Raw genomic sequence first — 125,397 nt, forward strand, 5'->3', positions numbered from 1 at the left:
CCGATTCTGAATGATTTTATTACTGCAGAACATCTACTTACAAAATTGAAATACAAGCAAAACTGGATATCAGAATGGCATATTATCAAAGCTAGTATTCCTTTAAAGTACATTAAAGCTCTTAAAGAAAACTTCTATAGCGATGAAAAATATACGACTTTTTTGTCTGGTTTATGTTTAGTGAATAGTAATCGTAAAATATTAGATCAAACCAATTTAAAACTGAAACAAATATCTCTGTTTGGAAAAGAAAAAGAAATCTATTACAGGTAGAAAACAAATGGGAAAGCTTGTTTGCGCGCGATATACCATGGAAAATGGTATGGGGTCAAATTTCAGGTTCTTTTTCTTCAAAAGTAGCAAAACAGTTTCAATGGAAATTTTTACATAACGTTATATTTACAGAGCATAAACTCAGTCTTATGAAATTATCAAACGGAATTTGTAACATAAGCAAAGATCACAGAGAAACTTTAGTGCACCTGGTGTGGGAATGTCATTTTGCCAAAAATATTTGGACTCTTTTTAAATAAGAACTTGAACGACCTGTTTAAGTATGTCAACATCTGTTTGTTTCGGATATTATGATGACAGACAAGTGAACAAATTAATTAATACGATTATATATGAAACAAAATGGGAAATTTGGAAATATAGAAACAATTGTAAATTCAATAACAGCTATCAGTCAATAGGAAGATTTTATAAACATATCTAGTTAGAAAAATTAAAGAACAAATAAAATGGCACAATACTGATAATGAAAAACTACAGTTATTGAAATCTATTGAGTCAATGTTAGATACATATAATATCGTCTGATTGATATAGACGTATAATTTTTCACAATGTTGTGTATGATAAAATATTTGTAAGCTTGACAAAAGAAACTTCGTCTAAATTTACTTGTCATTTCGTTTTCGAACAAGTTCTATTTAAATGGCGAAGTAATTATTGTGTTCAATATATCACTAAATTTATTATTCATATGTTTGTATGAATTGGTTGTTTAATGATTTCTTTTATTGTTATTGTTTTGTAAATGTTCATACCTTACAAAAATAAATGGGGTTATCCCAAGTGGGAGCCCGAAAAAAAAAAAAGAATGAACATGGCGTTTTACAATCATTTCTTGGTGACAGAGTGATATAAATTTTGACATGATGCTAAGTCATAGTTACTTTCAAGGTATGTGCTCTGACCAGTTCATGACTTTTCATCACCTGTATAGGCAAAAAGCATTATTAATAATTGGTTACTTATGGCAAAAAAAATATTTTGTGTATCATACGAGACTATATGACACATAAGTTACAAAGTTTATTATGCCCCCACTTCGAAGAAGGAGGGGTATATTGTTTTGCAGATGTTGGTCTGTCCGCAGATCAAACGGTTTCCGGATGATAACTTAAGAACGCTTGGGCCTAGGATCATGAAAGTTGATAGAGAGGTTGGATAAGCAGATGATCCCTATTGATTTTGAGATCAGTGGGTTAAAGGTCAAGGTCACAGTGACCCGGAATAGTTAAACCGTTTCCGGGAGATAACTCGAGAACGCTTAGGCCTAGGATGAGGAAATTTGATAGGGTGGTTGGTCATGACAAGCAAATGAACTCTATTGATTTTGAGATCATAAGGTAAAAGGCCAAGGTCACAGTGATCCGAAACAGTTTAACCTTTCCGGACGATAACTTGCATGAAAACGCTTGGGCCTATAGGATCACGAAACGTAATTAATAGGGAGGTTGATCATAACCAGCAGATGACTCCTATTGATTTTGAGCAGTTAAACCGTTTCCGGACGATAACTTGAAAAATAAAACAGATTACTGAATGCATCAAGTGAGTGGAGGGGCGGGGGGGGGGGGGGGGGGTGTACATTGGGGGCATTTCGTGTTCTACGAGCTCTCATTAGTATAGATATGACATATTGCTCATGCAGATTTACACTCTCCAAAATAATTCCTTTTTAGAGCTCCAGACAAAGGAAGTGTTTCATACCATGCGCATATAGCGTGGCATACTCGGTTACTCGGCCGACTAACATTTAAAATTCAAAAAATAAAAAATAATTAATAAATATAGAAGCAATAAAAACTTGATCAGGAGTGGGTATGGAGGTAGGGCAATGTCATAGCATATGAGTAGGCCTAATCTGTTGTCTTGGTCCTTGACTTTGTTATAATTTTTGTGACAGCACAATGTTGTTGCTCTTTTATCAAAATTTATATCAAAATTTCTAAAGTTTGTTGTTTTTTTCTTGCTCCACTTGCACTTGTTATTGTAAATATTTATTCAAATCTAAATACACTTAAAATTCTACATACATATATGATTTCAGATGCATATCTACTATAGCTGCTATTGACCATAAGAACAATCTTCTTAATGGTAATTGTCAATCACTAGTAAATTTAGAAGGATAAACAACTGTGTCTGTAACAACTATGAATTCCCAAGCATTATTTCCTAATTCGCTACGCTCAAACAAAAATAAATTATCTATCCCATAATCAAAGAGAATCAACGGGAGCAAAATGACCAGATCCATAAATTAACATTTAGGCTTTGTTATCCGCATTGACATATAAACTATCAATATGGAAAACACACTGTTATGAATATGCTTTCCGGGTCATTATGCTGCGACGAACCTACTCAACCCTACTTCACTCCGTCGTGGGAAGGGGTAATATAAAGAAACCAATTTTCAACACCAGTCACCTTTTTCTTATGCCCTGACACCCAAACATCAATCAAAATTATTTAACGCACGAAATAATCATACATCCTACACCTCCGTTATAATCATAATACCTTTTCTTTTTTACATTTTTAAGATAGTCAAGAAACAAAAACTCGAGTTTATATGTTCATCATATATTCACTTTTAAAGAAAGATCATTTTTAGCCTAAATCTGAAAGCCAGTGACTTTAGATTAGACATAATTATGTCATTTACTCCTTTGCAGCAGGATTATGTTACTTCGCATTATATAATTTTAACATGAGCATATTATTTAAGAATCGTTATTCGTTGCGAGGTACAACTCGAAAATTGAAGTAGCCGGCGAAAAGCATAATTTGTTTAATTAAAGAATGAAACATTACTATTACTATTTTATGGATTTTTATTTTATTGCTGCAATTAAATGTTTCCTTTCTTTCATGTTTATTGTGTAAAGTGTCATAAAGGTGCAAAATACCCACTTTCAGTCCCCATCATTACGATTTATTGCCCCCTAATATGGTTTCTAGATTATTTCCGTAAAAGGTAATAAAAGTAACAAGCAATGGATCACTAATTAAGTAACAGTGCGTAGGCAAAATTGTGTTTGGTTTATTGTACCTGTTTGGAATATCTAAATATTTCAACAATTTTGACAAAACGAATAAATTGAAAATGAAAAATTATTAATTTGTCAACTTTGTTGTTTGAAAGGTGGATAATTTACACAACATCTTAAAATTCATCAGATACTTAATTATACGCCCGATTCGGAAAGCAAGAATGGTTTGTTTAAACAAAGAACTATAAAATAATTACACAGTATTATATTACTTTGTTACAGATTCCACCATATCCGGGAAACTTTTATCCTGCATCACAGCAGTTTATCTCACAAGCGCCTGCAAATATTACAAATGCTCCCCAACAAAGTAGCCAAAACTTTAATCAGATTATTCTCGAAAAACTTGAGATTATGGATAGTAAATTACAAAAGTTAGACTCAATAGAGGGTCAAATAAAAGACATGTCACATCAATTAATGCAAATGGATAGAAGAGTGTCATCTTTAGAAAGTCAAGCTCGAGACTCAAATCGAAAATTAACGGAGATGGAGGCTAGTAGGCATTATGACAATCAATCATGCGACGAAATAAAACAAAAACAGGTAGAAATAGACAATTCTTTGAAAGCCGAAAAATCCCGCAATACACAATTAATGAAAGATTTTAAAAGCCTTAAGGCGGAAAATGATCGCCTTTCAGAAAACACTGTGGATATACAACCAAGGTCTATGAGGGATAATCTTCTCTTTTTTAATTTTCAAGAGCCAAGATCCTCTGAAGAGCGGAAGAATGAAGATTGTGTGAAAACTATTCACGAATTCTGTGAAAATTCGTTAGGTAACGATGATGCCAAAACATCCATCAAAATTGACCGTGCACATCGCGTTGGTGTTTATAACGGTGGAAAAACTAGACCAATAGTTGTAAAATTCAATTATTTTCAGGATAAGTTGGATATTAAGAGAAGTGTACTGACCAAACGCGATACAACAAGCATTAGGGTCAGTGACCAATATCCCAAAGAGATTCAGGATCGGAGAAAAGTGCTTATTCCTGAATTAATTAAAGCCAAACGAGCTGGAAAAAATGCAGTCCTAAAGTATGATAAACTGATCATTGACGGTCAGTTGTTCACACCAGAAAATTCCTCAGGCTAGGGGGTCGACGAGAAGGGGCTACAGATTTTATCCTGGAATGTTCAAGGGCTAGGAAATAAACTGAATGATCATGATTTTCTTCAGTTCATTAATAAATACGATTTGCTATGTTTAACTGAAACCTGGTGTTCTAAACTTTCTAATGTTAAAATTAATGGTTTTTGTTCCTTTTCATGTCCAAGGCCGAAAGGCAATCGAAAAACAAAACGTTTTAGCGGTGGTGTTATTATTTACTATAGAGAGAAGTATTTTAATAAAATTGAACTGATCAACACGAATAACAATGGTATTATATGGATTAAGTTAAAAAAGGAGTATTTTGGGACAGTTAATGATCTGTTTTTGTGCACCTGTTATATACCACCCGAGGATTCTCGGGTTTATAGAAATATTACATCAACTCTTCATGATTATGACTTTTTTGAACAGCTTGACAATGATATAAGAAGATATAGCTTTTTAGGTGAAGTTTATTTGACAGGTGACCTTAACTCCCGAGTAGGCCAGCGTGCAGACTACATTGAAAACATTAATCTCGGCCGTTATGTGTCAATGCCCTTTGATGATCAGGACAGCTTGTCTGACATTCCAGCACGTTTTTCACGTGATAATTTTGTGAATAGCTTTGGAAATAAACTGTTATTCTTATGCAAGGAAAATAATCTTTGTATTGTTAATGGTCGTCTTGAACCAGGAAATTTTACTTGTTTTAATACCAGTCGAAATAGAAACGCTTGTAGTGTAGTAGATTATTTGATTACAAGCAAAAATAATTTTGATAGTATTTCCTATATGAATGTGCATGAACTGACTGAATTTTCGGACCACTGCCCTATTGAATTTTCTTTAGACTGTGAAAAAAATGCCATTTTACTATACAGATGTTCTTACTTATGATAAAATAATTTGGGATAGTGCAGATCCCGTTGTGTTGCAAGATGTGTTGTTAGAAAACAAACATATTTTTGATAATTTGTCTGACCAGTTGTTGTCGGATGGTATTGATATAGATATGTATGTAGATAATTTGTCAAAAGTAATTTATGATATTTCTTTTAAGATACATGGTAAAACATTTAGTCATGCACGTAAAAAACCTAAACTTAAAAAGTCTTTATGGTTCGATGATTCGTGTAAACGTGCAAAATCGACATTTCTTAGTGATAAGAGATCTTTTCGCCTTAATCCAAATGATGAAAATAAGGCACAGTTTCTTTCTAGTCGCAGGGAATATTGTACAATTAAACGAAAAGCTAGATTAAGATTTTTTTCCAGTGAGAGAAGCAAATTATCTGTTATGAGTAAAAAGAATCCTCGCAAATTTTGGAAGTATATAAATAAATTTCGAAAAAATGAAAAGCAATGTACAGATGGAGTAACCCTGAACGATTTTTTAGATCATTTTAAGAATATTTCAAATACGCCACATGGGCATTTTATACCAGATGATGATGAGGCCGAAGAACGCCAAAGTACATTACATATTGCTGACTTAGATTGTCCGTTTACTGTTGAGGAAATTTCAAAACTATTAGCTCCCTTCAAAGACATAAGAGCTGTGATTTAAATAATAATGTTTCAGATTTCTTTATTGATTCGAATGTTTTTATAACACCGTACCTAGTTTCTGTATTTAATAGAATTTTTGAATCTGGAGTATATCCTGAATCATGGACTAAAGGTGTAATTCATAAAAAAGGTGATGTTTCAAATACCAGTAATTATCGAGGTATTACACTCGTAAATGTTATGGCAAAAATATTTTCTCTAGCACTTAGGAATAGAATCAACAAATGGTGTGAATCAGAGCAGTTATTTAGTGACTCACAATTTGGGTTTAGAGATAATCATAGTACCGCTGACTGCGTGTTTCTATTGCATTCAATTATCCAAAATGTTCTTCGTTGTAAATCTAAACTATACTGTGCTTTTATTGATTACAAAATGGCCTTTGATTATTTATTTATTTATTATAGTCTCTTCACTGTACAGTACATCAATATACAACATAGGTTAAAGAAACAATAATACAATGTACAATGTCATTCATATATGAATTATAAGAGACTGAGATAAAATTGATTTCTACTATAAAAAGCCAGACAAAAGTTTTTAAAAAACATATTCATATTTACTTTTACTAGTATTACAACTAATTAAAAGTCTATATTAACTATCTAAAATCTAGGAATTAGACATATAACTACTAAGACAGTGCCATTTAAAAGTTTAAAACAGTCTATTTATAATGAAAAGGAGATAAAACAATTGTTTACAGACTGTCCTAAATATCTACATTGGTACATATAAGACCATAATGTCAGTGTTATTGATACAGCTACTAAAAAGCTATCTGTTTTAAAATGTATGTTTTATTAAAAATATATTTCAACAAGACCTTTTCGTAAGACAGCAGGCTCACCCTTTCTCAGTGAATTAGAGCTTTGTCCGCAAAAGAAACACTGTGTAAAAACTTTAACTAGAACATTCTAAGTTAAATAAGGGGCACAACCCTGTCAAAATCCAAGATCAGATCTATGGGGATCGTCCCTCCTGGTGTAGACTGACAACAGATGACCATTTCAAGTTATGAGTCTAACAAATTTATCAAACTTAAACCAAAAAAAAAAAAAAATTAAAAAGGAGCATAACCCTATCAAAATTGAAACCAGGATTATGCAGATTATTTCTCCTGGCATAGAACTTGGTAGTAAATAATTATTTTATGGTTCAAGTCACAAGCTTTGATAATAACAGAGATGTTCAAATTTATCAAAAAAAAAAAAAAAAAAAAAAAAAAAAAAACTTTTGACTAAAGAAAATTCTAACTTGATACAGTTATTAGGGACGTTCTGTGGATAACACATTTAAAGACTGGGGTCAGCGGTAAAATGATCAAGATTCTTAAGTCTATATACAGTAATGTTAAAGCATGTGTAAGAATGTCTTCTGAGATGAATTTTTCTGAGTTCTTTGATGTCACGCTTGGATTAAAACAAGGGGAACCACTCTCGCCGATACTTTTTATACTCTTTATTAATGATATAAGCACTACTTTAGATTTTAATAAGTTAACAGAGAATGATTTGAACCAGTTATCTATGTATATGTTGTTATTTGCTGATGATATTGCATTGTTTACTACTGATCCGAATAGCCTACAAGCTCAGTTAGATATTATCTATACATATTCAGAAAAATGGGGTCTCAAGATTAACGTTCAAAAAACCAAAATATGTGTATTCGAAAAAAGAAAAAGCCACCACAATTTTAACTGGTTTATCAATGGTGAACAAATTGAAGTTGTAGATCATTTTAAATATTTAGGAGTTGATTTTTTGTATACTGGTGTAATGAAAAATGCTGTTAAAGTGCTCTCAGAACAGGCCCTTAAGGCATATAGTAGCTTATTATCATTGTTCACTCGTGTACACATAGATGTGAAAACTAAACTTTCTTTATTTGATACCATGGTTGTACCAATTCTTACATACTGTTCTGAGGTGTGGGGTATATATGATTTTAAAGAAATTGACAAGTTGCACATAAAGTTTTGTAAAACAATACTTGGAGTTCGTCAACAGACCCCAAATTTAGCAGTTTATGGGGAACTGGGAAGGTTCCCTTTATCAGTTATTTGTAAACAAAGAGCATTAAAATATTGGTTAAAAATAATGCAAAATCCAAACTCTCCTATGTATAGAATTTTTATAGAACAGTGTAATAACAGTAACGATAACTGTTGGGCAAAATCCATCAAGTGTTTATTAGACAGTCTTGGTTATAGTGATATTTGGAATAATTTTGATTATAATGTAAATTATTTGCCAATGTTTAAACAACGCATTTGCGACCAGTTTATCCAAAACTGGCGTGCTTCTGTCCAATCAATGTCAAAGTTAGATTATTATAGTAAATTCAAAACAGAGTTTTGTTTTGAAAAATATATTGATGTTTTAACAAATGATGGATTAAGAAAAGAATTAAGTTGTTTCAGATTAAGCTCTCACAAGTTGGAAATCGAATTAGGTAGATTCGTAGGTACCGTTAGAAATGAAAGAATATGTAAAATGTGTAATTTAAATTGTATTGAATCAGAATACCATTTTCTGCTTTGTTGTCCTCTTTATGTCGATATACGTAGAAAGTATTTTGGAAATATGTCTTGGCCAACGATACAAGAATTTGTAAATATACTTTCTTCTACATATAAAAAATCTATGTATAACACTGCAAAATATTTAAAGGATGCGTTTAAGCGTAGAAATGAAACCCTTGAGCGCATAGCTGCTTCTTAACTTTGTAGTACAAATGTATCGACAAATAAGAACTATGTCTATCACAATAGTCTCTACTCCATGTTATATTGAATATGTATATAAATATGCCTGTATTATGTATGTGTATGTATGTCTTGGCCATATTCAATTTGTGTTTATGTTAATTGGCCAAAGGCATTGATTTGCTGATTTGCCAAATAAAACTGTAAACTGTAAACTGTTATATTATATCATTTTATTGCTCTTTGGTTTAAAAGTGATAATTTAAATAGATGTCTGTTATACACATTTTAATTTTTTGATCTCTCTAGTTGTGCAGATTCATAGCCGAAGCAAAAACGATTATCTTTTCCGTTTTCCTTATTTTGAGCAATATATCAACGAAAATGACCCTAAATTTGGTCCAAAATTAGACTTTTACTATTGACTTCAATGGAAAATAAGGGTGGTAGCATAAATGGTTCAAAAGGTAAGTGAAATAATAAACTTACAATTTCTAAAATTATATCATCATTTAGAGGAAAGATTAAATCAACGATTGCCGCCAAAGCAAATTCGTTATTTTAAACCATTTAAAAGATATGACGAATAAATCGAATTTATCCTTCTTTATTTAATGTGTCAAAAATCGATAATACCGATCATTGGAAAAATCGAAAGTTCAATATGAATACCTTTGAAATACGGTAATATAGATATACCTCGATTTCTTTAAACCATATGTAATTCATATATATAACAGTTGTGTGAATTTAGATTTTATATTTCAGCCTAAACATCTGTCACAAGACTTTTGTCTCATTATTTACTTGATTTCCAAGAATGTAGAGAAGTTTTTTGAAAATCATTGCTTATGGCAAGAACGATTGTGATATTAAAATGCAACATGCTAACATGCAACAGATGGCAAACAATACCTTGGTCTAGAAATCAATATAATGCTTACAATATTTTCCTATAACTCCAATATTTAAAAGAGAATTTACCGTAACTGTACTTGAAGAATGAAATAAGAATCTGTTGAAATAGCTTCATCATTTTGTCTGTTTTGTCTGTTTTGAAACTGTGCATAAGTCAAGTTCGCCTCAGCAGTCTGATCAGTTCCAAGGCAGTTTAGAGTATTTACTGCAAGGTGATTTGCAAATATTCCGTTGTAACACATATGCACACAGTCATGTGTACTTTATTTAAGAATTGAATGTTATTTCTGTGCGTTTATACGGGTATAAACCACATTGGTACTTCTTGCAAATTTATGAATCGCGCTAGCGATTCTTGGATGATTAGCAAGAAGCCTTCCAGTCACGGTGGTTCATACCCATATAAACGCACAAAAATAGCATTCAATTCTTATATTTACATTTTACGACAGCTTGCTACAAAAAATAACTGATTTGCTTTCCAGGAGTATCAGAAAATCAAAATAAATGTCAAGATATCGATCTTTTTGTCATCTTATAACAGAACAGTCGAAAGGATCCACCCACGTTCAAATATAATTTGCCTTCCGATAAAAATACAATTCCTGGTTTTTATTTAAAATATTTTTAACTCCAGTGAAAATTTATACAATACGTCGTGTCGATTCAATTGTGATCTTTGACGTCAGAAAAAAATATTCTTGCATACCAGACGGGGATTTCCGGTATCTTTACTGGTGCTGGAAAAATCCATCTTACACCCCGGGGTGTATGATGACTCCCGTGCTGTAAATGACGTATAACGAACTACATATATGATGAAGATTTATGTAGTAATTTATATTTTATTTAAAAAACGGAATAAAAATTCAATACCTTGACAGTTCCTATTGGTTCCTGATATTATATTTCTCCATTCAAATCACGTTATTTTATCAAAAATTCATAACGTTACGCTGCAACTGATAAAACAAAACCGGAACTAAACATTGTTGTTTGTTTTGAAACGTCATGACGTCTTTCCTGTTTACGGACGTTGGTTTCCCACGCTTTGTTTAAATACATTGCCATAAGAAATAGTTCTAAAAAGAAAGCCGTTCGATTGATTTTATTTTTATTATTATTTCTTGAAATCGGTATGCAAGAAAAAGATTCTATCACTGGTTATAGGTGCAGATGGAAATATCCGGCTCTCGGGTAACTGTTTAGGCGGCAACTCGGCAGGGAGCCTCGTTACCGCCTAAACAGTTACCCTCGAGGCCGGATATTCCTATCTGTACCTACAACCGGTGAAAGAATCTTATAGTAAAAGCTCTAATTAAATGTCCTTTTTTTTAAAGTTTTGGCGTCCAATTTTGAAAGAATTTTTGGAACGGGGCCATTTTGTTCATGTTTTTGGCGAAGGACGTCAGATTATGCGTGCAATCTCGCGGAAATGGGCCGTCACTGATATTATTACTGCAATGTTATTGATACGATAATAAAACGCCTTTGTTTTTCCATATAATATGTATACTGAATGCAAATTTTGTATACAACAAATAAGTTTGGAAAAAGAGCTCATGTTGCTTAATTTATGAATAACAAATTGTGCCCTGAATAAATAGACAGCCTAGACCAAGTCCTTCTAATATGGCAGCCCCAACCCGACACCCCGACCCTGATTTGTAACGTTCATCAACTTATATAGACCTTCCTTTACATTCCGAGCCGTTTGTGAGTATTTTGTTCAAAACTGAAGAAGCAAAGTTTGGTGAAGCCACCCTTTCCATTTGTTTGCTCTAAAATTTCCACGGGGAGGCTCCCCGGACCCCGCCGGAGGAGGGATTCCTCTCCCTTACACTCTCCCCTTGAATAACATTTAAATTGATCACGCTACGCCCCTGCATATGAATTATACACATTTATTATTTTAAAATTACAGGTTGACTTGATATCATGCTGACATCCTTACAAGTTTTGTTATCCAAGTTTTGAGATTTCCTAAAAGTCACACGTACGGTACTACTGATGCCACTAATATAATCTGATCTATATATACGCTACCATGTTCTTTCTAGGAAAGACCTGTCGAGAAACACAGAAGCAAAATAATGTTGACTTTACTTTAACCACTGCTTTTATGTGTACATTTTAATCGAATCTTGAAAAAAGTTATCGAAATCACAACCACGTTCGACAATTATACCCGTCCCCGCTCTATGTTCTTTTCATTGCCAAGTGAATATATTTAGCGGCACTTGCAATTGATGTTAATGACATCAACATTTCAAATTTCTGTAAGGAAGGCCAAAATCAATAATCTTTTGCACAAATGTTTTGTGTAATTAATATACAATACAGCGCACCATGGTAATAAGGGCCATAAAACTGGGGATTAAGATAAGATTCTTCGGCGTCGACCGTTTTACTATTTATTCAATATTTTGTAATATCCTAATTTCACTTTACGACATTATGAAATGCATTTTGTGATATCTTTGAAGAATATTGTGATATCTTAAAATCTAGTGTATTTCAGGACGTCACTACTAATTATGATTTAAGATATCATTAAAGGTATTTTGTGATATCCTAAACTCGATTCATCAAATGAATTTGTGAAATCCATAAATGAGTTAATGATATCACAAAATGAAAATGAATTTGTGAAATTCGTAATGAATTAATTAAGATATCACAAACTGATAGCGAATAAATAGCAAAACGACACCCCATATAGGTCCAGTATTTAAAGAAATCTTAATTTTTAAGTCCAATATAGTTTATAAGGTCAATCTTTGCCAACTATCTTTGCAGACAATGTATTTCGTTATCGTCTACAAAAAAACTAATACGAATAGAAAAGAATTAAGTAACAAATTACATAACTCATCATTGTCTTACGTTTGAGTTAGATATAAATTATATACATATATTGAAACTAGATTCCACGAAGTCCTATGAAATCAATTAGTGAAAGTTATAATATTAATTTGTTTACATTATGTAAGATATAATCGTTCGTGTTTTCATATGAAATACACAAAAAAGATGCAAATTTATAAAGAGAGTATGTCCCTATAACACTAATGGGGCCGTCACACCATGACGTTCTGGTCAGCGTTCTATGACGTTTGAGGAAACGTTGGTAGTCGCCCATGGTCGCTGGGATAGCGCCAGAAGAGCGTTGTGTGAACGCTAGTGAACGTCGGTGATCGCCGGGAATCGGCGGAGAACGCTGGTCCGGAAAAAAAGTTTTGAACATGCACAAAAGTTCTCACTGAGACCAGCGTTCTTCAACGTTTAATTTTAAACGCTGAAGAACGTTTAAGAACGTTCGTGGAACGTTTTACTAACGTTCGCCGAGCGTTGCACGCGTTCGGCTATCATTAGTCCGTCGTTACTCTAGCGTTACTTGGTTGTTACTAATCGTTTGCTTGCAGTAAACGACTCACTGGCGACCTGTCAACGACCGTTGAACGGTCCCCTAGCGCACGCAGCGTGTGACTAAAGTCAAACGAACGTCCTTCTGTACGACCAACTCATGGTTGAGCTTCGCTAGGAAGATGTCAGTACCTTCACGAACTTCATGCGCATGCCACCTGAACTGTTTGATGAGATCCTTGGACGTGTCAGAGGCAGATTGACGAAGCAGCACACCTTTTACCGGGAGCCCCTCGAACCTGGCCTGAAACTGGCGGTGACACTGCAACATTTGGCCTCTGGATCTAAGTATGCTGACATGAAGTTTGGGTGTGGCGCGTTCCATCCAACACAATCTCCGTCCTTTTCCGTGAAGTGTGCCGGGCGATCGTTGACGAGTATCTAGATGATGTGATGACCCCTCCAAGCACTTCTGAAGCCTGGCGTGAGATTGCCAACCAGTTCATGACAAGGTGGAACTTCCCTCATAGTTGTGGTGCCCTTGACGGCAAACATGTTGCCTGCAGATGCCCTAACTCTTCCGGATCAACCTACTACAACTACAAGGGATTCTATTCTGTGGTGATTATGGCCCTAGTGGACGCAGATTACAAGTTCATCTGGGCAGATGTTGGTGGTAAGTGTTCTTTCACATAATGTCTTTAGTGGAGATTGAATTAGATTACTCTTGGTGTTACTATTTGTACTGTATGTTTACGTTGATGCAATTTGTGTTTTTCAGGGAAAGTAGCAGCATCCGACGCACAAATCTATAACGGGTCTGAGCTGAAAGAATGCATCGATGATGGCTCCATTGGCTTCCCACCAGCTGAACCCCTGCCCAACGACAACGAGGATGTGCCGTACTACCTAATCGGTGACGACGCGTTCGCCGTGAGGTCTAACATGATGAAGCCGTATTCGCACCGTGGTATGGACGACGACGAGAGGATCTGCGACTACAGGCTGTCAAGGGCACGTCGTGTGGTCGAGAATGCCTTTGGCATCCTTGCCAATAGGTTCCAGGTTCTCCTCACCACTATGAACCATGTTCCTGCAGCTGAATTCACTATGAAATTTCCAGCGTTTTGTACCCGTTCGACCGTAAAAATCACACGCCAGTAAAACGCTATTCTGTCGTTATTCACACGTTAGTCACACGCTCAACACGCTCGTCTAACGTTGACAAATCGTTCGTCGCGCGCCAGTGGCGCTAATGGTTTTCAGGGGTATCTTACTTGGTCGCTTTTACACGCTTCTCGTGCGTTAGACACACGCTAGTCATGCGTTAGGCACACGTTAATCACACGCCAGATGTGTCATCCTCATTCTAGAACGCTCAAAAATTGAACGATTGAAATGTTCAGAGAACGTTGACCAGAACGTCATGGTGTGACGGCCCCATAAAGAACAGCACGAGCGAGGCGCTGTGACAAGCGATCGGAGACCTGGAACGGTGCGCAGTTACAGTGCAATGATTTGATGAATAGAAACAAAACTGAAAATGAACGCTTCACAACCTGAATTTATTCAATTGAACAAATGTATTATAAATTCGATTAACATCGCTGAAAGCACGATTAGATATACTGGTGCATTTCTTGATGAAACTGAACTTTAAAGATCATGTTAGTCGCAAATGTCGTGCAGCCATGTTGAATTACCTACGAATTAAGAACATCCCAAGATATTTAACCAAAGCAACCACTGAAATTTTAGTTTTGTAGTTGGAGCATTCCTCATAGTACGCTGAGGTAATGGGGAAGCGGTGGGGTCGTGGTATCCTCCCCTTGATCATGTTAAATGCAAGAACGGCAACTGGTGCATTTTAGCGTGTATTTGAATGAAAACCTTATTCATTCTTATTTTTTTCATATAAAATGTATAATTTTACTAGGTATGCGTGCAATCTGTGCTTCAGTGATCCGTGCTATATGTGTGCAACTATTAATTCAAAACAGATAGTTAGTGGTAACACACTTTCAAAATATCATTATGATTGGATCTTTTATTCAAGAGATATGTCTATAAGTATATATACGATAGTTGTTAAAAGGAATTTTGCCATAACTCAAAACACTAGTCAACAAAGACATCTTTATTAATATATTTAAAGGTATTTCCCATATTTTTGGCAGCTAAAACAGAATTCTGCAAAATGTTTTTTACACCTTTAAAACTAGTTCGCAGTTTCACCATCGTGATCTCGCGGTTCGTGCTTCTTGCATCGCTTTATCTAGCGGTATGCAAATTTAAGCGCGAGATAACGATTACAAATTCGCGCTTCGCCATCATAATATCGTGTTTTCGCGCTGAGATCACTTCGCGAATCGCCTGTACATGAGCGAAATCACGATGGCGATGCGCGAGATCACAAACGAAGTGCGAAAGTACGAAAATTTCAGGCTTTAACATTAGCATTGGGTGGACATTGTACCAACAATATTGAATTATAAAACAAATATTAAAGAAATATCGTGATTGTTGATACAGCTCAACGGCATCTAAAACCGCAAGTATTACGATGAAATCTTGATTTGATATTTTTTAAAGAATGTTGTTTAAAGTCTTCTGAAATATAATTTATATAATTTAGTTACCTGTTAGGACATTGAAAAATATGTAATCACCAATTATACAGAAAGAACATATTTATCTCACTGAGTATTGATTGTCTGTAATATCGCATGACTAGTACTATTGTAATACCTAGGCAATATGCGTAGATTTAACTAGATGTAATTATTTGGTTTCTATTGGATTTTATTTTCTACAACATCGTGCCATGAAATTATGGATAATTTCTAAATTTAAGTACAATTATAAGATATATCTGTCATATCTGAAAGTAACATAATAATTATTATGTGTGGAAAATTACGTCTGCAATGTTATACAAAATGTCCTTTTCGAAAGCTTTTAGACTATAAAATGTAACTTTGTTGATATCACATTCAACATTTATCAATTTTTGACATTGTATTATAATTTTATTTTAGAAATTTGCCTCTTTAAGCCGTTAGCATAGACGGCGTATGATTTTAATATTTCAGGTGGTCAGGATTATTACAAAATTATATATATAAGCATTCAAATAGAATGATAATGAAATAAATTGCAATATATAAATAAAACTACAAAGACAATTATTGGTGAATTTTAATGCACGTAAAGTCAATTACATTGTAATTATATAAATAACTTTATACCTTTAATGCCTAGACAAAGAACTTGTTTCGCTATATGTTTATAACAAACTCAGGCAATAACGAACACATTTTCTTGTCCCGATGAGTTCGCTATAACCGGAGTTTACTGTACCCCAAACAAAATATGAAGCGTGTTGCATGATGCAGACTTCTTATTGCAAACAAATAGATTAGCCAATTTAATTCTGCATGCTTGCGAGATTTTCACTACGCAGGTGCGCCTGCACTGGGAATGTACGTCATACTGAATGATATAGATGACAGCGAAGCGTATTCAAAACATGTGTGCAAAACTTGTCCTTAACATAGGAGGAATTTTGAAAATTCCAAACAAGCGTTATATGACTTAAATTGTTTGCCGGTGAAAGCAAGGACTGAGTTTTGTATTTAACAGAACTGTTTACAGAGTACGTTCCTAGTAGGCAAGATTTGAGATCGTCAGATAATTCTGAATGTCGTTTATGTTTCCATACAACAAGTGCAAAACATTTAAAGTCAGAAGTTACAAAACTACGGAATGGACTGCCGCGAGCATTACGCAAATTACTCTTCAAACGTTCAAAAAATCTTAAGACACCGTATTTTAGAGACTCGTATGTCATTGTTTTAAACTTGCCACGATAATTGCTTTATATGCGATAAGAGCAAGTGCTAGTCTTTAAATTTATGTGAGTTTTTTTTTCATTTTATCATAAACGTTTTAAGTTTTGTTTATGTAGAACGCCATTGAATATGTCATTGTATAGAAATAGGCGTTTAATCAAATAAATCAGATTCGGATTGAGATAAGAAAATCGTCTGTCTCCAAGCAAGTCTGCTTGACTTCCGTATATTTGTGTCAACAAGACAAACAGACATCAAATGTATTGATCTCTACGGTCAGGGTGTTGTCTGTATATCATAAAAAAGCCTGGTAATCGACATTCGGTTACCATAGATAATTATCAAAGGTAAATATGACATATCCATGGCTCAAGAAAGGAAACAATATCTATACACGTTTTGATGGCGGTCAGTTGTCAAACTCTTTACAGCGACGTAGACAAAAATCTCCAAGGCCGTAAAAACTTTAGGGTGGGGCCAAAAATATAGGGTATGTCGGGATACCGGAAACAAATATTTTTAGGCCTAACCACTGAGCAGTTCAATGCTGCTAACATGTTTCACCACATGTCGGCTCTTCGACCCAGATTCTATCTTTTAACCTCTAATTCAATTTTCTTTCCCTTTCATTTGGCCCAGTTTTTCCCCTTTTCTTACTGACTTTGTAGTTTTACGTCCGGAAAAGCGATAAGAGCAGGTGTTAGTTTTTAATCTTTTGTGAGTTTTTTTTTTCATTTTATCATTAACAATTTAAGGTTAATGTACAACGCCATTGAATATGTCATTCTATAGAAATATATAGGCGTTTAATCAAATAAATCAGATTCAGATTAAGATAACGAAATCGTCTGTCTCCAGGCAAGTCTGCTTGACTTCCGTACATTTGTGTCAACAAGACAAATAGACAACAAGACAAATAGACCTCAGTCAGTTAAAGATATATTGACCAGAAAAAACAGATGTTAATGCGTGACGTCACGGCGATCTTTCCTATATATACAACCAGTGTTGTCTGTATATCATAAAAAATCCTGGTAATTGATATTCGGTTCACAGATAATTATGATATATCGGTGGTTCAAGAAAGGAAACAACATCTATAAGGTCAATTGTCTAAACCGTTAAGGTGACGTAGACACTTTCCCGGGAAAGGAAAGTGTATTAGGGATTAAAAGATAGAATTAGGGTCGAAGAGCCAACATATTTTTTTATTATTTTTTTTTATTTATTTAGGTTTTACGGCGCACCAACACAGTATATGTTATATGGCGCCAAACAGGACTACAAATTTTGGTTTCACATCTCATTTACATCGAAATAAATACATGAGGTATGGAATCAAAATTTGCATACCTGCTGGAATCACAGAGTTACAGCAAAACCAAGTGTTAAGACCCTATTAGTCGTCTCTTACGATCATACAAGGGTAAGGCAGTAAGGCAGTGGTTCCAATTCTTTTCATACACAGATCGTCCCAGAACCACATGGGGCGAGCCAACATAATGATGAAGTATGTTAGCGGCATCTAACTGCTCAATGGTTACCTGGAAGGGAATCTCAGGCGGGAGACTATTCCATAGGACTGTAGTCCAATAATGGAAAAACTAGTATTTCTCGTAGTCAGTGTTTGCAAAGATTAACCTGTAAATCAGTGGATAATAATAGCATAATATCCGTTTTGGTGCGGGGATGAAACAATTTTCAATCGGGATTGCGTCTAGATTATTTGAAATTTTATACATAAGAGAAAGCCGGAAGTAAATGCATCGGAGATCTAACCTGTGCTATTTCAGACTTATAGTATTTCAGTGAAACTGGAAATGTGGTCAAATTTAGATATTGCCCAAAGCACTATCTGTCTTCCAACCGCTTCTATCTGGTCTGTTTGGTGAGTCAAAGAAGTATAAATATTATAGCTCTTTGGGCGAGTGTATTATGCAGGCAGTTTAGTATGAGAATAGGATGTTTCTTTTTTGTGACGATGCTTTGAAAGCCCGAGTCCTACTCTCACTTTTCTGATATTTTTGAAAGTTTTAAATTGATTGTCTGATAGAGGTAAGTCTCGTCTGTAAGCAGACGAACATTAAAGTAGATATTTTGTGGGTGGTCATTTATCAATTCAGCAAAATGCCAATATTTTCATCAATTTGCGTTCAGATCACTTGAAATTTCCAGTGTGTCAATTTTGAGAAAATGACAAACACTGTATCACTTGACAAAAGTAAAGCAAACCCCCCCCCCCCCAAAAAAAAAAACGAGAACACGAGAAATCCTGAAAATACGAGAAAATGTATGGTTGTATTCATTAGATGGAACCAAATGCATTCGCCCCTTACAAACCAGATACAATGTCTATCGAGATTTCTTCAAAAGAGCTAAAAAATACTTCTTTGTGTCAACCTAGGATTTTGCCCTTTCAGCTAAGCTTTTGCCTCTTGAATACCAAGGTGGGTTGTTGTGATACGTTTTCATTATATTGTCCTCGTTGGGTTTAGATTCGACACTTTTCGCTAGTTTTGAAATTTAATCAACAACAACAACAACGAATCTGAGACTGATTTCACAATTTTCTTTTGAACAGGTTAGTGTGAGTAAAACCAGATAAACACGAATATATTTAATGATATGAGTAATTGTTATGTGTATGTAAAATGTGACTAGGTCTGCACATTCAGAGTAGAACAATGCCAATTTCACTAAGTTACAGAGTTTTGGGACGGGGAGTTTTGTCACTTTTGAAAGATAAAACTAGTAGCTTAACAACATCTTTGGAATATAAAGTCATTAAAATGATGTAATGACAACATATACACTACATACATGTACCAGAAAACATTCTCAACAAGTTTTATTGGAATTTACTAACTGAAAAATGCTGAACAAGATTGGACATAAGATAACTTGGTAACTGGCCGCCCAGCCTATTCTCAATGTTTTTCTAGGCGTCCAGTATTTAATGTCTTACTGAATAGTATATTGAATTAATTAAATTGTCATTTTTTGTCTGTCAAAGATGGTAGTCAAAATAGTTTGACGTTAAGATTCTTTTATATTTGTGAAAGGCAGTCTAAACATAAGATTCCGAAGGACCAAAATGATGAAGGATAAATCACGGTACACAGTCCTGTAAAGTTACTTGTTTTATCGCTTGCACAAAATGCATAATAAGCGATATTAAATCGTGAACAATAGGAGAGATCGTGTTTGTATACAAATCTGTTGTTTTTTCTATTTTTAGAACTGATAAGACAATTATAGTCGCATGGGCAGACGCCGAGCGTCCTTTTTTTTTTGTAAACAGTGATGTTATCAATAATTTTTTGATCAATGGAAAGGATATAAAACAAGCAATTTATTGATTACTTTTAATTATTATTTCGAAATAAAATAGATTAATTATGAACGCTTAACTTACAGACTAAATACTTTTTCTAAAAGTTTGGAGCATCATTATGTCGCTATTAAAATCATATGTCATTTAATTAAAGGTGGATAATCAAATTTTGGCTAAGTAACGGATTTGTTTTAAACTTTAACATCTGATCATTTACACTCATTTATGTTCAGTTAGCACTTAATACAAGTTAGGTTTTCACTGGAGATATTTTTAATAATTGGTTTTCCTATTGCAGTTGCCCAACCAAGATCGAGTTATTTTATCATAAGTATAAATGTGATAAACATACTTTACCTAAGAAAAAGTATAACTAACCGATATATTGTCTTATATTCGTAAAATAATTGCATTAACAATTACATATATAGATTGAATTCATTAGAAATGCAAGTTGAAAAATTATTATTACCTCCCTTTGCTTGTCTTGGTTGCGCAAACCAAGATAGAATGGAAAAAAATGAAATTCAGAAGCTACATGCATTTTAAAACCCACCTTTTGATTCAGATTGTTAAATATTTGGTATATCTATCCTATGTGAATGTAAAACTCGGAATTATATGGAAATAAAAAGAAATACCAAGCATTTTAAATATTTTCATATTTAAGGGGAGTAATTACAAATTTTTATGAAAATCAGTAAAGTATACATTTCTAACAGGGATGTAACTCAAAGTAATGGGTATTTTTGTTTCTTAAATAAATCTCTAACAGAATATACAAAAAGTAACAAGAAATATCTTTAAAAATGATGGTCGGCGAATTGTAATAAGGAAAGAAGTTTATGAATTTTTCATCTAACATTCAGCTTTCATCTAACATTTTCATTTTTGCAAAACTAAACACCGCACTTTAACAATTTAAATGGTTCTCTTTTAATTTTTCGCAAAGGTTTTGTAGGGTTGCAATTTTGTTTCGTTTATCCTTAGACGAATAATTACAGCAGTAGTTTGATGAAGATTCATGAAGCGGTTCATGAGAAGAGGTCATTAAACGTGTTTATATTTTTAGCTAAATTGGTCCCTATCCCCATTTGTAACAAAATAGCAGGAGACCTTACGATATTGTTACACATCGAGTGATAAAAATCCATTACATTTTAGTGGTTAATGCGAAGAAAGGCATATCTACTTTTAGCTATAGTGGTCCCTAATAGGGCCCAAGTTCCTAAATAAATAAATTTGGAAGAGGACCTTATAATGATGCTCCAGACTAAGTATGACAAAGATCCACCAAGCTGTTCATGAGACGCTATATACAGGCATTTCTAGTTTTAGCTCTAGCAGCCCCTAAAAGGGGTCAAATGTCCCAGCTGAACAAAGTTGGCTGCGGGCCTAATAAAGATGCTACAAAAATGTACAAATCAAGTTTGATTAGAATACATGAGAAAAAATCAATTAAAGGATTTTTTTATTTCTTATTTTTATTTATTTCTAAAATAGGCCAACTGATCCCGCTTTAACAAATAGCATATTCGCTATTCATGAATCTTTGGACAATGACGTCACACCTATAAAAAAGTGAAGGTCAAGCAAAACATACAATTGTAATTATTTCTGTTTCATAAGCAAACTTTGACTGTAGTCATATCACATAGAAACTGTATGCAGCGTACCTTCATTTCAGTGTAATGAGATTCATTCATTATATAGCATATATATAATAAAACAGATTTCAACTGAGTTCAATATTTGCATACCATACTAAAGAAAAATATTCATATATAATAAATCAGTTAAATAATTTATAACAAATATATCAAAGCAAACAAGTACTCATTTTAATATGCAATCTGAATAAGTCACAAAAGCAAGAAACTTTTTCATATACAGACGACAATTGTAACAAGGAAAATCTTTTAAAAAGCACTTCTCTACATAAAAGACTCTTATCACACCCTTATTTATGTGATACGCAGACCGTATTCAGCTCTTTCTTTAATTTGATATATGTTGGTATTTGAACAGGTTTTTATCATATTTATTAAACTTACTTATCATGTTGAGATACATCAATATTCTTGCTAAATATACTGAGCCAAAGTTAGCTTTAAAATTGTGAACAGCGTCGTTTAGGATAAACGCTTTGTCTACATTTCACTCAGCGTAGCACAATCAACAGAGTGAAAGAAATTGACACTCTCGTCCAATCAGGCAGAGTGTTGCATAAATCTTTCATTTTGATAAATTATCTATAATGCGTTATCAAGTAGTTTGATTTGCAAACTGAAGTCACGTGGCATAGGTATTGAAAACAAATTTAAACGGCGTTGCCGAAAAAATGTCACTAAATTTTGCTTAAAACCTTTAAAATGGTTATTCAATTAAGTTTCATGTTTAGGTCAACTTTTCTCTTAAACTATTAAAGCTATTGCTTCAAAACTTGCAACACTTGTTCACCTCAAAAGCTGACTCTGTACAGCAAGAAACATAACTCAGTCCTGCTTTTTGCAAGAATTATGGCCCCTTTTGGACTAAGAAAATCAGATTTCTTGGTTAAGTATTGTCTTTAGATCAACATTTCTCCTTAACGGTCAAAGCTTTTGCTTGAAAAGTTTGAGCAGGTATCCACCAATAAAAGTTGACTCTGCACAGCAAGCATAGTAACTCTACATTCATGATTGCTTTTTTTCACGAATTATGACCCCTTTTAGATTTAGAAAATCATGACAATATTTCGAGGGCAGAACGCAATACTGTAGTAACTCCTATAAAATAAAGAAGGACTTACGACAGTATTGCGTTTAACCCTCGTTTTGTATTATACAGAGACAAAAAAATCAGATGAGCGTCTGCACCCGCATGAGAAACATGACCGTCTGCAACCTCGGCAAAAATTGAATACAAGATTTTGCTAAAATATTGTATGATTTGTATGCAAAAACCTCCCAGAATGTGTAAGTACATAAATATTTATTGGTTACAGTACCTAAAACATGTTGACAGATAGTTCTTACACCATTAAGGTCAATTGTCAAATATTTTTGCGACCTAGTTTTTGCACTAAAACATACATGCACTTTGTCACTCACATTTTAGAAAATTCTGTTATAATTGTGGTGAAAACAAACTGAAAACAAAAGTTTAAACATTCATGACATTAATGAAGAGTTACTGTATTTTTTTTGCAGTATAGTATCAGCAACTTGGAAAATAATCCTGAAAAAACAAATTCTCAGAATTTCACAAGGGGATACTTTAAATTTGTAATTCATTTGAATGCTTGAAACTGAAGTATTAACAAACATAATTAAATGTTTAAAAACTCGCTTGGTTTGTCAGTACATTTTTCCAAATTTTGACAATTTACTGTGTTAAAAAATCCCAATTTAACCAGGGGCAATTTTCCCCAGAAACCCTTGAAAAAGCCTTGAAAAGTTTTTAATTTCTAAGTTGAAAAATATGTTCAGTATAAGGTTTATGTAGATTATTAATCATGGCTAGGAAAAGCCTTTTTGATTTTGGAGTTAGTTGTGTTAAGTACTTATGAACCCGGAAGTGCAAACCTGTGCACATTACAATGTGTTCAAAGTGATTGACTCTTGAAATTGGGACATTGACTCTTGAGAACTTCATATTGTATGCGTGCTGCACTTGTCACAATATCGTAACTTAAAAAAAATTGGCCAGCATTGTCTAATAAAACTTCTTGGGCACAGCATTTTAACATGTTTAAGGCGGTAGGTACGGAGACAGCAAATAAACATACTTTTAATTTTGGTCACACCAGAAAGTCTTTTGATTGAACAAACTTGCTATAATTAAAACCTTCTAATCTTTTTCAGTCCACTTTGATGATGCTGGCATGGAGGGAAGTCACATCCCAAACCAGCCCAATCCTAGATTTGGTTTTGTTCAAAATCCAGGAGGAATGCACTATGGATCTGGTATGATTTGTCTTTCACTAACCCTTACCCTGCTAAATTTCTATAATGAACTGGTCCGTCTTCCATTTTTCGACAGTACCACTGTTAAAAGGGCTGTACAATATAGTTCAATGTGAATAAGTTACCACCTCTGACATCATTATGGTTACAGACTGGAAAATTTTGCCTACTCTATCACCACCTTTGAGGCAGCCGTAGACTTGATCACAAGCTTACAAGTACTCATGCTCAGTAAAAAATAGTTCAACATATTACTTTGAATATATTGTACCAATGGCGCAGCAAATTATGAGTAATTTACTATGAATAACAATTGGCTGCATGCCTTTACTTAACATCTTTTTACTTTACAGGGGGTTTGAATGCTTAACTATTGATGATATGGTTAGCAGAATCAAATCGTAACTGTAATTGGTTTCTAACTACATTTGTATCAAAGCGCTGTTACAGTTGTGCCATTTTTGCTTTTCATACACTTACATGTACTAACATATATCACCTTCCATCATTACTGTACTATCAGTACTTGGATTATTTTAAGTTTACAGGTCTGTCTGTAAAATACAGGCCAAGTTCAGTTTTAGTACAATTTGCTAATTTTTTTGCAGAATTATGGCCTTTTTCTGACTAAAATTTTTTGTCAGCAAATCATTGAACTCAGTTTTAGAACACATGTACATGTACAGTTAAACAGTCTGCTTGAGAAAGTTAGATTTCAGTTACAGTCTCACTCCGGGAGAGCTACGTTCCAACGCAAGTCATGTCTCAACGATATCATGTGACATATCTCAACGACTTCTGGTTACGGTATCGCTCAATATGACACGGTCTATATTATTTTCATATATATCAATTACTTTTATTATATTTACTTATGTCTTGACTTGAACATGTATTCAGATTCTAAAAGTAATTGCATAAATTTATTAAAACATTTAAATTTTAAAAAGAGTTGTCTGTTATTTAGAAAATAGAAGCATTTTACTATTTTCTTGAATAAAACAAATATACTACACTTTTTCAACAGCAATTTACTGACAGTCAATGATCGATTAAAGGCAATGTCAGTTTCAATCTTAGAAATATATTACTGCAACGGCTTTATCATAAACTGACAATATTTATTAAATATCATGTCCCTCACTCTAACCGATGATGTAACTAACTCTATACGCGACAAAGGCAAGCGTTACTGACACTCATCGAAGTATTGCTGCTTAACACATTACCTATATTCGAGTAAAATATACCAGCAAGTCTGTGACTGAAAATCAGATTTTGTTCAAAGTATGTACTATCTGTTTTTTTCCGTTTCTTTTATTATCATTTGACCAAGATATCTTACTAGCAATATATACGAGGTGGCGCGGAGTTGACTTATACTATTGCATGCGCACACCTTAATTATTATTAAGTGTGTAAAAAGATTCTTTTGAAGCACATGACGCAACTAGGAAACAGAAATATCTGTCCTGAGGGCACTAGCGCCTTGTATTGTTACGAGTTATGGCGTCTCAGGTTCCTAATACATTTGCACGACGTAATAATAATTATTATATGCGGACAAAATGAGCAATACGCCTGCACATGGTGCCGAAAACATTTGTTACGAAATAGGCTAATTTATGTGGAAAGTTCTTGAAGTAATGCTTTACGATCCTGATTATCTATACATTATTGATTACCGGCGTACACATGTACGCACTGTCTAATAAGTGTGAATGTATAAGCTATTTTGTAACATTTATGAAGCGTTCTACGTCTCTCCGAGATAATTAAAGATTTTAAGGTCGTGGTGATGGAAAGCGCGAGGTGTCCCTCCGAACATTATTTAATATACGGACGGGCATCTTGGTAGAGCAAACGACCTTTTGCAAGCGTATGGATGGATTTCTTACATGAAAATCCCACATCCAAAGCTAAAGTTCAAGCACATAGATGAAAAGGCAAGTGAATCAAGTCAGCGACCATTGCGAACATAGATTGGACAGAAGAAATAAGTAATGAGAAAGGGGCGCAGTAAAATACAAATGTGTGTGGGATTATTATAATTGCTTATCTTTCTTTGGATGACTTTCAATTTAAATAAAGGAAAAAGGTGTTTCAGTAAAATGACAAAGTAAAAGAGATTCGAGTCACTGCACGACTTTTATGAATTATGTTTGAAAAAGAAAAGTAAAAGGGTGATGCAATATGTTGCATAAGTTTGGATTATCTTAGTAAATGCACAAGTTTCGAGAACTTAAAAAGGAAATTGGGAGAAGAAAACAACGCAAAATACTAGCAATGAAATTTTCAGGAAATGCGCGTGTTTAAAAAGGACGAGAAAGAAAGACATGCAGTAAAGTTTAAAATAATATAATGGTTATGTTCTTCCATTTATTAAAACCTTACAGGTTCTCTATCCGCTTTTAACGTAAAATGTAAACATTACAATGCATAACATGTATACACTTTTTCAAAACTGACTGTAAGAGTAATGGTTCAGCTGAGCACCACTTTTGTGTAGGAGCCATCGACAATGCTTACAAGATTCCATGGAATTTGATATAAATGAAAGTATTTCTATAGCGAATACCTGAAGATACTTATTTCTATTGAAGAGCATTAACTTCGCATTTTAATTTTCATGCTGAAATTGTACATGATTTTATTAATCCATTTCAAAGAATTTTACTCCGCCCTGTGTAATACTATGATATGTATTATTATATATGTTATATATTATAACGACAGACACATTTGTCATACTGATTAAATTGTTGTATCTTGCCCAGACGTCATCCAGTCATTTATGAAAATGTCAAAGAAATGTTCTCGACGTAAAGATAAGATGTACATAAGAATTTTCTACAAGTTATAATGGTAATTATGATGCTGAGACTTTGCAACACTGTATGTGAGACGTTTTCACATAATGCCTGTTATCGTTGCGGCCTTGCAACATTTATGTAGCTTATATATTATTATTAAGTGTATTTGTAACTAGTTCGTTGTATCTTGCAAAATGCTGCAAATAGCTAATATATCTTCCACACATCAAACTTATTTTTTCAATTATGAAAACGTAGAATATACGCTTAATTACGCATAATATATGAATCAACAAGGTCATTCGAAGCGACACCGTAGCTTCATAGTTGAGATATGTCACATGATATTGATGAGACTTGACTTACGTTGGAACGTAGTTCTCCTGGAGTGAGTCTACCAACTTTTTACTTGGTTGTCCGTTCAGTGACCCTTGAAGGTGAATGGATTGAAGTTTAACCTTTCTCAAACTCATGTTAAAAATCAGGTTTTTTAAAAGTAATTTGTAAGCTATAAAACAGGTCTGCTTTGTTCAGGAATGTAGTATAATACTATTATAGTGGTGTTATTTAGTATTCCAAGAGGTTTGCATTTCCAGTTTTCGTCACAGATGGTCTATATGTTTTGCTAAACTTTCAAGATTGAAATTCATAATGACAGACTTTTTTTGTCAGCATAATTGAACACTTGACAACATTACTTTCAGTCATGCCTGCATTAGATATCAAGGTATATCTGAGAAACAAATACTGTGAAATAATTAATATTCATGGGGGACTAATTTTCGTGGATTTCGTGATTGAGTCAATCCATGAAATTTAATCCAAATGAACAAGTAAAATTCCAATTCATTTTATGTTCAAAAGTTGAAATCTATGAATTCTTATCCCCACGAAATTGCTGTTTTGACCATTTGAAATTAAATGATTTTACAGTGATGGCAAGGTGATAACTTCTACAGTTTTTGGATCATTAAGTTAAAGGTCAAGGTCACCATATACAAATGAGCCGCGCCATGAGAAAACCAACAAAGTGACTTTGTGACCAGCATGGATCCAGACCAGCCTGCGCATCCGCGCAGTCTGGTCAGGATCCATGCTGTTCACCAACGGTTTCTCTAATTGCAGTAGGCTTTAAAAGCGAACAGCATGGATCCTGACCAGACTGCGCGGATGCGCAGGCTGGTCTGGATCCATGCTGGTCGCAAACCCACTATATTGGTTTTCTCATGGCACGGCTCAAATGTATTTGTGACAGCTGGGCTGATATGTTGCTAGTGGGCATCTAGTTTATGTAAGCTGGTATCTGAGACAGTTACCGCTTGTAGGAATGGATTCAATAATTCTGTTTTTTTTTTTCTTTTTTTTTTTTTACAAAATTATCAATTTATGTCCCTTTTTTCGATTTGGAAATTTTAGGTTAAGTTTTTATATGTAAGCTGGTTTCTCAGTACCCACCAATGGGAATGGATTGAAACTTAACACACCTGTCCACTGTGATGATCTGACATGAATTGCTCAGTTTCCATAACTCTACTATGTATATTTACACAATTATGCCCCTTTTTCAACTTTCATATTCATTCAGCCGACAAGGTTGTTGAGATTAGTCGAGCGTTGCTGTCCTCTGACAGCTCTTGTTTAATAATCTGCTTATAGAGAAATACATTTTCTGTGGCAACCAAAGATAATCGGAGCTCTGAAGGTTACTGCTAATAATACCTTTTCTATAATGAGCTAGTAAGGAAGGGAATGGTGAATCAGTTATCTCAACATAATCATTTTTTCTCTGTGACAGCAGGCATGTGGTGGAAGAAGTTTCGTGGTTTGTCTTTATTTGCACCTTTGTATAATTATTTAGTAGATATTTACAGTGGGTTGTTTTTCTGTTTGATTCACTCATTCTATAACAGAAGTAGTTTAAAAAAATACTAGTTTGTTTTGTTTTTGGTTAAATGCCGTTTTGCAATGTTCAGTATTTCAGTTTAGATAATAGATCTCATGGGAAATTCTTAAAACATTTTAATATCTGTTGAAATTTCTGTTCTAAAAGATTTTATTGGGTATTTTTAGTTGTTTTTTAAAATATCTTTGTTAGAAATTACAAAGACATAAAAGTTTAAATGAATAAGAAAAATTAAACGATTAAAAAATTTTTAAGGGTGAGAAATGTTTTTAGGGATTTTTACACATCATTAATTGCAAGTGACCCAAAGTGTCATAAAAGTTCAAAAGGTTCTTGTGGTAGAGGCTTAACATTGAAACTCAGTTTCAGGGTTTGGTGATTTGGAAGAAAAAGGTGAAAAACTTTTGTTATTGATTAAGTGAATCAAACAATAGGATCTTTACACCTTTATGGTTCATATATTTACATGTTTTAAATTTTCTGCGGGTTGTAAATAATTAGGGTATATAGAATTAATGAAATAGTAGTTTAGTTATACTAATTTATTTTAGCAGCATTGTAAAGGTTTCTATTCAAACGAGTCACTCTTGAGTCTGCTGCATATAAACACCAGCGCTGGAGTTATATTTGTAATGAAATGTGAGTCACAAGCTTGTTTTGGCTAATACAGTTGGACCTCTGGCAGATACCATATCTACTGGACCATCTTTTCCTTTTTAAAAGATAAAACAAAAAATGTATGTGTGAAAAATAAAAAAGATAATGTTCAAAATAGATGGATGAATTGTGTTATGCTGAACATAAAGTTAATATTACTATTTTAAGACTTTTGCATCATTAAACATTAGAGATGGGTATAATCAGATTTTTTTTTATGAGGCCAGTATGTTATGGTACAATATCACCATTTTGAAGTTCAAATCAAAAATGTAAAAAGTGATGTTTCAAATAAAGTTCAAGTAAGGGCTGTTATTGTTTAACTGCTATACCAGCAGCATTTTAAGTAAGTTCAGAGTGTAAGATTATCAAATATATTTGAAGAAATTTGCACAGAAACAAAGATATTCCATTAAAAGCTATTGTAAGAGTTTCAGTTGCTTTTCTAACCTACCGATAGATATTTTCAAGTAATTAGTAGGGTTTAATTGATTTAGCACCTGTCTCTCCAGATCAATTGATCGGTACACCAAAATGCGCTGTGATGTTTCGATCATGCTATTGGGCATGTCATGCATGTGTACTGAATTGATGTGGGTGCATCTAGCCTGACTGAAACGAGTACAAATGGGATGAAATGGGTGTACCAGGTAAAAAATTGGATACACAAGCAAGCCACACCTATTGAGTACACCATCTTCTGTATCAATGACATCAATTCATGACATGTTCTGCTCAGATGATTACATACCCTGGTACATGCTTCAAAAATAACTTGCAATTGGATTTAGTATATAACCAATGTTTTGTCTGTAAACAAATACAGTTTTCTTAGGACCTAGATTTATTTGAAAATACTGTTTTGCTTCCTGAAAAATGCTGCAAATTCACATTTATAGCAACAAGATTGATCAACTGGAAGAGCGTTAATGCAAAAGTTTAGAATTACCATGATATTTAAAGGTTCAAAGTAATGTTTCTTTAACACTGATTTTCTGGGGTATATTGGTTTTGAAATTTCATTTTTATTGAGTCGGCTAAAGGCTGAAAGCCTTTTGACGAGTCCTTGCTATCCAACGATTCTCTAAATGGACCGAATAACATGTGAAGGGATGTAGTTCCATTAGATTTCTCAAATTTCAAACAGTTCACTGCATGAATGAAGTTAAGTTGTGTCAATTCCCTTTGCTATGACCAATATACGATGTAATCTGTCATATTTATGACTTGTAATTGTGCAATTCTCGAATGTAACTCATTAAGCATAAATGTGCATTTTAAGAATTGCGCAGGCTTACAAAGCTTGGGTAACATCCAGCAATAAATCTCGAAAGACAAAAAAATAGTTCCAGCAGGGCTCCAGATAAGATGCGTATTAGCGTAAATTACGTATAGAAATAATGCAAATACGCATGTCTAATAATTTCTAAGCGTATAAAAACGTATATAAAATTACAGAAACGCACTCAATGCTTTTTTAAAAACAAAATCTGAATCGTCTGGATGCGTTAGGTAACATAGCCGATCAGCCTTAATTCTCCCACATTGAACGTAAACACGCATCGTATGATTTCTATAAACTTTGCGTGGGTTGAATTTTGCAGTCAGTAAACGGATAAATTATCGGAAGAAGACGCTCTTACTGGTTTGTTTAGTTACTATTGATATTAAAAATGATTTTAATTCTTATTTTTCGAGAAATAAACAAATCGGCGAAACATTAAATTGTATTTTCTTGTAGTTTTTGAAATCGAAAGTAGATCGTCTATGTTTGGCGAAACGAAACAACTTTTTTATGAAAAGATTTAAATAAGAGGTAATTTAACCGTAAACTTCAATGTCAGATACTGCCAATTGCTGCTAAATGTCTTCGTATCGTCACAATTTGTAAAATATATTGTTCAAACTGGAGAAAAGTGTAATCGTATCCGGATATAATATTTTGGGTAAATATCGAGCTGTGTTATGAAATTTTAAGAAAAAAACTAAAAACAAACTGAAACTGGTAGACTATACTGTCAGTACATCAATCATTAGCCGACTCAGGCCATTCAGGCCTTTGATTATTATTCATAGTCAGAATCTTTATCTGTTTAAAAACTGGGATAAATTTGTAACTTTGTCACTTGGGTGAAAAACTAGATAACTAGGTGAAAATCTTTGTTAATGGTCTGCCTGATTTACATAAAACATGGTTTGAATGTTAATCTCTACTTTTAAGACATATCACAAAAATTTACATAAAACAATGGGTTGAATGTTTGTCTCTATGAAATCTACTTTAAATGATATCACAGAAATGTTCCTTTGGTGTCAGAGCTATACCGAGTTTGTTCAAGTAATTCGAGTTTTTGGAAAACATGGCCAGCATAGCGGGTAGTCACTTTTTTGTATATTATTATGTATACAGCATTTCAAATATGCATTTAGTGGATACTTGAAAAAATCTACTTGTCAGAAAACACTAGCCAAATTTCAAATAAATTTCACATAATTATATTTTCCATGTGTGATCCTCAACCAAAATTGTTTAAGCAAATTGTGTGAAACTCATAAGAAAGATCTAACTTAAAGGCTATCATGGTCCGCATGTAGTATTGCATTTGTTGATAAGGTATGGTAACATACAATAATAGATAATTGTTTCTATTTCCCCCAAAAATGAACTTGCACAATGTTTTTGATAGCGTGACAGACAAGATACTATAGTGTTTACTAAACAAAATAATTATGTTAAGTTAGAGTATCAGATATCAGTAATGTATTATGCATTGTAATATTTACTAACAAATTAAGCAAAAAGCACCATACTTTTCACTTAAATCTAGCTTTTTGGATGTAGGCTTGAATCTGACATTTCTTATTGTTTTTAGCTCGACTATTCATAGAACAGTAGAGCTATTGAACTCGCATGTGCGTCCGCGTCCGCGTTCCGATTTGGTTATGGTTTTGTATGTAAGCTGGTATCTCAGTAACCACTTGTGGGAATGGAATGAAACTTCACACACTTATTCACTGTGATAAACTGACTTACATTGCACAGGTTCCATAACTCTGTTTTGCTTTTTTACAAAATTATGCCCCTTTTTCGACTTAGACATTTTTGGTTAAGGTTTTGTATGTAAGCTGGGTATCTCAGTACTAACTAATGGGAATGGATTGAAACTTCACTTACTTGTTCACTGTCATGATCTGACATGCACTAAGCAAGTCCCATAACTCTACTTTTTTTTCAAAATTATGCCTCTTTTTCGACTTAGCAGTTTTTGGTTAAATTTTTGTATGTAATCTGATATCTCAGTATCCACTAATTGGAATGGATTGAAACTTCACACACTTGTTCACTGTCATGATCTACTATGCAATGTGAAGGTCCCATAACTCTTCTTTGCATTTTTACAAAATTATGCCCCTTTTTCGACAGTTTTTTTTAAAAAGTTTTTGTATGTAAGCTGGGATCTCAGTATCCACTAATGGGAAAGGATTGAAACTTAACACATTTCTTCACTGTCATGATATGACATGCAGTACAGAGGTTCAATAATTCTTCTTTGCATTTTACAAAATTATGCCCCTTTTTCAACTTTGTATTCATTCAGTTGACAAGGCTGTTGAATAGTCAAGTGTTGCTGTCCTCCGACAGCTCTTGTTTATGTTGGTGTAATATACAGTCAGACTTTGTTTGCTCGAACTCGATGGGACCGGCAGATTTTGTTGGAGTTGTCAGTACATTGTAGTTCTAGCCATTGAACAATATACATTATATACAGATTTTGCCTGGACATGACGATGAGTTCGAGCAAAAGGCAGTGCTTTAATTATCCGAGTTTGAGCGAATAAAGTTTTACTGTAATATGATTTGTAGCCCATTTTAGATCAGAAATTAGCAAAACTTTCTGGGCATACTATATACTGGGTTCAGAAATGGCCAAAGATCATGAGGAAACTGGTTTGTTAAAGTTATTTTACTGACTTTGACAGATACATAGTTCAAAAAAATAGTAGCTAAAAAGATATTCAAAACAGAAAAATAACTGACAGTGTCATGATTTGAACCACAGCTATATTTATGTACAAGTATGCCATCACATGTAAATATGTAGTATCTCTACCAATTGTGCCACACTTCCGATAAAGAATAAATGACTACATTATATACAGATACAATATTTGATGGTAATATTACACTATGAAAATGAGTCTTATGTGATGACGTGCACTCAAGTTATTATAAAGGCATTGTATCCAGAACATTGTACTGCTTAACATTTTTATTTGTCTTTCTATCAACAAATGTAATTGTGATATGCCCTAATTATTGCATTCATTCATTTAAGTGAAGCAGTATGGCAAGACAAAAGCAATTTCTATGGGGAAACAATAGCAATTTCTGTTTTACTTAGTGGGGCCTTCATGGCCGATTGGTTCAGGTTGCTGACTTTAAATCACTTGCCACTCATCGATGTGGGTTTACTTTAAGCCTCACTAAGGGCATTTAATTTTTCATGTGAGGAAGCCATTCAGCTGGCTTACGGAAGGTTGTGGTTCTACCCAAGTGCATGCTCTTGATGAAATAATGTTCGGAGGGGCACCTGGGGTCTTCCTCCACCATTAAAGCTGGAAAGTTACCATATGACCTATAATCGTGTCAGTGCGACGTTAAACCCAAGAAAATATTTTACTTAGTTATTTCATCTTTAAAGAAATTTTAGTAAGTTCCAGCCTATCCCACACTTCCAATTTTTTAACACTTGATTTGTCATCTGTATTGTTTATGTGATATGTAGTTTTTCAGTTTTTAGGTAGCTAGTGTTTTGTGGCAGTATGAAGATGTGTAAAAGATATGTAGAAATTTTGATTTCAAAATTAATGGTTTCTCTCCTCTCCACTTATGAGTTGCCAATGACTTCCTCGTATGAACCACTTGATGGTTGTCCACCAAACTTAGTTGAAAGCATTCTTTTTTTGAACTTTCTCAGGTTGGTTCAAATTGTTCTGCATGACTTGGGGAAACTATCTAGAGCTAAATACAGAAAAAAAACGTTTAAACAGCTTCTCCCCATTAAATTTTGGATTGATGTTCACCAAACTAGGACAAAAGGAAGGTCAAAAGGTCATGGTACTATGAGGAGATTAATGACAGTTGGTACTATGAAGAGATGAATGACAGTTTTGGCTTCCTGTATAAATTTGTTTGAGTTAGAAGAAATGCAGTGAAAACACCTTGTAAAATAGATGTATCTAATCCTTGACATGTTTGTTATATCCTCTCTTACTCATGTCTGTGTATTTTTACTCTTTTTAAGGTATAGACACAGGACAGAATTTATCCACACCAGGACAGAGTTTACCCCCACCTCCACCTCTTGTCAGACATGGGAATGCCTCATCATCAGCTACCACATCTTCATCAGGTGTAGTGTTACTTGCATTTGTAAAAAAAAAAGTTGGATAGTGCCTTGTGTGCTTGGTTTTAGTTTAATACTAACTTATAAATGTAATGATATTACATACATGTGATAAGTTCAGAATCCCAGAACTGGAGGTTTGCCATTTTTCAGCTGGAGTTGGGGTCTCAAAACTGGAGGTTTTTTATCGACATAAATTTAAGCGCGCGGACACAAAACTTAGAGACAAAATCCAACATTTTAGGCCTCACAATAACACATATTAGTCTACACCAGAAGAAACAGTCCTCATAACTCATGATTTGAATTTTGACAGAGTTATGCCACTTGTTAACTTACATTTTTTGGTTAAAGTTTTATATAATGTCCAATATCTCTGTTACATTCAAAGCTATTGACTATTATGCCCCTTTTACTGGCATTAAGCTTTAATTGCCCCTTTAACTGGCAAAGCTTTAATTCAGAGTCAGTCACTGAGAAAAATCGAGCATGCTGTCTTACAGAAGGTCCCTCTTGTTCTAACTTTAAACTTTCTTAACAGATTAAATCTGTAGAAACAAAGTCTCAATTTAGGTCTGAAATGGTGGTGAACATGCATTTACATTATTCTACTCGCGGGAGGTCACATGTATGGATATTATAACAGATACAGGTAATTAAGAAAGGAGGTAGAATGACTTTACTGGCAGCGCTTTTGATTAACCTTCACTCTGCTAAATTTCTAAAATGGACTGGTCTGTCATTCAATTTGGGCAGTACCATTTATTATTTGAAGGTGTTTCCTGAAAATTTACTGACTGAATAGTGAACAGTGCAGACCAAGATCAGCCTGCACATCCTTATATTGGCCTGCACTGGTTGCAAAGGCAGAATCACTTGCCTCCAGCAGGCTAAAGCCAGTAAAAGGTAAAATAAGAAATATTTATTTGGTTCTATTCCTAAAAGACTTCAGGCAGCTCTGAAATAAGAAGCGATTGTATATTGTTTAGATGGAATTTTATAGGTAACAGTCATCTGATACATTTCTGTAAATTCTATTTGTATTTCTCTTTATTTAGTATATTATTGTTTTTACCTCTCTCAAAGAATACATGTGCGGAAGCCATCCAGCTGGCTTACTGAAGGTCGGTGGTTCTACCCAGGTGTCATGCGATGAAATAATGCATGGATGGGCATCTAGGGTCTTCCTCCACCATTTAAGCTGGAAAGTCGCCATATAAATATAATTGCGTCAGTGCAACATTAAACCCAACAAAATAAATATAATCTCTCAAAGTATAGCAGGTAAAAACCTAGGTCTGCATAGTTTATAGAAATATAATTTCCACTTACATTAAAAATCTGGAATCACATCTTACATTCTGATTAAAATAGAATTAGAATCCACAAGATAATATAGCATGTATGGTTTTGCAGATACGGAGTGTAAAGTATATATGTCAGCACACTGCTTGAGTTTCTCTCTGTCAAAGACTGCTGATAATTCTTCAAAATTCCTACCTCTCTGCACTAATGTATGCCTGTATTTCATTTGATTAATTTGTTTTCGCTTAATATTAAAAATTTTGAAATACGATGTTTACAATGCAAACAAATTATGCTTTTTACCTATATAAATTTGCTTGTATTTTTGCTTAATAATATATTTGGATTCTGGTGCACTTCTTTTCGTTTCCCATTTTATTAGTCCTTTATCTGTATTCCCTTAGTTCACTGTTTCATCAGAGGGAACTGACCTTTTGATCACCATCAGTCTGTCCCTCAGTCAATCACACAATTTTGGATCTTGCTTTAAAAGTACATGATTTAATGTTCCTTCTAATAACAGCATAAATGTGAGCTTTTTGCCTTGTTTTTTGGTGGACAATGATTCTGAAAGGTATGTCATTTTTTACTGGATCATGTGTGTGTACGTATGTTTTATGATTTTGCTTGTCTGACCTATTTATGCCAGGTTAGAGTATATTTCTGTAATCTACTAAATGTATGAAATGAAGTATATTTTATTGTGATGCTTTTTTTGTGTAATTTTATAACCTGACCCTAAGGTGAGGTGGCTGGGGAAGCATCAATCTGACTAAAGTACATATCCTATTACGCTACGCATAGGATCTGAGAACGACCTATTCATTGCCTCGTTCTGACGACCCTTTCGCTAGCCAATCAGAGCCTAACTTACAACATCTTGCAAATCTACCTGTAGTCTTGACTTTTGATATTTACAATTCTTATGTCATAATGTATCAGATAGCCGGTTAGCTCAGTCGGTAGGCCACTTGCTTTGTAAGCGAGGGGTCCTGGGTTCGAGCCCTGGAATAACTGCACATTTTTCTTACTCTTTGACATTCGAACATGTCGTCTGATTGGATAAAATAAAAATAGCTGGAAATCCAAAATATACAGAAGACGAATGTGAATGGGTCGTTCTCAGATCTTCGTTTAGAAGATCAAGTACTTTAGTCAGATTGGGGAAGCATAGAATGGATAACTGCTATTTTTAGAATTATTAATAGATGCTAGATTGTGCATGATATTTATTTTGTTACAGATATTTTTAATGGTGCTTTAGAAGATCACTTCAGAAGGTCACTTTATCCCTATCCTTCATCTAGTGTAGCTTCCAGAAATGGTACGTCATTCATTTTCTTTCCAACACATGTTCACTCAAACTCTCTTGTTCCTAGAATTCATATTCCAAAATTAATGTAGGTTCTAGATATGATTGTGGAACAGTTCCTTGAGAGAAATATAAATTTATATTCAAATATTAATGTAGGTTCTAGATATGATTGTGGAACAGTTCCTTGAGAGAAATATAAATTTATATTCAAATACACTCAAAACCCTTTGTAACGCTATTCGATATACTGCGGTATTCGGTATAACGCAGTACGCTCTTAGCTCCCAAATTTTCCAAAAAAAAAAAAAAAAAAAAAAAAAAAAAAAAGTCCGCAGATGCTATTTAATTTGATCATAACCAGCGTTAAAACTGCATGTACCTGTGTACATTAACACCTTAGCCATGACAACTATGACAAAAAAATCAATAACTGCCTGCTAGCTTACTTGTTTGCGTAATGCCTTGGTTAAATTTTGAATGCATGTAGACATGTGACAATTAGGCAGTCAAGACCGTGTCAAAATTAGATTGTTTGCATTGATAACTATCAAGCCGTTAAGTTTGCATCAATTAATTAGCGGACGACATGAAAATTTGAGTGAATAAAAAAATCAAACAACATGTCCAGTTTGTAATAAAATGCAGCCGTTTTTCGTAATCATCCCATTCTCACTTTTTATTATCGTAGATCTGGTTTGTTTTACCATTTTCTATCTTATTTTATCCATTTTGTAAAACTATCCACGTTTTTCTTTTGTACATTTTTATTTTATTTTCCATGTGTTTAAAAACCCCGCGCTATTGTAATTTTCACGACCGCGTGCTTCTCACACAGAGTTATATGTTTACTTCCGGGATTCAGAATTTCAACTTTCTTTTAGAATTACGACGAAATGGGAAGATGACACAGCGTTATTAGTTTTTAAATGTATTTTCCTGTAGCATATAAGGTAAACCAATGTCCCGTTTATATGCTTATAATTTGTTATTTAACATGAAGCAGCGTTCAAAATACGTCTGATGCATTACAGGTGGGTGGGGTATTGCGCAATTGGCATATACCTGCGTTATAAATTTAACCCCGCTAGATCCGCGGGTCTTGAACCTTGGACCCTAACGACAGTGTTATAAAGGGGTCCCAGTGTATTAATGTAGGTTCTAGATATGATCGTGCAACACTTCCTTGAGAGAAATATAAATTTATATTCAAATATTGATGTAGGTTCTAGATATGATTGTTCAACTGTTCCAAGAGAGAAAAATGAATATGTATTCAACAGTTAATGTTGGTTCTAGATATGATTGGTCAACTGTTCCAAGAGAATTGTATTCAACAGTTAATGTTGGTTCTAGATATGATTGTTCAACAGTTCCATGAGAGAAATATGAATTTGTATTCAACAGTTAATGTAGGTTCTAGATACGATTGTGGAACAGTTCATATAGAGAAATTGAATCTGTATTCAACAGTTAATATAGGCTTACGATATGATTGTTCAACTGTTCCAAGAGGGAAAAATGAATTTGTATTCAACAGTTAATGTTGGTTCTAGATATGATTGTTCAACAGTTCATAGAGAGGAAAATGAATTTATATTCAAACATTAATTTAGGTTCTAGATATGATTGTTAAACAGTTCCTAGAGAGAAAAAATAATTTGTATTAAAAAAATAATGTAGGTTCTAGTTTATGATTGTTCAACAGATCCTGGAGAGAAAAATGAATTTGTATTCAACCATTAAATTAAATGTAGATTCTATATTGTTCAACATTTTGCAGAGAAAAAAATGTATTTGTATTCAACAGTTTATGTAAGTTTTCTAGATACAATCATGTATGATTGTTCAATAGTTCCAAGAGAGAAAAATGAATTTGTATTCAACAGTTAATGTTGGTTCTAGGTATGATTGTTCAACTGTTCCAAGAGAGAAAGATGTATTTGTATTCAACAGTTTGTGTAGGTTCTGGATAAGATTGTTCAAAAGTTCGTAGAGAGAAAAATGAATTTGTATTCAACCATTAAATTAAATGTAGGAACTATATTGTTCAACATTTCCCAGAGAGAAAAATGTAATGGTATTCAGCCATTAAATTAAATGTAGGTTCTAGATATAATTGTTCAACAGTTCCTAGAGAGAAAAATGTAATTGAATTCAACCATTAAATTAAATTTAGGTTCTAGATAGGATTGTTAAACATTTCCCAGAGGGAAAAATCTAAAAATAAATGTAGCTTTTAGATCTGATTGTGCAACAGTTTATAGAGAGAAAATGAATTTGTATGCAATAATTAATGTAGGTTCTAGATAGAATTGTTCAACAGTTCTTAGACAGTAAAATGAATTTGTATTCAACAATTTATGTAGGTTTTAGATATGATTGTTCAACAGAAATGAATTTGTATTCAACAATTTCTATACATGTAGGTTCTAGATATGATTGTTCAAAAGTTACTAGAGAGAAAATCAATTTATGTAAGTTCTAGATAGGATTGTTCAACAGTTACTATAGAGAAAATCAATTTATGTAAGTTCTAGATAGGATTGTTCAACAGTTACTATAGAGAAAAGTGTATTTGTATTCATCAATATATGCAAGTTCTAAATAGGATTGTTCAACACTTACTAAAGAGAAAAATGAATTGAATACAAATTCATTTTTTCCAAGTTACAAGAGAGAAAAATGAATTTGTATTCAACAATTTATATAGGTTCTAGATTATGGACTTTCAATGTTATTCTCTCAGTTTATAAGTTACATTAACTTTGTCAGATAATTTTAGTTCTGACCAAATTGACAGATTTTTTAGAAAACAAACCTTAAAAACCATCCTGTGTTGATTGTTCATTCCACCACTTTTTATAGCAAATTGACATTTGAAAAAAAAAATGGGATGGATTTTGAAAACTTTATTAATTTTGGAATATGTAGTGTTGGTTGGATGATATAACAAACGAATTTCTTTCCTTTTAAGGAGTTGTTACCTCTTAGCAAATAATGCTAAAATTTACCCAGTCTGCACTATAAAGTATCAACTATTTTTACAAAAATCAGGGCCTTTAAATCTACCTCCGGTAAAAGGAGGTAATCCCAATGCAAAAAAGAATATTTTTTTTCCCCCAAAGTTGAATTTAAAATTCCCAAATGATTATACCTTTTAGGGTTTTTGCTGTTTTAAGATAGTTTTGCTAATTTGTATTTATATTTAGGTAAATTATAATACTGTTGAACAATTACTGAAATGCAATTCATTAATATTTCACACAAAAACACATTTATGACGATGTAGATTTTGGTAATTTGCAAATTGTCCTAATTAAGACAATTTCCGAGAGCATTTTCCCAATTCCACCGGTGTCGGTGTCATTCCCAAATTGATAAAAAAAAAGGCGTGAAAATATTTCAGAAATTCTGTTGTTATCTAATAGAGTCCTCCACTTAATCAAGGTAAAGTACTGACTGACTTCATGTTTCTGCTAAAGACATTATCTTCTTTAGAACAGGTTCTTCTTACACCCATGTTAAGACTTTCCATTATTAACCCTTACCCTGCTAAATAGTCCGTCTTTCAATTTGAACAGTACCATTAACTGTTAATAGGGGTGAATACCAAAAAGATACTGACTGAATGGCAAACAGTGCAGACCATGATCAGCTTTCACGGGTGTGCAGGCTGATCTTGGTCCGCACTGGTCGCAAAGGCAAAATCACTTGCCGCAAGCAGGGTAAAGGTTAAAGTACTTCCGTCCTGGTTATTTGTAGTTTCCTAGCTCCATTATATCCAGTTTAATGCTTGCAAAAGTCTCAGATTTTAATAATGTTAAAACTGTTAGTGCTAGCATTGCAGCAGTGTAAAAGTACAGTGCTTTTTTTAGCTCAGCAGAGCACAAAGTGCTTAAGGGGAGCTATAGTGACATTGGTCATTCCTGGCGTGCAGCGTGCAGCATCCGTTGTCTGTCGTCCGTCAACATTTGCCTTGTGCACACTCTAGAGGCCACCTTTGTGACCCAATCTTTATGAAACTTGGTCAGAATGTTAGTCTTGATGATCTGTAGGTCAAGTTTGAAACTGGGTCATGTGGGGTCAAAAACTAGGTCAGTAGGTCAGATCAAAGGAAAAGCTTGTGAACACTCTGAGGCCACATTTGTGACCCAATAATTATGAAACTTGGTCAGAATGTTTGTCTTAATCATTTCTGGGTCAGGTTTGAAACTGGGTCATGTGGGGTCAAAAACTAGGTCACCCGGTCAAATCTAAGGAAAAGCTTGTGAACACTTTAGAGGCCACAGTTGTGACTCAATCTTTATGAAACTGGGTCAGAATGTTTGTCTTAATCATTTTTAGGTCAAATTTGAAAAACTGGGTCATGTGGGGTCAAAAACTACGTCACTAGGCCAGCTGAAAGGAGAATCTTGTCAACACTCTGGAGACTACAATTTAAGTTTGAAACTCATGAGAATAAGTCAGAATGTTTATCTTGATAATCTAAAGGTCAAGTTCGAATCTGGGTCATGTGGGGTCACTCGGTCAAATCAAAGGAAAAACTTGGGAACACTCTAGAGGCCACAGTTGTAACCCAATCTATGAAATTTGGTCAGAACATTTGTCTTGATGATCTCTAGGTCAAGATTGAATATCTGGGTCATGTGGGGTCAAAAACTAGGTCAGTAGGCCAGATCAAAGGAAAAGCTTGTGAACACTCTAGAGGTCACAGTAACTGTTGTGATCCAATATTTATGAAACTTTGTCAGAATGTTTGCCTTGATGATTTCTTGATCTGATTTGAAACTGGGTCATGTAGGGTCAAAAACTAGGCCAGTAGGCCAGATCAAAGGAAAAGCTTGTGAACACTATAGGCCGCAGTTTCCAGCACGCAAACATATATGGGACACATATCTGGACAAATCTACCATACGGGCCTAAATAGGACCTATATTGTAAGTATTTGCACACATGAGACCCATATTGGACCCATATACAATGTCTCATCGATATGATACACCAATGTATTTATTTTGAAGCCGATGTGGGACCCATGCCAATCCCGTTTGCAAATCCCATGTGGGTCCCATATAGAAAACAATAAGGGGCCCATATGGGTCCCATATATTTTGCTAGCTGGGTTGTGACTCAATCTTTATGAAACTTGGTCGGAATGTTTGTCTTGATGATCTCTAGGTCAGGTTTTAATCTGGGTCATTTAGGTTCAAAAACCAGGTCACATGGTCAAATCAAAGGAAAAGTTTGTGAACACTCTAAAGGCAACAGTTGTAACACAATCTTTATGAAACTTGGTCAGAATGTTTGTCTTGATGATTTCTGGGTCAAGTTTTAGTCTGGGTCATTTGGGGTCAAAAACTAGGTCACATGGTCAAATCAAAGGAAAAGTTTGTCATCACTCTAAAGGCAACAGTTTTGACTCAATCTTAATGAAACTTGGTCAGAATGTTTGTCTTGATGATCTCTAGGTTAAGTTCGAAACTGGCTCATGTGGGGTCAAAAACTAGGTCAGTAGGCCAGATCAACTCTGGTGAGCGATATAGGGCCATCATGGCCCTCTTGTTTACTTGTTTTGTTTTTTGCTGTTTGTATTTGAGAGAGTATTGAACTACCAGTCTGGTGATATAAGAATAATTAATCATCTGATTGGGTTCTAAATAAGCACATCTGTTTGTCTGACACTACCAAACATTGGTACAGATTATTCAACATTTACTGATAAATGTCTTAGAAAATACCTCTTCACATCAGTACCTCATTACTGCTTTAAATATTTAATGTTTTGAATTTGACCATATTTCATTTCAGGCAGCTCAGCTTCCGGAAGTATGGGGAGCAGTATGGGTAACAGTGTTGGAAGCAGTATGGGCAGCGGTATGGGTAACAGTGTTGGAAGCAGTGTGGGCAGCGGTATGGGTAACAGTGTTGGAAGCAGCATGGGCAGCGGTATGGGTAACAGTGTTGGAAGCAGTATGGGTAACAGTGTTGGAAGGAGTATGGGCAGCGGTATGGGGAACAGTGGTATACCCAACCAATCAAATACTAGATTTAGATATCAGAATCCTGCCCAGACAGGTGCACAACAATATGGACCTAGTAAGTTATTGATATAAACATATACCAGTCTGAATTAAGTTTACTACAGTAATTGTGTGAAAGAGACACTGTTTTCAGCTTGCCATAGTTATGTCTCCCCCTCCCCCCCCCTCCACACACACACTGAGGGGGGGGGGAGACATATGTATTGTTTTTGCCCTGTCCATCCATTCATTTGTCAATTTGATCTATATCCGGAGAACCATATGACCTAGAACCTTCAAACTGGATGATTGGACATGCAGAGTAGATTTTTGGATCACTCTGTTAAAGGTCGAGGTCACAGAGGCCTGAACATGGAAAACTATTTCTGATCAATAACTTGAGAACCACTTGACCCAGAATTTTGAAACTTCATAATATGATTGGACATGCAGAGTAGATGACCCTTATTAATTTTGGAAGGTCAAGGTCACAGGGGCCAGAAAGTGGAAATCCATTTCCGATCAGTAACTTGAGAACCATTTGACCTAGACTCTTCAAACTTCATATGCCATAGGACTTACAGAGTAGATGACCCCTATCGTTTTTGGGGTGACGCCTTCAAAGGTCAAGGTCACAGGGATATACATCTGTCACACTTCATTTTCGATCAGTAACTGGAGAACCATTTGACATAGAACCTTCAAACTTCATAGAGTGATTGGGCTTACAGAGTAGATGACCCCTGTCATTTTTAGCTCACCTGTCACATAGTGACAAGGTGAGCTTTTGTGATCACCCTTCGTCCGTCGTCTGTGCGTCCGTCCGTCCGTCCTCAACAATTTCTTGTCTGCACGATACTGGTTTCATTTATAATTTATCCCCCCACCAAAGGTGAAGGGGATATTAGAAATGCTCTCCGTCCGTGCGTCCGTCCGTCCGTCCGTGCGTCCGCAACGATTTTTGTCCGGAGCATAACTCCAAAAGTACTTGAGGGATTTTCTTCAAACTTCATACACTGATAGAACACATTGGGAGGAAGTGCAGTGTGCAAGAACAATAACTCTACCTTGCCTATTTTTTGAGTTATTCCCCTTTATCTTATTTTCTTAAAAAATTTTGTCCGGAGCATAACTCCAAAAGTACTGGAGGGATTTTCTTCAAACTTCATACACTGATAGAACACATTGGGAGGAAGTGCAGTATGCAAGAACAATAACTCTACCTTGCCTATTTTTTGAGTTATTCCCCTTTATCATATTTTCTTAAAACATTTTGTCCGGAGCATAACCCCAAAAGTACTGGAGGGATTTTCTTCAAACTTCATACACTGATAGAACACATTGGGAGGAAGTGCAGTGTGCAAGAACAATAACTCTACCTTGCCTATTTTTTGAGTTATTCCCTTTATCATATTTTCTTAAAAAAATTTGTCCGGAGCATATCTTCTTCATGCATGGAGGGATTTTGATATATCTTGGCACAAATGTTTACCACCACGAGGCGGAGTGTCATACGCAAGAACCAGGTCCCTAGGTCTAAGGTCAAGGTCACACTTAGAGGTCAAAGGATACAAGAATAAAAACCTTGTCCGGAGCATTTCTCTTCATGCATTGAGGGATTTTGATATAACTTGGCACAAATGTTCACCACCATGAGACGGAGTGTCATGCGCAAGATCCAGGTCACTAGGCCTAAGGTCAAGGTCACACTTAGAGGCCAAAGGTCAGATACAAGAATGACTTTGTCCGAAGCATTTCTTCTTCATGCATGGAGGGATTTTGATGTAACTTGGCACAATTATACACCATCATGAGACGAAGTGTCATGCGCAGTTCCCTTCTTTAGAATTACTTCCCTTTGTTGTTACTATAAATAGCTTTTATTGTAACTTTTTCATTACTAGTCATAGGGAAAAATCGAGACCACTTTTCTGTAGTACAACAAACATGCTAAATCCAATTTTGAGGTGTATTTTGACCAGTCTCTTCCTGATAAAGATTTTTGTGTGGACTTGCAATTTTTTTTTTTTTTTTTTTTTTTTTTTTTAAAGATTAACTTCCCTTAGTTGTTACTATAAATAACTTATATTGTAACATTTTTATAATTGACCCTAGGGAAAAAGCAAGACCACTTTTCTGTGGTACAGCATAGATGTTACTCTCCAGTTTTAGGTGTATTTTATTAATTTTATTATATATAAGGTATCTGTGCCTAGTAAGGAGTTTTTTTGTGGACTTTAAAAAACAAAAGACTTACAATGATTACTAAACAACCACAAAATTAACATTCCATTTGCAAATACAGCTGCTAGAGTAAAGAAATTTGCTTTGACGGGCATATATTGTGACATTCTGGCACTCTTGTTCCCTGTTAGCTTTCCATTCCTTCTTTTTACAGTAGCCATATAGAAAAACATCATAGCTATACTCTTCATGAAAATTAATAAAATTTAACAGTAAACCACCTCACTACTGACTTATTCTTTCTTCCACATCTTAAAACCCCTGATGCGGACCACATCCTTCAATTATGATATGCCCGGTGGGGGGATTAGCCATGTCTGACATGGCTCTTGTTTTATTTTAACCAAACTTGCACACAACTTGTATCACCATAAGATCTTGGTTCCTTTCTTGAATTGGCCAGATCCTATTCTGGGTTCCAGAGTTACGGCCCCTGAAAGGGCCAGAATTAGCTATTTTGACCTTGTCTGCACAATAGCAGCTTCATTTATGATTTGATTTTTACCAAACTTGCACCCAACTTGTATCACCATAAGATCTTGGTTCCTTTCTTGAACTGGCCAGATTTCATTATGAGTTCCAGAGTTATGGCCCCTGAAAGGGCCAGAATGAGCTATTTTGACCTTGTCCGCACAATAGCAGCTTCATTTATGATTTTATTGTACCCCCCGACAACAAAGTTGTAAGGGGGTGTATACTGGTTTCAGGTTGTCTGTCTGTCTGTCCGTCTGGCTGTCTGTCCGTAGACGCAATCTTGTGCGCACCATCTCTCCTTATCCCCTTGACAGAATTCAATGAAACTTCACACAAGTGATCAGTACCAACAGTAGTTGTGCATGGGGCATGTTAGGTTCTTTTAGAAAAAAAAATTGCAGAGTTATGGGACTTTGTTTTTTTGTTACTATACTATATACATAGACACAATCTTGTGCGCACCATCTCTCCTCATCCCCTTGACACAAATTAATGAAACTTCACACAAGTGATCAGTACCAACAGTAGTTGTGCATAGGGCATGTTAGGTTCTTTTAGAAAAAAAATTTGCAGAGTTATGGGACTTTGTTTTTTTGTTACTATACTATATACATAGACACAGTCTTATGCGCACCATCTCTCCTCATCCCCTTGACACAATTTGATGAAACTTCACACAAGTGATCAGTAACAACAGTAGTTGTGCATGGGGCATGTTAGGTTCTTTCAGAAAAAAATTTTGCAGAGTTATGGGACTTTGTTTTTTTGTTACTATACTATATACATAGACACAATCTTGTGCGCACCATCTCTCCTCATCCCCTTGACACAATTAAATGAAACTTCACACAAGTGATCAGTAACAACAGTAGTTGTGCATGGGGCATGTTAGGTTCTTTCAGCGACACAAATTGCAGAGTTATGGGACTTTGTTTCTTGTTAACATACTATGTACATACAGTCTGCATATGCAATCTTGTGCATGCCTAATCTACCAAACCCTTTCACACAATTTAATGAAACTTCACACAAGTGATCAGTACCAACCCTAGTTGTGCATGGTGCATGTTACATTCTTTTAGATAAATATTCTGCATAGTTATGGGACTTTGTTTTTTGTTACTATACTGTATACAAACAGTCTATATATACAGTCCACATAATTATGCAATCTTGTGTGCATCAAATTGCAATGTACTGTGTCAGTGCATGCGGGGGGTACATTCATCACCTTTAGTGATAGCTCTAGTTTTAACCAAACATGCACACAACTTGTATAACCATAAGATCTTGGTTCCTTTCTTGAACTGGCCAGATTCCCCTATGGGTTTCAGAGTGGTGGCCCCTGAAAGGGTCAGAATTAGCTATTTTGACCTTGTCTGCACAGTAGCAGCTTCATTTATGTTTGAATTTAATCAAACTTGCACAAAACTTGTGTCACTATAAGATCTCAGTTCCTTTCTTGAACTGGCCAGATCCCTTAATGGGTTCCAGAGTTATGGCCCCTGAAAGGGCCAAAATTAGCTATTTTGACCTTGTCTGCACAATAGCAGCTTCATTTATGACTTGATTTTAACCAAACTTGCACACAACTTGTTTCACCACAAAATCTTGGTTCCTTTCTTGAACTGACCAGATTCCATCATAGGTTCCAGAGTTATGGCCCCTTAAAGGTCAAAATTTGCTATTTTGGCTTTTGCAGCCATATAGACTTCATTTATGGTTTGATTTGATACAAACTTCCAAAACATCTTCAACAACAATAAATCTTGGATTCCATGAAGAATCTGTCAGATCCAATCCTAGGTTTCAGAGTTATTTTATATCTAATTACCTCCCCAGATTGTAATCAAAATGGATTTATATCAGTAAGTCCTTATAGGACTTAGTTGAAATTTCATTATTGTCATTAGTTGGACTGAGAGAATCAGGGTAGATAACTATGGACTGATTTTATGTCAAATTACCTCCCTTTATTTCAAATTAAAATGGGTATATCTCCGTAACTAATGAAGATACTGATCTGAAATTTCATTTATGTCAACAGATGGACTTAGACAATCAGTGAAAATACATATTGACTGAATTTATGATAAATTACCTCCCTTTATTTTTTATCTAAATGAATACACCTTAGCAGCTTCTAATGAGATAGGTTTGAAATGATCATATCATTTTGAGCAATGGTACTCAGGTGAGTGATACAGGGCCATCATGGCTCTCTTGTTGGGATTAGTAGATCAAAGGTCAAGGCCACAGGGGCCTGAACATGGAAACTGTTTCTGATCAGTAACTTAAGAACCACTTGACCCAAACTGTTGAAACTTTGTAGGATGATTCAACATGTAGAGTGGATGTCCCCTATTGATTTTGGGATCACTTGATCAAAGGTCAAGGTCATAGAGACCGTAACATAGAAAATAGTTTCTAATCAATAACTTGAGAACCATTTGACCCAGAACTTTCAAACTTCATAGGATGATAGGACTTACAGAGTAGATGACCCTAATTATTTTTGGGGTCACTTGAGTAAAGGAAAAGGTCACAAAGGCTGAACATGGAAAATTCTTGTCAATTATACCACAAAATGTATTAGGTGTAAAGTCATGAAATTTTATAAGAGTTTTAAATCATTTGCCTGAAGTTTTGTTTGGATTTTTCTAAGACTAGATTCATGGCTCTTTTCATCCCTACATTAAATACATTGTCTTGGCCTTATATGTGTCACTCTCAATTTGTAACTAGATTCTTGTTATTTCTCATTTCCTTCATGCAAAGCATGTATAATTAACCATCATGGAAATACAAAAGAATTGTGGCGTGTCTTTAACAAGTTAATTATTTCTATGATGTCAAATGTATTGATACAGCAGACCTGAGCAATAAGTAACCAGTTTCTTCATTTCCAATGCATTGCATTAGTTTTCTATTCTAACCAAGCTTCCCTGTATTATTGTATTTCATTTTCTCGAAAATATATTGTAATGCTTTATTAAGGTGTATCTTGATGTTGGTTTTGAAGAAGGTGTATTTGATTTGGCAGATTTATTGCTACTGTAAAAGCACATATTTTCGCTGGGTCAAAATTTCTTTCGCAAGTTTGAAATTTTGAGTATGTTCGCAAGGTTTAATATTCGCGAAATTGTAAAAATGGTGTCATACATGCATTTAATTTTAAATTATACTAAATTAATGGTGAATATTTACGCGAAGATTAATTTTCGCGAGATGTATGGCCTCTTGAATACAGCGAAAATTAAACCTTTGTGAAAATTTCTGCTTTTACAGTATTCTTGTACATATAATGTTCTTGATTTGCTAATTAATGAGTTAGTTAATTTATGTGTTTGTAACAGGTTTATTTGATAACATGAAAACAAATGTCCCCTTCGGGTGGAAATTTGACAGGTGATGTCTACCCATTGAACCAGGAAGTTTTAAGAATCTTTATACATTTGTACATGAAAAACATCCATTTAAAGGGTCATCTAATTGCCTGAGGTTTAAATAATAGTCTGAAAAAGTGTGATTAGGAAATAATACTCCCACACAATAATTTAAACGACAGCATGTTTATATTATTGTTTGATTGTTATGGTTCTCATGCATCGTTGAACTCAAAAAGGTTGTCAATGATAGAAGTTGAGTGCAAACTGTAATGTTACACAAAAATATTTTCTGTATTGGAACGTTTTAATGAAAAAAAATCATAATTATTAAAACATGTTATCGTTTGAGTTATTGTGCGGGATTTATACTTGCATGTGCAGGATAACATTACAATCACAACAAAATATAAACATTATAGAAAAATGTATATGTATATATAGATTCTAGTTTGATTTTGACATTTGAGATTCAAATTTATGGACGCATCTGTCAGTTAGGCCTAAAAAAAAGATTGTTTGTTTCCGGTAGCATGCTCAAAAAAATTAGGGCAGGTAGGTTGGATTTTGGATTTTTTTTGGGGGGGACTTTGGGAAATTATTTTTTTTGTCAAAAAATGAATACAAATAAGGTGGTTATGCCTTTAGAGCATCAGTAAGTTGATTTCTAACATCACTGATGTTTTAAGCATAAAAGTGCATTTGGAAAAAAATTCTCCAAGGCTGTAAAAACATTTAAGGTCGGGCCAAAAATTTAGGGTAGGTTGAGATACCGGAAATAAACAATTTTTTTTATTAGGCCTTAGAGAAATTAGCACCCTTCTGTAACTAGGTTTTGATTATGATTAATTACATCGAGTGGATAATTGATGTGGTTTCTGATTAGCAAAAGATCAATAACTTAAATAGTATTTTGTAGTTTTTAGTTGCATTTGCTTGAAATCCACCTCCAGTTTATATAAACATTCACATAAATGCCAATTTTAGCCCCTATATGTGTCATAAAAAAAAGACTTACTACTTGCAAGATTATGTATATTACATCTATTTCAGGATCCAAATTAGCAGTGACAATTAACATTATCTTAAATAAAAATTATTGATTTGGAACAGAAATCCTTTTAGAGGGTGATGACACTTCATTAAATTTGCTTGTTTAAATTTCAGATTGGCGAGGTCCAAACATGAGACATCCAGGGACAGTGACAAAAGGTCAGAATGATCAAATGTTAAGACAAGCTCTAGGTCATGAGTACAACATTTCACTTATGCAGCAAGATAAACAAACCAACTTTGCAGTTAGTCAAGGTCAAGGTCAATTTCATGGTGTAACTGGTCAAGGATATATGTACAGAGACTTGACAAATGCGCTAAATGTTCCTGGTGCCTTAAGGGAGAGAATAGATCCAAGGTTCCCAAGCTCATGTCGCATGCCAACTAATACGACACAGAATGTAGCTGGAAATATGAGAAAAACTGGTCAAAGTTTTGCACCAAACTTCAATAACTTTACTGAAATGCAAAGAGCACAAGGTTATGGGTCTAATACAAATCAGTATTCCTTGAATCAGGGAGTTCCTATGCCCCCACCGGCACATCAGAATGGTCCCAGGATGCCACCACCTGCTCATCAACAACAGTCTGGAACCTTGCTCTCTCATGGTCAAGGTCACATTGGTGTTAACTCCAGACAAGCTCAAGTGAGTTCTGCCTATGGCATGGTGTCCCAGGCTCAAGGTCATTACGTAGGTGCATCCATGCAAGTACATATTTCTCAAGGTCAAGGTCACGTGGGAATGAGCTCAGGACAGGGTTATATTTCTCAAGGTCAAAATACTTACAGTGTAAATCAAGTACAAAGAGGACAGGATCTTCTTGTACAAGGACAAAGTAATTTTCAAGGTCAGGGTCAGCAACGAACTAGATCTGTTAGTGGAGGGCAAGGCATTCCATCTGGCTTGCAAAATCAAGAAAGATTCGTCAAGGCTATTGAGGCAGCAGCCTCTTTGGCACAGCTTAGTAATACCGGTGATTCTGAGTCTAAACTTAGACTGCTTCATTTAAAAGACAAACTTGAGAAAAGTGGGATGTTGGGCCCAGGTGAATCATTGCCTTCTTTCCTTGCTAAATATGCTTTACGAGAAAAGAACAGATTTTTTGTTCAGCAACAACAAGCTCACGCAAACAATCCAAATATGCCTGCCCAAACTCCAGTGAGTGGGACTGTCTCAGCACCTGCTCAGTCAGTGAAGGGTCAAGCAGATGCCTCTGCTATACAGTCAGCATTTGTTATCCCCCAGTCTCATGAAGCACAGGACAAAGCAGTTCTTGGACGTTGGTATGCTCCACCATCAGCAAAAACAGGTTTGCCAACACAGACGCCAGGACTGGCAAGAAGTCCGTTAGCAGGACAATCTGTAACCATGGCAACAGCTACCGCTACCACCAGCGTCTCCTCTAATATGGGTACTGAGGCAACTCAAGCAACAGGGGAACCATTTGTGTTAAAACCAACTGTATGCAATGAAGAAGTTATTGAATACAAAGTAGCAGATTTGTTACGTTGCCTTCCTCAGTCAGTAAGGTCACGGCACACTAGCAGTGTTGACTCAAATAAAAGCACTGGACAATCAATATGTGACACTCATCCGACTTTAAATCAAGACAAAAATGAAGCCATTTCTGATCAAAGTCAACAGAGAGAACGACCAACGTCACCCATGCATACATCAGAATCACCAGTAAGATCAGTTGAAAAAGAGACTCACATGTCTGGACTGCCTGAAGAAACAGTTGAAAACGAGGTTGCTAAAACTGCATCAAGGGAAGGAACTCCTGGTTCAGATGAGCTAGGAACAAATTCTCTTGATATAAATAAACAAAAACTTTTTGATGAATTAGTGCTAGACTCTCAATTTGGAACCCAGGATATGAATCCTGACATAGATTTTAGAAATTATCTCCCTTCCCCTGGACTTCCTGCTGATTTTTCTCAAACACCTTCACCTGTAATAAGAGAAACAGAAAGCCCATTTGTATTTCCGACCAGTTGTCAGACAGATACTGATTCAAGTGTGGTTACCAGGTGTCAGAGTCCAGAGTTGTCTGGCCCTAGTGAGAAAGAATTGGACATTAATACTCTGCAAGATACAGGTGAAAAAGAACCTAGTGTTGAAACAGAGGTTTTACCAAAGCCAACTGTTGAAATTGACAGAGATGAATCACCTGTTAGAATCAGTAAAAAGAGAAAACTTAGCTCTGTCAGTGATAGTAATTTAGGAAAATTGCCCCCACCTTTAAAACGTCAAAGAGGTCGTGGACGAGGCCGTGCACATGGCAGAGGAACTAAAGCTAGAGGAAAAGGTATTTGCTAAACATCTTTCTTTACAATAATTTCCTCTTATCTGTGGTATGCAAGCCTTTCTTTATAAACTTTGTCAGTGTCCATTTTGTCACAACATATTCTGCATTGTAAGAAAGTCCCTCAGCTCTGTAGCTTTGTATCATATGCTTTAAAGATATAGACCCAAATTTTCATATTTAGAAATATAAATAATTTCTGTATATAGTTCGTGTAAACATAACTTGTATTTCTATTGACAGTACAAAGCATTAAAGTTGAAAATAGTACACTTAGTCTATATATAGCTAAACACAATACGAATGTGTTCTATGCACTAGCAAACTGGAAGTTTGTTTCAACAATCTACTATTACTGCATGATGTTTAGTTATGAACTTCTTAAAGTTAAATACATCTGACAAGGATTTAATATCCTATTATTTTGCTTGCTTCAAGTTATAAGCATATGTTACAGGATTCTCTTCACCATTGATGTTAAGGTACATAATCAAAGTATAATGTGGATGCTTTACTTCAGTCATAACATTCACTTTCTTCTTAGTCTCCTGTCAGTGATTATTCAGTGGGGGCTTATGGTTTGACCCTCATCTGTTTGTACATCCATCTGTCCATCCATTTGTCATACAAGTTCGATTCTGTTATAACATTTTAAGTACAAGATATTTTTTTCCTGAAACTTTGTACATGTATAAAGATAGACATAAGGAGAATATGCGTGATCTTTCATTTTGTTGATATAGCAACAATGTGGTTGCTATTGCAATCAAATATGTTACATTCAAGAGTGGATCCTTTGACATAAAGTACCAGATATTTTACATGAAATTTAGTACATAGATAGAAGACTTAAGTACTTAGAATTAATATACATAGATAGAAAAAGTACTTGGAATTAATATATAGGCAGAAAAATTATGATCTACCCTTCAAGATTTTGAAACCTGGAACATAGAAAGGAGACAAATATGTAGAATATGCACATCATTTTACATTGACTGTTTGCCCATCTGTTTGTTCATCTGTCTGCTCCTCTGCCATTCAAAAAAGATTGATCCTGTAAATTTAAAAATGCAAGGATTTTTTTCATGAAACTTTGCTAATAGAAGGTGGGATTGTTCCCAATTTCATTTATAATTTTAGATGTCTTGAACTACCAATAACCTGTCAAGTTTGTGCGGACGAAGTTAGACTGCATTAATAATTTTGTATTATTATTTTTTACTTGTCTGGCAGGAAGATCATGGGCAGTAAACCTAACACCAAACAGTAAACAGAATAAGCCTGTTAGAGGACTGAGGAAACAGACAGCTAGACTATCTAGAGGTTGATTTTTGTTGTGTAATAAGAAAAAAAATTGAGCCACACCATGAGAAAACCAACATAGTGCATTTGCGACCAGCATGGATCTGTGCAGGCTGGTTTGGAATCATGCTGGTCGCAAATGCACTATGTTGGTTTTCTCATGGTGTGGCTCAAATACTGATATTTACTGTAATTTCTTAGCGATACCCAGTCAAAATAATTAGTATATGAAAATTGGTATAGGTAGTGTTTGAATCCTATTGCATTTCATCTTACATTCTCCATCTGTAGCAGCTGAAATAAGACTGTTCGATAATATAAGAGATTGTGCTGGTTAGAGCTCAACCCATTGTAGGAAGCCCAGAAGTAATCACTATCCATCTGTCCGCCTACCTGTAGGCCCATCTGTCCATGTCCGGAAACCTTGGTTGGGTCATAATTTTGAAACTACATTATGGCTTTTAACAGGTCTTCATTTAATGAGAAAGGACATGTCTGTAGTGTACAAGAACCATCATTAAACTCTGCTATGCTAGATTTTTCAGTAATCTCCCTTTTGTTAAAAAGGCCATAACTACACAAGAGTTAGATGGAATTTATTCAAATTGTATAAAAAGATAGAGGGGCCTCCGTGGCTGAGTGGTTAAGGTCGCTGACTTAAAATCACTTGCCCCTCATCGATATGGGATCGAGCCTCACTTGGGGCGTAGAATTCTTCATGTGAGGAAGCCATCCAGCTGGCTTACGGAAGGTCGGTGGTTCTACTCAGGTGCCCGCTCGTGATGAAATAATGCACGAAGGGGCACCTGGGGTCTTCCTCCACCATCAAAGCTGGAAAGTCGCCATATGACATATAATTGTGTCGGTGCGACGTTAAACCCAACAAAATAAATAAATAAAATAAAAAGATAGAGGACATTATATACTGGGAAAATGTGATGACCGAGAATCATAACCATAATCTTCCTTTTTTAGCTATCTCCCATTATTAGATTTACACAAGAATTACTCCCAAGTATTCTTGGAGTATATCTCTTCCTTGACTGCTCATCCAAGTTTGAAAATATTGAACAATCCTTAGGTGACCTTCTACTAGGAGCGTTCAGATAATACTGATTTGTAAAAAAAGCATGGCCACCAATCACTTTTCCTTATATATCAGAATATGCTGGCCTGATCTTAAAGCTACTCGCCCATTAGTTTGGGTGAAATTTTTCAACATGTTCATTTCCACAAAGTTTGGCATAGAATGTATATATATAATGTGCTTCTCAACAGGTTGACCATTTTAACAAGATTGTACACAAATGTTGAGTCAAAAATGATATATTCTTGAATTCTGATAATTTGTTTAGGACGAGGAAGAGGTGGTAGGGCAAAACCAGCATCGGTAACAGAAGTGTACAACAGTCCTGCCCCAAAGATTGAGCAGTCAGAATCACCAAGTGTTGCAGGACTAGATGGCCAAGTCATACAAAAACCACAAGATCTGAAAAAATTAATGGACAATCTGCCTCATGAGGAGTTGGAAAAAACAACAGTTAGTTTATCAACTCTGAAAATGATGTTAGCATGGTCAGAGGCAAAAGAGAATGCTGGACCAGAAGATGATGAAGATAGTGACACAGTTAGTGTTACTAGTGCTGGTGATGCAGAAAATCAAGTGAAAGAGATGGAAACACAAGATGTAAGCAGTGAAATCAATAATAAAGAACACAATAGGTATGAACCACCTGCTGAAGGTGTTGATGAAAGTAGTAGAGAAGGTATGGAAGAAGAATCAGAGTCTGAAAACAAAGAAACTACACATACAGAAAAAGAAAAGCAAAATGTTGAAGTGAAATCTCCTGCCAAAGTATTAGTTGACAAGTTAAAAGATGTATCTGCAGTTACAGAAACAAATGAAATTGAAACAAATGAAGACCAAAACAAGGATCATGTGGATACTAAAAGATCTGAAGAAAGAAAAGAAGTAGATGAGAGTAAAACTATTGCTGTTATTGAATCTCAAAAAACACAAGAAGAAAACGCTTCAAAAGATGATCTACAGGTTGAAAATATTAATAGTGAGCCATCAAATATTGAAAGTCCGTCATCGACCCAGGTTTATTCTGTGACAGATACACATAAAATGACTTGGGTTCGTTATCATGGGAAAACTGTCACTCAGCTTATAACTCCTGATGGAAATTTTTTTATAATGAAAGAAATTTTGAGACGCTGTTTCCGTATTCAAGAACCAAACAAAAGTCTAAAATTCGGTAAAATAGGAATTCTTAAAAGAAAAGTTCTAAAGATTCCAGATATTGAGTTAGAGCCTTTGTTTTATGACTATGTTGTCAAAAATTTGGTGGAAAGGAAAGTTATTAGAACAATACCGCAGAAATTCATAATAATTTCAGAAGAAGATGCAAATAAATTGTTTCATTATGTATGCAAAGATCAGTATTGTGGGAGTGCCTGTGTAACACCATTTATTCAGAGTCGGGCAGCTACAGGTTTGAAACACTCTGAAATGAATTCTTCATCGAATTCTTCGGCAGTATCTGACATCTCGCAAACAAAACCTGTTGTTAAAAAGGATAGAAACTTATTTGATTTTCTTGAAAAAGAGACTGTTTCACCAAAAGTGGAGAAGGGTATTAGTGATAACTTGCCTAAAAAGAAAAGACAGAAGCACCCATCAAGTGAAGTTATTAATTTATGCTCAGATGAGGAAGATTCAAATGGTTATGACACTGATAAAACTTTGCCTTACATTGATGGAAAACCAACATCATTTGCTGAACTGAAAGAAATGGACAAGAATAACACTAAGTGTCTAACTGAAAATGAGATTAGGAAGAAGGAAACCAGTTGCAACATTAAAAAGGCTTCATCTGATTCAAATGGTGATGTTGAAAATGTGCTACAAAATGAAACTGGAGACACATCTGAAAAATTAAATAAAAGTAAATCAGAGAGTGATAAAACAGAAACTGCTGAATCTCAGGACTCTGATAGTGGAAATAATAGGTTGAATAAGTGTAACTCAGGGAAAGAAATATTACATACTAATAATACTACTGATGAAACAGACACTACAGACTTAGATAACAGTGCTGCTGACAAATCTCCAATAGAAAGAAATAGTGAAAATCTTAATAAAAACTGTGATATAATAACTGAAGGCAAATCACCAGTAGAAGCTATGAATAATTCTCATGGAAGCAATACTAAAGAAATTGAGAATAATAAGGTATCTGATGATGAAGTGATAGTGATTGAAGATGAGGAGGAAGATAATTCTTTCAGTGAGGAAAATGAGACTGGTGTTTGTAAACTGACATTAGATAGAATGAAAAAAGAAATTGGGTTAGGAAGTAATATCGACCCCATTGAAATTCGGAGGGAATCTGTTGAATTAGTTCAGGTGCATAATATTGATTCAACTGCAGTTTGTGCTGATAATTCTGATAGATCTGATACAGGTAAAAGTGATAAACAGAAACTTGAATGTGGTGAAAGAGGTATAAAGATGAAAACGACAAGTGCAATAGAGAAGGAAATATGTGATATTGTAGATATCAGTGCAGTTAATGACAAATGCATAAGAGATGTTGATAATGCTATAAAGTCAGATAGGACTGTTGATTTGAGTATGGATATAGACCTAACAGCAGATGATGAACAGGATGTTACCATAGGAGAGTGGGTTTTCCCAGCCCCTCCAAAAACTTATCCACAAGATGGAACTAAGAAACTGGAAGAAGCAAAAGAGACTTTGGACAAGATCATAGTGAAAGCTAACAATGCAAAAAAAACTGAAGAATTTGTTGAAGTTTTAGGTGAATATGTTTGATTTAGCAATTTCTTTAGCAGTTTAACATTGATGCTTTTTCACAAACACTATTTTGTAGATTTTTAAGCTTTATGTTAAAATATGGATGGCATTGCAAAATGGGTTCATGACAGATCTTTAAATATGTTTTGGTAAGACAGTAAATGGAACTATATTAAACTAAATGTTGATTGCTTGTTTAGACGGATAGTATAGTCCTACTTTACTGGTTATTTCAGTTTGATAGCTTTTGATAATGCTGTATCTGTGTACCTTTAAAGATTTTATGTTAGATAGTTGATTAAGATGCTGTTTATTATTTCAGACACTGTATTTAAACTGACTGAACCCCTTAAACAGTGGACCAATACACTGCTTGATCACTATGAAGAAGGACTTCAAATTGAAGGTGAGACTAATGAGATAATTAATATATTTATTAAGTTATCAAGTCTAATAAGATTATTACTTTGTTTATCAAGGCTAGTGCAATCATTTATTAGTTTATTAAGATAGTTCTGCACGTTCGGATTGAATTTTTTTCTACAATGTAGAATTTGATTAAACTCTTGAGTTTTCAAAACTTCAGAATATACTTAAAAAAACTCGCACAATATTTCATAATGACAGTCTATGGGAAAATAACTTTCATAACATTTTGTCGAATAGAATTTTTTCTAAAATGTAGATTTTAATGAAATTGCTCACAGTTGTAAATAAACATATGGCCTATAATGTGGTAAAATAAAATGTATAGGCCTATGTGCTTATTTTTGAGATATTTGACCATTATTAAAGTGAACTGCACATTCCATGCTTATTTCAAAACACTATTTTGAATTAGTTAACTTGTCAGATGTTTTAATATCATATTTTAACTTAAAAAATATAGTAATAGTGTCATTGCAATAATTCATAAAATGATTTTCATTTCGGTATGCTAAATCCAGGCTTTATTCTACGTTTTCTGGCTAAATGACATAATGCCGTCACTTCTGGTTCATCAGATGTCCAGAACTACCTTAAAGGCCCTGGCCTCCAGATCGTACAACAACAAAAAAAGAAAAAACTTTGGTATCAGGAAATTAATGCTATATTTCGTAAGAGTGCATTGAAACTTACTGACAGACAATATGTTAAGGAAACACATGAGAATTAGTTGTTTTTACTAATTATTACAATGAAAATCGAAAAGCGTTTGTAACGCTTTTCTAGTGGTAAACTGCCTTAATTATAAATATCTATACCTAATGCAAGTTCAACACAATCCTCCATGGAAGTATTGGTAAAGACAGTGGAAAAGTTGCCGCCACGGCCCAGGTTCGATTCCTGACGTGGGCGTCTTTTTTTTTCTTCTTGATTTGGCATTTTGAAGATAGTGTAGAAACAAAAATTCATATTCTGATATTCATAATATGACCAAACTTCAATTTTAAAGAAAGATAATTTTCAGCCAAAATCTTGAAGTCAGTGCCTTTATGGTCATTATTACTTGGTTTATTAAGCTAGTGGGACTATAACTCGGTTATTCATGCTAGTAAGATTATTACTTAGTTAATCAAGGCTAGTTAGATCATTAATTCACTTATCAAGGCCAGTGAGATTATTATCTAGTTTATCAATGCAAATGAGATTATTACTTAGTTTATCAAGTCTAGTTGATCAAGGCTCAGAGATTATTACTTAGTTTATCAAATCTAGTTGATCAAGGCTCAGAGATTATTACTTAGTTTATCAAAGCTAGTTAGATGATTATTTGGTTTATCAAGGCTCTGAGATTATTACTTAGTTTATCAAGGCTGGTAATATTTATTATTATTACTAAGTTTATCAAGGTTAATGAGGTTATTACATATGGACTGGTCCATCATTAAATTTGGGCAGTACCACTTGCTATTCGAAGGCTGGTTGTGCAGGCTGATTTTGGTCTGCACTAGTCGCAAAGGCAGAATCACTTGCTGCCAGCAGGCAAAAGGTTAAGACTTGTATTATTTCTGTTAATAACAAACTTGCCTTTCAATTACCATTTCAAACTACAACCAGGAAAATCTCATCTAATGATTAAAAGCATACCAGAAAAATATGTTTCAAAGTGAAATGCCTTTTACGTTATTTCTATTTCTTCACATGAAATATCTTTTATCACAGCTCAAAGACTGAGGTCACTCAATCAACTGAAGTTAATGGACATCTCAAATACTATAGAACTTGATGATGATGATGATGATGATGGTAAATATATTCAGCTTTTATTTAGAGTAGGGAATTTTGCATGACGAAAGAAACTGTTGTTCTGTAAGTTACAGTCAGGAGGCCACAAGTTTTATCCTATGACAAAGAAATGTTATGTGACAATCAGAAAGAAGTACTCATCTGAATTCTTCTATCCTCTATGAAATTGGAGTGTTCTTAGATACTTTTTGATAATAAATAATCACTGTTGTGAAATGTGAAATCCTTGAATACCAAACTGGTGTTAAAAATGGCTTTAAGCCCATGTCAAACAAAAGACAAGTGGAGCGGTGTTCTAGTGGTTAAGGTGTTGACCGCTCAACCTGGGAGTTGTGGGTTCTAGCCCAACTGCGGTCACAACCTTGTCTTCTCATATCACACCAGTACTGGTTTTTCCAGGAAGCGGACTCGAGTGGTTCAAGTAAGCTTGAAGCTTTCACCACCTGATCAAGCTAAAATAAATTAGTATAAACTAAACATTAAAGAGGAAGGTCTGTATTCTTGATCAACATAAAATGGAAAGTTAAGGAGGTCATGTAAAAAATCGCCTTGTTAGTGATATAGTACAAAGAGAAAAAGTCACTGTCCTAAAGATTTTATAAATGTATTTGCACAAATATACTGACTGGTGTGGATGAAGTTATGTATCATGTTTTCATCTACTTGCAAAATTAGGATGATGCTTTACTAATGTCATGCTATGTCAATTTATTGTGTCAAAATTAAACAGGAGATGCCTCATTGGCTGAGTGGTTTAGGTCAATGGCTGAGTGGTTTAGTTCATTGATTTCAAATACGTGCCCCTCACTTCTGTGGATTCAAAACCTTACTGAAGATGTGAGGAAACCATCCAGCTGACTTCCTGAGGAGTTGGTGGTTCTTCCCAAGTGAAATAATGCCCAGAGGTGTACCTGTGGTTATCCTCCACCCTTAAAAGCTGGAAAGTCGCAATATAATAGTGTTGGTGTGACTTTTAACACAGCAAACAGCAACTAATTCAAACATGCATTTGGTTTAAAACCAAACCCATAATGTTACATCCATGCAGCTGTTTTACAAGGTGCCACCTCTTTAGAGTAACTTGGCTAGAAATACTGAAATTTAGGAAGAAACGATTAATTGAGAAAATAGATATATGTTTGTTATGTATTGCCTATTCAGAAATGTTGGCCCAGAGGTCTGTATTTGTTTTATGAGATATGTCTTTTATTTTTACAGTTGAAATGGATTGAAGAGGGAATGGAACTGTGCTGACCATGTGACCAAAGTAATTGTGAAACACAGATATACAGTGGAGCAATATTAGACAGTTGGTGCTATAAATTAAAAAAAATGTCAGTGTAGCAGTTTTTGGCTGTGAATTAGATTTTGTGTTGTATGTTGATATATGTGTCTATCAGATATAGGTAATAATTCACACAGCAATAGATAACTAGAGGGGTAAAATATGCTGCTATTTGCTTGGTGTTTGAAATTATGCAAACCCTTGCTTAATATTTAGAAATAACTGCTTTGAAATGGAATATAGTATTAAAAATCTATTGGTATTACATCTTGGTTTGAAGTTATTTAATAGAATTCAGAGTGGGCAATATGAACTGTATTTTGGAGCAATAAGCATTATTTTCAGTTGAATTTGCTGGTGCTTCATTCAAGTTTATATGAAATTTTTGCAAAAGGTTTGAAGATATTGTATCATTTTAAGTCAAGAAATAGTTGATAGAAAAATTAAATCAAACATTATGTCTTTAAAGCTCAAATAAGAAGTAGAATTTTTTTTGTATTATTACTTTTTTTTAATCTATGCAATAATCACATGTTTGTATAACCATTGGTTAGTGTTGAAAGTTAAAAATAAAAAAGAAACTGTTAAAGTTCATTTTTTTTTTCACACTGTGACAAGTTTTACATAGTTTACATGTAAATATTAAATGTTGTCATTATATACTGTATAAATTAGAAAACTGCCATTCATGAATTACCTGCTTTGAAGCAAGTAAATATTTTAAAAAGTAATTCTAAGCAGAATATCATATAAAAAACTGATTTACAGTGTGCAGTCTGGAATTGAGTACTACAGGGGTAAAGGAAATAAGTGTACTGACCTTCTCACAATAGGTTTTCAGACCAAACGTATTTCAAGTTGTTAAGGCCAATGGCATTTAATCATATGCCCATCACTATGAAACCTGACTAGGGGTGTAGATATCTTCCATACGAGGAGCTATTCTGCTGGCTTATTAAAAGGTCAGTGGTTCTACACAGGTGCCCAGCTGTGCGTGCAATAATGCCCGGAGGAGCACCTGGGATCTTGCCGAAGTTTCCATATGACCTTCAGTTACGTTTGTTTGAGCTTAAACAAAAAAAATTGACTCAAGATACATGAATTTGAAAAGTTAAGTCTAAGGGCAATAGAAACGGCAGAATGTCTAGAGGGAGCTTAGTTTTGTTAAAAATTTGTTGCAGACTGTAAACTAGGGTCAAAGGTTACAAGTCTGAGTTTGAAGACCAGTCCAAAAATTCCAGCATTTCATTGGTTGATTCAGATTTGAAATTAACCAATGACAAGGCTGTATTCTGAGTCAGATCTCCAAAGCCAGTTTCATAACTCTGGATTGATACCTTTTTAGAGCAATTTATTTTGATAATGTGCTGTTGACAGAGCAGTTTACACGCAACTCAATCGGTCAGTGTTGTATTTTTATCTTGCTAAATATATTTTTATGTGCCAAATGCATTATTTTGACTGACTGCAAACTGTATGGTTATTTTGTACTTTGCAGTATTCAAGTATGAATTTATTTTTCTGTTACAGTATTAAAATCAATTTGATTGGTTCCCTAGTGATAATTAATGGATCTTTGTGCTGACAAAATACTTTAGTATCTCTTCACCATGTTTTTTACGATTTTTGTAACTTCATTGACAAAAACTAAAATTTATGTGACGTTGAAATCAGTTGTATTGCTCATTTTTACACCCACTAGATCCACCTTTGTGATCTTTTTATAGAAAAAGTAGAGCTATTGCACTCGCCTCGGTGTCGCCGTCGGCATAGCCGTTGGTTAAAGTTTTTGATAAAGTCAAATATCTCTATTACTATCAGAGCTTTTGACTTGAAACTTAAAATAGTTATTTACTATCAAAGTCCACACCAGGAGAAAAAATCCTCACCACTCTGATTGAAATTTTGACAGTTATGCGCCTTTTTAACTTAGAATATTTTCGTTAAAGTTTTTAATAAAGTCAGATGTCTCAGTTGCTATCAAAGCTTTTGACTTTAAACTTAAAGTAATCATTTACTATCAAAGTCTAAACCAGGAGAAACAATCCCCATAACTCTGCTTTGAATTTGGACATACTTATGCCCCTTTTTTACTTAAGAATTTTCTGTTGAAGTTTTTACTGGCAAAGCTCTAATTCAGAGTCAAGTACGGGAGAGGGAATGGGTGTGGGGGTGGCACTTAAGATTTGTTTTTATCCGTCTTGGATTTGTTTTGTTGATATGTTTGGTATTTCATTAAGTAAGACCCTTGACTTAGTCAAAAAAATATGCATAAAAGACTTGGTGTGTGTAACATTGTGTCTCAAAAAGTATTTGACCTAGAATCATAGAACTACAGAGATGTTGTTCAGCATGTGAAGTTTATCTAGATTTACCTGCAATATATGTATATATAAGAAATATATTTGTTACAGTTTCTTTTAGCTTTGGTTTAGTCATGCATTTTTAACTAGCAGCTTTTGACTGTACAGTGACAGTATGTGCATCAGTGTCACATGCACACACATCTAGTTCATGTCTAGCATCAGTACTTGAAATTTCACCTCCTGAAATCTTTAACTGTTATGCCGAATGTTTTGTATGTTTTTCAAATACACAGTTCATTCTGCCCTCTAATCATTTTGTTTGCATCAGTTGCTTGTACATTTTTATCTTTTCATAATTTTGGGGGTAAGCTTTAAATTTTTTGTTGTGCCAAATAAATTTGTATGCAATTTTTTAATGTTACCACCATTTGTGTTTAGATTGACAGAGATTTTATAACAGAATTAAGATGTACAATGAGTAATGATTAAGTCTCTACTAACAATCAAAAAACTTCTGTTTGTATATGGTTATATCAAGAAAGACAAACACTTAAGTTATAATTTCTCTGTCCTTAATTGTTGTCTTTATACCTCCACCAGATATGTTTCTGTTGGGTGCGGCTATATAAGAATCACTGTGTCCTGTCCAGTCTGTCTAAATTTATATTCCTTAAATATCTCGGGGTGTGGGGGGAGGGGAGGGGGGAACCAATACAGATCTAATTTTGAAACTTAAAACAGGCATGACGGATATTGAGACAAGTTGAGGTACCAGGTTCATATTTCTGACTTTTCCTTTGACAAAATTATTACTTTTTTGCGCTCCAAAAAATGTCCCATCCCATCGTTCTTGTATTGTTTTCAGTAAATATTTGATAACTGATATAGATTTTATTTTGAATATTTGCGCAGACTTAAAGATCAGGAGACAAGTTCACATACCCAAAACTTTTTTTTTTTTTACTAAACTGCTACTATAATTTCACTCCAGAAACTGTCCCACCTCATCGTTCCTTGAACATCTTTGAAACGTATTCCAGTTTGAATAGACTTTAACAAGTTCACATGCCATATTTCACACTTCTGACTATTCTTTTGACAAATGTGTTTTGCTTTTTGCAGTCAAAAAATCATGTCACATTCCATCTGTCCTGAATTGTTTTCCATGAATGTTTCTGGAAGCAATACGCATATCTTTTGAAACTAAAAACAGACTTTAAAGATCATGAGACAAGTTCACTATCCAGGTCCCATAAATCTGACTTTACTTCTGACAATATTATTTCACATTTTGCACTCCAAAACATGTCCAGTCCTATCTGTCATGCATTATTTTCATTGAATATTTCTGGAACAGATTCATATATATTATTTTGAAACTGAAATCAGACTTTTAAAATGATAAGAGTAGTTCACATACCAAGTCCCATAATGCTGACTTTTGTTTTGACAAAATTATTTCCCTTTTTGCTCATTGAGAGTGTCCCAAAGTGATGCTTCCTTCAGTATTTCTGAAATTTACCATGCATTGGAGTGAAACTTCACACAGACCTTTTTTGTCTTAATGCAAGTTTACCCATCTACATGTAGTTTCATAACTCTACCTTTTATTTTGATAAAATTCTTCACTTGGGAAATGTGTCAAAATTGTAGTTTTTCTTGATTATCTTTGAAGCCAATAGATTTTAACATTAACCTCCGAGACCATAAAACAAGTTCGCACAACAAGTTCCTTGAATCTGACCGCTATTTATAACAAAGTTGTCTCCCTTTTCATTCACCTTTTTGAACAGTGACCAGTTGGTGAGACAGTCCGACACCGTGATAGATGACAATAAGAGAAAATGTATTTCTGATAGGTTTCGGGGGTATGAATCACAAGTAGTGATAGCTCTAGTTACTAGTTACCAAAGTTTTGCTGTTGAAATTAGCAAATGGCTGCCTATACTTTGGAAGTTTTTTAAGACCTATTTATCTGGTATCCAGAACTGTATTCATTAGGTATTTGTTAACCTGTTATGTATGAATATGTATTAATCAATGAATATGTATTAATTATAATCATGTAACAAATCTTAGAAGTTATTATGAATCAAAAATAACAAAAAAGACAACAGATTGAATAAATAATGATTGGGTCTTGACAATGTGACAGTGAAGACAGTTAGAATCTGTCTTGTCACAGATCTCGGGCGAATAATCTTGTGTAGCTTTTTCTTGATGAGATATTGTAACTGTAATTTAAGTTTCACAAAATTTAAAGTCAACCTTCATTTGCTCGAATTGAATGTGTTTGGCAAAATTAGTTCAAGCTATCTGTAGTTCCAGCTTTGGAACAATATACATGATAATATTAATTTCACCGGGACCTGATGATGAGTTTGAGCGAAGGGTGGTGTTCGAATTGTCCGAGTTCGAGCGAACGAAGTTCGACTGTTTAGTAGTTAGGACAATGTTTTTTTTTAGAAATAAAATTATCATGTTACAACCTGCTGAAACTGTTCGGATGCTGCAAATGCTGCTTACAAGCAATACTTTTATGTACATTGTCATACTATTGTCACAGATTTTCAAAGAATAAGTATAAAGTATTGTTTGTATTATTGTTTTGGTTATTTTAGTTCATTATTGGATGCAGATATTTTTATTTCTTTAAGTGCTATGTACACAGTTGTTCATTTGTTTGTCTTTTTGAAGCAAGTTATATGTAAATGAATAAATGTACAAGGTTTCTATAACACTTCATTCTCTCTCACTCAACCTTGGAAGTTTCTTTAAATGTTTTGTGATGGGCCTGTGACCATCATCTGTTGTCTGGCACTAGTTTTTCATCTTTAAACAACTTCTTCTAATGAACTGCATAATAGGTCATCACCAGTATTGGTCTGTAGCGTCCTTGTAAGGTCCTCTCTCTCAGTTTTGTTTAAATGGTTTCACTTGACTGATTTTAGGGGCCACCAGAGATGAAAACTTCTTCTCATGAACGTCTAAGGTCTTCTCCTACTTTATTCAAATTGTTCCACTTGACTGATTTTAAGGGCTGCCAGAGTTAAGAGAAGAAAAAACTTAAAATGACTTCCTATCATGAACAACTTGATGGATCATCTCCAGATATGGTCTGTAGTATCCTTTTAAGGTTCTCTCTCAAGTTTGTTCAAATGGTTCCATTTGATTGATTTTAGGGGTCACCAGAACTAAAAATAGAAAAACGTTTTATACTAAACGCAGTTGCAACATTATGATTCAGTGTATCATACATGTGTTCAAGGTCAAATTGTCAGTTTCAGGTGAGCAACTTCGGGCCTTTTGGCCCTCTTTTATAGTTCTAGATATTTGAATATAGTCTTTACTATCAAAAATTGCCCTACATAAATTTTAGGTATATCTTCACGAAAAGCACTTGATAGTTTTTCTGTTGGATTGTCATACTGACAAAGATTATGGCTAAGATTTATATTGATCAAGTTGAAAAAGAGGCCTCTGAAGGGTTAACACAGCTTTTCTATGATTTAACCTGATGGCCTAGTTTTTCTCAAGTCACGCTTGACATACCCCTCAGAACGATAGCAAGACACAATGCTACTTTGGCGTGTCCTGGTGTTGTTGCCTTGACTGGCGGGGTGCCATGACGACAAAACAACACAATGCTAGTTTGGTGAATCCTCATGTTGGCACATGGAATCCGGCAACACGACAGAAAAAAATTGTGTCGCCGCCCAACTTTTGCCGTGTCCTCATGCTGTCATTAGACATATCCTCTTAATGTCGTGTTTGCAGGAGCGCAAATACGACAACACGACAAAAATGGTTTGTCGTGATGTTCTGGTGGTGGCATAACACGACATAGCAGTAATGAGCCACCCAACATAGTAATCGGGTTTCATTGTTCTGAAGAAGGCAACTGCATGACATTTGAAATGCATGCAGTGCCCTTACTAGTTGTTAAAAATATATTTTTCGGTTATTGTTCTCTGTTAAATTTCAGAGGCTAACTTAAACTAAAGGGGATTCGGTCAGTAAGACGGATAGCCCTGGTGATGAACCATCAGTATAGAAAAAAATCATTATTTGGCGTTTAATATAATGTAAAAGAAGTAGAATTTGCAGTATATAATCTTATTACTGCCATCGCGTCAACTTAGATCGTAAATTCAAGAAAGGGTACTGACCTTTATATACTGAAAAAGCAAATCGTTAAATTATAAGTACACTGGACACAAATAATGTACTTCTGTTATACGCACGCAGCGTAGGAGCAGTTTTCTACAATTTTCTTTAAATTCACAGCAGCATATTCAGACGAGGTCGTAGAATAATTGCTAGATAACTGCGTGAAATAGTGATGTCGCGTTACTTTCATCCAAAGGTCACATCTTTAGACCCAACAGCAATATACATTTGTGACAATTAGACAAATGTCAGTGGTGCCGAATTTGAAATTCCATATTGATGCTTTAAAGATATATGGCATGTATAAAGACTACATGTATGCTTGGCGAGAAACGAGTTTTAGAGTAAACGGACGATACAAATATGACATTTAGACGTAATTTACTACCCCATTTATAGAAACTTAACATTAAACTGAGACGATGCACATCTAACTGTACTATACAAATTCAATACACAGGTATATAAACACATAAGTCGCAGTGCCACGATATTTTGACTGCTTGTAACATTGAGTGCGGTTCTCACTTGCATTGAGCTGTATAATGCGAACTCAAACAATTACAGCTAGACGAATTATAGACGATACTTGTGTATTATTCTTTCAAATTGAATTGACAATAAAGTATTCTCCTAGAGTCGTAATTTTTACCTTATTCTGCAGGAACTCAATATGCACAAAAATAAGCACAATAAGGTAACGGTAAATAAAATTATTCTAAAGGATAAAGTTAAAAGATTCTTGCTGCAGTTTCTTGTATTTGTCAAGAGATGGGGCAAAAATTTCCCAATAATAGAATTTGTTCAAACTTTGTAGGCCTATATAAACAGAGTTTCATGTTAGAAACAGAAAAATGCAAAAAACAATCATAGGTCACCGTGCTTGTTTAGGGGTTATCTGCCCTTAAAACTGGACTTTTCTTCAAATTTGCATATTCAAGGGCAGATAACTCCTGGACAAGCATGATGACCTTCGATTTTTAGCTCGACTATTCGAAGAATAGGGGAGCTATCCTACTCGCCCCGGCGTCGGCGTGAGAGTTAGCGTGAGCGTGAGCGTCACACAAATGTTAAAGTTTGCGTACCACCCCAAATATTTTCAAAGTCCATTGAGATATTGCTTTCATATTTTGCATACTTGTTTACCATCATGATCCCAGTCTGTAAAAAGGAGGAGGCAACTCTATCAAGCATTTTGACTGAATTATGGCCCGTTTTCGACTTAGAATTAATGTTAAAGTTTGCGTACCACCCCAAATATTTTCAAAGTCCATTGAGATATTGCTTTCATATTTTGCATACTTGTTTACCATCATGACCCCAGTCTGTAAAAAGGAGGAGGCAACTCTGTCAAGCATTTTGACTAAATTATGGCCCCTTTTCGACTTAGAATAAATGTTAAAGTTTGAGTACCACCCCAAATATTTTCAAAGTCCATTGAGATATTGCTTTCATATTTTGCATACTTGTTTACCATCATGACCCCAGTCTGTAAATAGGAGGAGGCAACTCTATCAAGCATTTTGACTGAATTATGGCCCCTTTTCGACTTAGAATATGCTTATTGTAATGTTTAAGTTTTACTCATAGCTTATATTATACTATCAAGCACTGAGAATAGTCGAGCGCGCTGTCCACTGACAGCTCTTGTTTCAAAATTCTGTTTCTAACATGACACTGTGTTTATATACAAAGTTTGAACAAATTCTATTATTACAGTCAAACTCGCTTTATACGAACTCTTCGGGACCTGAGAAATATGTTCTTATCAAACGAAATTCGTATTAACGAATGTATGACTTTTGGATAATTTGCCTGAGCAAGTTTGGCAGTATCACCGGTATCGCCGGTGAATAGCTTCCATTAAATGAAAATACAGTAGTGAATTGATGTTCATTGGTAGTTTTAAACTGATTAAGTTAATTATTTATTTAGATTACAATGAAATAACTCAACAAAAGTCATACTAAAACACGCAAAACAAATAAAAATGTATGAAAAATAAATTTTAATGTACAAATGTATTTAAACTTTATTAACCATCAAGTGTTTATAGCATAGACACATGGAAATACAGTAACGTGTATACGGTATACGTCGATGCATTTTTGCAACAGGTAGGCCTACCTTACACATGGCATTTCAAACTTTTACTTGAAGAAACTTGTAAGTTTTGGCTGAATTTTACTATTATTTAATGGGGATAATAAGCCAGCTACTCGCTAGGTGGCGCTAGTAAAATAAGGGGTAAACAATGCTGACCCAGATTCTTATCTCAAATGGATTCTTAGAGGAAATCAAAATATTTTGGATGGAAAGTTATACAATTACAGAGAGAATTAAGAAGGGCATCAATCAAAGGCAGAAAGGAAGATTTGTTAACAAGGTATATTTTTATGTTGTTATAATTAAATAATTCTCAGACAAATAGTATTAATCCATTTAAATCTTGAGAAACCAGTACACAGAGGCAAATTATTATGTCTTATATTAAATACATGTAGGCCATGGTGTGCATTGCAAGTTTTATTGGTGCTATCTTTATTGCATCTCATTATTTGTAGATTTAGTATTGCTTATATAAAGCAATAATACTGGAGAGTAGCCCTTTGGTTAACATTTTACAGGTTAATGATTTATGCTAGCACTGTATCTTGTTTGAGGAATGTATGGTGTCTTTCTTTTTCTAACTTTCAGACTTGAAGCATATGACAGAAATCAAGACTTCAGGAATGAACCTATTCTCCTACCAGAACCTCAGGATTCAGACTGGTCCACTGAAGGGTTTCATCAACTGCAAGCAGACGATAGGATCCACTTCCCTAAATTGGGAAGCAATATGAAAAAAAAAAACAGCAATTAAGAAATTTGAAAAGCATACGGAATATAGTGTCAACAACTGCGGTTTATTCACATGTAGAGAAAGTCCATATCTGGCTGCAACACCCGACGGAATCATCAATGAACAAACAATAGTTGAGGTGAAATGTCCATATGCTGGGAAAGAGGCAATTATCCAACCTTGAATTTTTTTTTCCATACTTGGATTATACGGATGAAAAAATGGAGCTAAAGAAAACTTCAAACTTCTATTATCAGATACAATGACAGATGTATAATATATATATTATATATATTGCTTTTTCGTTGTGTAGACATTCAAGGATATGTTTGTACAAAAAGTTGAACTAGGTCATGAGTACTGTAAACACACCATTTTACCAAAGCTAGAACTGTTCTACAAAATGTATCTGTGGAAATATATAGCTGAACATTTGTGAAATAACACTGATGATGATTAATTAATGTAGACATTTGCAGTACAATATGATGTTCAGTCTATGAAATGCTATTATGCATTTGATAAATAATTGTTTGTAATTGAAATAAATATATAACAGTCCAGCATCAATAGTTCATATTTCTTGGTATTTCTGCACAAAACAATAATAGTTATGCAAGTTTACCAAAATACATCTACCGAAATTAGCGATGTTGAAGTACACGAATGTAATCCTTGATTAAGTTTTGTTTTTGGCAAGTTCAAGATCTTACAGGCTGTCTAGCATACCCCGACAAAAAATTAGGGCTAATTTTAGGGCAATTTGTACAAAAAAATAGGGCTAAAATTAGGAATTTAGTACAATTTTAAGGAAATTTAAGGGCTAAATTTAGGAATTTTCAAATCAAAATACGGACTTTAAAGACCATGTAATGTGCTTACCTTTATGTGATTGACATAAAAGTAACTCAGAAATAGTGCTTTATTTACAGAAAAGACGTCTCCTAGCTTTCCACTGTTTTGAACTGTGCTAAATTGTTTTTTTCTGAATTAGAAGAACTTTTAAACAACATTTAAAACATTTTCTCTTTTTGATCATTGCAAAAAAGTTAAAAAATTAGGAATCTTTGTGAAAAAATAGGGCCTTTTTAGGAATTTCCTTTGATTTTTTAAAAAAAATAGGAATTTTAGCCAAATTGAAAAAAAAATAGGAAAAAGTAGGAATTTTAGGGACGCTAGACAGCCTGGATCTTAATATTTTGAAACAATATCGTGTTTACTGGGTTGCCACAGTTTTGTCTTATTCCCAGGATCTGCTATTTTTACTGCTACTCTCCATAAATCCTTTAAATGTTGTTCTTTTGAAAAATGAATTCCTCCATAACCCTTACATAGTGGTACACAACAATACTGAACCATAATCAAATTTTTATTCGTTTCATCTATGAAGTACTCAAAAATCCTTTAAATCAATGTATTTAAGTACTTATTTGACTATTTTAAATTTTTTTATTTTGTTCTGGGTCAAATACCAAGGAAATTGCAAATTAATTAGTGTTTAAGGTCAAATACCTAGGAAATTACAAATTAATTAGTGTTTATTATGCAGAATCTCTACAACATTCTATAGTAAATCTAAGGTCAGGCGGGATAATGTTTACCCTTTATTTCACCAGCGCCCTCTGTGGAGATAACCAGAGGTAACTCTGTTCTTATTATCCCCATTCTTGAATGCCAAATTCCTTGAGTTCTGAACAATTTTTGATAATTTTTCATTTGAGCCTTTATCTTCCAGAAACTTCCTAATGCTATCTACTGATAAAAAAATCAGACACAGGTTTTTCAGGAAATGTCAAATTTCTCAGCGATTCTAGCTTTTGTTAAAATTCCAGCATCAACAGCATTTATTATCTCAGTTTTGTCCAAAGAAATTGCTTTTTTATGCCAGACTTAGGCATAGCCATTTTTGATACATAAACTACACTACATGGCCCTCATGCGTACAATGAAAATATATTTTCATGGACAGGTGTACAAATGAAAGTGATTATCGCTCAACTGCTAAAAACATTATTACTGGGACTCGATTGTAATAAATAAAATAACTGCAAACATAGTGTTAATCTCTTTATTATGTATTTATTGATTACAGGTGATAATCACTTCGAATAAATATCAGCACTGTACAGATTCAAACTATTAAAAAATCAAGCGTAGCAAGGGCGAAATGGCCGCCGACTTCTAAAATTAGTTCGTATCAAAAAATGGAAACTTATAACATTATAGCTCATTGGGACTTCCAAAATGTGTTCGTATCTCCCGAAAATTCGTAAGATTTGTTTTGGGTTTAACGCCGTTTTTCAACAGTATTTCAGTCATGTAACGGCGGGCAGTTAACCTAACCAGTGTTCCTGGATTCTGTACCAGTACAAACCTGTTCTCCGCAAGTAACTGCCAACTTCCCCACATGAATTATCAGAGGTGGAGGACTAATGATTTCAGACACAATGTCGTTTATCAAATAGTCACGGAGAACATACGCCCCGCCCGAGGATCGAACTCGCGACCCCGAGATCCGTAGACCAACGCTCTTACCTACTGAGCTAAGCGGGCGGGCTGAAAATTCGTAAGAAGCGAGTTCGCTATTACCGAAATAATTTTATAAAGAAAATAAAAGGACTCGGCCGGGGAATCCGGATTTTGTTCGTTATTGCCGAAAATTCGTATCAAGCGAGTTCGTATTAAGTGGACTCGACTGTATATTTTTTTTACCCAAAACTGCAGGATACGTCCTTAAATGTACTTTGCTATACTTTTGCTTGTACCATTTACTGTTACTACGATTGTTGCTCTGTTCTCAAATGTGAAATATCTCACTGGGAAAAGGCTTTATCTCGTCTAGGCCCTATATATAAATTATTCCTATTTTTGTCGTTGTTGTTTCCTTTGTTAGTGCAGGGTCGTTAACGAATGTCTAAACGCGCCACGGACGCCAGATAATCACTTTTAGAATGGCTTCCTTGTCACGATAATACTTTTTCTATTTAACAAATAAAGCCTTCGAGTGGTTTGTCCTATTTATCACGGTTCAGAGTTAATTGTACCACGAGGACGTAGCATCTGAACCTTGGTAAATTAGACGACAAACCACAAGAAGAACTCGATTGTTTTCATTCTTATATGTTCGCTGAAATATTTTCATAAAAATTATGCTGGGCTTTATTTAGTAAAGAACTGGACGTCATGCGGCAATTAAAAATATAATTTGTGCTTTAAGTATAAATTTTTAGTATAAATTATTTCAGGTTTAATTTCAAACTAATATGAAATTTTTATTTTTTTTTTCAAATGTTTAGAGGAAAGTGTATACATGCATTGTTGTAAGCTATAAGTTATAATGATCAAATTGCCTCTACACTTTGTCGTGTGCCAAGAACAGTCGGTTGCTTTCGCTTGAAGCACTGGCACTAGACCGAAAAGAAAATGCCACTGTAATGTTATACCCTACCCCTAGGTGTGCTATAAAAACCATGGTCATAAACACGAAAATGTAGGCTACTAACCCATATCATTAGCATGCTCTTTCTTGTCGGGTGCCAGTGTTTGGTACAGTTTTTTCTTCATCAATATATAATAAATCAAATATGTGTTCATGTTGACGTTTATCATCTGTAGAACTAATCACACAATATAATTATCAAAATACAGAACTATGTGGGAAACAAACAGCATCTTTACCAACAATCTGCCTGTCCAATACATGTTCTGCTGTACTGTCCTATGCGACGGTATACTAAAAGTATTCTCAAAATGACAGTGTACCCTTTTAAAAATGAATTTCATTTGTGAAAAAATAAAAATAAACAGTTGCTGAAAAAAAACTACGTTCCACTAGTTATGTGAATTTTCAACACTGGGACACTATTGCAAATACATCAAAACGAAGGTATGTAACAATTCTTCGAAAACGCGAGTTTTTAGAGGCACTGAACTGTCTGAAAGTGTGGCCCTTTTATAAAGTCTTTTACCGGTATTCAATGTATATATCAGTTAATTTACAACTGTTTTGTAGAGAAATTAACATGTGTTATATGCTGTGCAATTTACATGTAAAACAATCCTTTCTTTCTATGATTTAGTATTGTTTGTATTTTTTTTTTCCTCTAAAGATGTTGTTAAGCGTTAATAAGTTCTTGAAAATTTGCCTCTTCTACGCAGTATATATCATGAACTGCATTTTAGTCAGACATAAAGATTTTGCCGATATTTTAACACGAAGAAAAGGCACGAATGAACGATACAGTTTCATAGCAAATAACCTGTTGATTTATTATGAAACGTGAGATTTGTTCATTAAGCAATGAATGTATTGATTTTACCGCAATAAGACTTGACAATCTTTAACGTTGGCGACAACTTAAAACAAGCGGACTATTTCTGCTGCACGGCTGAAGATAAATGATCAGTTGTTCAAGAAATGCGCGATTGAAATGGGCTAGTATTTTTTCCTTTCATGTATCCTGATACTAATCCCATGACGACAATACAGAATTACAATCAATCTATTGTATGTGTACCCAGCGAAGAAGTATTCTACGATAAGGCTGTGCTTTGCCATAAGTTTAATGTTTTATAAGAACAATATCATACTAATAAAATCAAAGCCCTTATTAACGAGGGAACTCATTTGAATACGTTAATCTTCATTGAGGCTCATGCATATAAGTAATTATTTTTCTAATTGTACAGGCTCGGATCCAGGGCCGGGCCCGATGGCCGTGCCCACCCCGCCCCCAATCGGCCGGCTGAGAAGAGACCTGTACTCATCAAAATTGCATCCAACGTTTTTGGCAGAGGAATAATATTTTCTCACAATTTAGACCCAAAAATGCACCAGAGGCAACCGTTTCATACCTATATTTCAAAAATGTCCGTGTGGATACACTCTGACCCCCAAAATAGGAAGGCATGCCCCCCTCACGTATCTCAAATTTTGGAAAAAATGTAGCAGGGGCTACCATTTCATACATATATTTCAAAAATGACCAGGGAGAGACCATGTGACTCCACTGTCAGGAAGTGGTTAACCCCTCCCGTACCTAAAAATTTGGACTAAAAACATGCAGCAGGGGCCACCATTTTATACATATATTTCAAACATTTCCAGGCGGACACGCACTAACCCGCCTAACAGGGGCGGTTATCCCCTTCCGTACCTAACCCCACTCGGCTCGCCAATGCTGCATTCATTCTTAACTGGTGCCGCTCCCCCACCCCAATGAAATATTTCTGGAACCGGGTCTGTTAAATATACACTACGTATTCTTAAAACGATAACTGACATCTGGCATATTATTGTACTGTTTTATAATCTCAAATCTCCTAATGCAGCTTTAGCGAATATAAATAAATTCTGATTCGATGGTTCGTTCGAATAGGAAGGAAAATGCTTCTTAAACCCTTTGCCACTGGCTTCAGAAAAACTCTATGTTTTATAAGAGATGTCTGAAAAGTATGTGTCGTGTTTTCGTGTTGGCGGGGCGAAAACATGAAAACACGACAAATAAAGGGCGCCAACACGACATATTTGTACCCGCCAACACGAAAACTTACATCCCAGGAGAGCTATCATGTCTCCACAATAACATATGTGACACCATCCAAAAAACTACTGCAGTATTGTTGATCCATTTGACTTCGTTGCTTCATCAAACATAGATTCTTAAATTCGTTCTTGTGAGTAAAAATATGTAGAGATAAAATAGCTATTGATTTTTTCGATTTGAAAAAGTTAACAAACAAAGTGCTAATATAGTTATCGTAATGAGCATGTTTATGATTGAAATTAAAAGTCGAATATTGACTTTAATGAAATATCATACACTTAAAGGCCAATAATGGATCCTTAACACTTTAGAAATGAAATGTAGACACACATAGCTGTTTATTATGGGCGCTTATTATGCACCAAGTTCGTTTAATCAAAATGTACAGCATAAAATTTCTCGAAATATATTTTATAGAAAATCTCTGCTAATGTTGCAATCTCGCATCGACTTCAAGATATATGTCACAACATTTCAAAAGCAGTGATAGAAAGCCTCTTGATAATTATTTTGCAATGTATTTACGTAAAGGATTAATTCACTAAGCTTTTCCAGACGGGAAAAGCATAGTTTTGTTTTACCAACAAAGAAAACAAAAAGATCTAGCGCTTCATTTTCAGCCCAGATATCAGGTAAAGAAATGTAATCAATGTAAATGGTATACGTGCTATACGTGTAATATAATAACAGCCTGGCCACATTGATCAACACTGTATCATATGTCGTTGAGATGTTGTCACATGTTATCGTTGACACGTGACTTACGTTAAATTCGACTCTGTTGCATTCTTTGCTTCCAAAGGATCTTTTTACATATTTTATATTCATGGGTTTTGAAACAATACTGGTTCTTCGGAAATGTCTTTATTATCATAGTATACACTTAAGGAATGGTTTGCCGGTCAATAGGCAAAGAAATTCAACAAGTGTTTTATAACACTATATCAGAAATTAATTCTCAAATTTTGACTTTATTGTTGAAGTCAAGACCAGTCAATATTAATATGAACTAATTATATTCAATAACACGTACACTGACCAGTAATTTGAAAAATGATCTACCTTCCTACCTTCTCATTGAAATGTTGCTGATTATAATTATCTACTGAACAATTATTCGTTACCGTATCCACGGAACAGCCTTACAATTAGATCTGATTTTAGAATAAGATGTCTTAGAAAAACCTCTAGATATAGAGGATATTACATGAGTGTCTTTTCATATTGAATTTATTAAACGAGTTGAATAAAATAATAAAATGCGAGGCTCTGCCGAGCATTTTATCAATTTTATTCAACGAGTTAAATAAATTCAATGAGGAAAGTCACAAATGTAATATTCTTTTTATCACATGTTAGCCTTTCCTGTCGAGACATTAAAAAATATATATACACAAGAAATAACGTTTTTTTTTAGAAATGGTCGGCGCAATGAAACATGGAAAAATGTTGCTGTCACAAGATTTTGTCGTGACTAATATTATGTAAAATGTTGACTTAATAAGAACAGAAATACTATCCAAGGTAATGTGATCTATCCTTGCAAAATCCACGACAGCCGAATACAAAATTCCAGATCTAGCTACTGTTGCAACCCTTTTATTATATATCTTCACCTTCTTGTTTGTTGTTCAGATAAATGTGTGTCGATGTTAAAATAGAATGAGTGAAGTTTTTGTGTGCGCTATTGATAGACCTATGTTAAGTCATGCATAGGGCCTATTAATTGAAAGTAGTCCGGCAACATACAATACAAAAGGTACAGTACGGTTTTTTTATGCCCGTTCATACTGACTTGTGAAATAAAAGCTTCTTCCGCTATGTATTTGTCAGTATACATATACACATGTATGTAAAATCACTATTTAGACATCCACTCTTTAGGAATTATTGACTTCTGTGGGTATTTTGCAGAGTAAATAGCACTAGACTATGTTTCAAACCCCTGCAGGATTTTTGTTGACATTCATCCAATGTCAGTACAGTTTATTGTTTTAAGCGATATATTCCCCTGTACGATGACTACACTCAATTTATATAATTTCTGAAACAGACTATTCATTCTGAGAAAAGCCATCCAGCTGTTTAATGGAAGGTTGGGGCTCTACCTAGTTACTTGCACACTCCTGAAACAATGCTTAGAGGTACATAATGATCTTTATCTACCTTTATCTACCATCAAAAGCCGTAAAAGTCACCGTATGACCTGAATTGCGTCGCAGTGACACTAAATCCAACAAAAACAAAACAAAATCTAATCAATTAGATAGATTGAACATTACACCATGTTACGTTTATTTACGCCAACATTAATTTTCACGCACCAATGATTCACATAAAGACATATCTACAATTAGATTTGATTTTAGAATAAGATGTCTTAGAAAAACCTCTAGATATAGAGGATATTACAAGGGTGTCTTTTCATATTGAATTTATTAAACGAGTTGAATGAAATAATAAAATGCGAGGCTCTGCCGAGCATTTTATCAATTTTATTCAACGAGTTTAATAAATTCAATGTGGAAAGTCACAAATGTAATATTCTTTTTATCACATGTTAGCCTTTCCTGTCGAGACATTAAAAAATCTACTTTCTTTTACTATATAAACAAGTCAATTTGACCAACGTCTCCTTTACTATAAACGACGTCGACGTCAAAGCTTTATTACACTACTGGTCCAGTGCCTAAATCCGGACACTTTTGGTGATTTTATGACAATAACTTTGCATTCCGAAACCGCACGTGTATCACATTTCAAATGTATAATTTTAGGTACTTTATAATTCTTCATGCAAAAACAACAAAATCATATATTGCTGATTTCATCATATAAACCTCATCCAAGGTGGGCCAGTAAAAGGTGTTAAAATCGACCTTCAGAGTGCTTAAATATTCGGACACTATTTCGGTATGAAATGCAACGAATCAGTGCACCAAAAAGTAACAATGAACACGAATTTGTTTGAAACAAAGTAGTCAGATTCAGTCCTGTAAATGTATACAGACATCTCCGTTGACTGAAGTTTTATTACCTGTTAATCACGTGATCATGTGGACTAGTTTCTAATTTAATGTATAACTTCCAAATATAACAATAATATAATACGCAATAAAATCTATCTAAAGCGAAAATCAATGTTTACAACTATTCTTACCCGCATGCAGATTCTGTTGCTGTCGTTATACTTTTTGACGCAACTATGCAATATAATGATGCCGCGCCGATTTTATCTTATGAATTGCTTCCCTTGGCTGCAAAATGCTGGCATTTTCTTCTCCATTGAGTTAATTATTATATAACAAAAATCGGTTAAATTTCTTGAATAAATACTGAGGGTAGTACAGAATTCTAAAACATGTCTTTACATCAGTTTGATCAACTAAGAAAAAAGAGTCGTCTGCAACAGGCAGAATTGTTTTCTTATTAAATTAGTACCGCGTCGCACCTCAAATAACTGGCGTGCGCTGTATGACGTCATCCCCCACGACACACAATGTTTACTTTTAGCGGTGCGGATATTTGAAGGTAATTGTCTCTGGAAATACTTACATTCACACACTGTTGTTAACAACTGGTCATCAAAGCGTTCGTCTGCGTCGATCATGTTCATTCCAGTAAAAAATCACGATCGTAAAGCGTTTTTTAACAGTGTCCGAATTATTAAGCACCGTCCGGATTTAGGCACTGGACCAGTAGTGTATTATCGTTTTTATTTAATGACTTTATTACACTCCCGCGACGTCAAACATGTGATAAAATGCGCTTTTATATATACTTTTTCAACTGAATTTCAGAATAAAGGTTATCCGAAAGACGCTGTGCGTATGCATACATATTATAACGTTTTATCCATTATTACCTATGTACTCATTTATAAACTCCTTTGAGTTACAGTATTGACATTCATATTTCATACCGGGTGCGTGACGTCATTTGTGACGTCAGTTTCATGCATGTCGTCGCGTTTAAAAGTTCTTTAACAACGATAGTTTCAATCTACTCTAGCTAAAAACCAATTTATATCATTTATGTGTTAGTTATAAATGTAGTATGTGTATATAATAAAAAGACTATTAGATTTGCATCGAGAAATATGCACGCACTTTTTCTTTCGCAGAATGATACTGCGCTCCTAAAGTCGCGCAATATTTCCGCTGCAGAGCTCGTGCATAATTCTCGATACAAATCTCATAACCTATAAATATTAGATTTAGGGTTCTCAGAAAGGCATGTGGTATGATTTTAGAGGTATAAGTCCGCATTAAAACGTATTATCCGATGCAAAGCATGTATACCAATTCGATTCGTGCAACATGTATTACATATATAGGCTACAACACTTACTATAATCAAAACAGTTTTATAGATTCTCTACATAATAATTTTCAATAATGATTCTAACATTGATTGAGCATCAAGTGTAAAAACAGTATCAAAAATAATGTACATGACGATATGTATGGTCGACATTCAACCTAGTATTAAGTTCTTTATTTTTTTAACACAGATCATTTAAAAGTATGTAAACTTCCAAAATAATATAGTCAGTCAAACAAGGAAAATTTTTTAACCAGTATCTTATAGAAAATTACGGGTACTCCTAAGCCGAGCACTTTGAATATTATTACACTCACCGATTCGCTTAGCGTTTAGACTTCTTCCATGTAAGGAAGGCATCCAGCTGGATGAGGGAAGGTCGGTGGTTCGGTTCTACCAAGCTGTTCGCCTGTACCTCAAATAATTTCCGGGATAGGGGTCTTCCCCTACCATCAAAAGCTGGAAAGTCGCCATATGACCTATAATTGTGCCACTGTGACATCAAACGTAACAACAATTATGCAGAAAATTACAACAATTCTGCTTTACTAGAGGTACGCGTACAGTTATATATCATTAAAGTCACCGAGTAGAATAGATATATAATAAACATACACTAACAATGAAACAACAAAAAACAAAAAGATGGTCAATGCAAAGGCGCAAGGCCGGAGACTCGTTCTGTAATCAACTGACGGAGACTTGTTCTGTAATTCACTGGCGGAGACTCGTTCTGTAATCCATTGACGGAGACTTGTTCTGTAATAAACTGACGAAGACTTGTTCTGTAATTCACTGACGGAGACTTGTTCTGTAATCCATTGACGGAGACTTGTTCTGTAATCAACTGAAGTTATAAATGAAAGCAATGTTAATGTAAAAGCAAAGCGGAGAGCAGTTTTATATCAGCAATGCGGAATGAATTGAAATGATGTTTCAAAATGTCAAAGAGTTTCCGGAATTTATTTCAATAGCTCATTTTGATTTAAAGTTTGCTTATACAGAGACAAGGGGTCGTGTTGTAGAATGTGTTTATCATGTAATACGGCCAAATTAGTCTTGCGGGACTTCAAGTAAGTTTATATACCTTATATTTAGATAGAGAATTTAGCTATAATTTCTCGCTGTATCCGGTTGATTGTTTCTAGAAGAGGCATCAGCCGGAAGATGTCAATCAACTTCCGGGCATGTGACATCTCGTGGTTCTGTTTCACTTCAAATGCAAGAACATCCAGTATGTGTGAATGCAGCCTGTTGACTTTCAGACGGTCAGACAGTTCTAGGCCATCTAGATGTACACAAAACAGAATGTATAATTTTACATTGATGCATATGTCTTTTCTTTCTGTTTACTGTTTAGATGCAAACAGATTTAGATTTACCTTTGTTAACTTTGAAAAGGATCAATTTTACGAGGCATATCACTTAAAAGACAAATTTGTGGGAAAACTTTGAACGACTGGCATGATTTACCTAATCCTCAAATTATGAAAACTGAAGACAGCGTACCTGTTGCAGTTAAACGTGCAGCACACAAAACCGCCACTTCCAGATCGGTCAGTTCCAGACTATTAAACTCGTTTGCAAATTCAAAAATTGTGTCAACCATGTGGTCATTCAATATTTTCCGCATGGCTTTCTGTGAGTAGATCTCTCCGGTCTTCAGTATCATGTAACTTTCACCCCGTTGCATGTACTCAGAGTGAGATAACTGATTAGAAAAAAAGTATAAAAGTATTACATTGATAAACAATCAAATAAAGATTCTGTTATAGGTAGCATTTCAGATGATTTAAAGTAGCCACCGTTCTGGCAGTTTTAAGCAGTTGAATGAATACAATTTTAGATAAGTCCGATTTCTATGCACATAACGGCCTTCTTCTTCTTCTTCTTCTTCCAATAATATGCTGGGCCCTCTGTGGAGCAACATCGCATATGTGACTGTACAATGCCGTTGTGAGGCGCGGCTTGCAAGTAAAATGGTTAAAAGCTGATAAAAACACCTAGTTTGGGTGTTTAGTGGAGTCTGGCTACCCCAGCCTAGAAGGACTCCGATCACTACCACTCAATATATAAAGAGAACTAATCTTTCTTCATTTTTTCCTTCGCGCCCCTTTCACTCAAATCCTGTTTTCTTTAATTCTGTTGTATAAAAGCATGCATTTGTACCATTCTGCCGAAGTTTACATGCTCCTATCGCAACCTAGATTAAAAAAAAATGACGGCGTAAGACTTCTATACTGGAAAGTGACACTAAAAACGCGAAAAGGAGTTTAAGTTGTCGGTTGTATCACTCAACTGAAATTTTGTGACATAAAAGCTAACTCCCATCTTTCCTTTACTTTGTTTTACAGTAGAGATTTATTTAAAAGTATAAATATCATTTACATAAACAACTGAAACGGAGTATAATTATTTCTTTATGTGACTGATAAATTTCGATCGAGTTTTGTTGCTTTTTTGTAATACAGCTCAAACTAATTTTCATTTCAACTAATCGACCAATTGCCCTGAAATGTTTGACTTACTTCGGTAGATATAATATCACTTGACTAGTTTATATTATTTCATATCTTTCAGTAAGAAATATTAACGTAACTATGAAATGTCACTTGTGATATGAAATGTGTCTGAAAATCTGAAATTCTTAGTGGTGCACAACTTACGTGGAGGAACAGGTGAAAGTAATGTATTGTAGAAAGACAATGGTTCTATTAATATAAAACAAGAAAAAATATCTTTAAAAAGATATTAGCCACGGGTTATGACATGGATAAGGGAAAACAAGGAATCGGTAAAACCGAAGATGCTCCCCAATTATTGTGCTTGTCCCAATATGGAGAATAACGATTAAAAATAGTGATAATAAAAACGGAAGAAAAATGAACAAAGGTAGATAACTAAAAAACTAGTTTAGGTAGAGTTATGGTTCTTTCTTCGACACTTCACTTCCCGTCAATGACCTCTATCATTTTGCAAAGTTTCAATGAAATGCCATTAATACTTTTCAAGAAATGCTCCGGACAAGCCTTATTTTGTGTAATAAAGGGAGATAATATAATTAAAAAACTAGGTAAGATAGAGTTACGATTCCTTGACAATGCACTTTGTCTCAATGGCCTATATGGTTATTAGAATGTCGTTAATACTTTTCAAGTTATACTCCCGAAAAGCCTTATTTTGAATAATAAAGGGAGATAACTCAAAACATATTGAATGCATCTGATCAGCTACCAAACTGTGGTACAGGAAGTACGACTTTGTTTTATAAAAATGGCGGCCAGTATAAACTATGGAACAAATTGATGATGAGGTTGACGAAAGAGCTTGGAAGTTTGGGAATTGCTATTTGCAACTTCAAATCGTTTAAACGCAGCTAATCTGTCACGTTTGCTACAGATACCAGCAAGTATAAAATACCCTGTCGCTAAAATTCATTTTTCCGCCATTTTGAATCCAGAGCTGCTAGCCGTTTCACGTGGGTTGAACTTTATTAGACAAAGACGTCACTTTGATCACGCTTAGAAGAACCACAATCACCATGGTCGGTGTTATTCGAATTCAGTTTCAGGCAAGGTCAACAATCTTATTTTCTTTGGTTATTACTGCACATAATGACAACAAATAGTTAAATGGAACAAACACATCCATGAAACTGAAACAGTTAATCATTTCGATTAAACGTCTCTACTTGGGATCTGTCGATAACAACTTCGCAGAGTGAAATGAAGTTCTCTTATTTGTTCTTTGAACATGACTTATAGCTAAAAATTTACGAATAATTAATACTTTAAAGTATCTCTTACCATCCATATGTCATAATAAGCCCTTTTCATAAGCACATCTTGGTCTTCTTTAGCGATGTCACGAAAGCCTGGTACACTGTTGCAGAATCCTGAAAGAAATGGAACAGTATGAAAAGACACTTAGATGGTCAAACATTTCTGCTGAATTTTTTGTCCTTCTATCAAAAGAGTACTTTTAGAACGTCAACGTTCTTATCAGTAGTAAAAGAAAACATGTATATAATGCGCGTGCAAAAACAATAGACTATAACTTTTTTTTTCTGGAAGTGGCGGCTTCTTGCACAGTCTAAGATACTGTGCTTTACCAGAAATGCGATCAAGAATACTAACATTATGTATACAATCATGTTTAAGAAACATACTTCAAATCCTGGACATATTGACTTAATTATCATAAGGAACTAGATTAGTTCATGAAGAGCCTTTGATGCTTTGTTTCCACCATAATTATGTACTTTGTAATGTACACTGTTGTACACTAATGTACATTGTTGTACATTTAACAAGATGTTCACTGTCATTTGTATCAGTTTATCTTGCTTCATATATTTTGTGAGATGTCCTGTGTATTGTAGTAAAAATCATGTGACAGAAACCGTTTCTAAAACTATTTCGAACAGTAGATAAAACATCAAAACAACAATGAAAAATGTTCTGTGCAAAAAGCTATAACTATTTAGTTAATATTATTTCACGCCTAAATGTTTTCGTGGGCGAGTTATCTGTCTATCGAATTTGGATACATACCGAGTATGCGTTCATTCAACTCTGGTATACCGTCGATAACCTTTGCGTATGTTTCCTTTATGTCTTTTTCACTGTCTGTCATCACTCTCATTTGTATCTGTGTGCAATTAGAAATACTCAGTATATAACTGAGACATGCATTTTAACCATTACCCTGCTAAATTTCTATAATGGACTGGTTCATCATTCAATTTCGTCAGTACCATTTAGCGGACAGCGCAGATCATGATCAGACTGTGTAGGCTGATCTTGGTCTTCGCGTGTCGCAAAGGCAGAATCGCAAGTACCTAACCGGCTAAAGGTTAAAGTTTGTCTACGTAAACACTCCATGATTAAAAAGAATGGATATTAGCAAGTCATTCATGAATGTGTTTGAGTTAGGAATCAAGCAAGAGCTAGCCGTAAGATAGCGCGCTCGACTATACGACAGTGCTCCTTAGTCATTTTATTAAAATTTACTAAAAATTGAAGTTTCATAATGACTTAGATAATAACATGCATGCAAAAATTCAAGAAAATGTGTCTAAGTAGTATCAAGACGGTAATTCGAATTTATTTCAAACAAGAGTTTTCTAACTTGGGTATGTCTGATGTGAAGTTTCAGTTTAATACATGTAGATTTTATTATGAGGCAGCTTGATGTTTGCAATGCTATCCAAATCAAAATAAATCATATGCAATAAGCAAGACGGTATTTTTCTTCATGTTGTGTTAGAACAAAACAGTGGTTGTCTTCATCTTATACTCTTGTTTAAGTGATTACTTTCAATTAAAAGGTAAAGATATATATAATATGTATAAAACATGAAATACCTTTCCGAGTTGATGCTGATGAACTTTCTCTCTATGTTCCGCTTTCAGTCTATTAAGAATATGCATAGCTATACTTATTCCGTCTAGTGTGTTTCTTATCTGTTTTAATTTCTCTTCCTCCTCAATGGGCAAGGATGAACTGGACACTCTTCTATTACAAGTAGGCTGTTCGTTCCCATACTTCGGAGACACGGTTGTTGTATAAGAACTACATTTCCTGCATGTAGGGAGGTCGCAATGACCATGCTGATTGGGGCTGCATGTACAGTCATGTTTGGTCTCCTTAGGAGAGTATATACGATAATTATCATCTAGAGAAACGTCACTGGTTGATTCTTGGCATTTAGCCTTATTTTCTAAGCAATGATTATCTTTAACATTATTGTCTGGCAGAGGGCTATGGAGAGGATCATCAGAGTACCTACGTCGCTTTGTTGACATTTCTGACAAGCGTTGGGAAATATTTTGTGCCAACAGTTGTCTAAAATTTCCTTGCTGATGTTTTTGATGAAGCTTTTCAGCAATTACATTTACGGATTCATGAGATTCTAGTACTTGTTCTAGTAAAACATTTATAAGGGCTGGACTAAAATTTACCCTCCTTCTTGGACCTTGATCTTCATCGTTACTGCTATCTTGTTCTAATGTGGCAATTCTTGTGGAAGCAATACCTGTTTGTTTATCTTCTATTTTGTTCTTTCTTGGAATTGTAATGCCATATTGATATGATGTTGAAGGATTCGGCGGTTGTGAACTGCCAGATGTGTATCTGTTGGACATGGAACTTGCTCCTTGATGATTAAAAGGCATGACTGTTTGGTATTCTGGTGTTGTTCCTTCAAAGGAATTTACAACAGGTTCAGAAAAACAGAACTTATGAAATGATTCGTTCACATCATGAACTAATCTCTGATCATCTAACCTTTGTTGCGCAACTTGAGGGATTCGTTGCTGAAGTTCCCTGCTATTGCTAGACCCCATGTTGAGATACTTATCATTAAAGGGATTGTCACATTTTTCACTCTGCACTGCCACTTTAATGTCACTTATTTCCATCTCATCAAAGGAAGAAAACTTTCCACGAACATTGTCACTCACTTCCGTAAAAGGATTTTGGGCGTTTATAGTTTCTTTTATCAACGACCATGTATTAATGTCATGCGGCAGATCTATATTGCTGGTTCTGCCGATAGGATGATCTTTAAACTTCTCTGTAATACCACTTGCTTTGGCATTATAAGGTTCAGCTTCAAAAGAAATACCTCCTGCTGCTTTTTCCTCATACTTTTCTTTGTCGCCCCCTATGCCAATACCTGTAACCACAGCAACTGGGGTAGTGGTATTAGACGTTTGATCTTTTGTTGATGTACATGTAGCGTTTGTGGTCGCATCTGTTTTGTTCAGTTCAAATTTGTAGTTTCTTCCATTGGTCTGCTGTACAATAAGTTCATGATTACTGAAGTGTGAGACCCCATCATGGAAGGCCTCTAAAACTTTGTCCTTTTCAACCTTTGGAATACGACCCATACGGACACATGTAAAAGAAAAAAAGAAATCAAAATTAATTTGAAAGTATAACTGTAATTTAAGGATAAAATATGCCTGAAAAAAGCAATATCAGGATAAAATATGCCTGGAAAAAGCAGTGTAAGAACAAAATATGCCTGGAAAAGGCAGTGTCAGGACAAAATATGCATGGAAAAGGCAGTGTCGGGACAAAATATGCCTGGAAAATGCAATGTCAGGACATAATATGCCAGGACAAAATATGCCTGGAAAAGGCAGTGTCAAGACAAAATATGCCTGGAAAAGGCAGTGTCAGGACAAAAAATGCCTAGAATAAATAGTGTTAGGGCAGGACAAATTCTGCCTTCGTTTATGAAGAAAGATTCCATGTAAATCGGGCATTAGATTGACAGAGGAAGAATGCAAAAACAAGATATTATGAGTTTTACATTGTTAAATTAAAAGGCAAGGTATGGACATTAAAGGTCCATTACTAAGGGAAAGTGAGTTGGCAATTTTTTTTATAGCCAGTGCATAGACTTCTGCAAGACACTAAATAATGAAGATTGGCAGGTAAAAATTTACAGAAGGTCTTTGGAACTCAAAGAAATGTATGTGTATTATGTTGAAATTTCAATGAATCGACAGAATGACCCCCCAGGTCTTTTTAACTTTCTTCATACTTCATAGAAAAATAATTGTACATATACTGCGATTTATTTCGAATTTCTACATACCAACTTTCATTTTCCAATAAAATGAAATAGTTTCTGTGCTTTTTAAAAGAAATTTAAATGTTCACTTTCCTTAGTATTGGACCTTTAAATCAATGGATTGAATGGTTAGGTTGTAAGCTCAAAGTTGCTTATATGTTATATCTGCACAGATTGCTATATACAAAATATAAATCACGTTTTAGAAAGAACAAAGCTTTTTTACAGCAATGGAAGTCCCGCGTCAGGGAGGAATAATTATACATTTTTCCGTAGCGACCACATTTTTTGATATCGCATAGACCGTCATATTTCCCAAATTGTCCGAAGTCTATAAACCTGTTTGCATCAAAATAATCTCTTGTACTTATATAGTTATCACAGGATCCATCTGTGACTTGTAGACAGACAAACTAAAAAAATGTACATTTTAAGCTATCGTCTATCGCTTCTGTGTCATATATCAATACTTAATGTTACACCAGCCACATTTTTGACATCGCAACAAAATAAAAAGATGTGCATATTTTCTTTACTGCTCCTATACACCGAGTTTCATGACCAATGTCTTGTACTCCTAGTGTTGTAGGATCTAGGTTTGTAACTCACTAATAGATACACGGACGGACAAACAAATTTTCTGTATCCCTCTATGTGTTGGGAATTAGCTTCAACTTCATATCATTCACGAATATAGCGCTACATTTCATTCAAGATAGATAACAAATATTGTGATGATAATAATTTGAGCCGCGCCATGAGAAAACCAAAATAATGCGTTTGCGACCAGCATTGATCCAGACCAGCCTGCGCATCGGCGCAGTCTGGTCAGGATCCATGCTGTTCGCTTTCAAATCTTGCAGTTAGAGAAACTAATAGCGAACAACATGGATCCTGACCAGACTAAGCGGATGCGCAGACTGGTCTGGATCTAGATTGGTCGCAAACGCACTATGTTGGTATTCTCATGGTGCGGCTCATTTTATTCATAATGGCATCCTTTAGAAAACACCCACTGGAAAAATGTGATTAAGTCTTCACCAAATTAAGGACTTCCACCGAATTAGTTAGTCAGAAAAGCAGTCTTAAATCTGGATTGGATTACAATGCCTTTGGGCTTCATTTAGAGTTTTGCAATATACTGAACGATCTGTGGAGTGTAGAAAAACAAAAAATTCTGAAATGTTATTTAGCGCAGATAAAACTATTTGAGTCGACCCCTGATAATTTTATCTAAGGTTAATCTGAGATGACCCCTGCTGGAAGATTCTTTGTCTATCAGTCGCCATCTTTCTGTGGACACGTGCGGGTCAAGAAATTATTTATTATCAAATTGCCACCATCAATCCCCATCCACCTCCCGTATCAGTACTGTTCGAAACTGTTCATAAATTTATCAAGCTTAACTATTGACAATTACTATTGCTTGATTCATTGTGCACCTAGAAATAATATCATCTGTTTAATAGCGATTAATGTCCTGACCAATTAAGTGACACAGTAAAATCAGACAAAAACAATGAAAAAGAGAAAGATAAACAAACAAAAACTGTGACTGTTGAAAATGAAAAGGCAGCTATTGTGGATGCAGTTTTGCTTGCTTTGGAAAAAAGAGGGGTCATTCCACCTGCACCTGCTATGCAGACAATCAACATCGAAGAACATACTAAAGCTACCACTGACTTGCCATCTACGAGTGCGGGAGTAATATCACCACAACCGGAAGACGTCACAAATCAAGTGCGTCAGTCACTGTTTCACACAACTGTTGAAGGCTCTGCTAGTGCCACACGTACACAAGGTATTGTCAATGTACATTCCCATGCTCTGCCACTTGGTGCACTTATTCCAGAGAAAACTTAACTTGCAATCTAGAACAACGAATACATTGATTTGGCGTCGTTAAGTGACAAACGTTATAATGCTGATGAAGTCATTGTGAAATTTTCGGCAGCAGGCCAAAATGTATCTGTATCTTCCAAAGAACAAGGGAAGAACTTGTCGATTGGAAAATGGCTAACAGTTTTTACAATTTATATGGAAATATATATACAACGCTATCCACATGAAGCCTCAGGCTTATTGTCGTACATAAACATGATTCGGGATTTGGAAAGAGTACATGGGGTTGCAGCGTTTAACTTCTATGACAGGAATTTCAGAGCACACAGGCAAAACCAGACATTGCCTTGGGGAGCTCTACATCATGAATTATGGATCCGCGCTACTACTATGACATCATCTTCTAATTCTCGTACCCCTGTGGCAAGCAAATTCTGTTACAAGTACAACAAGCCACAGGGTTGTAATGTTCGTAACTGCCCATATGAACACGTTTGTGGGCATTGTCGAAAAAATCATCCTAAGTTCCAGTGTTTTGCACTTAAAAGGGGAAATAATTCTACTACTGCTACAGCCTCAGGTGTTTCTCTTCCAAATTCAGTAAACAATGACAAGAGCAACCATTCCTTTCGTTCAAACCCCAGTAAGAAGTAATATCCTTCATCACTTTTTATCTGGTTACGACGAAGCAGAGAAAAACTTTCTAGTTAATGGTTTTACTTACGGTTTCCGAATTCCATTTGACGGTAATTTACCTTCTCAGAATGTTATACGCAATCATCCATCTGCATTGGCTAATAAAGCTGAAGTTAGTAAAAAAATAATTGAGGAGCTGAAGGCGGGTAGAATTACGGGCCCTTTTCGTGTAAAACCACCAAATTTGATTTGCTCTCCACTAGCTTTAGTGCCCAAGAAGGAACTAGGGAAATTTCGTCTTATCCAAGATTTATCTTTTCCTAAAGGTAGCTCCATTAATGATGGTATAGATCACCAATTTACGGAGATTCATTATGATTCTGTCGATATCGTTGTACAAAAGGTTAAACAATGCGGACGCAATTGTTTGATGGCAAAAGCAGATATTGAAAATGCGTTCCGCATTCTCCCAATACATCCCTTACACCGACATCTCCTTGGTTTCTCTTGGGCTTTGGAAGATACAGTAGAATATTACATGGATGCTTGTTTAGTAATGGGTTTAAGTATATCTTGTCAATTGTTTAGTAGATTTAGTGCTGCATTACAGTGGATAATGGAAACAAACCATCAAGCTATTATGAGTCATATTTTAGACGATTTTTTCTTTGTTGGTTCGCCTTATACTAATCAATGTCAGGCCAGTTTGGACTTGTTTTTGAAATTATGCAAAGACATAAATATTCCTATAAAAACAGAAAAAACTGTTAATGCTACCACATGTATCACCATTTACGGTACTGAGGTCGATTCTCAGGCTATGATCATCCGTTTACCTGAGGACAAGGTCACAAAAATTTGCAGTAAACTAAATCAGTTCAAATGTCGGAAAAAGGTCATGCTTAAGGAACTTCAGTCTTTATTAGGGCTACTGAACTTTGCCACTGTCTGTGTTGTACCAGGTCGCACATTTTTACGCCGTTTATAACGATTTAACAGTGGACGTTGCATGCCCACAATTTATATTAGAATTGAACGCTGCGGCTCGTGCTGATCTGTCAATGTGGCACTCATTTATGCAGTCGTTCAATGGGCGGTGTATGTTTCTCAACGATAATTGGATATCGTCCTGAGTCTTTAATTTATTTACAGACGCAGCATCAACTATAGGCTTTGCTGCAGTTTTTGGATCCGAATGGTTGCTGAAAGTGGCCACCACATTTTCAGCAATTTCATATTAACATATTAGAGCTTTTTCCAATGTCATTGCTCTCGAACTTTGGGGTCACAAAATGGCAAATCACAAAATCACATTTTACTGTATAACCTAGCTACAGTATGTGTATAAATAAACTCACTTCTAAGGACCCAGTCATGATGGCACTTGTTAGACGTCCCGTTTTACTGTCCATGACCTACAATATATTGTTTCGTGCTAGACATGTCTGTGGTAACGCTAACAGGTTGCTGACCATTTGTCTCGTTTTGAATTTCAGAAAGCATTCCTGAGGCGCCGTTTCTGTGTCGCACACCACTCAGCGTCCCAGATCACTTGCTGTCGATTTAAATATTGAGTCACAACGTATCTTGTCAAAAGCACTTAGTGACAGAACCAAGACCATTTACTTCAGTTATTGGAACAGTTACGTAGCTTTCTGTAATGCAAATAACATTGTAGTCAAATTGCCTGTTACGGACATACTATTACTTAATTTTCTTGCTTCTTTATTCACGGCACATTACCGAGTCAGTACAATAGCTTCACATGTATCCGCATTATCTTACATAAACAAGCTTTTTGGTTATTCGGATTTTAGTCATTCTTTCTTAGTGAAGCAGTTCCTCAAAGGTGCTAGTAACTTAGCTGTTGATGATGTTCAGCCAGATGCGCGTCTGCCAATTACTTACGCATTGCTTCAGAACATTGTCATGGCGCTTTCGCAGACAATTAATAATTTCCTGCACAGAGTTACTTTTTCTACAATGTGCATTCTGGCGTTTAACGGATTTTTACGTATTGGCGAAATATGCGTTAAATCGGCTAACAATTGGTCAACTGTAGTACAATATAATGATGTGCAACTTATTGATTCTAGTGATGGCACCCTTGGGTTAGAAATTACACTGCGGAAATATAAACATAGCAAGGGCGCAGCTACACTCTTCATGCCAGTCAACCCGCGTGATCCAATAGTTTGTCCTGTAAATGCTGTTCGACTATATTTGGCACATCATCGCATTCTGGGGGGCCATTATTCCAGTTACCTCATGTCAAGCCGTTTCATATTCATTTTTCAATCTACATCTCAAAAATGTCATTTCATTTCTTGGTTTCGATACAACTCGTTACAAGTCACATTCTTTTCGTATTGGGGCAGCAACCCATGCAGCGGTGTTGGGGTTTTCCGATGATGCTATACAAAAAATGGGTCGCTGGAAATCCAATGCTTTGCAAAACTATATACGTTTGCCGCAGTTAAAGCTACCGTAATGTTAATTGTTTGAAATGACTGCTTATTCGGTCAAATACAGACTGGTATAGTTTACTATGGATATACACAAAACTTAGTAAATGTCATGCAAGTTCAGCATAAGGCTGTTTGCTTAGGACTATTTTTGTGTAAGATTTGTGTTGTAAATTATTATTAGACGCAAACATTTCTTGTACTAGTAGTTGAAAGGTCAGTATAAGGCTGCTTTCTATATTATTTTCTACACAATTTAGTTAGAAATATTTTTTAGAGATATCTGAATTTAGTTCTATTATTGACTTAAATATATGTACTTGTGGAAAAGTTCAGCATAAGGCTGCTTTCTAACACATTTCTTTCCATTTGTATAACATCGGTAATACGACGGGTTTTAGGATGTATATGTATTTAACCATTAGCATTACTTGATATGGTAGGCAAGTTCAGTATAAGGCTGCTTGCATAGACTTACTATTGTTTGTTTCGAACACTGCATATTTGCTATTTCAGTTCATCTGTACAATTGCTCAACATAAACTATACATGGTTACTTTATAGTTCAGCATTAGACTGCTAATTCAGTTTATTTGTATTCATTTATTGTCTTTAACATATATTATACATGATTATTTCGTCAGTTCAGCATAAGGCTGCTTACAATGTTTTTCTTATGTGTTTAGATACATTGACATGTTCTCAACTTTATGCTGTTCGTTTATATTTGTATAATATTTCAAATCTCATGTAAACATTTTAACATGTTACACATTTGTCATTGTAATTCTGGTGTTATCATTTGTGGTGTTCGGGTGGGTACGCAGTTATATTGCTTGTGGCGAATTATGTAGCCCACCTATGTTTTTAGCAACCGATTAACAATTTTGAATGGTAAATAATTTTGCTGTAATTGCTAATCTAGTCAATTTAGAAGGATTATAATTGTCATATTTAGTTATCGTCATTTGGAAAAATAAATGACATTTTCACATATGTTAGCTTTTGTATTTCTTGTAGAATAGTTGCAAAACAAATGAACTCACACCCTAAATGATACACACCAATTTAAAACGTTTTGAACAGAGGTATGTGAATTGGAAGGGAAGATTCAAATGGTATTTAGCGCAGATAAAACTATTTGAGTCGACCCCTGATAATTTTATCTAAGGTTAAAGATGACCCCTGCTGGAAGATTCTTTGTCTATCAGTCGACATCTTTCTGTGGACACGTGCGGGTCAAGAAATTATTTATTATCAAATTGCCACCATCAATCCCCATCCACCTCCCGTATCAGTACTGTTCGAAACTGTTCATAAAATTATCAAGCTTAACTATTGACATGACACTATTGCTTGATTCATTGTGCACCTAGAAATAATATCATCTGTTTAATAGCGATTAATGATGTGCCATGGGCGGGGGATTAGTAGCCCACCTATTTTTTAGCAACCGGGGGATTATGTAGCCCACCTATTTTTTTTAGCAACCAAATTAACATTTTGAATGGAAATATTTTTGCTGTAATTGCTAATCTAGGCAATTAGAAGGATTATAATTGTCCTATTTAGTTATTGTCATTTGGAAAAATAAATGACATTTTCACAAGCTTTTAACCAAAGGAATACGTCAATTTCATCTTAAATGAACACATAAATCTTAAATTCGTAAAGGATGAAAGACACATACTTGGAGTTACATTTTCAAATGATGGAAACTGGCACGAACATAAAGCCATCATCAAAGAAAAATCAGGGTAATGCGTCAGTATAATGAGAACCTTGAGATTTCTTTTTGACTGCAAATCTTTATTTGCCTTATATGCGACCCGTTCTAGAACGTTCTGATGCCAGATGGGATATCATTATCAAGTACGAAGAATTTGAACTTGAGAAGGTCCAACTCGAATCACGTAGAATCATCACTGGCGCTACTAAACTCGTTTCTTTTGACAATCTTTATGAAGACACTGACTTCTTCCAACCGCTCATAATCAGAAGACAAAAAACTCACTCCACAAATTGAAACATAATTTTGCTTAATAGTAGTATCTTTCCTCGTTGGTGTCTGAAACTCATGGAAAATATCCGTATACAACCTTAGAAACACGAATGAATCCAGAAACTTAGTTGTCAAACACAACTCTGCTATATATTTCCTGCGACTGGAACCAACTGAAATTCTCCCACTTTAAAAGACATCTTCAAAAGACGGCTTTACTCTGAAGAAATGAAAGATGATGTTTATGTAAGAGAATTCTTTACGGAAGATTTTGGACTGACTGTAGTTTTCTCAATGACGTATCTTTTGAAAATCATTAAAAAACTGTCCATTAGGTGTTTGTAGGGAGGCGGAAACACATATGTTTTCAAACCATTTGGATTAATGAAAAAAAAGAAAGCAGGGCATGGACGTTGATTTATTTATAGATAACATCAAAATTTGGAGTGAGTTTCAAAATAAGTTTTAGTGTGCTTTATATATAGGCAGCATCTGCCAGTGCAGACACAGAACGACCAAACCAAAAAGAATAGTGTGAGAGAAGTCTCCAAAAACAGATAATATCTGATTATACAAAAGCAAAACCCCCGTAGCGTAGTGTTAATCTGAAGTGGCTGACACTTAAATTCAGTTTTTGGACAAAGGTTCGAACCTGACATAAATTTGTCTTGTCTTTTGTTTTCTATGTTGGAGGTTAAATTTTACTCTTTTTGTTGATATGATTTACAGCCAATTTTAAATTAAAAATCAACGAAATTTTTTTAGGAATTCTTTTGAGACTGTACAGTGGGGTTACTCCGCACTGTTAACAAAATAAATGGCCAACGAACAAAAAGAATAATTTGTTGAAATTATTCTGGGTGACTGGCGGAGACATAATTCACAGAAATCGTATAATTGTAGCTTAAACGAAATTCAAAATAAAAAATTCCTGGAATGTCCACAGCTATATTCATTTACGATCATGCCTCTGACGTTTCTACCAGTTTCCCCACGCTAAGTTACCACATCATATACAAACAAGTAAATTGTCTGCAAAATTTGTCGACAATACATTACTTTACCTGATTTACCTGTGGGAAATACAATAATCTAGTTACAAATTGACAGTCAATGCAATGTGTTTAATGTCTAAACATTTTATTGAATGAATGTAACAAATTTATACCACACTTTGTAAGGTAGTAATTTTTTCTATGCTTTTAAATCTGCACTGAAAAGAAATTAATTGAATAAGTTTGCCGACGAAGTTGTGAAAACACATTAATCCAGGAAGGACCTGTCACCTTGTAGTACAGCTGTATTTTAACGATTTTCCTGAAGTTTATGTGATCAATATTTCAATCGGGGAAGGCGTATATTCTCCGAGGCGATATTTAATAAACATTGTGTCAGAAGTCATTTCGTCGTCCACCTCTGAATCATGTGGAGAAGTTGGCAGTTATAGTTTTACGGAAAACAAGTTAGTACTGGTACAGAATACAGTAACACTGAGTAAATTAACTGGCCGCCGTAATATAACTGAAATATTGTTGGAAAATGGCGTAACCCACCTCACCACCACTAAAGCAAGATGAAATGTAAGGAATAATACATTAACATATATACATATATGTACAGGACATTCTGCTTTGGTACATGAATCGAAAAAAGCGTGTTTTGTTTTCTAATATGTGAATGTATTTATTCGGTTAGAAATTAAACGTTTTGAATCTGACATCTTCTATTCTTTCTAATCCTATTGACAAATATGGTAAAATACACAAAATTACTTATTAAGTATATGTCTTAAATTTTAATATATTCTTTTTCATCAAACAATTACAGCATATGATAAAAAAATTCCAGCTCGTTTCGCTAACATGTCTTCATTTTAGTATTATTTATACCAGACAGGTTTAAAGAGGCATCTCTATAACTTGGTGCACTCGAAAACCGTCCGAAATTGATTTACTTACAGAGAATTTATAATATTACATAGAATGACGCCGATCCCAGACCGCTGGACCATAGCGTTCGTCCGCAATTCTCGTTTTTCTGTCACTTTTGTTTTACGCCACCGCAACACCTACACAACGCGCTTATCCGGGCGTAGAAGTCGAAAGGGGATATATAACAAGCAAACAGGGGTACCGTTAGATATTGGAACGCTTTACTTTTCTTACAAAAAAAAACTATCAACGATTATCGGTCTTACTAACAGATATATTTCTTGTTGTTATTGTTGTACAATAAAAGGGTGGATAGCAATTCATTATAAAATGTCACTACATTGCTGTTTACGTGCCTAAAATGACATTTTTCGATGCAAGTTCTTCTGTGAAATTTCATTAATTTCAAATTATTTGTTATTCTAGGTTGATTTAGCTAATAATATAGGTTATCTGTACCTACTCCACTCGTTATAGGGTATGCCCCTGTAACGTTTCCTTATATATCATGTAAAAATAACAAGCTTTAGGAGTACCAAAAGTTCGTGCCCCACTCGCCCCCCCCCCCCCCCCCCCCCACCCATCCCCAACATGAAGTCTTGGATCAGCTCCTGAGCATAAGATACCATACCGAATCTAAATGACTAAAAAATAAACATATTCCTCTTTTTCATCACTCAGTTTAACATGTTGCAGTGTAAAAAGTTTTGGTTCGACATGTTATAGAACCAGCCTGAATTAAAAACATTTGTATTCTGCTGAATAGAGAATTCATAGCAAAATTAAAACAGTATCTTTTAAAGACGGCTAAGAAGGAGGAAAAACAAAAATATAACAAAGTTTTACCATCTACTGACATTCCAGTTTCTAAACACCTCTTGAAACGACATGCTTTACACTGACTGCGAGTTTTGGGGTTTACATCACATGATCCGCCGAAGTGACACTTAAATTTTTCTTGCTTTGTGATGCTTCTCTTGAAAAAGCCCTGAAATGAAAAAGGGTAGTAGTTATTTAACAGGGCACAGATATACAAGGTCTTCATTATTTTGAAATCATGCAAGTCAGTTTCTTAATATTATTCATTTTTTTGTTTGTGTTTGACGCCATTTTTCAACAGTATTTCAGATAAGTAACGGCGAGCAAATAACCTAACCAGTGTTCCTGGATTCTGTACCAGTACAAACGTGTTCTCCGCAAGAAACTGCCAACTTCCCCACGTGAATCAGAGATGGAGGGCGAATGAGTTCCGACACAATGTCCTTCATCAAATCGTCACGGAGAACATATGCCTCACCAAAGGATCGAACTTACGACCCCGCGAGCCGTAGATCTATACTCTCCCTATTGAATTTAGAGGGCTGTTTCAGGTAAAGGACTATTTTATCAAAACAAAGAAATATTTGATGAACGAACAACACCTTTACCAACAATCAACCTGTCCATCACTGTCCTGTACGACTGCATATTTTAAATAGATCTATTATCAAAAAGTGGAGCTCCTTTAAAAATGAATGTCTTTTGTAAAGAAACAAGAATAAACAATTGCTGAAAACTACGTTCCACTTAGTTATGTGAAATTGCAGCACTGTTACATTATTGCAGATGCACTTAAAACGAGAATATATAATAGTTATTCATTTTTTTGTTTGTGTTTGACGCCATTTTTCATCAGTATTTCAGATAAGTAACGGCGAGCAAATAACCTAACCAGTGTTCCTGGATTCTGTACCAGTACAAACATGTTCTCCGCAAGAAACTGCCAACTTCCCCACGTGAATCAGAGATGGAGGGCGAATGAGTTCTGACACAATGTCCTTCATCAAATCGTCACGGAGAACATATGCCTCGCCAAAGGATCGAACTTACGACCCCGCGAGCCGTAGATCTATGCTCTCCCTATTGAATTTAGAGGGCTGTTTCAGGTAAAGGACTATTTTATCAAAACAAAGAAATATTTGATGAACGAACAACACCTTTACCAACAATCAACCTGTCCATCACTGTCCTGTACGACTGCATATTTTAAATAGATCTATTATCAAAAAGTGGAGCTCCTTTAAAAATGAATGTCTTTTGTAAAGAAACAAGAGTAAACAATTGCTGAAAACTACGTTCCACTTAGTTATGTGAAATTGCAGCACTGTTACATTATTGCAGATGCACTTAAAACGAGAATATATAATAGTTTTTTGAAAATGGTGAGTTTTTAAAGTAGTTGAACTATCCGAAAGTTTGTCCCTTTATGCAATCCTTTCCGGAAAAAATAAATAAATGTATATACCAGTAAATTGAAAAAATGATTGTAGAGTAATATACATGTTGTATACGCTATTAATATCCATGTAAAACTTTTGATTTGATATTTCTCAAAATGTGAGGATTACTGTTAAATCTATAGAAAGCGAAGTATTTCAACATGACTGAAAAGGTAAATCTCCCCCCTGTAAAAGGAAGAGCATGTCATTATAATACATTTTAACACGACTGAAAAGGTAAATCTCTCCCCTCAAAGAGGAAGAGCATGACATTATAACAAACTTCAACACGACTGAAAAGGTAAATATCTCCCCTGTAAAAGGAAGAGCATGACATTAAAATACATTTTAACACGACTGAAAAGGTAAATTTCTCCCCTCTAAGAGGAAGAGCATGACATTATAACAAACTTCAACATGACTGAAAAGGTAAATATCTCCCATGTAAAAGGAAGAGCATGACATTATAATACATTTTAACACGACTGAAAAGGTAAATCTCTCCCCTCTAAGAGGAAGAGCATGACGTTATAATACATTTTAACACGACTGAAAAGGTATAATTATCTGTCTTCTGTAAGAGGAAGAGCATGACATTATAACAAACTTCAACACCACTAAAAAGGTAAATATGTCCCCTGTAAGAGGAAGAGCATGACATTATAACAAACTTCAACACGACTGAAAAGGTAAATATGTCCCCTGTAAGAGGAAGAGCATGACATTATAACAAACTTCAACACGACTGAAAAGGTAAATATGTCCCCTGTAAGAGGAAGAGCATGACATTATAACAAACTTCAACACGACTGTGGCCAGGACAGTGGGGCTAAACGGGTGTGGGTACACAACTTCACATGTTGATAATAAATGTTCATGGAAAAAATGAAAGAAGTTTAATGAAATTCTACCAATTGGTTAGTTTGTTACGTACAAATATGTGGATTTTTAAACAATTAAAGGGCAATAACTCTGAAGTTACATTAGAGACCCTGACGAAATTGAATGTGAACTTCCACATACTGGGGATCTAAATTTAAATAAAGCTTCATAGTTCTAGGTCAAATAAGTTACAAGTAATGAAACAGAAATTGCCATTATTATAGTACCCTATATAGCTATCTCTAGAAACTACTAAGGGTCATAACTCTGGTGTTACCTGGGCAATCTGACTGAAACTTGACAGGCCGCATTCATCCATAGTGGTGAACACGTATATGAAGTTTTATTTAAATATTCCAAACCACTTCCTAGATATGGCTACAGACGGACGGAAAGACGGGCGGAAGGATGGACGACACTAAAACTATATCCCTTCGCCTTCGGCGGGGGATAATAAACAGTAGCAGCAACAACATCAGCAGCAAAGAACACGTGACTTTGTAATATGTGAGAGTAATATGTTTCCTTTCTTTTTCAACTTTACTTATTTTACCACCGACAAAATAAAATCAGTCGAGTATTCAAGTCACATCCTTGAATAGACGATTTGTTGTACGTGTTTTTACGACTTTATTTAAAGTCGTATGTGGTTGTTGATACAGTGATACAGAATTTATTTCTCAATTAATGTGTGAGACGGACTTTTATCATCAATGGCTAAAAAAACTATAATATTTTTTTCACGTTTAAATGAACGAAATCAGCGTATGTTTATATCTTTTGGTTTTTGATTTTATATGAGAGTAACAGGTGAGATTGAATATATATTGTTGTGCTAATTATTTATGTTCTACATTTCTATTGAATAGTATTGTATAGCTTAGTTCACAAGTTCAATAGATATTGTCTTACCTGTGAGGTTAAATTAGAGAAAGGTGAGAGATTGACAGGCCATAAACGGGCAACTCGGCAGGCCATTTCAACACCTTACAGCGGTTTCAACATGATACTTTACTCTGTGATGTTGCTGTTATAATAATTGAGCCGCACCATGAGAAAACCAAGACCAGTATGGATAAGACGGCATTAGATATGTTTAAACAGGTGTTAAAGGACTTTCTACTCAAGAGGACATCTGTATGCATAAATATACGCATTGTATGCGTATACTTTGTATGCATAACCAACATTCGCATTTGCGACCAGCATGGATCCAGACCAGCCTGCGCATCCGCTTAGTCTGGTCAGGATCCATGCTGTTCGCTTTCAAAGCCTACTGCACTTAGAAAAACCGTTAGCGAACAGCATGGATCCTGACCAGACTGCGCGGCGTCGGATGCGCCGGCTGGTTTGGATCCATGCTGCTCGCACACGCATTATGTTGGTTATGCGTACAAAGCATACGCATACAATGCGTATATTTATGCATACAGACGTCCCCTTGAGTAGAAAGTTCTTTAACACCTGTTTAAACATATCTAATGCCGTCTTATCCATACTGGTCGCAAAGCCACTATGTTGGTTTTCTCATGGCGTGGCTCTTTTCTTATTGATTGATCATTTTGCATTTTGTAATACATTTTGCATGTAATTTTTGAAGGCCTCATAGAAGATTCGTTCAAATGTAATTCCCCGTTAAATAAAGTTTTTAATATTGATAATACTGATATTTATAATAATAGCAATATTCTTCTTCTTCTTCATATTACTATGATCATTGTCTTGTTTCCTTACATGTGTATACATGTAACAATTTTTAATGTACTTGTCAGAAATAGCTGGCCCAATTCTAAATAGTTCATGGCAAATGTTCCCGGTGTGACCAACATACAAAATAGGAAAAGTCAACAAACAACATCTCCTAAACCACTCATCTTATTTTGAGATAATTCCATACAAATGGTCCTCAATATAACATATCTGAATGGAATTGGGCTAATTTTCCACTTACAGCTCTTTAGCAAACTATAAAAAATCTTGTCCTATGAATCTTCCGGCCAGTTTTGAAAGTAATTTAGTTGAAATGTTTCTAGGATGATTTTCGTCCAAAAGCGTTACCTTTTAGAGCTGAGTAATTGTGAAAATGGGCGACTTTTGTATTTTAGGGTCAATAAAAAGACATTCTGTACTTACCAGATTAACAAAACAAACATACAACAGGAATACAATAGAACAGCTTGATGCTAAAAGCCTTTTCGGAAATTCTGATTTAAGCAAAATTCTCAAATACGGGGAATATCTGACGCTCAGGTAAAATGCATCACAATTATATATTTCTAAGAAAAGAAATGATTGCGTCTGTTACCATTTTTACTGGATGCGTTGTCTATGATTTAAATATATGAGCCGTGCCACGGGGAAACCAACATAGTGGGTTTGCGACCAGCATGGATCCAGACCAGCCTGCGCATCCGCGCAGTCTGGTCAGGATCCATGCTGTTCGCTAATAGTTTCTCCAATTCCAATAGGCTTTAAAAGCGAACAGCATGGAGCCTGACCAGACTGCGCGGATGCGCAGGCTGGTCTTGATCCATGCTGGTCGCATACCCACTATGTTGGTTTTCTCATGGCACGGTTCATATGTTTTAATAGATTCGAGACTGAATGAGCTCGTAATTGGTCGGATCCATCTAATTACATTTCGTGTCCAAAGTAATTACAACGCTTATGAAAGGTAATCTGCTTTTTAATGTTATTATTGCGTCAATGTTTATAGATTTTGATATCATTAATTCTAACATGTCTCGACTTGATTGCCGACGTCCAAGCTCTGTATATTCTGCGATAAAAAACGGTTGTCGAAAACACGACAGATACTTTTCAGACATCTCTTATAAGAACGTAGTGGCATCTGACGCCAGAGGCAAATGATTTAGAAGCATTTTTCTTTCTATTTTCTTTCTATTCGAACAACCGTCAATATATTCAGAATTTATTTTAATCACTAAAGCTGCATTAGGAGATCTGAGATTATAAAACAGTACAGTAATATGTCAGATGTCACCTATCGTTTTAAGGATACGTATCAGATATACATTCATATAAGAATGTGTATAACAGACCCGGTTCCAGAAATATTTCATTGGGGGTTGGGGTTAGGGGCCCCAGTTAAGAATGAAGGCGGCATTGGCTAGCCGAGTGGCGTTAGGTACGGAAGGGGTAATCTCTCCTGTTAGGCGGGTCAGGGCGTGGAACTGTTTGAAATATATGTTTAAAATGGTGGCCCAAGCTGAATTTTGAGGTACGGGAGTGTTAATTCTTTCCTGACAGTGGAGTCACAGGCTCTCTCCCTGGTCATTTTTGAAATATAGGCATGAAATGGTGGCCCTTTCTGCAGGGGGATGGGGGTGGGGGGGGGGGGGGTCAGAGGGTATCCCCAAGGAAATGTTTTAAATATAGGTATGAAATGGTGGCCTCTGGTGCATTTTTGTGTCTAAATTGTAAGAAAAGATTATTTTCCTTTGCCAAAATAGTTGGGTGCAAGTTTGACAAGTACAGGTTACTTCTTAGCCGATCGATTGGATCCGAGCCTGTACAAACTAATTACGTATACCCGAGATTAACTTATTCAAATGAGTTTTGATTTTATTATTATGATATTGTTCTTTTAAAACAGAAAAAGTGGAAACTCCACAGGTCGCTCAACACGACAAAAACGAAAATGTTGCAGGCTCGGTTTGATTGAGCCTGTTCATGGACGGTAGTGGTAATGCATGCTAGCGTCCTTTAGCTCCGAGTTGAGCAGAACTCAACATTTACACATGGTACAAGTACAAAAACCACTGACGTGTTCATACGGCGGTGCACATGGAACCTTCAATGATACACTTGCATGTAATTCAACATTAAACGTATGGCGCAGCACAACCTTATCATAGAATACTTCTTCGCTGGGTACACATACAATAAATTGATTACTTTTTGTTGTGTTGTGGTCTTCTTCCAAAATTGTTCTAACAGTTTGTTTAAAAACATGTCCGCCAGGGGGGGGGGGGGGGGGGGGGGAGGGGTCACTTTAAAAATCTTCTTGTATGACACTGCTGGTCCAGTTTTCTTCAGCAACCCTCTGCCAAGGTTGTTCAAATTATTCCGCTTAGTCAAAAAACTTGGCTGCCAGGTTCCTTGTATATAATTATGTAGTGGAGACTTTAAAAATCTTTTTGTTTGACTTTTTCTCTTAGTATTTCTTGCCCTTCATACGTAAAATGTTGAATATAAAATAATCCCATAATCTACAATGCGTAATGAGAGACGGTAGGTTTTTTTTTTCAAAATGTTCACTTCTATCAGATTTGCTATAAATATTTGTCACTAAAAATGGTAACGCGAGTGAAAATAAGTGTCAAAGTGTACAAATGATTGCGTTGTAAAATCTTGTTTATATCGTTTTCGTTGGGTTTAATGCCACACCGACACAACAGTAGGTTATACAGTGTCTTTCCAACATGAAAGAGATCTTCACTCCAAATGAGGGTTCGAACCTACAGATGGGGGAGGGGAGGGGGAGGGGGAGTTATTCGAAGTCAGCAGCCACTTGGCCTTCAGAGCCCCGGAGGCTCCGGAACAGTACTCTAATTTCTTTCATCAAACTTTGTAAATGTAATTTTACATGTCAATTTACCTTCTAGTAGATTATGAGTCTCGGAACCGGTAAAATTAATTGTTAAAACTAGTGCAAACATGTTTTCATGACATCTCGAAAAGTTATAACTAACTAAAAGGAGAAGCATTAAAACGTGTCAGAATCAGTTTCACCTTCGACAGAATATTAAGTCTAATTTAAAAGAAGATTAAACGTCCGTTCTCGCACAATTAATTGAATGCGGTCTGATCAATATAGTCAAAGGTTTGTTTCAAGCTGGTGATATCTATACAATTAATGGTGGCTTCTTCAATGTTTTCTACAAGTTAAGGATTTGGTTCAATCATCAACAGCAGCAATTAACTGCAACATGGAAACAGAAAGTTCAAACATGTTAACGTTGTAAGAAAATAATTATGAGGTCACGTTGAAAAACAATGTTGCATAATTTTCTGTTAAGCATTTAGCTATAAATAGATTTAGATTTTATTGTTTATTTACGTCTCATCAATGTACACGCATATGATAAATATGTTTTAGTATTTTAACAAGGAGAAGAACTATTTTATATCATTGAATAATTATAAATGTATAAATACGTATATACAATGTACAAACTTGCACTAACTTGGTCGTACGGTTTTAATGAAATTTTCTAAAAACTTTTATGCCTATGTTAGTCTGTAAAAAAAAGAGAATTCTCAAGATATTTAAGCTACTTGTATATAGATTATAGTCTCTCATTTTTAATGTCTGATGTTATTTTAATACGTATATGTTTGTTTATCATGCAAAGTGAGACTGTGTTTTCGCCCCGCCAACACGCTAACACGAAATGGCAGAAATCAGCCACCATAGCTTTGGGCCAAATCTGGCAATGTCAGGTTGCCTTTCATTAAACATTTTGTTATTCTATTTATTTATGCAATATATCCTGTCCAATGAAAATTTGATGATAAATTTATAATTTTGGGTAATGCCTTCTGCTCATTCATGAAATAGGGTTTGTGTGAGTCAAGTAATTATCGATATAAACATTAACATTTTCCACATTGAATTATCTGTATGCCATTATTATTTGGACCCGCACCTTTGAAACTCCGGAAGTCAAAATCATTTTATGAATTAATGGCAACCCGTGAGTAAAAAACGTTGATATCTTGCTAAAGATAAAATATGGTATCAAAAAGTTCGAAACGTAAAATAATTTCAAATAATGTCTTGAAAGCAGCTTGAAATACGTGAATCTCTTTAATCATAGGAAAATACCCCAAAAAGACCACAACAAGAAGACGGACCCGAGTATACATTTTATTTCATCATATAATTGACCTTATGTTTGTTTTTTTAACATTGTGATTAAGTTTTATTAAATTTTATATTGTAAAAAGCATTCTATTCGCGAAAATATCATCATAATTGAGAGTTTCCCATAGAACCCCATTTCGAAAACAAACTTGTATGAGGTCCATTTTTGTAAAAATCAGTCTAGCAAAAAAAAAAATAACAAGAAGAAGACCCTATATTGTTTGGTGTTTTTTGCCGAATTTTTGAGTATATTCTGAAATTTTGACAATCTGAGTTTAATCAAATTCTAAATAGTAGAACACATTTTGGTCCGAAAGTGCAGAACTACCTTTAAGCTGTTTTCTTTAATGCAATTGACTTCGTCGGACTCATCAGTTTCTGGTTTATTGGATCATGTTTCCGTTTAATGTAATTTCATAAATGAATTCCACTTGAACAGACGCAAGGGCTGGTGCGGTGACAAGGGTGAGAGTTTTTGCACATTTAACCTTTAGCCTGCTGGCAGTAATTGATTCTGCCTTTGCGACCAGTGCAGGCCAAGATCAGCCTGCGCATCATGGTCTGCAGTGCTCGCTATTGATATAGTAAATATTTTCAGTGAACACCCTCTTAAATAATAAATGGTACTCCTCAGACTGAGTCCATTTTAGAAAATTAGCCGGCTAAATGTTAATTACCACTGATGAAAAGATTCAATCAGTTTGTTACATATTTTGCTTCGTTGCTTTTGGTGAGTCAAAATGATTGAATATAATACTAGTATATAATAGTTTGATGATAATTCGGACAGTTCCTTGTGTAATAGTAGATGATCTGTGTCAGAATGATATCAACAGAATGACCAACGGAAAAATATATTGTTAAAGTTATATATAATATTACTTTGATTATTGATCCGCTTAGAGATTACATCAAACACAGTAGAGTTAGCTGCAAGAACAATACTAAAATGTAAGTAAAACTGAACTCGGTAGATAAACGTCATTAATTGGTGCATGAAATTCTTTAAACTGTATGCAGCGTACCTCCATTTCAGTGTAATGAGATTCAGTCATTATATAGCATATATATAATGAAACAGATTTCAACTGAGTTCAATAGTTGCATACCATACTAAAGAAAAATATTCATATATAATAAATCAGTTGAATAATTTATAACAATTATACAAAGCAAACAAGTACTCATTTTAATATGCAATCTGAATAAGTCACAAAAGCAAGAAACCTTTTCATATACAGAGGACAACTGTAACAAGGAAAATCTTTTAAAAAGCACTTCTCTACATAAAAGACTCTTATCACAACCTTATTCATGTGATACGCAGACCGTATTCAGCTCTTTCTTTAATTTGATATATGTTGGTATTTGAACAGGTTTTTATCTTATTTATTAAACTTACTTATCATTTTGAGATATATCAATATTCTTCCTAAATATACTGAGCCAAAGTTAGCTTTAAAATTGTGAACAGCGTCGTTTAGGATAAACGCTTTGTCTACATTTCACTCAGCGTAGCACATTCAACAGAGTGAAAGAAATTGACACTCTCGTCCAATCAGACAGCGTGTTGCATAAATCTTCCATTTTGGTAAATTATCTATAATGCGTTATCAAGTAGTTTGATTTGCAAACTGAAGTCACGTGGCATAAGTAACAAAAACGAATTTAGACGGCATCGCCGAAAAATCAGTCCTCTTTGATTCCATACCTCATGTTTTTATTTCGATGTAAACGAGATGTGGAACCAAAATTTGTAGTCCTGTTTGGCGCCATATAACCTATACTGTGTTGGTGCGCCGTAAAACCCAAATAAATAAATAAATAAATGAACTGAATGACAATGTGAGTTTTGATGACTCTGGGTCAAATACGTTTTAAGTTATGCATGACACAAATTCGGACGGACAGACAGACAAGAGAAATTCTAAGTGCCCCCTCTCCCTCCCCCACTGGAAAAGTGAAATAAAAAACAATAAATAATGGAGGTGGCGGCGTGGGGTCTAAGGGCATAAAAATGGTTAAAGGTTTAATATATAAAGGAATAGAAAAAGGAAAAAAAAACGTTTGCCAGGGCTTTTAAACGCGCTCGCTGGCGCGATATAACTTGTATTTACTTGACATGTAATTAGAATAACATGAATGGAATTACATGCAGCATCATTCTAGCATACCGTTCCCTAAAACATGTATCTAGAACCATACATGCATATTGTTTATTTTAGAAAAAAAAAATCGTCAGTATACTGAATGAATCCAATACATGCTCACCTTGCAGCCATCACACGTAGCTGTACCATAATGTAATCCTGTAGCTTTATCCCTACAAACACGACATATGCCGAAAGGAAAAGGCACGACCCCGAGAGGCATTCCTTAATTGCATAAATATTAAACTGTAAATCGTCCTGTCTTTCAGAGAAGTAAAACACCTAGAAAAGTAAAACACCTGCGTCCTTAAAACACCTGCGTCCTACTTTGTAATCAGATCAAGAATACGAGAGACAATAATTGTAATGAACCGATGGAGAAAGGAAATCAACAAATGTATTTTCTGTTTTCTCGCTATCTCCTTTATCATGGTATATTGATCGACATACTTCATACCATTGTGTTCTTACTTTATACCGCTAGCTTATGTTTGGAACCAGATGTCCAACACGGCAGACAAAGTTCATGAAATATATTGGGTCCACAGTTTTCATTCTCTAATCATTTCTAAAGAAAGATCAAATAATTTTGGTTTAAATTTTAATGAGAATCAGTGCTTTAGGACATTGATAAGCACGTAACTTTGACATTTCATTTGTCATCACGTTATTATCAGGTGTGCGCTTTCAAAATAACTAGCTGCTAGCACACACCCTGCCAAAACCTACCCCCCCCCCCGCTCTGTACATTTTTTTTATTAGGAATAAGAGCCGAAAAAACACTTAGTTTAATCAAACCATTTTTCGTGAACAAACAAATGGTCAATATCGGCTAAAATGTGTTTCGGTTTAGTTATGCAATGTTTCATACAACTAAATTTATTCCTATAAAAACATTGATATCAAGCCTTGAATGTAGCTAAAACCAGAGTCTTTTCACAGTTGTCTTCTTCACTATTTTCTGGGATAGCAGAGGTGAACGTTTGACTGCCTTGCTGTACACGAAAGACGTAAATTCCAGGAAGAGAAATAAACTTTAATATGGTCAAAAAAAATCTAAGCTGACAGGAAGAACTTTTTAAAATTGATTCAAGAACTAACATTAACAGTTTTTGTTACTGGTGAGTAGAATATGTTACGTTGAAAAGGATTTCTGTTTCGTGAGTAGTTTAAATTCAATCATTTTTAATGATATCGTTTAAAACACACAACAAACAATACAAATAATCTAGTGTCAGGTCAATGACGGGTTGGCTAGGCCCATTCGTTTGATATATCCTGGTCTAAAACAAAATAATTTAATGTTCATTCGTCTGCCATATTTTGCAGTTACTTATTATTTCAAAACAAGTTCTACCTACCTATCCACTCTTCTTTTTAAAAAGTAGGACCGGGACACGGTAAACACATTTTTTTTAACAAAGCCCTATAATATGGTAAACTAACCACCACGATTAATTAACGGTCATGGTTTATTTCAATGAATTACTAGTAACACTTGGAGAACAATATCTATGACAAACGGGTTTATAAGGTGTATGTGACCTTAAACAGTCACAGTCTAGACATGAGGACATAGTTATTATTAGCCTCACCTTAATTTAAGTATATGTTTAACCGATACGCTCTTGATCGGGTCAACTATATCACATGGTGGTGAGTTTATACATGTTTGACCTGGTCCATCAGACCATAGAAATACCGGTTAAGGTATTTCACGTTTAAGCTAAATTATACAAATATACATGAAGGGCATAGAGTTGAAAACTGATAATAACGATAAGATTTTGGATCCTGCATCGTAACAAACGTCTTTCCTATACATTCTCTCACACCAGAGGTCTACCAAACTCCCAAGACTACGAATGCAAATGATTTGGTGTGACATCATACGAACTTGTCACATATGCAAGAAAAAAGGGTACAGTGCAAACACATTTCACAATTATTTAATATCAGAAATCTGAGCAAATATCTACTCAATCAAGTAGCCACGAATGAAAATGCAAATAATGGTGTGAGTGAAATATATTTAAATCTTACGCAAATTTTCTTTTTATTTCATTGTTAACATAAAATAAAAGCAGATGTGTTCATATGGCGGTGTACAAGGATCAGATTACAATTCAATGAAAAGCGGTATAGGTGCCCAGTTAATGTGGAGCCGTCATGCCATAGAAACTGAAGACAAAGGTATGAACGCGGGAGAAATGGAACCACTCAAATCGAAATGTTCAAGCTGAAAAACTGAACAAAGATGGAAATATTCGGCACGAGGGTCACTGTTTAGGCGGTAACGAGGCTCCTGCCGAGTTACCGCTTAAATTGTTACCCGAGTGCCGGATATTCACATCTTTACCAGCTGCCAGTGATTGATTCTTTTTCTTGCATACCTTATTCTTCAACTTGTATAAGATATAAAGAAAAACGAAGGTTTTTCTTTAAGGTGCTATTTTGTTATAGAAGCGTATGAATTTACGCATTCATTCATAAATTATAGCACGTGAGTCATCTCACACCCCCGCGTTTAAGACGAGTTTTTCTAGCACGGGAAAATCCTGTCCGGCATGCAAGAAATTATAGGCTGAACACCACTAAATCCAGCTGTTCTTTATTTCATATAGAATCCACTCACTTCATAACGGTGTTTCGACATTTTCTAGCATATCAGATTTTCAGACACTTATATTCCCATAAAGAACTAGATCGCTACTTTAGAAAAACAAAAAGAAAAGGGGGTGTTAACTTTTATATAAGAAAACTACAGTTCGTTAAATACAACCCGCTGAATTTACTACTTTTCGCTTCTTTCAATTTCTCTTTTCGTGACATTAAATTCTTACGCCGCCATTTTTATCTAGCATGCGATAGGAACATGCCGATTTCATTAGAATGCAAAGTGATACATACTGAAATGCGGTAGGGTAAAAGTAAGCACGTTGCTGCCGAGAAAATGCACTAGGAAAGGAAAAAAGATTAGTACTATTTATATTTGGACTACTTGTGACTAGACCTGCGGAGGCTTACATTCTATTTGGTAGTGATCAGCCTATAAGAGAAAATTTTTGTTTGATTTTTCCATGAATTTGCGTTCATTCTCAAGGTAACCTATTTCACAATGATTCTGCTTTGTTTTAGTGCAAAATATTGAGAAAATATAGAGAAATGACAATTCATTACAGGTCACCCCCATCCCCAAAAATATGCAAAATTTAGCCCTGTGCAAGCAATATTTCAATTAATTTTACCTTATTCGTGGAATTTACATTTAACATCCATTTAATTGTTACGATGTTTGTCATTTTCATTCAGAAACATGCTAATTTCAATATTATTTAGACATCTGAAGTGCTAAAATGCGAGAAAAGACATTTACTAGGTCCTAAAACGAACCAAAATAGTGCCACCTGGTCGAAAATTCGATCTAAATTCCAAAAACACAAGAAATTTAAGCGTTTTCAGCCATTTGTTACCGTTTTACATCATAAAGAATAGATTAATGGCATTTCCATTCATTTTCGAGGGGTTTCAGAAAATAACATGTATTGTCCCTTATAGGCTGAACACCACTAAATCCAGCTGTTCTTTATTTCATATAGAATCCACTCACTTCATAACGGTGTTTCGACATTTTCTAGCATATCAGATTTTCAGACACTTATATTCCCATAAAGAACTAGATCGCTACTTTAGAAAAACAAAAAGAAAAGGGGGTGTGTTAACTTTTATATAAGAAAACTACAGTTCGTTAAATACAACCCGCTGAATTTACTACTTTTCGCTTCTTTCAATTCTCTTTTCGTGACATTAAATTCTTACGCCGCCATTTTTATCTAGCATGCGATAGGAACATGCCGATTTCATTAGAATGCAAAGTGATACATACTGAAATGCGGTAGGGTAAAAGTAAGCACGTTGCTGCCGAGAAAATGCACTAGGAAAGGAAAAAAGATTAGTACTATTTATATTTGGACTACTTGTGACTAGACCTGCGGAGGCTTACATTCTATTTGGTAGTGATCAGCCTATAATATCGTACTGGGGTAGAAAAATAAGGTGTAAACGTACGCACCGCTTAACAAAAATAATGTAGTAGGCTATATCGAACCGTGCTCTACATTTTCCTATATTAAAATTTTTATAAAACAGTTTATAGCAAAACCGTGTTTTAGCACTATTTATACACACGATGGGCGGTTATACATTGCCGGACCCCTATGACAGCAGCACACAGCTGTATGTATGCAAATACCCAAAGTAAAACAAATATTCTAGTTTATTTATACACTTCTAAAAAGACAACTATTGCATGTACCACTTGCATATTTTGATTATGGTATCATTATATGTACTTTTGTGTGAATATGTATTACATACCTATGTCCTACTTATTAATCATGTATACTGGTTTTTAGTCTTTTTATCAACAAATCGATGTAATTCGTAAGCACAAACTGGTTATAGAAATATACGATGGTTATGTATTTCCATTTATGATATGTCTACATAATAACAGTTTTTCCAAATCCATAAATTATGAATTCCGTACGGCTTATGTCCGCATCTGATTCTTTTTCAATAACAATATATTTTTATCTTTAACATAATTTATCATTACCTTGCACCCTTCACACGTGGCTACCCCATAATGCAATCCAGTCGCTTTATCCCTACAGATACGACATATTCCGAACGGGAAAGGCACAGCGCCCAGAGGCATTGTCAATATAAATATCAAAATATAAAACTGTCCTACATTTCACAAATGTCCGACTTTCTTCTCAAAACATGATACATTACATAACAAAAGTAGGCTATGCACCGCTCGAGTGCTCTTGCATAGCGAGTATATATTTGTCTCACTCTCCGGTATGATCACACAATCATTAAACCTTACACTGCTAAATTTCTATAATGAACATGTCTATCTTTCAATATTAAAAGGGGTTTTTACCAAAAAGATACTGACTGAATGGCGAACAGTGCAGAGCATGATGAAGGATATTATATTCTACTGGGGGAAAAAAGATCAAATAGAAGTAAATAAAACATCAACGGTATGAAGATATGAAGAAGGTTAACATTATATCGATTTTAAAGGAGGTATGAAAGGTCTATTAGGACTACAATATAAAACACCAACAAAACAATGTTTTTAAACAGCGATATTAGTTGGAATGTGGCATTAAAGGTCTAATAGGACTAGAATGTTAAACAAGAGTTTTAGATATGTCTTGACAACATACGATGTTTGAAGGTTGCAGTGTTCATCTGGATATTAATTAACCCAGCATATAGCATTGATATAAAGTGATAATTCAAGTCGCGGGTCAGTAGTACATCATGTCAATACATTTAACAAAAATCGTATTATCTAATTTATTTATCTCATGGTCCCAATATCCCAATATATTTATAATGTCATTATAAAGCAACACAGGTACATTGTAAAATATCCATGAAAATGAATTTTTTTTCTAGATTTATTCAGAAATACATGTATATAATGATTTTAAATAATCCCATATAAATCTATAAATAATTTCACCAGTGTTCAATTTCATTTCAACACTGTCTAAACTACGAATTAGTACGACCTCTATGGACTGTGTCAGAACGACAGTACTATTATAACGGGCATTACTGAGCGACAAAAACGCCATTGTATGAAAACTGTTCGAGTACATAATTGATAACTTTAAGTAGGTGGTTGTTGCTTACTAACTAAACGGTATTTTTCAAAATGGTTATGAATAATGTTCTGCAATATACATCATGATCATGTATTAAGATACCGCCTATTGTATTTGACTTTTAAACGTTTATTGGCAAAGTAAATGCTTTAAAAAGAAATTAACGGAACTGTTTAACTGTTTTCAAGGAAGAAAAGCGATGTATGTGTAACACTATATGAATATATATATATTGCCCTCGTCGAGAAAACAAGCGGAGGAACTACGCAAACTGAACTTTTGAGAGGGGATATGAGGTTATGGAGTCTGCATACCACAAAAAACTGCTAAGAAAACTTAAAATCCAAGCATCATACTCAAAGGGTGATTGAAAAATAAATCCAAAGCTATGAAAGTGGGAACTTGCCCCTCACCGATGGGGTTCAAGCCACACTCGGGGCGTTGAATTCCTCATGTGAGGAAACCATGAATGTCGGTGGTTCTACCCAGCTGCCTGTCCATGATGAAATGATTCACGGAGGAGCACCTGTGGTCTTCCTTCACCATTAAAGCTGGAAAGTAGCCATGTTACTTATAATTGTGTCCGTGCAATATTAAACCCAACAACAAAAAGAACGATTAATGGAACCACCCAAGTAACCAGTAACAACACCACTAACACAACATAAATGTCATGGTGAACGATATTAAAACGCTCTAACCGCAACCTACCAATATTAAAATATCCTACATTTCTTAAAAATAAACATGTCCTACTTTTTATTCAAATCATTTACGAAAGGTTCACCGCTAGACTGCTCTTGCGTAACAAAATCTAAATCCATCCGTGGTACTCTAAATTACTTTTTCCTATAGTATTTGTTTTGCAATCAACATAATTTTCATTATTTGAGGCACGAGTGCTTGATTTTTAACGAAATAAAAAATAATTAAGAAATAATGATTTTCCGTTGAGTAAAATCATTGTTTTGAGTTAAGAAGGGAAGGAATTGTATCATGAGTGCGCATTCCGAGTGATATAGATCTAATAATACGTATTTTATTACAAGAACAAATGACTCTAAGATACAATGTATATCATTTCGATTTATTAAGGCTTATTGCTACGTTTTTGGCGAAATCCACAAAATTTCTTCCTGTTATGAGTAAGCTTCTTTTTCGGTGCGTCGATATGACGTTTGACGCTATGACGAAATAATTGTGATGTACAAACAGTGACTTGTTGCAAAAATACACAATTTCCAGTACAGCAAAGCAAATCGGATTATGTTAGCATTTAGGATAACATAAACAAACTTTTTATTTACACTACAGTATGTTCTTTGATTTTAATGCCGACCGTAACTTTGTAAATTCTTGTCCGTGCTGTAATTCTGTCATCCATGAGGATAGTTTGGCATAAATATATTAACCTTAATGAGACGATGTTTCATGTGTAACACCCAGACCCCTTTCTACAAGGTCAAGGTCACACTTAAAAGTCAAACAGTCTCTTTTGTGTCCGGATCGTAACTTTGCCATTCATCAAGAGGTTTTAAAAGTACTTAGCATAAATGTTTATCAAAATGAGAACCCTAGCTCCAAGGTCAAGGTGTTAACAGTGTTATTTTTGTGTCCGGTCCATATTTCTGCTATCCATGGAGGGATTTTGAAATATCTTGGTATAAATGGTAACTATAATCAGACAATGTGTCACGCGCAAGACCCAGATCCCTTGCTCCAAAGTTAGTGTCATATTTAGAAGTCATATCATAATAGATCTTTACGTGTCCGATATACAACTCTGTTATCTATGAGGGGGTTTTGAAACAACTTGGCATAAATGTTTACCATAAGGAGGCAATGTGTTACGCGCAAGACCCAGACCCCTAGCTCCAAGATCAAGTTTACACTTAGAAGTCAAGTGAAAGGTTAAGATCCGATTCGTAACTCTGTCGTTTAATCATGTTACAATCTAATATATTCTAAGTTTTTGGGTACCAATTGCAAATTAGCTCAGTGGTAAAGCATACAGTCCATGTTAAACAAATATTTTACCGTGTGGGTTCGAAACTCACCATCGACATTATTTTTTTTCTCGTAAACATTTAGATTCCTTCATGAACTATGTGACAACACTATCATAAGCCGATATGGCAGGTCAGAAAAGTTTACCATTATATCAAAGATGATTTGACTAAATGCATGCATTTAAGCCATGCAAATAATAAACATACTGTTGTTTTATATAAAGGCATACATACAAATACAAAACCATCGAAGAATGAAACAAAAATATGGGAATGAAAAAGAAAACAAAAAATACACCCCACACACACACACACCCCACACACACAAAGACAAAACATGAAACAAACTCACGTAGATTCGACCCCACAAAATGATTACGCGCAGACCCAGACCCCTAGTTCCAAGACCAAGTTTACACTTAGAAGTCAAGTGAAAGGTTAAAAGGGTCTGTTTCATATCCGGTTCGTAACTCTGTCATTAATCAAGAAATTTCGAAATTAATTAGCAGAAATATTCCCCGATAACGAGAAAAGTCTCGTGCATAACAACCAGACCACTAGCTCCACGATCGATGTCACATTTAGAGGTTAACGGTTTACATGGTGTGTTTCTTGTCATTTTCCATACCTATTCCGTCGATGAAGACATTTTAAAATTACATGGCATAAACGTTGACGTGTCAGACGCAAGTCCAAAATCTCTAGTTTCAAAGTCAAAGTCAAACTTAGATTAAAAGCTAACATTTGTTTCTTGTCCAGTCAATAACTCTGCCATCATCAAACATTATTTGTCAAAATTTTCCCTATGATGAGTTAGTGTGTCATGTTAAAGGGACCCAGGCCCTAGCTCTAAGGTCAAGGTTACCTTCGGAGAAATTTTTTCTCTTGTCGAAAAATTAGTCATACCTTAACTATTCTGGCATATTTTGCGCATCAAACTGTAGCATTCTTGGACAAACCTCGGGGGCGTTTGTCACTAATAGTGCCATCTCTTGTTTGAGCTTCAATTCTAACTTTGAGATTTTATATATATTTGTACTTATCCCTTTAAAATGTCAAGGTCAGTAGTGGCTATTGTCAGGTTACCTTAAAAACACACCACTAACTAACTGTAACCATTTGTATTTCCATAATGCTGTCTGACTAAAGTACATCTCCTATTACGCTATACTTAGGATCTGAAAACGTGCTATTGATAGCCTCGTTCTGACGACCATTCCGTTAGCCAGACAGAAGGCTTACTTACAACATTTGTAAGAATAAAAAATCTATATTTAGACTGGGTTTTTGATAGTTACATTTTTTATGACGTAAAGTGTCAGCCGGTTAGCTCTGTCGGTAAAGCGTTAGCTCTGTCGGTAGAGCACTTGCTCTGTAAGCGACTGGTCTCGGATTCGAGTCCCTGACAGCCTACACATTTTTCTTAATCTTTGACATTCAAACAAATCGTCTCATTGGTTAAAATAAACAAAAATAGAATTGCGTAAATATAAAATAGCAATTCTGGAAATCAAAATGTACAGAAGACGATTAAGAATGGGTCATTCTCGGATCTTCGTTTAGAAGATCAAGTACTTCAGTCAGATTGTTCCATAATTGTAATTATACATTTTTGTATGGAGAAATGAGAAATAACAAGTGTCTAATTACAGTTTGACAGTAACAGATATAAGGCTAAGACAATGTATTACTAAATATATTATTCAATTAATGTAGTAGTATGCGCGGTACTTCATGTATTAAGGTGAGTTTAGATTACACTTTGTTTCTATGTACAGTGTAAGATAGTTATTATTCTATTTTTTATAAAACTATACTGAGAAGAGAATGACTGAGTAAGTTTGCAGATGAAGTTATGAAAACCAGACTGAGCTTGTCCACCTGTCATCTTGTAGAATAGTTGTATGATACCAGTATTACCAGAATTATTTGCACAAAGTTCATGTGGGAGGAAAAGGTAGACCACTGGGTTTATTGGTGGGTCTTTAACTCTGCTAAACTTTGTTAATACCGATGGATTAGAAATAAATGCTATAGCCTATAATTAACGGTCAATGCGAATACGTTAATGTTACACACGATAGCCACACGAAAACTACATGCAGATATAGACTTGCCACAGTTCTCTACTGCGAAAATCTAAAGTGGTAATTTTGACCGGGAATTCACGGCATGCTTTTGTGGTAAAATTACACGGTGATATTTTCTTCTGCTTTACTGCTGTAATTTAACTCCCTTGTTTTTAGTTGCCTTAACATTGAAAAAGATGTGATATGTCATAAAAATTTGATTTATTTTTTAAGTGTATACTTTGTTAGCGGGATGTCTAATTTCTACAATGACCAAGATGTATTATAGCTGTCAAAAGTAAAGCTTAAAGTAACATTATCATCTATGGGACAGAATCAATTTTTGAAGAAAGGGAAGAGGAACACATCATATATTTTGGAAATACAAACTGCTTCTATCAGTTGCGTGTGAATTGTGCGTGTTTTATGTTGAAATATAACATAACAATGTATCGCTTTGATGCGTAACATGATACAAGACGTTGCGCACTTGTAAAAACAATACACCTTATATTCATAATAAACATAATGAAATTTTAAAACAATGTTTATGTCCTACATTAAAAACCTGTATAAAGTGGCCACCTGTCTAGCGTGGACACATTCAGCCAGTCCCTTCGACGACCGCTATAAACAGATTAGACTGTATATATCACATGATCATCAAGTACTCTTTGTTTTTAACTTTATCATTGTAAAGCAATACAAGTACATTGAAATACAGCTATGAAAATGATATTTTTTCTAGTGTTCTTCAGTAATATGTAATGATCCTAAATATTCTCACTGATTCATAAATAACGAAATTGACCAACTATTTTCAAAGGCGAACAGCGGCCAGACGTTATGCCAGTGAAACAATAACATTTCTTACCACTTTTATGAATACGACAACTAAAATTCGAGTCGGTTAACAAATGTGTTAATAAATGCGTGTCTTTGTAAAAGATAAGGTAAGTAAAAAAAAGCAAGAATAATGATACTACGGCAAGAACACAGACTACCCAAACCAAACCATTGCACCAGCATACAATCGTATGTATGTATGTATGTGAAACAAATATTCTAGTGTAAATATACACTTCTAAAAAAAGACAACTACTGCATGTACCACTAGTACATTATGATTATGTACTTTTATGCGAGTATGTATAACCTTCTTATAAACTACCTGTTAAAAATGTATACTTCTGTTTGGCCTATTTACCTACAAATCGATGTAATTCGTAAACTGCTTATAATAATATACGATGGTTATGCATTTTCATTTATGATATGTCTACATAATTCTAGTTCTACAACATTCGGTTCTTCCAAAGTAAAATGTGTATCCATAAATTAAGAATTCCAGCTTAAATGCAAGAATAGGCTTACTATAATATGTCTTAATCTGATTCATTTCCAATAACAATATATTTTTTATCTTTAACATAATTTATCCTTACCTTACATCCTTCACACGTAGCTACCCCATAATGCAATCCAGTCGCTTTATCCCTACAGATACGACATATTCCGAACGGGAATGGTACAGCGCCCAGAGGCATTCTCAATATAAATATCGAACTATAAAAATTGTCCTACATTTCATAAATGTCCGACTTTCTTTTCAGAACATGATACATATGATTAAAAGATTTAAACGTGTACACCGCTAGAGTGCTCTTGCAAAGCGAGAATATATCATATTATCATCATCTTCTTCATTACGGTGTTTACAATGAAATCACATAATCATTCATATGATAGATAGAAACCTAAGGAAGGGTTGTAGACTGACATGCATTTTACTTGGGTAAAAATGTCGTTTAGAACTAGATAAAACATCAACAACATTAAGAACGATTTTAAAGAAGCTATACGTAGGTATGATTAAAGCAAACTAAATTATTAATGCAGCAGCCTCTATCTTCCAATATTGTCTTACCCTTTACAGGGCCGTAGTCACTTTCGTGCGCGTCAAGCCACAAATATTGTTAGTAGAAAATAAAAGAAAAACGGACCAAAATAAAAGGGAATGGAAAATGTGTTAGTAATTTAAAAGATAAAATCAGGGGTGAAGAGCAAGTTTGTGGTGAAGTGTGTTCAATGTTGCAAACAGCGGCACTGAACTACTTAAAAGTTGGAAGAAAGGGAATGTCAGGTGGAAGATTATTCCATAGGACTATAATCCTGGGGGAAATGAATACTTGTAGTAGTCAGTACTTGACTGTAGAGATTAACCTGTAAGACAGTGGATGATACTGGAGTGACTGCCTTGTTAGGGGGATGAGATAATCTTCCAACGGGATTGCAACTAGTTGATTTGAGATTTTATACATAAGAGAGGCACCGGAGATCTAGCATGTGCTATTTTAGGCTGTATAACAAATCAGTGATACTGGATGTGCAGCCAAAGTCGGACATAGCCCAACTCGCTGTCCGTAATTGGACCGCTTCTCTTTGGTCTATTTGGGTTTGTGTGTATGGAGACCAGTCTTCGGAGCTATATTCCAGCTGAGGCCTGACGATGGTCTGATATGCCATGGACTTAAGGGGTTTGGAGTTAACCTTTATATTTCTGGCTGCGAAGGAAACCTAGAGTTTGATTTGCCTTTTTCTTTGACCTATTTATGTGGGCGTCTTACGAGAGATCGTTTGAGATATCCACGCCAAGATTTTTGCTGAGGTGACAGATTCTAGTAGTGTATTATGCAGGTAGTATTGTGAGGGAATATGATGTTTCCTTCTTGTGACGTGGAAAACTTGACATTTGGAGGGACTGAATTCCATATCCCAGTCCAACTCCCACTTTTCTAGAGTTTTAAGATCATTTGGAGGGTATTTGATTGCTTGACAGAGGTAAGTGACCTGTATATTGCAGCGCATTCTGCGAATAGAAGCACTTTAGAATGGGTATTTTGTGGGAGCTCATTTATATATTTGTGACTAGTTAGAAGGTGATATTAACGGTACAGAAGGGTTCGAATATAAAACACCAACAACATAATGTCTTCGAACGGTGATAAGTTGGAATGTGGCATTAAAGGTCTACTAGGACTAGAATGCAAAACGTTTTGACAAAATGATGTTTGAAGGTTGCATTCGTAATGAAGTGTTAAAAGTGACGCTAGGTCTGGATATTAAATACTAGTAACCCAGCAGAGCATTGATATAAAGTGATAATTCAAGTCACGGGTAAATAGTACATTGAACAAAAATCGAATTATTTAAAAAAATTATCGTATGGTTATAATTTCCCCGTTCTTTCCAAGTGTATCATTATAAGGCAATACAGGTATATTGTTCAATATCCATGAAAATGAAAACTTTTCTAATGTTCTTAAGTAATATGTAATGATTCTAAATAATCCCATACTTATTTAAAAATAATTTCACCAGAGTTCAACTTCACTTCAACACTTTGTTTAAACTACGAACTAGTACAACTTTTTCAGTTTGATGTATTTTGAAAAACACTATGGACTTTACCAGAGCGACAATGCTATTATTACAGGGACATTATTGAGCATTGTATGAAAACTGATCGAGAACATAAGTAATAAATTGAAATTATTATGAAATTGGTGGTTGTTGCTTACAAAATAAACGGTATTTTTCAAAATGGTTTTGAATATGTTCTGCAATATACATCATGTATTAAGATACCGTATATTATGTTTGACTTTATATACATCTGTTTAGCCTGTTTACCCATAAGTCGGTGTAATTCGGATGGCTATGTATTTTCATTGAATACATTTGAATTATGATATGCCTACATAATTCTAGTTCTACAATATACAATCCTTCAAAAGTTAAATACAGCTAGAATTCTACTGACTCTTACTATGATACATGTACGTCTGAATCTGATTCAGTTTCTATATTAATATATGTTTATCTTTAACATAATTTATCCTTACCTTGCAACCTTCACACGTGGCTACCCCATAATGCAATCCAGTCGCCTTATCCCTACAGATACGGCATATTCCAAACGGGAAAGGTACAGCGCCCAGAGGCATTCTCAATTTAAATATCGAACTATAAAAATTGTCCTACATTTCATAAATGTCCGACTTTCTTTTCAGAACATGATACATATGATAAAAAGATTTAAACGTATACACCGCTAGAGTGATCTTGCATAACGGGTTAAAAGTAACATATCAATTTTACACAAATATCAACATCATCTTCATTACGGATATTATTGGTATAATCACACCATATTTAACGTAATAGATGTAAGATATTATATTTTACTGGGGAAAAAAGATCATCTAGAACTAGATAAAACATCAACACTATGAAGAAGGTTAACATTTAATATATATCGATTTTAAAGGAGCTATACGTAGATATGATTAAAGCAAACTAAATTATAACAGTTAGAAGGTGGATTAACGGTGCACAAGGTTTAGATTGCAAAACACCAACAATACAATGTCTCCAAACGGTGATAAGTAGACCAGGAAGGCATTTATTCTCCCACATTGAACGTACCCTTGCATTGAATGCACTCTATAACGCTAACCGCTGAACGACCGTATATGCTATACACCCAATGTACGCATACATCCAATAGGTGCGAAATAATGTTTGCTCGATCCTTAAAACTAGATATTAGTCCTTCTGTTCAGTCAAGAAGGGCTGTTAAATTGTTCTTTCAGGACCATTCAATGAATCAGTCTATTCAAAAGTTATTATTGCTACTCTATTCTAGGATCATGATGAAACTTTACACCAATCTGTTTTGTAAGACAAACGATTTGCCTACTTTATCTTTCTAGTCAAATGTAAATGGCTCGCAATTTTTCGCATTTCTGTAAAGTTACATTCTGCTATAAATTTGTAAAAATCAGTCGGTTCGTATCATCAATACAAACTCCGGAAGCAATGAGCCTAACAAACGCAACCAAAGCCACATATGGTAGAGCAGGTCACCCACAAGTGACACTGTAGCGTATATATAGCTTAGAATATTCATCGACACATAGTCGAACTATTTAAATTGGGATGAGGAGGGGATGGGGGATACGTTTGATATAAAAGACAATGGAAAAATTAATACAAACAATGTATCAGACAAAGCGAACTCTATATCATATAATAAGTTAAAATAGTTGTTGTCATTAACACGCGGCGGTCCTGATGTATAACGCATATAGCCTTAGATCGATTTCAAATAGCAATTAAGTAACACCTAAACAGCGAAATAATTACATGAAAGCTTCATTCTCATATATCTCGGCACATTATTGGAATAACACTCATACAAATATTCGTTCTCTAACATTTCAAAACTAATAGAAAAATATTTGTTACATGAATGTACTAAGGTTTTAGATTATATGAAGTCAATAACCATAAAACTTATTCTGTTTTATGTATGATGTTTAAGTATCAATCCGATTTTAGATTATGTTTTCTGAGTGATTGTCGTGCAATTTAACGTTTTGTTATTAAACGAAATTAACAAAAAAATATATGAACGGGTAGTAATATATAAATAACACAGTGGCAGTGAAGGTATTATTGATATTCTCAACCCGAAAAATTGTATTAACACCCGACTCGTCAAGGGTATAAATACATTTTGAGGGTTGAAAATATCAATAACACCCTCACTGACATGTGTTATATATTTAACTATGCCGAAGCAACCATTCAGTGCGATGCGCAAAGGATATGTATTCTGGAAGCGGGATAACTCTTTTCATGGGCGATTTTAATGCAAGGTTTCAGCATAATGCGTTAAATGGACGTGATTTATATTTCATTAACTTTCTGTCAGATTGTAACTTAAAGGCAGTCAACACGTTATCGTCGTGTATTGGTGCTGATCACACATTTGTATCTTACGACAATAAGTATAGGTCTTTAATTGATTATATTTGTGCACCGGTAGAAATACTAGATTTGATGAGATATTGTGAAATTGTAGATGATGACAGTTTGAATGTCTCAAGACATAGACCTATTATAGCGTCATTCCATAAATATGTAGACTTTTCTGTTGAACCTACATGTGATATGTACAATGTAAATTGGAAAAAGGTAACTGATGACGATATAATGTATTACCAGTCTTTATTGCTATCTGATAGTGAGTTTGTAAATCTTGAAGTGTGCTGCCCAGAGACAGACGATCTGGACACTATATACTCTAAGTTCACAGAGAAAGTGTTGAGGTAGTGCTAGACAATCTCTTCCGCGTAAACGCTTCAAGCCATTTTTGAAACCCTTTTGGAACCACGAACTTGCAAAATATCATAGACAGATGAAATCTTTCCGTGAGTCATGGTGTCGTGATGGCCGGCCGCGTAATGATGCCAGCATTAGTTATGCGAACTACAAAAACTCTAAGCGTGTATTTAGGCGCATGCATCGAATTTGTATTGAAAATTATTTGACATCTATCGACCAAGAGCTTGATAAAACAGCTGAAATAGACTCAGATCAGTTTTGGAAACTAGTACGACATAGGAAAAAGAAGTCTCAGTCAAAAATGTCCTCTGGAATTAAATTTCATGATACTGTTGTCAGAGACCGAGAACAGTTAACAGAGCAATGGGGTCTATATTCTAAGTCGTTATATTCACCGGCAGAATCTCAAGATTTTGATGAACAGTGGAAGTATACAGTTACTACGGTTGTTGAAAATACTTTTAATAACATTAAACCAGATAAACATGTGAGGGTTTTGCCAGATGATGTATCCAAAGCAATCGAAACGTTACCAAAAGGAAAAGCCTGTGGTGAAGATAACATTTCATATGAGCATCTCATTTTCGGCAAAACTGTGATCTCTAGTGCCTTAGCAAATATGTATACACACATGTTACGACACGGATATATACCAGACTCCTTAAAACGTGGCATTATTATTACACTGCATAAAGGTGGTAATAAACGTAAGGACGATCCGAACAATTATCGCGCTATAACACTGTCGTCATCTGTATTAAAAGCCTTTGAAATGGTATTGTTAGCGAGATGCAAGGATAAACTAATAGACACGTTAAACCGGCAACAGGGTGGCTTTCAAGAAAAACTGGGATGTTTAATGACGGCTTTTGATAACGTATGGCATGACGGACTCTTTTACAAACTGATTGAAGCTAATATTGATACTAC

General features: G+C 34.9%; 3 protein-coding genes across 5 annotated transcripts; 2 read left to right on the forward strand and 1 right to left on the reverse strand.

Moving 5' to 3' along the window:
• Positions 1 to 13,470: 13,470 nt before the first annotated feature.
• LOC123565380 (putative nuclease HARBI1) lies at positions 13,471 to 14,181 on the forward strand. Its single transcript, XM_045359246.2, has 2 exons — positions 13,471 to 13,693; positions 13,799 to 14,181. Exons 1-2 carry the CDS (start codon positions 13,471 to 13,473, stop codon positions 14,179 to 14,181), a joined length of 606 nt encoding a protein of 201 aa, XP_045215181.2.
• Positions 14,182 to 19,372: 5,191 nt separating this feature from the next.
• Positions 19,373 to 66,720, forward strand: LOC123566442 (uncharacterized). 3 transcript variants are annotated; one of them, XM_045360546.2, is made up of 11 exons: positions 19,373 to 19,449; positions 24,048 to 24,149; positions 34,829 to 34,936; positions 37,479 to 37,559; positions 43,359 to 43,646; positions 50,842 to 53,037; positions 54,271 to 54,360; positions 55,695 to 58,166; positions 58,485 to 58,568; positions 60,308 to 60,391; positions 61,610 to 66,720. In XM_045360546.2, exons 2-11 carry the CDS (start codon positions 24,068 to 24,070, stop codon positions 61,621 to 61,623), a joined length of 5,499 nt encoding a protein of 1,832 aa, XP_045216481.2. In that variant the 5' UTR covers positions 19,373 to 19,449; positions 24,048 to 24,067; the 3' UTR covers positions 61,624 to 66,720. The 3 variants fall into 3 exon arrangements, with proteins under 3 accessions (XP_045216481.2, XP_053405818.1, XP_053405817.1); XM_053549843.1 differs by lacking the exon at positions 54,271 to 54,360; XM_053549842.1 differs by lacking the exon at positions 37,479 to 37,559.
• Positions 66,721 to 80,890: 14,170 nt separating this feature from the next.
• Positions 80,891 to 119,901, reverse strand: LOC123566440 (uncharacterized). Its single transcript, XM_045360541.2, has 8 exons — positions 119,721 to 119,901; positions 98,169 to 98,312; positions 86,230 to 87,762; positions 85,417 to 85,513; positions 84,670 to 84,758; positions 82,373 to 82,574; positions 81,951 to 82,151; positions 80,891 to 81,710 (listed from the first exon to the last, which is right to left on the reverse strand). Exons 1-7 carry the CDS (start codon positions 119,820 to 119,822, stop codon positions 81,958 to 81,960), a joined length of 2,361 nt encoding a protein of 786 aa, XP_045216476.2. The 5' UTR covers positions 119,823 to 119,901; the 3' UTR covers positions 80,891 to 81,710; positions 81,951 to 81,957.
• Between the last annotated feature and the right edge of the window lie 5,496 nt (positions 119,902 to 125,397).

Source organism: Mercenaria mercenaria, chromosome 8, assembly GCF_021730395.1.
Source record: "Mercenaria mercenaria strain notata chromosome 8, MADL_Memer_1, whole genome shotgun sequence".
NCBI lineage: Eukaryota > Metazoa > Mollusca > Bivalvia > Venerida > Veneridae > Mercenaria > Mercenaria mercenaria.

Bases quoted from the DNA above. Each gene is read 5' to 3' on its own strand.
- LOC123565380 (XM_045359246.2), top strand. From the start codon at position 13,471: ATGACCCCTCCAAGCACTTCTGAAGCCTGGCGTGAGATTGCCAACCAG. The intron at 13,694-13,798 runs GTAAGTGTTCTT...TGTGTTTTTCAG, and splicing joins CATCTGGGCAGATGTTGGTG to GGAAAGTAGCAGCATCCGAC.
- LOC123566442 (XM_045360546.2), top strand. From the start codon at position 24,068: ATGGAGGGAAGTCACATCCCAAACCAGCCCAATCCTAGATTTGGTTTT. The intron at 37,560-43,358 runs GTACGTCATTCA...ATTTCATTTCAG, and splicing joins TAGTGTAGCTTCCAGAAATG to GCAGCTCAGCTTCCGGAAGT. The intron at 43,647-50,841 runs GTAAGTTATTGA...TTTAAATTTCAG, and splicing joins TGCACAACAATATGGACCTA to ATTGGCGAGGTCCAAACATG.
- LOC123566440 (XM_045360541.2), bottom strand. From the start codon at position 119,822: ATGCCTCTGGGCGCTGTACCATTCCCGTTCGGAATATGTCGTATCTGT. The intron at 98,313-119,720 runs GTAAGGATAAAT...TTTTCATTTCAG, and splicing joins CTACGTGTGAAGGATGTAAG to GGCTTTTTCAAGAGAAGCAT. The intron at 87,763-98,168 runs AAAACTTTGTTA...TCTTTTACATGT, and splicing joins CTGGAATGTCAGTAGATGGT to GTCCGTATGGGTCGTATTCC.